Raw genomic sequence first — 144,179 nt, forward strand, 5'->3', positions numbered from 1 at the left:
TTAGAACCAATAATTACATTTAACAAGGTTGCAGGATATAAGGTCAATACAAAATTTAATATTATTTTTATGTCATATCAGGGAAAAGTTAGAAACTGATATTTTTAAAACATGCCATTTAGAATAGCATCAAAAGGTATAAAATGCAATTAAAATGCAATATTTAGGGATAAAGCTGACAAAAGATGTGCAAGGACTGTACACAGAAAAGTACAAAACATTACAGGGAAAAAGTGAAAGGCCTAGATAAATGGGAGGACTGCTATACTCATGGACTGGATGACTCGATGTTGCTGAGGAATTCATTTCCTCAAATTGATGTATGCTTTAACACAATTCAGTCAAAGCCCAATCAGACTTTTTTGCAGAAATTGACAAATTTATTTCAAAATTCATATGGAAACTAGAAGTATTTAGTATAACTAAAACTACTTTGAAAAATAATGAAGTTGGGGGTCTGATACTACTACTTTCAAGTCTTATAAAGCTATATGACAATGTGATGCAGACATTAAAATAGACAAATCTTTTAATAAAACAAAGCAGAGCATCTACAAATAGGCCTATATGTGTAGTGATGAATGATTTTCCACAAAAATTGAAAGGTAATTTAGTGATGCTGGGATATACGCATGCCAAAAAAATGAACTTTAATCCATATCTCACACCACATACAAAAATACTTTAATGTAAATCATAAATATAAGTGTATAACCTAAAACTATAAAACTTCTGGAATAAAGTTGAGGATAAACTACAAATTAATGCATAGTTACAGAAAGCAGATCTTTGTTACCTAGGGAGCAGGGAATGGGGGCAACAAGAATAGTTTGGGCTTATAGTTATAAATGAGACATAAGAAAACTTTTTGGAGTGATGAACAAGTTTATTATATTGACTATCCTGATGATTTCTCAAGTGAAAAGTTATGTGTAAACTTAACAATGCATATACTATCAACCTTAATAAAGCTGTTTATAGATGTCCATAAATAAAACATAACTACTAATAGAGGTATGTTATAATGAGTTACTAATGGATAACTTTGAAAGTATTAGAGGGTGTAAGGTGGAGGGAAAAGAATTTACAATTCAGTAAGACATATAAAAGAAAAAAAATAAAGTACAATGAAGGGGCAGGAGAAAGCATAGTAAGTGAGACATATAAAATAAGACTGTGAAAATATGACCAAATTTGTAAGTAGTCACAAGAAATATGTGTGGTTTAAACTCCCATATAAAGTTCTCAAAGTATTTAATAAAAGTCAGTTGCATCTTTTTATTAAAAAAGTGGTAGTTTCTTTATAAAAGTACAACTACAATAAAATTCACTGAAGAGTTGAAAATAGCATACCATAGTCATGTAAATGTGCTGTTCAGATTTCCCATCAATAAAAAAAAACTTAGCAATCCATTGCAAGCAGTGAGTGCAGTTAACTGACAGTCCCCAGTTGCTGACACCTTCAGGAGCCATTTCAGCTTCTGAGCCAGGCTATGTTCTTCCTGGACAGCCCCCAGCTGATGCCTATGAGGAGTAGATCAACTCCTCATATGAAACACTGCTGCCGGTTGGTTTGGTTAAGACTTGGACAATACTTATATTGTGATCTGAGGTTCTTCTTTCTCAAATGTGCTCCTCCCCTCTTTCCTTTTACAGGCTTCATTCAGATCTGCACATTGTGGTCTGAAGGCTTGCCATCCCTATCCTCGTTGTCCTTCAATCTTTCAGAGGTAAAACCTCCTCTCCCAATTAATTCTTATCACTCCTAATTCCATCTCAGCCTCTGCTTCCTTAATTAATCCTTATCTTTCTTGTTCAGCAGATTTAGAGTGGATTTGAGAAATCTCTATTTTTAAAAAATTCTCCACAATTCTATCATTCAACCATGCTTCACCTCCACAGTGAGCAATTTTCATAAGTTGGTTCCTGTACAATAAAATTGAACTTTAATAAACTATCTTGGAATCTTTACTATGGTGCATTTTCTATTCCTGTTTTGACATTGTCAACTTTTGTTTTATTTTTCAGTATTTAAACAGTCTTCTACCTAAATATGAGCCTAATCCCAAATACAGATGGATAAAAATTAATAAATGTCAAGAACAGGGTCATGTTATCTATTGTTCATAATGCTTATTATGGTTTGGATATAAGATGTTCCCCAAAAGCTCACATGTGAGACAATGCAAGAAGGTTCAGAGGAAAAATGATTGGGTTGTAAGAGCCTTAATCTAGTCAGTGTTTAATCCCCTGGTAGGGATTAATTTAGTGGTAACTGAAGTGGTAGTGTGTGTCTGAGGAGGTGGGAATTGGGGCGTGGCCTTGGGGTATATATTTGTATCTGGCAAGAGGGAATCTCTCTCTGCTTCCTGATCACCATGATGTGTGCTGCTCCCTTCTGCCACACACTCCGCCATGATGTTCAGCCTCATCTCAAGCTCGGAGAAATGGAATCAGCACTCTATGGACTAAGACCTCTGAAACCGTGAGTCCTCTAATAAACATTCCCTCCTCTATAGTTGTTTTGGTCAGATCCTTTAGTCACAACAGTGAAAAAGCTGACTAAAACACTGCTCAACGATATTTCTAAGCAAAAACAATGGACTAGAGTTTTCTTTGGTGAAGTCAAAATGGTTTGATGAAAGTATCATGAGTCCAGTGTCCTTAAATAGATTACAAATCCCTTTAATGATAAAGCCTAAAATAACTAAATGTCTGAAGGAAGGAAAACATTAACAAACAAATAATTGTCTTAAATGACTCAGATGAAACAACTGATTTTGTTTTAATTTCTATCATATCATGATGAAAAATCTTTTAATGTTTGTCCTGCTATGGAGCAAACAGGCTTATTCTTCATAATTTTTATAGCTAAAATATTGTTCATGATATTAAAAATAATCAATATACATATCCAAACATTTTGCTCCACGGAAAAATAGGAGGATTGTGTAATTTTTTGTTGTTATTTTTGTATTGCTGGGGATTGAACCCAGAGCCTTTTGCATGCGAGGAAAACACTCTACCAACCTGAGCTATATCCCCAACCCAAGGGTCATGCATTCTATGACCATTCTCTTAGCATATAGATTCTGCAAGTCCTCCATAGCATATTTAGTTGATTATATCATCCATAGACCTTTGTTATTTGATAGATATATCAGAATAAAATGCACAACATAAAAATACATAATGCCAATTTATAATGTCTACAAAATTTAGGCATTAGGTATCAACACTTCTCTAGAGATACAATATGTTCAGAAGAATAAAAGTTTTCACGTGTGTTTTCTCCTTTGCAAACATGAAAAAATACAAATCTATTATTAAAAGGTACGATTCTTATTATAATTTTATATCATATTAGACCACTGGTTAATGAAAAGAAAAAAAAATGGAACTGAGGAATTGAGAATTTCTCTTATCACAATAAGAGTATTAGGAATGGCACAAACACTGTTGAAAGGAAAGTAAGTTCATACAATTTGACATAAAAACGAACACCAATTGATCCACCAATTGCACTCAAGAAAATTATTTCACAGACACACTTAAACAAATGAAAAGAGATATATCCAGATAAAACATTTGACATTATATTGTTTATACCACAAACAAAACTTAAAACAATCTAAATGTTCACCGCTAGGGAAGGGGCTAATTAAATTATCATATAGTGGAATTTATGTAGTCATTACAAAAGAATGAGGTAGCTTTGCTTCTGCTGATAAGAAAAGATCTCTAAGTTTGCATTATTAGCTTTTTATAAGAATATAACAGCATTACAGTATGTTCCCATTTGTATCTTGAAAAGAAATGTGTAAATATATATATGTATATACATATAGTACAAAATCATATGTAAAATGACATATAAATGCATACAACCACCACAGGCATATACACATGTCATATGTACATAGAAATTTCTAGAAGAATACATAAAAAACTATTGATGATTCTTCCTTCTGGAAAATTATTTCTTGAGGAAACATTTCACTATTCATTGTATTGCACCATTTAAATGTTATCATGAGCATGCACTTTCTTTGTGATAATAACGTCAGTTCTTCAAAAAATAGCAGCTGAGTCTAAAATTCCAATTGCAGAAAGATAGACATGCAAATTCATCAGAAAACCTCTGTCCTCCAAGAACCTTAGAAAGACTAATTTTAAAATAGGTCTTCTGTTCAAGAACTGTAAGAAAAGCCAAACAGTAGTTGGACTGTATCTTGACTTGTTTTCCTTGGTGTTAGAGTCCAATAATTTATAAAGTACGGAGGCCCGTGCCATCAACTTCACTTTGTGACACCTGAGGTATCTCCACCTTGTTTATAGTATCATAAAGTGGATTATTCTTCTCTGTGTAGCTGGCATAGGGCTGCATTTCATCCTAAGAAAGAAGTCAAAGTCAAAATCAGTTCAGAAAGGCCAGAAATCATTATAGAAATCACCTGCATTTTTTCTAACAGATGCCCACAGCTTTAGTGCATATCAATAGTGCTTATATTTGTGTCTCTGAGCTTACATGAACATTGGAGCAAGGTCTTGCTCTAATACCCTATCAAGAAGTATTTGTTGATTACTTACATCTGTGTGTGAGGTGATAGCTGTGTGGAAGAAGAAATAGACACTGGAGTGACATAAGAAGTGTTTTTCTTTTTTTATCAAAGTATTATACATGGTAGTTGGAGTTATAAGAAGTACTTCTTCAAACGAGAGAGTTTAAGACTTAGTAAGCTACTGCATACAAGAAATTAAGGAGCAAGATAGGTTTTACAGGAAATGATAATTGTCTTGAAAAAGGGAAGTCAAGAATTACAGATGGTTCCATGGGAAAGGAAACACCAACTCAGTTTCTTCAAAGTCCACAGGAGGCAAATATTATATGATTAGGATATAGTTTATGAGATGAAAATGTGGATTTGGGTGATGCATAAATAGTGCTTGATAGATAATTAACAAAAATAAGTACACCTAAATATCAGCATTGCAAAATCAGAGTTTTTTTTAGTTTTGATGGAAACTCAACTGATGTAAATTACAAATGATGTTGCTAAATTTTCAGACTATGCACCTTAAAAGCTTATAAATATTCTTTTTTGTCTTATCTTACCTCCTCAACAACTGTAGTAGCTTCTGGTTTTTTCAATTTACATTTTCTATAAAGATGAAATAAGCTGAAATGAATGCAGAAAATGTCATTGTTTAGATTGAAAAATGCAAAAGCCAAAAAGTATACCAAAGTTCATTTTGATAGAAACCATAATAAATTGGGAATGAACTACCAGAAATGAGTGAAGAATACTGCTTGTGCTTAATACACTCAATCGAGAAAATTCTGAATTTTAGAAAAGGAAGTAAAATTATGCAACAGAAACTTGAAGCAATAGAATATATGTGGCACATTTTTGGGTACATTAAAGGAACTATTATGATTATTTTCATAAATAAAAAAATTAATATGCACTGTGTCTCCCAAGATCCTGCCCTAAATAGCCTAATTCCCCATGCTTGCATGCCTGAGTACTCTTCAAAGTATACATATCTAACACCTCCAAGAGACTCTTTTTGACTATGAGAGAAAGGCTATTAATATTCTAAGTTACCCAGTCTGTCAATTCTGTATGTCTGACTGTTTTCTGGTCCAATAAAGCTAAGACCAGAAAACCATTCATCAGTCAATACCTGTAACCGCTGATTTTCAAACAACAAATGAATCCCCCAATGACCAAAATAACAGGGATGAAGATGTATAGATAATACAGTTTTTCTGTTCCTTTGGCACCTGCAACATAGACAGAAAAATGTATGATTCAAATGTGGCAAATTCAGATAATGGAATATTATTCAGTGATTAAAAAATATATTAGCTACTAAGCCATGAAAACACATGAAGAAAACTTAAGAGTATATTGTTATGGTTTGCATATGAGGTATTCCCCCAAAAGCTCCTATGTTAATATAAAAACGTTCAAAGGTGAAATGATCAGATTATGAGAGCTGTAACCTAATCGGTGCATTCTAATTTGAACAGATGAACTCGGAGATAACTGAGGCAGGTGGGGAATGCCTGGGGAAGGTGGATTCCTGGGGGTGAGCCCTTGAGGACTCTATCCTATCCCCCTGGACTCCTCCCTTGCTCCCTCTCTTTTCTCTTCTCTTTCTCCTCCTTCCCTGCCCTCCCCCACCCTCGGCTTCCTGGGTGCCATGAACTCCCCAGCTTTCCTCCTTGCTGCCCTTCCATCATGATGCTTCACTTGACCGTGGGCCCAGAGGAATGCAACCCACCAAGCATGAACTACGTCTCTGAAACCATGAGCAAAAATAAACTTTTGCACCTCTAAGTCAGTCTTGTCAGGTATTTTGGTCACAAGAATAAAAGGCTGACTAACACACATACTATTAAGTGAAACAAGCCAAACTGAAAGTCTACTTATTATATGATTCCAACTATATGGTATTCTAGAAAAGGCAAATTTGAGAAGACTGATTTAGTTTTTTGGTGTTTTTTTTTCACTGCTGTGACCAAAAGACCTGACAAGAACACTCAGAGAAGGAAAAGTTTATTTGGGTGCTCAAGGTTTCAGAGGTCTCAGTCCATAGACAGACAACTGCATTGCTCTGGTCTGAACAGGAGACAGTACAACATGGTGGAAGGGTGTGGAGGAGGGAAGCAGATGGGAATATGGCAACCAGGAAGGAGAACGAGAGATTCCTCTCATCATGGACCAAATACACCCAGAGGCATGCCCCAATGACCCACCTCCTCCAGCCATACCCTACTTGCCTACAGTTACCACCCAGTTAATACCTATTTAGGAATTAATGTATTGATTAAGTTAGGGTCTCATAATCCAAATACCTCACCTCTAAGCTTTCTTGCATTGTCTTACACATGAGCTTTTGGGGGACACCTCATATCTAAACTATAACAGAGTTAATAAAAAGATCAGTGATTGCCAGGAATAGAAGGCAAGGAGGAAGCACAGAGGATTTTTATAGCAGTCAGACTCTACATGGCAATATACATTTGTCCAAACTCATAAAACGTACACCATCAAGAGTGAACCCTAATATGAGCTGTGGACTTTGGGTAGTGTGCCAATGTAGGTTCACGGATGGTAATAAGTATAATACGTGGTGTGGGACGTCTATGGTAGGGGATATTGTGCCTGGGTGGATCAGGGGTTATATGAAAACTTTCTATACTTTCCACCCAATTTTTCTCTGAACCTAAAGTGCTCTAAAAAATAAAATAAATTCAAGTATCCAATATGTATGTCGTTCAATGATGTCTCAAAGTACATGAAATTCATTTTTTTAATTTTATTTTAAACACTTCTGACCCATTGATAGTTCAAATAATTATTATAATTAAATTGTTTTTCAGCTTAGACTTTAGAGCTTCCAGAAATACTTAATCTTAGTGAGGATTTGCTACCTTAAGTTCACAAATAGTAAATTCCTAGAAAGATACAAAATTTAGATATTACTATTATAGTAAGAGCAGAGTGTTTCTCACCTTCAACATTCAGAAAAAAAAAAAAATCGTTCATTATAAAGGAAGGTAGTTGGGAAAAGAACCCTAATTCTAAAGTCACCTTTCTTCTCAGGCATTGAAACTAAGATGAAGGTAAAGCAGCAACCTTAACCTATCTGTTAGCTTCTGGCCACAATATAACTCAGTCAAACTACACAAGTCAAAAAACAAATTGCCAGATCAAGAAGCACTATTTTCAATATGGAGATACCTTAGAAAACTTGAAATGGAAGCACCATTTGACTCAGCTATCCTAGTCCCAAAGGACTTAAAATCAGCATACTACAGTGATACAGCGACATCAATGTTTATAGCAGCTCAATTCACAATGGCTAAACTAAGGAACCAAACTAGGTGCCCTTCAACAGATGAATGGATAAAGAAAATGTGGTATATATACACAATGAATATTACGCAGCTTTAAAGAAGAATGAAATTATGGCATTTGCAGGTAAATGAATGGAGTTGGAGTATACCATGCTAAGCAAAATAAGCCAATCCCCAAAAAGCCAAAGGCCAAATATTTTCTCTGATATGTGGATGCTGATCCATAATGGGGAGGTGGTGGCTAGGGAAGAATGGAGGAACTCTGGATTGAACAGAAGGAAGTGAGGGGAGGGGAGAGAGCTTAGATGTGTAGAGTAGAACGGGATGGATATTATTAGCCTATGTACATGTATAACTGCATGAACAGTGTGACTCTGCATCATGTACAGCCAGAGATGTGAGAAGTTGTGCTCCATTTATGTACAATGAGTTGATATGCATTCTGTTGTCATGCATAACTAATTAAAACAACAACCAAAACAAAAACAAAAACAAAAAAAAGCACTATTTGCAAAACTGTGCTCCTGTGTTTCATGAATGTGGCTTGAGGGCAACAGAAGGAGAAGGAAGTGGAGGCTGAGCAGGCTGGGGTCCCTTCAACTTCCTTCAATAGTTCATGTTTTTAAAAATTGAACTTCTCAGTATTTTATTTGAAAAAGAATACTTGGCTTTTATTGTTAAAACAAGAACATTGTTTTTGAAATTCTCTTTTCCAGACTAATGAGCTATCTCTTACTGGATGTGCAAGGAAGGCAGACTAGATCTGTGCACTATAAGGAAGTTGGACTAGATGGTCCCTTCAATTCTATAGTCTATAAATATGGCATCTTGTCATAACCCTGGACAGTGGATTTCATGCACCACCGAGATACAATTATTCTTCTCAATAAATATTGCTAGACTCTTTTAAAACAAAACAGGAATATTGAAAAATAGTGATTTAAACACAGACTTTGCTCTTCTCCCTTCTTAAAACTTATTAAAATATCAGTAAGAAAAGCTTTAAAATATAGATTTCCAAAGACAAAGAGAACAGGAATGAAGACAAGAACAGATGAAAGATTACAACCTGTTTTTGAGTATAAAGAAAACAAACGGAAGAAGTGCAAATGATTTAAACGGTGAAATAAGTAAAAATCTTAGTGCCCACAAACCTCCAGAAAGAATAGAAAGCATCAAATATTTTTAAATCACTAACAGGATTCTAAAATGTCTTTCCATAAATAAATGATAAATATTTGAGTTGAGAAATATGCTAATTACTGTGAAAGATCATTTCACAATGTAGAAATGTATCAAATTATCACTTTATGTCCCATAAATATATAAAATTATTATGTCAATTACAAATAAAATAGGGCTTTAAAAAGAGATAAATGTGTAAAAGCAATAAAAAAAAGTGGTACCTGGCAGGGGACTAAAGTGTAGGGCTAAAAGTTGGGCACATCTTTGAAAGTCTGTATTACAGCAGGTAGGCTGCAGCAAGGTGCAGTGGCACACACCTGTAATCCCAGATACTCTGGAGGCTGAGACAAGAGGATCGGGAGTTCAAAGCCAGCCTTAGCAACAGTGAGGCGCTAGTAACTCAGTGAGACTCTGTCTCTCAATAAAATAGGGCTGGGGATGGGGCTCATTGGGCCGAGTGCCCCTGAGTTCAGCACCCAGTACCCTCCTCAAAAAAAAAAAAAAAAAAAAAAGAACAGGTAGGCTGCCAAGTGCCCTGACACACTCTTTCCCAACCAACAGTAAAAGGGATGTTTGGTCTCAGAAGGTGATCTAGAGTCAAGGATTCAGACATCATGGAGGGTGGAGATGAGGTGCCAGACTGCAGAGCAATACTAAAGGGAAGGCTGGCCTCTGAAAAGTGCCTTCAGAAAATAACCCTCCAGTCTCTTGCCTCAGAGGGAAAGCCTGACCATCAGTGGTCTGGAAAAGGAGAATGAAATACTTATATTAAATACATGTGTGTTCTTTTAAAAATATACTACTCAACCCGATTTATGATCAGCATAGAAGTGAGCTTTAAAAGTAGAATAAACTATATTCTAAAATATTGCTTTTTACAACAATGTGATATTCTTCTAAACCTATCTTTTTATTTTGGAAACCGGAGATTAAAGTGGAGGCTAAAGTGGAGTATCTATAAATGAAATTTCTCTGTACATTCTTTTTTCCTTTCTGACATAATGCCTCTAAAAGAATGTGGGGAAAAAACTAGAATTACTAACCAGGAAGCAAATCTATGGATTGACTCCTGTTGCCAGTCGGGTGGGAGGCCAAGCAGGTCACGGTGGACACGTTGCCATCTGGATAATGGCACCTACTCCTGGTCGTCACTGTGCCATTGTCCTGGTATTCTTTCTCAGTGACACAATCCCCCTCTGGGGCCCAAAAAATCTGTGCAGCTGGCCTTCCTGCAATTGCTTTGCACTCCACAGTTCTGTTCTTCCCCGGAGACAGGATCACTTCAGGGGCCACTGCAGAGATGGAAGGGAAATCAAGCTTCAGTCTCAACATACGGTTATGGGATTACAGAGACATCTGTTTCAGTCACAAATCCAGTAACACAAAATATCACAGTAGACGACATTCTTTACCTAACACTTGGAGGTGATATGTACGTTCAAAATTTCCATCAGTTGTTCCCATTTCACAACTGTAATCCCCTTCATGTGAGATGGACACTGGATGGATCTGAAGTTCAGGATTCTGGTCAGGTCTGGAGGCCCAGGAGATTCTCCCATCAGTACAGTTGTTTTTCCCAGTCTGATTTGTTTCTCTGTTGAGGGAAATGGTGCACGAAGGCTTGTCTCTGAGGTGTATTTTCCATGTTGTTAGTATCAACACTGATGTTGGTAGAATACGAGGGCAACAGAGCACAGCCTTTGTACCCATCTGCACAGCCAGCCAAGTGTTATCTGGACACACACAAGGAGAATGAGAAAAGAAGCCACGATAAAGAACTTTGTGTTTTCGATTTTTCATGGTACTATCTTGACAATGATACTCATAAATTACTAAAGAGTCTCCATTTATGAAACACCTAACTGTCAACCATTTTATACAAGATAACCCTGCCTCACGGAAGATTACATAAAGTTGTACTAGAACCTTGCTTTCCTGGCAATCTTATTCCAGATTTATACAATAAGTTAACTTTCACAAAAATATATAATGTATCAAACCAAATCCAAATGTTGACCAATTTATTCTAACTTATTCATTAATGTAGAAAGAATATTCATTATGAGAATATTGGAATTAGATCAGAATTTTGGTATATAGAAACAGACAAAAAAGAGAATTATAGATTAAATGACAAAAGCAGTGTTCTAAATCTAATGTTTTGGTGATGAGCAATGTTGGATTTATCATATAATTTATGATGGAATAATTGGTCATGTGGTTGTCTCCCCTTGAGTTTTGATAAGTAAAAAATATCGGTAACTTCAAATCTAAATGCCAATCCTTAACTGTTGACACAGATGTGAAAAGTATATGGTACTTTCATTAAAAGTAACTCAAATGGAATTCAGGTTGAACTAGCTAGAAACTTTATGTTTTCGGGCAATAAAAAAAGTCAGGGGAATTAATAGAATTTAGAATAATCTGCTGTTTCATCAAATTAGTAATTACATGAAAATTAAAAATGATGACGTCTAGTGATAAGAGATGTCTAAAAATATTTATTTCTGATGAAAAAACAGTGTGGCATATAAATTAAGAAACAAAGAAAAAATTGTTTTTGGATCGCCAAGGTGTGATATTGTCAAACACAGCCTTTAGATAATTTTCCCTTTCTTGCAGTTCAGTTAAACATACACTTCCAGAGAGTGCAGCTGGCCTGCCTGCAATTGCTTTTAAGTAAATTTTGATCACAGATTTGGTTTCTGTATGTTCAATCTAGTTATCAGATTTAATACAAAAGTAGATTCTTTTGTACCTCTTTTAAAGGAAAAAAATTAAGCACTGTGACCTTCAAGCAATTTTTCACACAGACCCTCACACTTCTCATAAACCAACATGAGCTGTCCATGACTGAGAGTGGTTTGCCGAGAGATGACTACTCAACCAATGCATCTGCCATAGCTCATCTCTAACAAAGGTGAGGTCAGTGTCATCATCACTTTAGCATGGGCAGAAGCAGCTATGGTGGGACAGACTTTTTTATGTGAATGAACCTTGGTTGTGCTAAACTCTGTACTCAACAACATCTCTCCTTTCCATTATAGGGTCACTTGTCTCTTCTGGGTATTCCTGGTCAGCTAAAGATCATATTAACTAGATGAAGAAAGAGAGAGAGGACTTGAACTTAGAGCTGACAGGAAGTTTAACCCATGCTCTTTCCACCACTCCAACTTGACAAAGTTGTAGAGGCAAGTAAGACTGAGCCTTGTTTGGGGAAGCAAGCAGTGGTTGGATCATCAGGGTACCTCATACCACAGCACTAAGATCACCATATTCTATAGTTAGACATGAGGCTGGCCCACTGTCAGGCCATCAGCCACTGTAACTAACACAGTTCAACCCCTCAATGCTGGCCCTCGATAAGGAAGCATATTACCTTCTGTAGGAGATAATGTCTGATTTCCATCCATGCATGAACTACTTGAATCTAGAAAATATTTAGAGAGGCATAAATTAAATGAATTTTATATTCTCAAATATATGGATCTATTATCTCTCAAAAAAATCTCATTTACAGGAAAGACAATCAGTTAACCATCACTAAAATTACACAGAAATCATTGCAAAATAGAAATTAGAAGTGTGCCGAGTAGGGGTAAAATCATGGTACTATCTTGACAATGATACTCATAAGTTATTAAAGAGTCTCCATTTATGAAATACCTAACTTTGTCAACCATTTTATACAAGGTAACCCTGCCTCCCTTCTTCTACTCCCAGCTCCCTTCTCAGCCCCTGGGGGATTGATCCAGTGTAGGCATTTCACATGAACTGATCAGGTTAAACTCTTTTCCCCATGTGCCACTCCATACTTAAAGTTGGTCCAGTGACAGGCACCTCACCCAAATGGACCAAGCAGAGCCCCGTTCCTCAAGGATTTTAGAATAAGAATTGACAAGAGTCAATCCATCACTCTTCTTTCCCTGTTGTTCCCTACTTTGGAAGAAAATAAAGGAAAAATATGCAGAATCAAAAGGAGGAAACTAGATTAGAGTCCTTATAGACTTCAGCTTTCTAGTTCAATAGTTCCTGAGAACCACATGCTTTTCTTCCTTTGGGTTCTATAGAATTGCTTAAAGTCAATTTAGACCTCATGAACTTCAAATTCAGTTTCTGAAAGATTGCTAAATTGCATTTTATTTTATTTTTGTGTGTATGTATTGCAAATGTTTATCTTCTATTCCATACCTCATTTTTCAATTTCATGATAGTGGTTTTTTAATTGATTTTTTTTAATACACAAAGCGGAATGCATTACAATTATCATTACACATATAGAGCACAATTTTTCATATCTTTGTATATAGAGTATGTTCACACCAATTCATGTCTTTATACATGTTCTTTGTTTTTTTTAAAAAAAAAGCATTTTATTTTATAAGCAATTACACAGAGGACAGGTTGGAAGAATTAAGACTAGTTTTTTTTTAAGTCCTCATATTACCCATGAAATACTATTGTATTGGTTGAAAGTGAACTTGGACCAACTAACTGTAAATATATTACAACCCCTGCAAGTAAAAAAGCACAACTGATATGCTAAAAAAGAAAAAAAATTGTACAAAATAATTAAAACCCAAAAAGGCATAAAAATAAATATAAGGAACAAAGAATATGTGCAACAAATAGAAAATAATAATAGCTATGATAGATATTAATCCAAATATATCAGTAATCACTTTGAATATCAATAGTCTGAATGTACCAATTAAAGGACACATTATCAGGATGGATTAAAAAGCAAGATGAACCTGTATGTTGTCCATAAGAAATGCCCCATAAATATAAAGATACATATAGTTTAAAATGAAGAGAGAAAGGTATATCATGTGCTAGCCCTAATCAGAAGAAAACAGTAGCCACTATATTAACTTGGGGCAGGAAAGAGATAAGACCAAGGAATGTCATCGAAGACAAAGAGAACTACATAATGATAAATGGGTCAATTCTACAAAATGACATGACAATCCTTAACATGTATGTGCCTAAGAAAAAAGCATCAAAACATATGACACAAAAATTGATATAACTTCAAGAGAAATATATGATCCACTATTATTGTTGGAGACTTCAACACCTCTGTATGAGAAATAGATTCAGCAGGCATAAAATGGGCAGAATTTAGCTTAACTTAACAAAATTGTCTACCAACTGGACATAATAGACCTCTAAAGAACATTATGAATAACTCTATGCCCACATTCACATCAAGCTCATCTAACAGATGCACCAAAAATAAACCACATTATGAAGCCATAGGACACATGGTAGCAAATATAAAAGAATAGAAATCATATAATGTCTGCTCTCAGCACAGTGAAATTAAAATAGAAATCATTAACAGAGAGGTAACTGGAAAATCCCACAATTTTAGAGATTATACCACACATACTAAATAATGCATGGATGAAAACAGAAATCTCACAAATTTAAAAATATTCTGAAGTAAATGAAAATAAACTTTTCCAAATTTGGGGGAAATAACAAAAGTTGTGTTTACACAGAATTTGTAGCATTGAATGCCTATATTAGAGATAAAAAATGTAAAATTAGCCAAACTCCAACTTTAGGATACTATAAATAAAAGGTGAAATTAAATTCAAAGAAGCAGAAGGCAGCAGCAAGGCAAAGTGGTGCATGCCTGTAATCTCAGCGGCTCCAGAGGCTGAGGCAGGCGGATCATAAGTTCAAAGCCAGCTTCAGCAAAAGTGAAGCTCTAAGCAACTCAGTGAGACCCTGTCTCTAAATAAAATACAAAATAGGGCAGGGGATGTGGCTCAGTGGTTGAATGCCCCTGAGTTCAACCCCCGGTAAACACCCCCCCCAAAAAAAAAGAAGTAGAAGAAAATACATAATAAAATTAGAGCAAAATCAATGAAGTTGGGAAGACAATTAATAGAAAAAATTAACAAACCATAGATTTGTTAATAGATTGTTCTATGAAAAGAACAATAAAATTGATAAGCCCCTTGCCATACTAGTTAACGAAAAGAAAGCATGCAAGGTATAATATATGAATGAAAGAGGGGACATCATTACAGATTATACGGACATTAACAGAAAAATAAAAGAACATTATGAATAACTCTATGTCCACAAATTGGATAACTTGGATGAAAGACAATTTTGTAGAACTCATACAAGAAAAAATAGGCAATCTTAATAGGCTTATATAAATTAAACAATTTGAATCAATAATTAGTAACCTTCTAAACCAAAAAAAATAATCAGGCTAAGAAGTGTTCACTGGTGAATTATGCCTAATAGTTAAGGAAGAAATTATTCTGGTTCTATGCAATCTCTTTCAGAAGATATAAATGCTCTACAAATTTTAGAAAATGAAATCCAAGAATGTAAAAAGGATTATACTCCATGAGCAAGTGGGATTAGACCCACATATGTAAGGCTAGTTCAACATCCAAATATCAATTAAATCAATTTAAAAAATCATCACATCACTAAAAAAGAAAAAAATCACATAATCATATTAATATAGGTAGAAAAATCACTTGACTAAATTAAATCCAACACTTATTCATGATTTAAAAAAAAAAAAGCAATCCCAGTGGCTCCTGAGGCTGAGACAGGAAGATCACAAGTTCAAACCCATATTCAGCAACAGTGAGGTGCTTAGCAACTAAGTGAGACCCTGTCTCTAAATAAAATACAAAATAAGGTGGGGATGCGGCTCAGTGGTTGAGTGCCCCTGAGTTCCTGGTACCAATAAATAAGCCAATAATAATTAATGGTGAGAAAACAGAGCTTTCCTACTAAGATCAGGAACAAGGTAAGGACAATCACTTTCATTATTGCTTTTCAACTGGATGTTCTCACGAATGCAATTTAGATAAGAAAAGGGATTACAAAAAATACAGCTATGAACACAGATACAAAATTACTTTCATAGTTTATGTCCACATGAAAACCTAAACACAGATATTAATAGCAGCTTTATTCCTTCCCCCTCCTTCTTTGGTAGTCCTGGGGAATGAACCCAGGGAATGGCTCAAGCAAGACACTGAACTACAACTCCAGCCCTTGAGAGCAGCTTCATTCCTAATTTTCAAAACTTGGAAACATCAAGATATTCTTTAGTAGGTGAAAGGATAATGGAAAGAAAGAAAATAGAATATTACTCATTACTTAAAAAAATGAAATAGCAAGTCATGAAAAGACATGGAAGACATTTAAATGTATATTATTAAATGAAAAAAATATTCAGTCTGAAAAGGGAGCATACTGTATCATTCCAACATCATGGCATTCTAAAAAATGCAAAACTATAAAAACAGTAAAAGATCATGAGTTGCTAGGGGTAAGAGGTAAGATGAATAAATGAAGCAAAAAAGATTTTTAGGATAGTGAAACTACTCTATGCAATACTATACTGGTAGAAAAATGTAATTAAGCATTAATCTAAATCCATAGAATATAAACACAAGATTGAACACATAACAAACTAGGACTCTGTGTAGTGATGATGTGTCAAATGTGTAGATTTATCAGCTGTAACAAATGTACCATAAGTGGGGGAATGTCAATAATGGGGGAGGCTTGGTATGTGTGGGGGCAAATCACTCCCACCCCTTAAGACTTGGTTGTTTAAAAGTGCTCTAGGATAATACTCTTAGGTTTCATTCACACTCCATTTTTAAAACATGGGATATTAAAAGTAGTATCAGAAACATGAGGATTTAACACATAACATTAGAATGTGTATCCACACAAACACAAAACAAAATACAAACAAAAACTCCTGACACTGAAAATAATGTTAAAAAAAGAAAAAACTCCTTTTCCGTTTAAGTCAAAATCATCAGCAGATGTAAGAATGTTTTGTGATTTTACTACTTAGTGAAACTCTCAGTAACTTTGAGCAACAGAAGTTTCCTTTTCCATGTCATCACTGTCATACGCCTGAGCAAACACATAACCACCCACTCAGCAGACGTTGCATAGCCATGACTATGCAAACCCAGACTCCATGAAGCTTCCTCCAGCGAGAGGAAAGGCTCTCAGAAACAGCGCGTGACTTTCTTGTAATGTTCAACAGTTTTCGTCTGTTGTAAAAGGCTGTACTGTGTGTGCTATACTCTAAAAAAAAAAAAAAAAAATCTAGAAATAGCATTTCTGAAATTTCATCATTCCCAATAACAACTTCAGATTCAGTAACTGTTACTAACCAAATAGAGTATGGATTATGCCAAACTAAAATAGTTAATATCATTGTTAACATTTATTTATTATTTCTAAAGTTTAGAGATAGTAAGCAAAAAAAAAAAAAAAAAAAAAAGTCCTGCCCTTTCATTCATTTGCAGGTCTTCTGATGGAATACAAACAACACAGTTAGGGAACTGATGAAACTGTGGACTAAAAAATAGTAATAGTAATGCTACGATTTCATAAGATAACAATATAACCCAAGAGAGAACAGTGTATTATAGTTTCGTTTTTACACTTCTTTTAATATTTCTTTATAGGTCTGGGAGCCTCTAAACTAGTAGTAAGCTAAGTAGAATTCATTCTTATTGCTTATTATGATCTTTACAAATTGTCATCTTTATTATTATTTAATATTTAATAAATTTACTACTTCTGAAATATAGGATGCAAATAAATATATGTTGAAATCTATGAAAACATCCTGACATTATATGAGGAAAATAAATAAATAAATAAGATTATTTCTTTCTTCATTTAGTGGTTCTATCATTCAAATTTCAAAACTGTTTTCTTGCAAACTTCAGTTAAAAACTTCTGTATGACCAAAAAGAAATTGAGTAATAAAATAATGCTATCAAGCAAAAATCTGGAGAATTTTTCACATTTATTTCCCCACCCCACCCCCCAAAAAAAGAAAGAATGGTACAGAAAACACACAAACAATAAAAAAGAAATAGACAATTAAATTGAAAGAAAATTGGACAAAAGATATGAATAGACTGATAAAAGAAGAAATAATATGTTGAAGGTTACTTAGCTAGTAAAATAATTCTACTCTTCAGATACAGCACAGAGATAAAAATAAAATAGCCACATGGTTTATAAAAAGAAAATATGAGACATGTTTAAGGAAAGTAATAAGTTCTAAAATACAAGAACTGAATAATAACCAATGGGTGAATAAAAATTACAAAAGCAAAAGAGAATCCTGGTAAATAATAAATTTCATCCTAGTTTCCAAGATAATATAATCATAACATCTGTATCAACTGGTAGATCACAGTGCTGACAAGAGCCATCTTGCTGCACCTTTTTTAAAATATATATTTTTCCTTTTCTTGAGGTATTTTCTGTCATTTAACCTAAAACTTGTTAATGGAAATAGACTTGTTCCCTGACCTAAGGCAGATGTTGTACAAATATGTATCCATAATCACAAAGAATAATGTGTTCAGTGAATGTATTGATATTGAATATATATGCACATTCATATATCTAAGGATATGTATGCTAAAATATTAATTCCAGCATGGTTTTTAGTTTTTAAAAAACTGAAACTAATCAGAAAGTCAACCTGTAGGGAGCTATTTAAACATGAAGTATGTACAAAGGCTTTGAAGAAAGCAAAATAATAAAGTTGCCATTTTTGCAATGTTTATTAATGCAAACATAGTGCAAAGTACTTCATATGCATCATTTGACTTAATCCTCACAGCAACAGTAGATCAGAGATTTTAGATAAAAAACCACTCCCAATTTTTTTTAATTGGCAGCTAATACAGATTTTTAAAAATATTGCCTGAGCCAACTAAAAGTATCCATAGCCAGATCTATCCGACGGGCTGCCAGATTGTTTCTCTGATGTGGAAATTAGGGGAAAGACCAAACCTAGAGTTTTGAAAATTTTTATACACAGGGTTCTGTTGGAAGCAGTACAGTTAACAAAAATAACGAAGAAAAGTAGACAGTAAATGCAGAGCCATGAGCCAGGGTAAGAGAATTCATGAGAGGAAAAATCAAGATCAAATCGTGGGGAAAGTCTTAAAGTAAGATCTAAGGAGTTGTATGATTCTGTAGTAAGAATGTCAATAGATGACCTTTAAGATCTGTAAGAGAGCATTTTCAGTAGAAAGGTAGCAGTGGAAACCAGACCGAAAGGGGATGAGCAGAGGCAATCCAGTAAACAAATATAGACCCAGGCTTTCAAGAATTCTGACTTAGAAAGAGGGCAAAATGGGACAGTGGCTTCATCTGTTCATGTCAGATTTGAAAGAGAGACCAATGCCTGGAGCGGTAAGGATTGAGGAGGCATTTGAGAACCAGGGAGTGAGGCTTGTTTGTAGATAGGAAGAGGGAGAGGTAGAATTTCAGGGGTGAAGGAGGAGGCTAACTGGGAAAACAATCCTAGGGCTACTGGAAGGCCAAGAGACATGAGGGTTGCTTGTGAAAAGACAGATATTTCATCTCTGAGAGGAACAAAAAGATTAAGAATGATCACAGACACTTGAGACATTTTGAGGAAGTTCAGGTTAACAAACATTATTGGAGTAGCTACTCATTGTCAAGTAGCTGTGTAAAGTTCTGGGCATGATAGAATCCGGGAGGCAAGCTCCCAGCTCTGAGGAGCCCTACCAACCGGGAACATAAAAAAAAATTTAAAAAAAAAGTCCACATTGAATGATGGGTCAATTAGGAGGTGAGCAGCCATCTGATGGGTAAGAGGGATGATGGAAGGGATAGTTTGAGTTAAAAAAAAAAAAAACAGTGCTTCTATTTCTTGCTCCTTTCAGAACCACCTGCAAAGATTCATGAAGTCTACCTGCTTAGACCCTAGAAAAGTCTGAGTACATAGGTTTGAGATAGCACCCCAGGATCTTTAATATTTTTGGCTTTGTAGAAGATTCTGTCCAGCAACTATCTTAAAATTACTGGCTTAGAACAACCACTGGGGAACATCTAGGAGGGAGTCAATTAAGGATAGATAGAATGATTTTTCTTGGAGCCTGAAAATAACTAGAGTTCATTATTTGGAATCCACAAATATTTACCAGTTGGATATTTTTTTCAAGAAATTGTCAATACAATAAAATGAATTGTATAATCAAAATATAGTCAAAATATTCTCTTAGTATAAAATGGATAAACCTCTGGGGAAAGGAGCTTTCCATGGTAAAGTAAGAAAATGTCAAGAAAAAAAGAAAAATCACTAACCACCTTAAAACAGTATGAACACACACCGATTGGAAAGACACTTTTACTGAGTCACTAAATTTTCTCAAATAATTTCCTTCAAGCACAATCAGGTTTCCCCTGTGTTGACAGAAAAAAAAAATAGATGTTGCTTTCCCCTTTTAGCTAGGATCCTTTCCCCTTTCTTTGCTACCTAACTTCTAGAATGAGTGGTTTGTGCCCACAGCCTCAATATCCTTCCCACGCACTCCCTCAACAAGAGTAGCAATCTGGCTGCTCCCACACTTTCTACTCAAAATGCAATTTTGAAGGTCACCAGCATTGTAGAGTCAAACTTTTGGCCCCTCTGCAACACTTGTGCTCTGCTTGGCAGATTTTGGTACCATGAAAGTTGTTAGAATTAAAATGAGGTTGTTTGTATGAAGGCTTAGTGTGTATATGTTTTGGTGCTGGAGATTGAACCTGGGGCCTCGTGCATGCAAGGCAAGCACTCTACCAGCTGAGCTATATCCCCAGCCCAAAGGCTTAGTTTTTAAAAGCAGAATAAAATAAATAGAGCCAGAATTATGAAGGAGGAAATTCCATATTTAAGTCTGATAAGAACAATTATAAACATGGCACAAAGGCTATTATAACCGTACACAAACAATACTTCTTCGAGGACATCTGGCCAACAACTGTCTTTATTCTTAGACTGCCCCCACCCCTGTTACTGACCCTCATAGACAAGAATTATTGTTTCAAAATTCCTTACAATACCCCCTCAATTTGCCTTTAAAAACTTCTCCTTGCCTCAACCTCTTTGATACACACATGATTTACTATGACACATATGTCCCCATTGCAATGTACTCTTGAATCCACTTATGAATGCTTGGAGAAGGCATCAACAACAAATCACTTTCTTCTCCTCCACGACACCAATATGTTTGCCTCTCTCTATCTCCTTCCCTGTCTTCACCAATTACTCCCATATCTTCTTTGCAAGCTGTATTTTCCTCAGATATGCAAGTGTGCTTTCAACCTCTCCCCAAAGTTTCACCTGCTCCTCTTTCTCTTTACATCTTCTGTCATCCCTCTCTCTAACCCCCAGAACTTCAAATTGACCTCTCCACACTTGATCTCCTTGTTTCTGCCCCTGTGGTCATGGCTTAGCTTTCTCTGTGCTTCATGCAAGCTGTTTGACCTGCCTGGAATGTTCATCTCACAACTCTAGCTCTTTCTGTTTGTCTTAAATATCTTTCCCAGGGAAGCTTTCTAACCCCCAGAACTTCTCCAACTCATGAGTGAAGTGTTTCTACATCAGACTATATTTTCCCTTTCACAGTCTTCATTATTAAGGTATTTGCAACAATGTATTTAATCTCTATCTTCCCTACTAGATTCTAAGCTCCAGGAGAGTGGGATGTTGTGTCTCTCTTGATCAAGTATCCCCAACATGAAGCACACGACTTTGACTGACACATGACAGACACACCTTGAAAGGTATAACTGACCCACATTTTAGCTGTAACTTACTTTTCCTAAACAAGAATCGCAAAGCTCTAGCTGCTGTTCCTTCTGATTTCTTGCTGTCATTTCAAGTGCATCAAAATGTCCTAGATTTCCCCCCACACACTTGCTGCATCTCTTTCCCCTCTATTTTTTGGTACTAAGGAAGTGTTCCAAACTCAGCTCATCCACCATAAAGTTAAGTGATAGATATTATTAACAATTTCTTAAACATGCCTGGGCTTTATTTTCCTACATATAAAACGAAATAATTTTATTTGGATATTTCTAAAGTTCTTCCTTTCTGAAAACTCTACACTTCTTAATAGTGTTGTACATCTTCTTCATTTCACAAATCAGTAAATTACTATCTAAGGAGGCTAATCAATTCCTTAAAGATGAAAATAACCATACAAAATGGACATGTTATAATTGTTGAATACAATAGAGAGAGAAAGGTTGAAAGCAGCCAGAAAAAAAAATAACACATTATATTCAGGAAAACAATGGTGTATATGGCCAACTGACTTCTCATCCAAGATAGTAAAACATTTTTAAGGTACTGAAAGAAAAAAAAAAAGTTCAGCCCCAATTCTCCATCCAGCCAAAATATGCTTCAAGAATGAAAGCAAATACTTTTTTTATATATATATAAAAGAAAAATAAAAGAACTCCTTGCCAGAAAACTTACACTTCTAGAAATGACAAAAGAAAATTTTCAACCTAAAGGGAAATAATACTATACTAGATAGAAACTGGGAAAACCAAAAAGGACTGAAGGGTACTGGAAACCCCAACTATGGTAGATGTGGACATGCCCCAGGATCTCCTTCAAGCAATGATTCCACGGCTGTTACTGGGAGCACTGGTAGAACACAGCATTCCATCTCCAGCGTCTTCAGCAATTTGTCTCAGTTTTCCTGCCCAAAGTCAGACCTTTCCTAGAACAGTCCTCATCCAATAACCAGAAGACTGAAAATACAAAGGACCAGCCAATTTGAGAACAAAGGTTCTCTTTAAGGCCATTATATCTCTAAAGCCCCCCATAGGGTTAGGAGTGGGTAACAGCTGGTTGAGATCCCAGGAAGACTTTTCCCTCTACCAGTAAATATTCTGCACATGAAACTACATCAGTCTGATTCCAAGATAACCTGCAACACCATCACTAACTCAAAGTACTTGAGATTTTTGAAGAAAATTATATCTTTAGAAATGGAAAAACCTCCAGTCCTGCTTCAATCCTGGGACTCTTCTATAGTGCTTCCCTTAAACACAGATTAGATTTTGTTCTCAGAATGGGGTCTAGGTTTTCAGATATGCAAGGCCTATAAATTCTATTGTGGAAAAGTTGGAAATTGTTTTCTTGGTGTTGATGCCTGAATAATATTTGAGAGAAAAGGCAAAAATATATTAATGACTATTACATTTTAATCACTGTATAGATGAATATTTTGATACATTATAAAATCATATTACCTCTGTTTGATTTTATTAACAAGCACTATTTATTGAAATACTCATAATCTTATTGGGAAGCAGTTTATACAATGAACACTTTAATTTTCTCACATCTCCTTATTGCCATCCCCCACTACCACCAGAGATTGAACTCAGAGGCACTTTATCACTGAGCCACATTCCCAGCCCTATTTTGTATTTTATTTAGAGACAGTCTCACTGAGTTGTTTAGTGCCTCACTTTTGCTGAGGCTGGCTTTGATTTCTCAATCCTCCTGCCTCTACCTTCCTGGGACTTCAGGCATGGGCCACCATGCCTGGCCTCCTTATTGCTATTCTTAACTTATTAGTCTTCCCACACCCAACTTCTCAACTCATTCTTCAATTTCAGCAAAAGTATCTTTCCTCCCATTTAAGGTTATCTACACAATTCATAGCTCATCATGTGTGTCTTCCTATCTCTTCTTAGATCTTGCCCTCTGTTATAAAGAGGAATGAGATAATTAGGCTCCTTAGGATCCAATCCAGAAATCTCTAGTGCTTATTCTGTTATTTAACAGAATATTTTGTATTTTGATGGGTAGTCTTTTTTTGTGGAATTATCCTCTTCATAAATTGTCCACAAACCCTGGGTTTTGCTACATTTCCAAATACATACAAGAATTTCCCTCCTCAGTGTTCTCCCTCCCTAAACTGAGCTGAATACCTTCCTCTACAAACTCCCTTCTCAGCCAACAATATGGATCATTGAATACTGGGGTAGAATCTTTTGGCTCCTGTTTCAAAATAAAGTTTTTACTTAGTGCTACCAACATTCAATGGGACTCTGCTGCTATACTATTCTCCCAAAATATTACCTTAATACATTATTTTCCTGTTCACAAAATAATAGATGACCCCTCCTTGTCTAATGCACAATTCTCAGATTTCTCTACTCAGTTACCAAAGACCCCTGAAACCCAGCCTTATTTCCTATTATCATACAGCACACGATATCTGTGCCATCAAACTAGATTTCTTTCTCCCCGAAAACCCTTGACTTTGCTCACATTACATGGCCCCCCCTCCCAATTTCCTTCTCTGCTTTCTGGTTAGTAGACAGATTTAATAAGAAAATACCTGAGGGGAAAACTGAAAATAATTTAAATCATCCACCACTGAGTCAAGTTCCCAACCTTGTAACTGGTCCCCCTTCCTTCAACTCCTCATCTCTTAGACTACTTCTTCCTCCTTTTACCCCTTTCATCTTATAGGTTTGGGGTATGTGTTTGAATTATATATTCCTGCTCCAGTTAAAATCATTCCACCTTTTACAACCTATCAGTCAAGGCCCAATTCCAGATACTTCTCCTCCATGAAGACTTCAGCAAGTCAACCCACCATCATTTCAACTTTCTTCAGATTGTTCCTGGGCTCCAAGACAAAAAAAAAGTCAAGATGTACTAATTTTAAATCTTTCCCAAAGACTTCATCTCAGCTTTGAATACACTCCATACTCTTAATAAGGCCTTCCAATATATTTATTAATTGCTTAAACAATTATAGGAAAATATACCTATAAATTATTTTAATATGTAAATTCACAACTATCACAAACTAAAAAAGAAAGGGCTAAAATTAAAGAAAGACAAATCTTTTCTTTCTTTCGTTCTTTCTTTTTTTCACAACTGCTTTTAATCTCTTTCTCCATCTTTTGCAATTCTGCTCAAATTACCCCATAGCTCAGTCTTGATTTTTATCTACTTCCTCTGTTGCCTGCTTGCCCTCTAGTGGAAGGTAATGATAAATGAGTAAAAATTATCCCCCCAAAATAAAGATGAGGGTTCCTATTCAGCAACTCTTTTTGGTGAAATCAATAACTTTTGTAAAAGGTACAATGCTTTTAATTGAAATGGGAAAATAAAATTTGAACACATACAAAAAAATCTAGAAGACAAGACTCCAAAATAGGAGCAGCAGAGAATATGGAGGAATGGAAGGGAGGATGACTTGGTACAAGGTTTGGAACTTGGCTTTGGAATGGACAATCAGAATTACCCTTAGTTTCACCCTCAGGTATTTTGTTACTAAATTTTGTCTACTAACCTCCACATTGCTTAAAGTTATAAGCAAATAAGTAGATAAAAGTAAACAGTTAAGCATGGTTAACTTGAAGCCAGGAGCTCTCTTGCTCCTTGGTGAATGTGTCGTGGGCACAGTGAGTTGCTTCTATTAGGCAGTATTGATTACAAAGCAGTATCAGTAAGAAACATAAAGCCATCACCACAAGTGGTTTTCTTCTCACTCTCCTAAATCATTTCTTGGTCAATTTATCACACCAAATCACTGCACATAATTGGATTTTTTAATATCTTTATGCCTAAACATTTTGACAACTTTATAATGATATAAGAACAGACTTCAGAGATTTGATGTATGCAATATCTCCTCGTTGTGCACAGAAATCATTTTAAATTTTACACCATTCAACATTCAAATTTCAAATTATTATATTTTCATCTTGTTATGTTTTTCCCTTTCCCAAGAGTAATAGTTCAAATCAACATAAACAGTACCTCAACTATCTGGCTTCCCCTGACTACATTGGGCACTGCACAGCCTTTTAGAAGAGCTTTCTAAAACAAGATTCCAACTGTGGAAAGATTCAGATCACTTTTTTTTATGAATAACAGTCCATAGTGAATTTATAATAAATTTTTGGCTTTCCCTTTTTCAGTGGTATTTAAATAGTGGTGCAGTGAGAAACAGAGAGTAGCACAAGGGTTAAACATTGAAGAAAATCACTCTTTCAAATGTCTCCTGATGTTTACCGACATATGTTGTAACTGAGTATGAACACATACTAGTAGTTCTAACCTTGAACAAATCATGTCATCTCTCTAAGCCTCAGTTTCTATCTTTGTAAAATGAAGAGATGTCTTCCATGCGTACTTTACTGGGTTACTGTACAGATCAAAAGAGAAAAAAATATGTGAAAATTCTCAGAAAGGTACAGTAGTGGAGGATGGTCATTTTGTGTGTGCCCACCAGTAAGATAAACCTGTGATATTTCTTTTTTTGCTGAAAGATGGATAAAAATGACTTTAGAGTTATTCCAATGAGGGGAAAAATACCTTTTCTCTTTCAATTATCAAATTTATAAAATTTAAAACTAACTACATTGTTCCTTTGCCACTGTTCCATCTACTAAAAGTGAAACCTGCAAACTCCCTATCACATCAACTCCTAAAAACCCTCTGTAGTGAAACAGGACACCCCCGCAGTAGCCCCCATGTTCTCTTCAACTCCTACAGGAACCTAAGATGAGGAGTGTGTCCTCTAATTCAGAAAGTGTTTCCTACAGCCCACACACCTTCAAGAAAAATACAGACACACATCACAGGTGTTCCAGCAAAACTGCATGCATATATTATATTTCAAAAGTACCTAGTCATAAAAACCAATAGAAAGCAATAAACTTTCCCAATCTATGCTATCAACAATGTGGACTTAAATGGGATAAGATAATTATTTAATTTTTTTTCCAAAGAAGATAAAGAGAACCCAGACAACTTTGATTACTGCTAGTATGTGTTTAATTTTTGCCTGCCCTGTCGGAAAAAGGGGAATGAGGGATAAGGAAGGGGCAGTAAGGCAAATCATAGAAATGTACATATTGTGGTAGGATAAAGTAAAATAAACAAGACAAAACAGAAAGTAAAGATGATAAAATCAAATAAACCTGTGGGTAACGTCTTACATCTATGGCTACAATGGGCTTGCATTGTCCCATAAGAAAGGCAAAGAAAACCCCAGAGGAGCTAAGTCCAGGTCTCTCACCAGTCATTCTCCCAAAGAGAACTCAGACTCACCCCACACGAAGAAGGAGGTCAACATCAAGAGTAGCCCTAGGTCATGAGTTCTGCAAGAGCAGAGCATTTCTGTTTTGTTTTCTGCCCTTCACTCAGTACTTTTCCTCCTGACAGGTAGAGGAGCAGCTGTGAGCATGGCGAGGCTCCCTCCGGTCGACTTCTTGGTGCTGGTTCCTCTTAGTCCAGCAGCAGCAGGGGACTTCTTTCCTCCAAGCCCTTTCCCCTACTGGATGTGTTTTAGCCTGATTAGTAATTTGGAAGAGAAGAAACTCTTCTCTGGAACTTGACACAGCATTAGATTTCCTGTACAAGGCGCTGAAGCAAAGACAGAGGAAGCAGATTGATTGAGTTATCTTTCAGCTCATTGGTTCCCCTCTCACTTCTGCTGCTCACAGATAAACTTTACAGTAAGACATTGAACATGCCCAAGAAAAACGGATTTGTCTAAACTTACATTAAAAAGTAAGACAGGACATTTCTCTGTTTGGGGTTCATGGCTATACATTTCCCAGTCATGATACCTTTTAGAAGCTTTCTCCAGGTTGAAGTGTACAGCCTTAGTATTCAGATCTGGAAGAAATATTTTTGCTTGAAAAATCCTGGATAAAATTGCTGTCTAGGAAGGAAATCTGCATACAAGTCTGGAAGTGTCATAAATAGATTGGTTTTCCATTGTTATTCTAACAAATAACCACAAACTTAGTGGCTTAACACAATGCAAACTTAGTATCTTACCAGGCAGGATGTCAGAAGTTTGGAATGAGTCTTATAGGACTAAAACCAAGGCGTGAGCAGAGCTACAGCTTTTCTGGAGGCTTATGGAGAGAACCTCTTCCATGTCCTTTCCAGCTACTAAAGGATGTCTGCATTCTTTGGCTTGTGGCCACATCATTCTAACCTTTCTGTCACTGTCACATCTCCTTCTCTGATCATGACTCCCCTGCCTCCCTCTTATAAAGACCCTTCGTGATTGTATTGAATCCATCAGATAATTCAGGATAAATCTCTCTATCTCACAATCCTTAATCACATCTGCGAAATCCATTTTGCCCTATAGGGTGACATATTTTCATGAAGTAGACACCGGGGGAGCATCATTTTATGTCACAGTTCAGTACTCATTGGCAATTACTTTCATCTTTGAAGAGATACACTGTCATTTTAACAAAATTAATAAACACTCATCTTTTAGTTGACACCCATCTGGAATTCCAACTTTCCAGGAAAACTTTGCCTAATGTTGCCAGTTAGTCTGCATTTAGATACATCTGAGAGAGAAAAAAAATCTTCTCTGTGTTAAGAATTTCCTAACCCATGGCAAAACCCTCCAGGAAGGGGAAGAAAACATTGCAAACAGGAAAAAGATTAAACACGATGCATTTTTTTTTCTAAGTTAGCAATTCCATCTTCCCTCTTTCCAAACATTAAACTATATATATATATATATATTTTCCCCTCCCCCATCTCTGGCTTTCTTCCCAGTGAATTGTTTTGGCTCAGACAGTAAAACAAGGTCTCTAACAGCATGGAAGACTGAGAGAATGAGTTATGACAATGAGTGGATTATAGCAATCTTCTCCTCTGTCCAATGTTTAACCAGGTGTCAGAAAAATAAGTGAGAAAATGTCATTTAAAATAAAACACTCTTGATTTCCACCACATATAGCAGATCAGACCATGGATTTTGATAACAGACAGACCTAGAGTTGTCTCTGCTATGCAATTAATAGTCCAATGTCATGAGGTACATTTCTTAATCAAGTCTATAGCCTTTTTTTTCCACTTAATATTAAATTGACAGGAACTTTTTTGTAAGTCATCAAAAATTCTTGATGATCCTTTATTTTAATGTTTGCTCAGTGACACAACCAAAACTCACCACAGAAGGGCTAAATGATCTTCTGCCTAAAGTCTCAAAGTGATTTGGTAACACAGTTGAGAGTGAAATATTTCACGTTTGCTAGTTCGAGAAGCACACTCCCATGTGCTCATCTGAGATCAGACTACAGCCTGCTATCAGCAGTCAGGAGTTAGTTGAGTGGTATCAAAAACAACAGATTCACCAAGTTGATTTGGCAGAATGAGATTGTTTTTCTTTCTAATCCCTATCTCTTCCACCTTCAAACCCCTACCTTTACTTCGTATAGAGAGCAAGTGTTCAAAATAATAAAGGGACCAAGGATTAGTTAGCAAAATTATCCACCTAAAGTATGCCCCAAAACTCAGTATAATAAGAGAAATATATGCATGTCTTGTAAATGTATTTTTCTGAAAAAATCTAACGACCCCAAATTCTTCTTGGCTGTGCCCCGTGGGCACAGGGACCCAGAAAACAGCAGAAGAGCAAGAGAAAAGTTTTGGTCAAGCCAGAAACTCCAACGTTTTACTCTACCAGTCTTTTCTTCAATAATACCTCCTAAGAATCAGAGCATGTTAAAAGGGGAAAAAAATAATGTGATGCCAATTAATGGTTGTGGCAGCTAAAACAAAAAAGATTTAGTAAGTTTTAGAGCTCAATTAAGTTACAATGTCCCCAAACTTTCACTGCTGATTAACTCAAAATTGGTTCATCTGCCTACAAATGCTATTGAAGTAAATTTCTTCTGATCAGGTGTACTTCTCTGTCTCCAAGTCAGATTCAGACTTAGCCACCATCATTTAAGGTAGGACACTGCAGTCTTGCCCGGGGACTCCTCCCATTATGAAGAAACTGAACATGGAGCTTTTATATATACTGCAGTCTCTTTGGCCCCTTGTTCCTTGGGCTCTTTATTCTGCAGGATCACTGCCTAATCATTCACCTTCTATTTGAGTATTAACCACCTGGAATTTCATTACCTGCCTGCTCCCAGGCACATAGCTGAATTTTCTGGATATGTATCCTTGCAAAAATAGTCCAGTACCTGCTTCTTTGACATCTTTACTTTCGGCAAGCTCTCTAGTTCAGCTGTCTGGTCTGATGTCCCCTTTCAAACACATACACAAACACACCAGCTAATCACTTAGTCCCATTTCCTTCAATCTACCCTGTGCTACCACTACCCAAGTCTAACTTAGAAATTTTATAGAGGTAAAAGAACAATGCCTAATGGTATGAAGAATTTCAAGAAACCCAAACTCCACAACATTTCACTCTTTATTTCCTCCCTGCCCCTGTGGCACAATTAGAGATCCGAATCTAACCATTACTGCAGAACACTGTAAAATCAAATCTCTGCACTCCTAGACATATCCATTTTCTATTTTCCAATTCACCTCTCTACAATTTTTATCAACCCAAGTTCTCAAAAATTGTCTGAAGTCCTGGATCTTCCTCCATGCACAATTAAATGTATTGATTGGTAACTTAAAAGAACCTCACAAAATGCACATATCTATTTTTACATCCACTGTTGTACTGATATTTATCTTGAAATTTTCACTACACAAAAAATATCCTTAGAAATTTAGAAAAAAAAAATATAGCCACCTGAAAGCTACTGATTATTTTTTTCATTATGATTTTATAGACTGTACAAAAAGGAAAGTTTAGGAGCAAATATTCGCTACACCCAAAAGAGAAATTAGTAATCATATTTTGTTTGATGCCTAGTATGAATTTTAGATTTCACTGGTCATATTCAGAGTAAATATTTGCCTTAAACTGAACACACAGGCCTTGTTCTAAACAATTTAAAATATTGCTCATTTAGTACTTTCAACAACCCTATGTAGCAAATATTATTATCCCCATTTTGCAGTTTAAGAAATTAAAGCCTTAAAAATTAAGTAGATTTTACCAGATGATAAGTACAGATGATCAATGATGGAGATAGGACTCAAGCCCAAGAAATCTCACAGCAAAATCTATTTCTTAACTATATGGCTAATTATACTTTCTTTAACGCCCTGCCTTTTAATTCTCTGTCTTGTCTCTGATACATCTTCCATAAATAGATCTATTCATCTATTCCCTCACTTTTTTTTTTCCAAATTGGACACACTGACTTCATAGTTGTCTCTTTTGTTCCAATAAACAAAACTTATCGTTGGTCATTTATCATCTATTTACATTAAGATTATTCTTTGCTGCCCTCTGCAGAGAATTTGGTGAAATCAAATTTAGTAATAGATGCACTTTGAGATTTTCATCACAAAATATGCTAATATGCCTAAACATTGCACATTTAATATAAAACTTTGGGAAATTAGTTAAACATAACAAATGGCTATCTAGTGAATAGGATGTGTGTTATAACCTGAAGAAATGTTATTGAAAAGAATAATAATGAATCTTCTGAATTGCATGGAGGATGGCTTAATAAAAACAATAGTGTAAAGAAATGGATAGACAGATTGGTGGATGGATGACAGATTCCATCCTCACTTGAGGAATATTTGGGTACCCTGAGAAACAACCTCTGAGATGGAGTCTAACGTGAAGAATTATCATTTGGCAGAAATGTCAGTTCATCACTTAATGAAATGAAGGGACAGAAACTGGTAGGCAGGGAGAGAAGTCAAACTGTAAAGTAAGTCTGCACCTGACTCAGATACCCCATACAGACTCTGGAGCTTGAACTACCCTCTAAATATGTCCTCTATTGGCCTCCAACGATCAGGCCTTTAGAGTGCCACATCTATGGGTCACTGGAGATAGCCACAGGAAGGACTTAGTTGGGAGAAGCAATCCATGAGGGGGCTGAACTGCAGGCACCATCAACACTGGAGTCTGCCATTGGCCTTTTCAACATTTAAATACTGGAAAATCTTCTATCCTAATTCTGGTCTCAAGTACAGTTGTATTCCACTCAATCAGTTGTCCATTACCCAAAAAAACAAATTTATGGGAAATCTTGTTGAAAATATAAACTTGAAGTAGTTCTGCATTAAGATGCTTCCTATTTGAGGTAGTTATGTTATTTGCTTTTATGACTGGCCACTGGGGAAGTCCAGAAAAATACAGAAATAATTTTTTAAAAAATGAAAAATCCCAATTATATAGTTGGCTAAAAATTACCATCAAGGCATTATGAAAAGATGCCAGTATTATCTGATCTCCAAACACCCTAATGACTAAAGTCAAGAAGGATCAGAACATTTTTAAAAGGAGTATTCCAGACGGAGCTAAGGGGGATTACCTTACATGTCTCAGGCAATATTCAATTAATAAATAAATGAGTTCTGAATAACTTCTAGAGAAATCATAAGAAGCAAAAAAATTATGCATTTCAGTATAGAAGCTGGCATTTGCCTGCAATTTCATTCAGACCTCATTGGGCCTTTCTCAGGTGAATGACAAGTGTTCAGTTGGACTGTCATGGTATTATATCAGTGGCTTAAAATTTGTGTCCCCAAATTACATGTTTGACCATGTTGTTTATATTTTATAAAACAATGTAATATTTTCAGTGAATAACTGAAAAGCAGTTTGTTGGCTGAATTCCAATATGTTAAATTAAGGATGTCACAATTTCTAGTTTTGAGAGTAGTTCTTAAGACTATGGCTCCTAAGTTTGAACTTCCTGGGTTCGAACTTTAGATCCTCCACTTAGTTTTTGGTTATTGTATTTTCTTTAAGTTCTACAAAATCTATTTAAGTAAAAAAAAAAAATCTCATGTCATTTTTATAATTTCCAGTTCTTTACCAGACTTTTTTCTTTGGTATCCTAGAACATAAAATGCATACTTTAAATTTCCTATGGGTAAATCTCTATTGGTTCTTTCTGTGAAATCTGGTCTTCTCTTGTGTCAGGCATTGATTGTGTTTTGTTTATGCTACGTTAACATCTAAGTCATGTTTCTATGATTATTTTCCTGCTATTTATCTTTCTTTGTTGTACACTTTAATTCATTCATGCATTTAATATATAGTACTGCCTGTAATTTTGGAGTGGTTTAATACGATTTGAAAGTGTTTCTAGGGGAATTTTATTAAAAATACTGTTATGATTATCTCAGCTTGGGAAAAGAAGAAGTAAGGATTATGAGACCGCTGAAAATGTTTAGATGTTGAATGTTCTGCATCAAGAAAAGGAAGTAGATAAGATCTCTTTTTGTCTTAGGGTTCTACATTTTACTTGGCTGAACATAATAAAGCAACTAACCTATGATAAGTGGTGGTGTCCTGTGTCTAACGAAATTGTCCTAACAGTAAATAAACCTTTATGACTTAACTTCCACTGGTGAGTTAGCAGCCTTGGTAAAAATGAACTAGGCATGAGCTAGCACACAAGTTGATCTATAAATCCTGATTCTTCAAAACAAGTATCTCAAAACCAATGACAGAGAGACCAAAGCAGTGATGCCCTAGCCTTCAAAAGCAAATCACCTTCATAACATCTGTCTTCAGACACATCCATCCAGAAGGAGGACACCCATGCATGGAAATGTCTTGGGAGATACTTTTTGGGAGAAGGGATGTGGATTAGCTCATGGTTCTTAAGATCCAAATCCATCCAGCATTAGCTTCTGATGAGGCCTCAAGGCCCAGAGCATCACGTAGAGGGAACACGTGCATAGAGAGAGAGGTCACTTGACAAGAGAGGAAGAAAGAGAATGAGTTGAAAAAGCTGAACTTTCAAGTTAACTAATCCAGTCCCACAGACCTAACTCACTTCTGTGAAATGGGCATGCATGTCTTCCAAGGGTGGGCCTGATTCTTCCCACTAGACCCCACCTCTCAAAGATTCCACCACCTTGCAGAACATGAAATTCTGGGGGACAAACCACGACCAAATCACAGCAAGATGTATTAAATATCCCCTTAAAAATAATGCATTTTATGACTGCTTAAATTTGGTTTACTCACATGATCTAATCAAGAAAAGAGGGCTAAACTATTATCACAGCTGAAAGAGTTAAGCTTTCCAGAAATATGTCCCTTGGTGTTTAACCTTATGTTTCCCTTGGGCCCTTTTAGAAGAAAAAAAAACTCATTGGCATTGGAATATGAGAATTAATGAATAAGACTAAATACAAAGATAAGAATCAGTTCTGAGGAAGTGACATGCTGAAATACTTCCTGAGCATTTTTTTTGCCTTGTTTACAGTTTTTAATTCCACTGTTATCCTTCTTCCAAAAGTATTTCTATTCAAATATAAATATTAGGTAACTCAATTTTGCTCAGCATACACCAATTTGTATCTCTATCAAATGGGATTAAACAATGACTCTTAAGAAGACATTGAAAATGCTTCTTACAAAGCAGAGAGGTATAATATAAAATTAATTTTCTACAAAAAGACACAATGATTGAGGGATTGAAATGTCTATTAAAATGGGTATTATTATAAAAGTAATATTTGCTTGTCAAACATAATAGAAACAGTATAAAATTATGTAAAGGAAAAAGTAAAAACATTCTCTCCAGGACACCAATCTCCATCTGCCTTCCCTTTTGCACTTTCCACTTGTGGTGGAAAAAAAAAATGCTACCTCCCCTCAAGATGCCCATGTCCTAATTCCTGGAATCTATAAATACATTGCCTTAGATGGCAAGAAGAATATTGAAGACATGATTAGTTTTAGGATCTTGAAATTGAGATAATCCTGGATTATCTTGGTGGGTTCAGTGTACTCATAAGGGTCCTTGAAAAGGAAAGAGGGAGGCAAGAGAGGCAGAAGCTGAGAAAGACAGAAGATGCTATACTTTTGGCTTTGAAGATTGAAGATGGGAGTGTAAACCAAGGTATGCAGGCCCTCTCAAAGCTGAAGAGACAAGGAAGCAGATTCTCATCAAGATCTTGATTCAGGGGGCTGCGGTTGTGGCTCAGCAGTAGAGAGCTCACTTAGCACGTGCGAGGCGCTGGGTTCGATCCTCAGCACCACATAAAAAATAAATAAATAAATAAAGATTTTTTTTAAAAAAAGATCTTTCAGGAGGAGCATAGCCCTGCTGACACCTTGATTTGCCCTACTAAAAACCATTTTGGACTTTTGACCTCCATAACTTTTTTGAGACAATAAATTTGTATTGTTTCAAGGCATTTAGTTTGTGATATTTTGTTACAGTAGCAAGAGGATATTTGTATATCACTTAGTCTCTCCTGCATTTATATTATTTTCCACAGAATGTATAAAAGCCTGCCACAGTTTTCTTTAATTATTCTTCCCTCTCTATTAGGCTCACCTCTGATATTTGTAAAGCCTAGGTGAAAGCAAAGATGAAGGGTCACATATCCCATGTTTTAGATATTTTAAAGTGTAAGTCATGATAACAAATGTTAAATAAAATATGTTCTATCCTACCACTTTATCATATATAACTTCCAAACAATTTTTTACACAAAACCTATGATTTGTATAAGACAAAATGTTATATAAGAAAAATATCAAAGATGGCCAAATTCAGTTACAATTGCATGTCTAGGTGTTCTCTTGATAGGTCAACTATGTTTGGAAGAGTCATAAAACATATAATTCATAAGCCTCTGTAAAAATTGTGCCACAAATTGGGGGGGGGGTATTTATGATTCCATTTTCCTCTTGGTGAATTGATTATTTATATATTTTGTCTAATCTTTTCTCTTTTTTATTTAGATTATGTGATGGTTGACTTTAGGCTAATGGATGCCCAGATGGCTGGTAAAGCATTATCTCTGGGTGTGTCTGTGAGGGTGTTTCTAGGAGAGGCTGGCATTTGAATTGATAAACTCAGTAAAGAAGAACATTCCCACCAATGTGGCTGGCTATCATCCAGTCCATTGAAGGAAGGCCTGAATAGAGCAAAAAGGCTGAGGAAGGGTGAATTCATTCATATTCTGTCTGTGTCTATCTGTCTGTCTGTCTCTCTCCCTTTTCCCTCCTTCCTCCAGCAGGGACATCCATTCTCTCCCACGTTTGGACATGTTTGGACCAGTGTTCCTGGTTTTCAGACCTTCTCAGGACTGGAACTACACCAATAGCTTTCCTGGGCCTTCAGCCTGGATTTGGCAGATAATGGGACTTCTCAGTCTCTGAAACTGCATAAGACAAAACCTTCATAATAAATACCTTTCTGTATATCTGGATAAATGCTATTAGTTCTGTTTCTCTAGAGAATCCTAATACAGGCTAACTGTGTCTACCACGCGGCCTGCGCAGTGGTTTCATTAATGAGGTTCTAGGCATAAAGTTAGTTAGAAGAGATCGAAATAAAACACACAAACCAGTTACCTTATTTATATTGCTAGGTCCGAGACGGCTCACCTCCCTGGTTCCCACCTCTAGCCGCCCAGCAGGGCAGCAAGGATTACTCTGGGCTAGCAGGAGAGAGAGAGAGCGAACACGCCTGGGAGTAGCCTTTTATTTGGGGAACAAGAGATTCAGGGGAGAATTCCATCCAATGAAGGTTGAGGGGGGGCTGCACTCCAAGGTCAGGGTCAGTGATTGGGTCCCCGGGGTCAGTGGTCAGGCACACCCCTACACGGATGGGCTCTCTCATCAGGAAAGGGTCGGGAAAGCTTCGACACAGCCAAAGCGCCTCAGGCCCTTAACGGGAGTCACCCAATCACGCGTCAGAATGGCCCCAGACAACTGTGTATATTTTTGGTAATATACTTAAGTTTCTTATATTTTAGATATGTATCCCCTCAACTGCCTTCTGGCTTACACCCACACCATCTTTTTGCTTATAATAATTTTGGAAGAGAAAAAATAAAAGGCTACATGTTTTAAAATATGGGTTATAGATATATTTTTACTAGAGTTATTTGATAGAATACTTATATCAAACTATTGTTTGTTAAGTTTAAACCTTGAAATTCTATTGTTTTATTTGTTTGTTTGTTTGTTTTTAATAATGTGAGAGTCCTGTAACTTTTTTGGTCAGTTTGAACTACTTACAGTTCTCATCTTACTGCTATTATAGGTCTCATTTCATAGTAGCTCTCTTGCTTCATATTCCCAATTTCCTATTGACCATACTTTTAAAATTTACTTACCCTTCTCTACTACTATACATGAATTCAATTTTCTTATTATATTTTAAGACATCAATATACTATTTGTCCTTATTGTGAGTTATCTCATTCCTCATGACTAAAACACTCAGGGTCGCTCCAGGTGAACTGGGCTGCATGAAATAACCACAACAGAGACAGAGATACCTTTTTCTTTGGGTCCTGTGGTGACTCCTCTGACCCTAGGGATACGTGGAGAGAGAGAGAGAGAGAGAGAGAGAGAAAGAGAGAGAGAGAGAGAGAGAGAGAGAGAGAGAGAGAGAGAGAGAGAGAACACATGCTGAACACTTTTATTGGGGAGAAGAGAGTCAAAGGAGGCAAGGGGTCAGGTTTTGGGCATTGGTTGAGTCTAGCTTCATGATGTCTGCTGTCAGCAGATTGACTGACTCTAGGAAGGGCACACCCAAAGGCAGAGCAAGAGAAGGGGACATATAAAGGGAGTTTCCATGGAACATTCTATCCCAAACAGGGCAAAGAGGTAGGATTACAAAGGAATAGGTGAGTGTAGCTCAATCCCAGGGGTATGCCTACTCAGAAGACTGGCCTTGATTTCCAAGTGGAGGAAAAGATCCAGTTGCGAGTCATGGCACTACCACAGGGATCTTTCAGATCCCTGTGGTACATCAGGAATGGAAGGCGTGGTAACTCAATATGGCTCCCCACAGTGGATAGCTCAACTTTAAAAGATTCATTCTTATACTTACTTTTTCTTACAAAGTTTTAAGGTTTATCAATATCTAAGTCTTCTCTCCACCACAACACCAAGGTATATTCCTTATACATTCTCAGGTCTTATATACTTCCACCCTATAACCACCCCAGGATGCTAACAAAATGTGGTGTGTGAACAGGCACTGATTCACAAACAACTTGACATCTGTTTGTTGATTTGCACTCCTATTCGAGCTCCTTTTCTCATATAGATGGCAAACAAGCCATTCATGGATGGCACTTTGAGTAGCATCAGTCCAGACTGGAGTTTCAGTTCTGGATCTTAGAATATACTTTGTGTGTCATTGCTCAGGTAAACAATGACTTTTCCTAAATTATTTATTCACCTATATGTCACAGGTTTCACTTCTCATTCTTAGATTTATTTCTCTCCTGGCCTGAGTATGTTTTTCAAAAATGCTATTAAAAATTATTGTTGGTCAGCAAATTTACTCTGGCCTTATATGCTGTGGCTTTTCATTTTTACATGTTTAATAGTGTAAATCTAAAATTCTAAGTTTGTATTCACTTTCTTCCAACTTTAAAAATATTAATTTGGTCTTGTCTTGCTTGCATCCAGTGGTAAAACAGAAAATGTAATCTGACTCTTATTGCTGCTTTGTAGATTAAACTGCATGAATCCTCTGAAAACTTTTAGCATTTGCTTTTTTACTTTGACCCTACAATTTGATATGTTTAAATGTTGGGTTTGTATTATATAGTCTTTTGTATGAATCCTTCCAAACCAAAGTCTTATATTTTTAATTCTAGAAATTTTTAGTAATTATTTTAAATATTCCCTCCTTTTATTTATTTTAACTGATTCTTATAATATTTACATTAAAATTTCTTTTTTACCACCACAGTTCTTGACCCTTGAATTTTTCATATATTTTTCTCTTCCTAATTCTTTCTTGAAATATTCTACAACTTAACCATCTGCTCACTATTTTGTTCTTGGCCTAACCCATCCTATGAGATTAATTATTAAACCCATCTTTACTTCAACAATATATTTTATATCCAACATGTCTATCTGCTGCTTCTTTGAAGCTTCCTGTCTTTGTCATTTGTCATTTATTCCTTTATCTCTTTGAATATATTTATTGTTTGTTTTAAATTCTTTGTCCACCAGGTTTATTTTCTCTGATTACTTCTAGAATAGTTTGTTGTTGTGTCTTTCACTTGAAACACTTGGGGGTTCATAATATGAGTTTGTGAGGTCCTACTATCATGTAAAATCACCTACCTTGTCAAATAACAGATATTAAGAGTAAAGAGTACAATTCTAGGCTCTTGTGCAATAATCTAGGCAGTTGAGGGAGCATCACAGCATGAAGACCATACAGACTTAACTACTCTCTTGCCTTCCATTTGTCAGATTCTGTCCATCAGACAACCCCCTACTACCTTTACTTCAGGCATTATATCTTTCTAGAGAATAACCACCAAAAAAACTTTTGTAATTTATTGTCCAACTCCTGGAAGAAGATGTGTAAGGAGGTTGGAGAGAATATTCAATGACCTAGCTGCACTGACCTCTAACTAAATACCCAAGAGCTCATTTAGTCAGTTGAGGACTTGCTGTTCATACCAACTAAAATCACTGCACTTGGGCTAGGGTTGTGGCTAAGTGGCAGACCGCTCACCTAGCTCGTGTGAGGCCCTGGGTTTGATCCTTAGCACCACATGAAAATAAATAAATAAAACTAAGGTATTGTATCCAACTACAACTAAAAGATAAATTTTTTTTTTAAAAAATCATTGCACTGCTCTATAGAAACCCAATATTTCATTATAGGTAGCTGAAGGAGCAACTTTGATAACTTCCTCAACCTAAAGAATTCTAGTTTTACCATGTTCTACTAATGACTATGGCAGGTCTGTCCAATTTTCTCAAAAAATTTTCAGAGATAATTTTTAATTAAAGCAGAATTTGGAGTTTTTATTTAAAACAGAACTTTCTTATAGGTATATGACCTCACAATAATGGTAGATGAGAAACTTCTTATTTTTAAGAAGTTTTATTACTTTTTAATATACGTGCAGAAAGAGTTAACATAGAGAGCCTATAACCAGTATCTTTAAAAAGACTTGCTTATATAATTAGCCCTGGGCTAACATCTGAGAACATGACTGGTAAATCATTCTCTCCATTGATAGAAAATGTTCTTTAAATGAGAAGAGTATCTTGTTGCACCTAAACTGTCTATATGAACAATTTTTTTTATATTTATGTTAGTCAGTTTTCCGTCACTATAACAAATACCTAATGTAATCACCTTATAAAGAAAAAGGTTTATTTGGGCTCACAACTTTGGAGGTTTAAGTCCATGATCAGTTGGTTCTGTGATTTTGAAGCCTATGGTAAGGCAGTAAATCATGGGCTGAGCATGTAGCAAAGCAAAACCACTTATCTTGTGACTAGGAAGTAAAAAGACATGGGGGGGGGGCGGTGGAATAGAAGCCAGGGACCAACTATTCTCTTCAAGGGCACACCCCTAGTGACCTAAAAACTTCCCACTATGCCCCACCTTCTAAAGTTCACACAACCTCTAAATAATGCCTCTCTGGAGACCACCCAAGCCTTTAACATATGGGCACTTGGGGGACATTTTAGATTCAAACTATGGTAATAGTGAACACTGACTTCTTTCTGAAAACTTAAGATTTCAATGAATACCGTCAGTCACACAGACACTAGATGATTACATGGCCAACCCTTCCCAAAAACCCTGAACTCCTATGTTCAGGTAAGCTTTCCTGGTGGCCAGCATTTCACTCATTTCACAGCTGCTAGCAGAATTAAGGGCATTCTGTACAGATTCACTGGGAGAGAACTCTGGAGGCTGGTGCCTGGCTTCTACAGAACTCATCTGCTTTGTACCCTTGGCTATGAGAGTATACCACAGCCATGAGCACAACTACATGCTGAATCTTGTGAATACTAGTATTTCACCTTTGGGAGCTGGGTCTAGGGACTCCTGACCCACTACCTGAGAATAAGTAAAAACTGGAATATATATCAGTATATTTGCCTGTGGAACATTGTCTCAATTATCAGGGTGTCAAAGAGCATATTGTTCATGTTCGAGAAGGCAGTGAGATGTGAATTAGAAGTGTACGCAAAGTATCTCCCATCAGAATAGCCTTGCCTACTAAGTAACATATACTTAAATGTATATTAATCAGTCATAACAGCAAGATCCATGCTTTTTTCAACAAAATCCTGAGTTTGTTAGTAATATAAAAACATGAATTGAATATAGCAAAACATTCCAATATATTTTAATAGCACTAATATGACAGAGCCAAATACATAATTACCAATGAGAAAAATTAATATTACTTAGGGCAACGGTTTTCTCTCTATTGATAAAAACAACTTTGAGGTAAGTAAATTTGTACTCCTCCTTCAGAACCCAAATCATTCTAAGAACTCACCTCCCACACGAGTACTGTCTGATTCTTTAATCTTCCGATCTCTTTAGAGAAATTTGTTGGTACAGCAGACACAACCTCAAGAGAAAACTCAAAAAGCTTTTCTGAAGAAGAAAAGAAACTCTCTGAAGTTAGAGACATTCTCTAAAGGTCCTTTAATGAGATATGAGTGAAATCCAATGATTTGATAAGCTTCCAAAGATTATGATCGATATGACTGTGCTCTTTCTTGAATGATAGTTATATCAAGAATAGTAACCTATACCTAATTGACAAATAAGATGGAAAATTCATGTATCATGTTGTATGTGTATGCCACAAATTGTGTCAATGTGTAGGTAATATTTAATATAAATTTTTTAAATGAAATGTATAACTTAGGAAAGTGTAATTAAAGGCATTTTAAATTTAAATCATTTTTTCAGACAGTAGTTATTACAATCCAGGCAATTTAAATTATATATGGAAGATTTTCATGTGTCAGTGTCCTTCACATAATGCCTCTTCCTTCTTCCTTTCTCCAATATTTTCTTCTTTATACAAGAGTTTGTGGTCCCAATTTCAACATGAACAGGTAAATCCCATGTTTAAGCCCCAGTGCTCAGATCAAAGCTGGTATATAGCATGCATTCAATATTAATTATTGTTAAAACATGTGGAAAAGTGATGGTAGGAAAAAGTCTTGTGTAAATCAAATGCCAAGACTTAATCCATTACTTCTCTCTACATCTAGAAGTAAGTTTTCCTAGTGTCGCTGCCCTTACTTCTGCTCTTGCTTCTGTCTGGGTATTCCAAGCATGATTAGGCTAGAATGAGAGTTAACCTATGTGTATACTTTGCATGATGGCTCTCTCATGTCCAAGATTCTGCCCACCTATCTAGGTTTACAATGATTACCTTCTTCCTGTCTTAGATGGATTCTCTAAGCTTGACACCATTGAGACTTTGACATAAAATGAGATCACTCTGGACCCAATGACCATTCATTACAGAGGTATACATCATGAAAGGAATAACCGAGATGACACTGATCTAGTGGTAAGACCTCAACACTGTTTTATCTTCCTCCTATTCTTGGTAGCTCACTCTGACAAGAGTTTAACTATGGCATTTAGGTAAGATTAATTTTAGTGATAAAACTTGACTCATAAGCTATGGGTTAAGGTATGTAAGGTCTGTCCAACTCATCATAGATTTTTAAAAATGGGGTAACTTTGTGGTGAACTGCCTCCTCAGTTCTCAAAATAGAAGGCGGTTATTCTGAGAAGGACCATAAACGAAACCTGAATGGAAAGGAATAAGCCGCGTGATTAACTAGGAAAGCATTCTTGGCAGGAGTGTGAGGAGTTAAGAATAGGAGTGTGTATAGTTTGTTTGAAAACAGCAAGGATAACAGTGTGCCTCACATAGAGAAGAGGGACAATAATAGTAGATGAAGTCAGATGAATAAGAGTGGGAACAGGAAAAGAAAACCATGCAAGCCTTTTAGGTTAGTGTAAGAACTTTGGCCTTCCTTTGAGTGAGAAAAGAAGATATGGGGGATTTTAGCTTACATTTTAACAAAATAATGATTACTGATGTACTGGGAATATACTGAAGGGGGCAAAGGACAAAGATGGGTGACCAGTTCAGAAGCTCTTGCAGTAAACTAGGCAGGAAATAATGAGAGCTTGCATCAGGATGATGATCATTATTATCCAAAGTACATGTATGAAGACATGAATTGGTGTGAATATACTATATATACAACCAGAGATATGAAAAATTGTGCTCTATATATGTAATAAGAATTGTAATACATTCCGCTGTTATAAATAAAAAATAAATTTTTTTTTAAAAAAAGGATGGTAGCAATGGGATGTGTCAAAAAGTATCAAATTCAGGATACATTTTGAAAGTAAAAACAGAATTGCTAACAGATTGAATGTAGAGCTTAAGTGGAAAAAAAAAAATCAAGAATTTTTCCCAAGTTGTTTGGCTGTGTCCTTTGGGAGACTGTGATTACCAATTATTCTGATAAGAATGACTACAAAAAGACCAGTTCAGGAGAGAATGAGAGAATATCAGGATTCCGGTTTTGGATATTATAAGTTGGAGGTGTATTAAAAAAAATAGCATAGTTTTTTTAATCTGTATTCCTCCCTTCAGCTCCAGGATTAAACCTTATTCTGAATCTTACCCAAGACCAAGCCCTGATCTAGGAGGCTAAATTCTGACTCCCACTCTACAGTTCTTGACTAAAGTCCTACTTTATAAGCACAGACCACCAGGAACCAGAATGCTTCCAACAATCGGATCAGAGTATCGCCAGAACTCAGAGTCCTACTGCAACATCCCATTCACCAGACTTGATTCCCTTGGATGCTGATTTTGGCTTGATTTTCCTGGACTCTGAGAATTCTCTGTATTCTCTATCATTTCCATTGCAGCTGTAAAATGGAGTTAGTTCTCTCAATCCCTCCAAATTCTAGGCCTTTCCCCTCACTAGTAGGTCTTGCTGCTATCCATGTTTCATCTTTCACCTACAATGGAAATTAGGGAAGAGTTTGATCACATGTGCCCAACAAAAACATATCATGTAAACTATCTTTCTGAAGTTTTATATGCCTTAAAAGAATGGAGTGAAAGAGGGGAAAAGATGATTAAATAAATTTTCAAGTTATTTTCCTAGTCATATTTATTTCCAGTGGATTATTTGATTTGCCAACCTTTGCATGGTGATTTAGTTTGTAAAGACTGTCCTAAGTTGCAAAAACTGTCCTGCCAAATGATTTCAAAATGATTTGTCCTATCAAGTGAATTCCAAAATGACTTAGGATTCAGACCCATGAAAGATTACAAAATGAGTACCATGACATCTATTAATCCCTGAATGCCTCCAAAACAGTTCTGAGAATTGCCAAACGTCCTTTATTCTCTGGTTGATTTCCAAAACTGATGCTCCAACGTTTAGAAGGCATTTTAAAGCAATATATGGATCCCAGGTTTCTGGATGTACAAAATAAAGTGGGTTTTTTGTTATTGTTGTTTGTTTTATGGGGGAGTGAGTCTAGGAAATAGAGGGGAGGCCTAGAGCCTAATGCAAAAATCAATAAAAAATTAGCCAGCCAACAATAGTCCAGCTGCTATTCTGGCTATCAGGAACTCCTTGGTTCTGTTCATTAATTTTTGTATTGTGTTTATTCAAGAATTGCACTGTTTAGTTACCAAACAACTCGGGAAACGGCTAAGAGATGTGAGTTTCCACTCCACTGCTATTTTCTGCTGGTGTTTTATAAGATCTTTGGTTTTTACACAGGAATATCTTTCAGTTAGTCAGTTCATCAAATTGAAACCTGTTATCTCCCATTCCACCACTGATCAGTTTAAATTGTTTTAAGAAGAAACTTGTGAAATAAGATGTTGTTATGGAACTTCCATACAACAATTGTTTCACATTTATTTTGTAAGAAATCTCTAAAACTTTAATGACATTTCCTGCACCTCTAGAGAAAACCAGAGATAACACTCCCTCTCCTGAAAATGAGGTGCTATTCCACATTTCTCACCAGTTGTTTAAAAAAAAAAAAAAGTGTTTTTCTTAGTTATGCGAATGTATGGCAATGGTCAACTGTTCCTTAAACAACAAAAGAACTGTGAAAATAAAAGGGCTTTGGAATCCACCAGAGTCTCACACCGCATTACGCCCTCACTTGAGAACCAAGGACTGTAACCAGGGTCCAGTTTATGCCCGAGTAAACCTTGCTGCTTCACTTCATGAGGCTTACTTTAAAACTGACTTGTTTTTCTTACTTCCTTTTTCTTCTTGCCCCTCCCCATCCCAAAGAGCAGAGTGGCAGGCGGGAACAAGACTTAACATTTTTCCTGTCCTAGGGTAACCTATCATATTCTTCTCTACCCCAAGCGTCAGGCCGGCAATACTAAAGAAACTCCAAACCCGGGAACTGAAGCAACGGCTCTCTCAAGAACTCCGATGAGCACTAATCTACTGACAATATTTGGATCCCACCCCTCTTTTTAAAGCTCTGTGTTCCCCCTGACAGAATCACAGCCTCTGGGACAGGAATTCCGTGTTTTTCCTTTGCTAGCAAATCAGTTAAACTCTTTTCCTTTTTCTAAAACCATTGTTCTCCTTATTGGATTGCCAATGGAGACAAGGACCTTCGTATCAGGACCACATAGCAAGATAGGTCTTTGACCTCTGGAAACCGTTAAGCACCCTCCAGTAGTAAGGTACTAGTCCGCGGCACAGTCGTTAAAGCAAGGGTGTTTCAGTAACCCAGCAGGCTTGATCAACAGTTCACCGCCCGCAGGGGCGGGAAAGGCCAGTAGCGCCTACAATTCCCAGCAGGCGCCGCGGCAGCGGCCTTCACGCACGCGCTGCCCAGACCCTGGGAAAAGGACTCCGCCGCGGGGCTTCTGGGAAAGAAAAATGGCTGCGCCCTGGCTACGGCTTGGAATGGAGCACCTCTTTAAGATGCCCGCGGCAATGGGGCTCCAAGGCCGAACTTACAGCACGTCCCAGACTTTTGCTGAGGTACTACGGCTGCCGAAGAAGCAGCTGACCAAGCTAGTGTACCCGCTGCAGGAACTCGAGCAGCACCTTGTTCCGGACTCAAGGCCCGACCTTCACCTGAGGGTCTTCGACCCTAGCCTGGAGGATATCTCGAGAGCGCAGTGTGTTTTCGCTTCCTCCGCCCGGAACCGTATTGAGTACATCAGTTCCGCGGTGCGGCTAGATCACGCCCCGGACCTCTCCCGACCTGAGGTGAGAGCTGCTGCTGCTCAGGTTCACGGTCCCCAAGATATTAAACCTCAGACCACCCGAGTACCGCCTGCCGCAGGTCTTGGAGGAGGCTTGCGGGGCGGGCGGTTACCACCACTGGTTTCTCATCACCCAGGGGAGAGGTTTTCTGGCTTTGTGTGGGCGCATGTTTTAGATAACCGTATATATAGTTTTGCTGGGGATGTGACTCAGTGGTAGAACGCTTGCCTGGTACACTTGAGGCCTCTGAATTGAATCCCCAGCACCAAAAATAAAGACGAAAACACATATAGTTTTAATTATTATGATGATGGATACTGAAGACTTTAAGAGGTTTTGAAACATGAACTAAGCGTTCAAAAAGAAAATTCTGTCCTTTTATTTTTTTTCCTTTTTAATTGAAGTGTAAAAACTTGGTGAGACAAATTAGAAGTTAGGGAAGGAGACATCATATAGATTCATAAATGAGATGATCCTTATCAATATGTAATTTTCACCCTATCTAAATTTCTCATCATCTGCAGGAATAATTATCTGTAGATAGGAATAACGAGAGACTTAAACTTTCATTAGTGAAATTTCGGAGTGTGCATTTTCTCCTTGTTCTACAATTTAACAATGTATTTTGTTTTGAGTTTGCTGAAAGGCGGTTCAGATCGCCTTTGCCATGTAAATAGAACACTGCCCTGAAATTTTTCTTCTAAATTATGTAGAACTGCTATAATTAATGGACTTTTGTATACTATTGTTTTTTCTTATCATTCATTTTGAAGGACTAACAGTTTTGTAGAATATGTGGCATCTCCTGACCCCTGTCTACTGAATGCCTCCCAGTCATACTGATAACCAAAAATGCCCTTGAAGATTTCCAGAGTGTCCTCCAAGGAGCAGTTCTGACCTCATTTAGAACTGATTGGAGGTGTCTACTCTTAAGCAAAGCCACGTGTAGTGATGGTGATTCTCAAGAATATTTTGTTGCTTCCCACATTACAGAGGAGAAAATCTTTTTAAAAAAAATTTTTTTGTGGTTGTAGATGAACAGAATGCCTTTTGTTGTTGTTGTTTATTTTTATGTCTAACTCAGTGCCTCACATATGCTAGACAAGTGCTCTGCCACTGAGCTACAGCCCCAGCCTTAAAATCTTAATTGGAAATAAAAAGATCAAGGGGGAAAAAAAAAAAAAACTCTGAAATACCATGGAGTTACAGTATACTGTGGTAGTTTTGAGAAAATGTGCTTCCAAGCATGTAGTTGTATTTTTGAGCCAGTTCTGTTGAAATAACTTTTTGTTGTTGTTGTTGTTACTCCAGAAAGCTTAATAAAACATGCAGGTATTCTTGGGCTGGGGATATAGCTCAGTTGGTAGATCAAATCTAGGGCCTTGCATACACAAGGCCCTAGATTTGATCCCCAGCAGCACCAAAAACAACAGCAACAACAACAACAAAACATGCTGATATTCTTGAGTAGTGTAATTCAAGGCACAGGTTCTGGATCTAAATGCCCCGATTTCAAATCCCAGCTCCTTCACTCTCACTATTTAATTTTGGGCCAGTTATATTTTCTCATTTCTAAAATGGGGATGATAATATTACCCATTTCATAGGGTTGTTATGAAACATAAATAGGAAAATAATGTTGAATGCTTACAGTTCTTAGCACTTTAAAATTATTCATAAATATTAGCTGTGTGCTAGAATGTGAGGTTTGACCACATAGAAGCCATTTTTTATGTGCCTTGACAATACTGAACAATTTGGTTCTGTAGGGAATGTGGCATTTAATAAACAAACTCAGTTCTCTTAGTGCTCAATTCTCTTCTTTTTTCTTGTGTAAGGTATGTTTTATAGGCAGAAGCAATGTTGGAAAATCGTCCCTAATAAAGGCTTTATTTTCATTGGCCCCGGAGGTTGAAGTTAGAGTCTCCAAAAAACCGGTACGTTGATATTTTTAAATACCAGTAGACTGTCTCACAAATTGACTAAGATGAGTAATAAATATTGGATGATAAATAATTGGTAAGTGCCTTGAGAAAAGATGTTTTTCAAAAGCTTCCTTTTTCCCTATTTTCCAAAGAGTTAACAAAGTCTTTTATTAGAATTGTATTATTTCCTTCTAAATAATGATCATCTAGTTCCATATAGGTTTTCGGGTAAACAGCTTCTATGTTTTGTTGCTTTTTTATTCCAGTAATCTTTTATACCTTGCTAATTTTCTCACTCTCTGACGCATGCACATTCTTACACATTTACCTGTCCCGCATATTGTGTTTACCCAAGACCAAACCATGTGCTTCTTATCCCTTTTGTCATTTTCCAGTTCCTTCTATTCTTTAAGGAGGCGGACTCTACCGATATCTAAGATGACATGTATATTCTCAAATCACCCTCACTTCCAATTACCATATCATTTGTCCTTGGCAAAACCACTGACTCCAATGCTCACTACTCCCTGATCCTTTCATTAAGCTTTTCCATGAGGCTTCATTAATCTTTTGTTCCTCACTTCTTGAAGTAGTTGATTCTCTGGATTTATCACTAAAGATTCCTTTCTTAACCTTCCCATCCTCACTCCTACCCTGCCTTACCATATAAACCAGCTAAACTATATAACTTCTAGGTAGAGGTGTATGGATGTAAGAGGACAATGGATGAAATTTATTCTTGACATTGTCAATCTCAGTCTTGTCAAGTCACATAATTCTAAAATTGTTTTCTGATGGACAAATAAGCCTATTGGAAGTTTAATCACCATTTATAAAAAAAAAAAACCTTTGATAATATTTTTTCTAAGATCAAAACAGTTAACTAAATTGTCTTTTCTTTTCATGATTAATAAATGTCCCATGGACACAAAATCATAAATAAACCACATATTACCTTTACATCAATTTTAGTTTTAAAATTATAGGACATGATTTAATGAGAGCACTAAAACTCACATAATAAAACATGAAAAACAACTATAGGAGAGCAATAATTTAGGGATAAGAAACTTATCAGGTTTTGGATCTAGATGTTACAAAAATCTGTTATGACTATGGCAATCACACAATTTAGAACAGACTGACGTTTTCCACGGAGAGTTAAATAGGCAAGACTCAAAACAACATTTTGACTGTATTTTTCCATATTTCTTATATGGAATCTAAAGCTCTTGATACGGATTCTATTTTAAGACAATGAATTGGAAGGAGACAGTAAGTATAAGCCAACCTTATATCCAGCCACTTCCCTTCTGTTTTCTTTTCCTCTGTCATCGTCAGAATCATATACGGGGCTTTTAATAAATGTTTGACACAGTTGAATAGAAAACATTCCAACACATGAAATACATAAAATACATATTTTAAGTCAGCTTTTATTTTTTCATTTATCAGGGTCATACAAAGAAAATGAATTTTTTCAAAGTTGGAAAGTATTTTACAGTTGTGGACATGCCAGGTTATGGCTATAGAGCACCAGAAGATTTTGTTGACATGGTAGAGGCCTATCTAAAAGAACGAAGGAAGTAAGGAAATTTATTTTCTTATAGTAGTTAACACATTTAATCCCCAAATACATTTTTTATCAGTGGAATATTCTGCACATGATGAACATTTCACTTTTATGAAGTGACTTAATTTAGAAGGTCCATTTTATTCTCATAATATTCTATGATATAATATTTAGGAAAAAGGTATGTTTGTTTGGCTTCTGCCTATAGGTGTCTATAATCTTAACTTCAAGTGTTTTCCTAAATTGAAACTCTAGAGTACTTCAGCAGTTTGTTCATTTTTTAAAAAACCAAACTCTTAATTTCTGAAAATGAAAATAATTGGTTAATGTGTTATTTACCAGATTTAAATAAACTATAGTAAATTCAGATTATTTTTAAAATACCTCAGCTTTATCCTCTGAAAATGTTATCTTTACTTTCATGTCTCTTTTGGTAGTGAAATGACAGTTGTTTCGGGAATTGCACAATATAGAGAAAACTATTAAATTTCTGAAATGTAAAAATTTGTGTAGGACTGGGGGTGTAGCTCAGTGGTAAAGTGCTTGCTGAACATGCTAGAGGCTCTGGTTTTGATCTCTAGGCCCACCAATTTAAAAAATAAAGTTTGGTACCAATCTTGGTTTTATAGCTTTACATAGGAAGTAAGGTGAAATATTTACAAAAGAAAATGTAATATATCATGTATCTGGTTTCGGTTTATCTGTTTGTCTTAATATTTAAAAAGTTAAACATTTCTATAATGTATAGTAAAATTGGATTTGTGTCTCCCCCCCCCAAAAAAAAAAAAAAACAAACTTTAAGGTCTTAGAAGAAGGGACTTACTCATCAGAACAAAAATCCCAGTCAGACTTATGTTCAATACATGCTTATTGAAATAAATTAATATTTGGCAAATTAAGTTATTGAAAGTAAGCAGCCTTGAGACCTATTAAACTATAAGATAAACTTCCTGATTAATTTTTGTCGGAGACCAGCTCCAACAGGGGGTCTCAGGAGACGAACGGATGGTGAGGAGTCGGCGAAAGAGGGGTGGAGAAACAACACAGACACCAAAGTGAAGGTGTTGATCCCAATCTTTACTTGTGAAGTTGATCATATATACTTTTCATTTTGGCAGGCTCACAGTACTTTGTAGTTACAAAACAGGAATCATTAGTCAAAGAAACAAAATATTACGTAGCTACAATTAGAATAGAAGAATGTATCTTGGCTTATGAATAAGCAAGCATTTGTACTTTCAGTTCGTGTTTTGCTTTGAGCTGTTTCTGCTTAGTTAACTTTTAATAATAGTTAGAAATGTCCCAAACTATTGGCCTATACCTTGACTATTCTTTCTTGACTTACTGACTGGAACCGGTGCCATGGTTACAGCAAGTGGTTGACTTGTTATTAATTTTAATCAAACAAGAGTAAGAGCACAAACCATTCTGCACAGGAACAAGAACAAGTTGCCCAGTACTAAGCACTAATCTGTCTTCTGAACATTAATTTTTCTTCTCTAGATTTTAATTTAATTTCTCAAAAACCTCCTTGACAGGAATACAGGGAGTTTTTCATTAGACATTAACAATTTACACTCCACAGCTGAATTATTGCATTTAGAGCAAACAGATCTATTCTTTAGAAGTAGTTGCATTAATTGGGAAAGTCGTGTTTTTTCCTTCATACTTAATGGTCATATGAGAAGTCGAAACTATACTTATTAAAGGAATACAAAAACAAACTAGCCCATTCCCAGAAACATACTGCGCTCCTCCAGAGGATGGACGCCTTGCGCCATCCACCTCAGTAGGGCCTTGCCATTGCCTGAATCAGGGGAGGGGTGCAACAAATTTTAGAATTCCTTTTGTCTAAACAAATTTTTAAATTTTGGATCAAAAATACTCAAAGGGAAATTTCTTAATATAGTAAGGATGAATAGGAAGAGAAATGAATGAATATATCTTATACTGCCATTAATCTTTTCTTCTTTCTTATAGTTTGAAGAGAACATTTTTATTAGTGGATAGTGCTGTTGGAATTACAAAAACAGACAATATTGCCATAGAAATGTGTGAAGAATTTGCATTACCTTATGTGGTAAGTCTTTCTTTGGACTCATGTTTGCAGTTAGAAACATCAGTTCTGTTTGGCTATATATGTGTGCAAACATTTAAATGAATGAATAGGTCTTTCCCTCTCAAAATACAAAGGAAAGTGCCTTTATGTTGGCACTTTATATAGAGTGGCACTTTTGTTCATTTTTCTTTCTCTCAGTTTTAAGTTTTTTAAATTATAATTAAAGTAAAAGTGTTTTAAGCTGTTCATTTAGTGTTTCTAAGTGCTTTGCTTTTCCTTTTTTTTTTTAATATGGAAATAAAACATGTTAATAGCTCTTTAACAGCAGCTTGGCAGATAATACTTACCAAATGTAATAGAAGTACAAACTGAAAATTTTGTGAACTTATTTTGGAATTTAAAAATCATTCCAAGAATATAGCAGACTCCAGCACACACAGTATGATTTTTGTACCCTTAAAGAAACAGAATTTCTTCTGGGAATATCTTACTAACACTGTTTCTGTCATCTCACCTAGAATAAAATACAGATTAGCAGGCTAGAATCCATATTAATTTTATTTCCTTATATTCCAGATAAAATAGCATTCTTAAAGTTCCTTTATAAAGAAAAGTGAAGAACTTAATGACCTTAGTTTATTTTCCACCAAGTGTTAGAAAACCACTAAAATAGAACAGTGGAGTTTAAATCAAATCATATTAAAGCCACTTTTTTTTATCTTCTTTAGGTTGTGAAAATCTTGGGGTTTGCAAAAATTCTGTGAATCAGAATAACTCATAAGGCATCAAAGGATGATAGTCTTACATAGTAAAAATGCCTAAATATTGTCAAACTGATTTTATTAAGTAATAGCTTTCATAATTTTGTATCATAGGTACCAGTTTGTAAAATCATATACTAAGCTTTAACTGAGGAAATGTGAATATATATATATACACACACACACACACACACATAAATTCATATATATTTTTACATGTCCATGCATGTATGTATTTCAGCACATTTGCCTTTATGAGGAAAGACTCCTATTTGAATTGATTCATAGGTCATTAGAAACCATACACTTTTCTGCTTCTCACTCCTTTTGCCATTAGCATTTTTATTTGTAAAAGGCATAAATGATTCATCACGAAATTTAATTTTATAGAAATTCTTCCAAGAAAACCTGATGGATCAGTGTTTTACATCTTAACTGATTTTTAAGCATCCATGCTTTAATGTTTCTCCAGTATATAGCTGTATTTGGACAAGTAAAATTCTAACATTTACCTGGGTTGTAACTATAATAGATAAAATCTACAAATAGCCCAATTTCAAATTTTTCTTTTAGAATATTACTTATTAGGCTGGACCATTTTATAACTCAAAATGGTCTTAAGTTTGCAGTTTTAATAAATCAACCTAATAATATTCATTTATATATCTTTTATCACAAGACATATTGTGATCATATGAAACAGCTGATGGCAATTACAAATATGGTTCCAGGATCCTTCTTATTAATCTTAAGTCCATGGTATGGTGGCTCTGTGTAATTAAAACACTGTTAAGGGCTGGGGTTGTAGCTCAGTGGTTGAGAACTTGCCTCACATGCATGAGGCACTGGATTCCATCCTCAGCACCACATAAAAAAATAAATAAATAAAACAAAGATCCACCGTGTGACCAGCACGCTGGTTTCATACAAGAGGTTCGTAGCATAGAAGTTAACTAGTGAAATCAAAATAAACACACAAGACTCAATTACCTTTTTCTTTGACCAGGTCCGAGACGGCCCTCCCTCTAGCTCTCGCCTCAAACCACCCCGTGGGGGCAGCAAGGCTTACTCAGGACTAGCAGGAGAGAGAGAGAGAGAGAGAGAGAGAGAGAGAGAGAGAGAGAGAGAGAGCGTGCGCGCGCGCAAGCGCGAGCGCATGCCAGGGAGTGATCTTTTATTGGGGAACAAGAAATTTAGGGGAAAATTCCATCCAATGAAGGTCGAGGGGGTCAGCATTCCAAGGTCAGGGTCAGTGATTGGTCTCAGGGTCAGTGGTCAGTCACACCCCCACACAGACAGGCTCTCAAACCTGGAGAGGGTGGGGATAGCTCCGACACAGTTTGGCCAGAATGCCTCACACCCAATCAGGGAGGTGCCCAATCACATGCAAGAATGGCTCCCCACACAAAGATATTGTGTCCATCTACAACTACAAAAACGCTAAAAAACAAATAACACTGTTAAATCATAGACACATAGTGTGCACTTTATACATATTAACAAATTTCATCTTCAGAGCAACTTCTTTCTGGGTTATTGTTTTTATTTTGTAGATGAGAAAATGGGTCTAGAAAGATTTAGAAATATGCATGGGTCACTTAGTTGAAAATTTGTAGTTAAAATGTGTATAACTGCATATTAAGAAATATTTTATTTCTAATTTTATTTCCCTATAGATGGTATTAACAAAAATTGACAAATCTTCCAAAGGACATCTTTTAAAACAAGTACTTCAGATCCAGAAATTTGTCAACACTCAAACACAAGGATGTTTTCCTCAACTGTTTCCTGTAAGGTAAGAGTTGAATTGTTCTAATAACTTTATATATTAAAAACCTTTAATATTAAGTAAGTGTTTCTTAAATTAAGGTATCACTTAAAATTTGAAAGACTATGTACTTAGCCATGATTTGTTGGTACAGTCTTTTAGTACTTATATATATATATTTTTTTTCCTTTTATTCTTTCTCATCGGATCTTCCTTGAAGGCATTTCATTTTATTTCTGCCTCAGCCTACCTCAACTCTAGACCATGGCAGAAATGAAAATTTGACTTTTTAAAAACAGCCACAATAAAGGTTTCTTTCTTAATTTCAAAGAGAAACAACTATGTTTATAATAAAAAGCCCAGTCAGGCTAAGAGGGACTAAATTTTTCCTTTTACATTTTTCCTTTAAAAAGGATAGATAGGAAGAAAAAAATGGTTCATATGAGTTCAGATTAAACAGTGGTAGCAGACAGAATGGTTATTTCCTGAGCTGGTAATTTTTGAGATGTTATGATGTGGTTTCATGACAAAGCATGGGTTTGTACTTTCATGGTGTGTCTTGGGTACAATAAGTAACATACTGTGGCAGAGATAGAGCACCCTCCTGGTGTTTCCTTTCTCTGACTTGTTTGTGGAAGGCACTATGCTAGTTGCTACGAGAAAATAATGAAACCGGATAAAACCTAGATGTCCATAAGCAGCCTTTTTAGGTCCTACCAATCTGGATCCGATTTAAATTATAATTATGAATATGCGTCTCAGAACCCTTCTGCCTTCATTCCTATAAAATGCTGTTCTCTTTTGATTTACATTCAGTTATCTATCCAGTTCATTTGTCTGTCTCACATATATAATGGAAATTCGTAGAGATTGGAGAGAAATCTTAATTCTTAGAGCTCTGGGCATTGTCATAAAAACAGCTATTTCTTTTAACTGTTTAATAAGAAGGAAGTGAGACTTCAGCTAAAAAGATCACTCAAACATAAGATTATCACATCATGGCTAAACAAAATCATTTGTTGAAAAATATTGTTTTAGTTGACCATAAGCTGAGTTTGAACTACCACATAATGTGACTGGAAGAAAATTTGGGTCTTTTTTTAGGCTACATCAGTGGACCTACAAGGCAGTGATCCAGGAATAGTCCCATATTTCTGTGGGCTGTGTGCCACTAGACCATTCCTGTCAGATTATGACTTGACATTAAGAACAATTAGGATGTCTGAAAGCAGATGGTTTTGAAGGAAGGCTATTAAGCATTCAAAATACTTCATTGATCCTCATAGTAAACATGCCGATTTCACAGACAAGGTTGCAAATCAGAGAAATTGAGAATTGCAGTTATTTGCTAAATAGTGGTCAGACCACTCAGATCTTACATAGCATAGTTCCTGTACTTCTTGGTTATGGCTTTTAAAGCAGCTTATTTCATTTTCTGAGTCTTTTCTCTCTCTGGTAAAAATGTGATGCTAGAATGTGATTGCTATACAGATGAGGCATATATGTTAAGTTTAATAATGCCAGTCGATAGTGGATGGCAGAGTCAGGCCTGTGACCCAGATTATCAGATTTCTGGTACTTTTTAGGGACATTTTCTTCTTTAGATAGGCCAACTTTCTCTGCCAGCCTGACCTTGGAATCACTGTTGCTACCATCCATCCTCAACACAGGTGATTAATGATTAAAGTCTTATACCACTCAAAATTTAAGAACTGATACATGACAGCCTACTGAGCTTCAAGAGCTTAAGCATTCACTCTAACAGTGACCATTTATAGGAATGTACTCACAGCTTTCAAAACCCCATGCAGAAAATAGGTATATGGACTTCTTGCTTTTACTTGCGTGACCAACCCTATGGTGAGGCCTTCAGAATAGAGTTTGGCCTATTCACAAATGGTTATTATAAAGAAATCAGGTATTCCTCGTTTGCTTGTGGTAGGAGAACGGTGAATTGTGTGGCAGACATTTAGTCTGGCAAGTTTTGGTTTTCAAGCTTGCAGGCAAAGGTCAAGTGCTAATCTTTATGTATGAACTCTAACCCAGCAGCCTAGAAAATATCAATGGTGAAAGGCTTCCCTAAGATTGAATACTGGGATCAATTTGTTTCATAAATGGTATGGAAGAAATATATAAGTAGGCACCATAAAATTGCTTCTGTATTTGTCTATGTGTAAAATTCCAAGTGAATGAGAACTGATTTTAAGGACAGAGAAAATTATGAGCTGACAGAAATGTTTGTTACACATAAATTCAGGGTTTCATACTGTTTGAACCATCCAACTTGTGTCTCTCTTTAAATGTTTATGTACGTGTAACTCCAATTATAAGAATCATTATGGGCTTTTCTCAAGGAAGCAACTTTGACCAAAGAAACTAAAATGCTTACTTAATTATGAAAGGAATTAGTGATACTGTAGGAAATATTCTACCTATATATAAAATCATAATGTATTTAAAAAACCTGAGAATTGATGTGGTTGAGCTCCATGGATAGATGGATGGATGGTCAGGAAGGTTGGGAGGAATGGCTTAATGATTGTATAGAGAAGATAGACAGGTAAACAAAACTCACAATAATGGAGGGTGATTTTTTAAAAAAGATAAAAAACCTAAAGAAAGTTCTGAATTATCAAGGTGGTGGAATTTTTTTATGAAAACAACAAACTAAAAATATCAAAACTAATTCTGGGAAATAGTAAAATAAAAGGTATAGTAAAGTTTTTAGAATTATGAGGGAAATGGAGCAGATACTGTGGATCATCAGATAATAAATCCTGTAAGAAGCTGAGGGAACAGAGTAAAGGCAGAACAAATTAAAAGACATTTTGCTTCATACATAGAATCACAAAAGTTTGTAAATAACTTTAAGTGAGATAATTAAGATCTGTTACTACCTCTGAGGTAAAGAAAAAAATTATTTTTCTTTTCTTTTCACAGTGCTGTGACCTATTCTGGAATCCATCTGCTGAAATGTTTTATAGCTAATATAACAGGAAATCTTAACTAATGGTATCCATTAGTTTCAAAGATGAAGTTTCAAAATTCTGTGTGCCACTAGAGTTCAACATCTAGAAAAATTTCAATATTGTTTTAAATGTTGTATATCTGTAACTTGCAGGAGGATCACTTCAGGAGATGCAAGGTTTAAACCTTGCATCTTCTCAAAATAAGAATGAATTGGTGCCTGGGGGACAAAAGGTTTATAAATAATTATCTGTTCAGTAGAACAAATGCCAGTTGGTTTTCCTATTTTAACAAACTGACAAGCAAGAGCATATTTTAAAAAATCCATAAAATGAAAACCTATTACTACTATGTAGAGAAAGGTTTGCCATGTTATTTATTGAGCTTATCTTTTAAAGAAAATGTCTATCATGTATATTTTTTTAATATTAAAATGGACTAAATAAAAGTAGCTGCTTTTCTGTTAAGCATTAATAGGTAAGTTGAAGGATACTGCTGTATGCTTATAATTAATTTTTTCCTAAGTCCTTAGTTGAGTATTAAAAGAATTATTCTTGGTAAAACTTGTCAGTCCATGTTGGAACACCAATCATTTCAGCCTGGAATCATTCACCTTTAGGTAAACCCAAGATTAGAATTTAAAAAAAAAACAAGAATTTAAGTTCCAGTTCTAATATCTAGGTCCTTGGGAAAATTACTTAGTTCTCTTAAATTCATTTGTAACTATAATGACATAAACAATATATTAAAATTAAAATAGTATTACATGAGGTGATATATGGCTACATATTTGTGAATTCAAACTAACCAAGGAATATAACAAAAGTCATAGGTATTTATCATAAAACATTGTCATTAAGGAATTGACATATTCTCTAGTGAAAAACAAAAATGAGCTTTAAGCAAGATTAATTTGTAAAGGAAAACGGAAGCAATGAAGATGATTAACCCAAAGGAACGTTAATGAAGTAGGAAAAAATGCTCAGCTGATAGTCCAACCCGAACCACTCTGGTTTTTATGATGATGACCAAAGTTTCTTTCAACTATAAAAATTTATGATTTTTGAACAAAAATGCCACTTCAGATGCTGAAACTTACACATAGGAAAACTGACTAGTTCAGTGGAATCACATCAAAGTAAAAGCAGCACCAAGACTGACCTTAAATTTTAATTCTAGGACTGGGTAGTTAGTTATGGCTCAGTGGTAGAGTGCTCGCCTAGCATGCATGAGGCATTGGGTTCAATCCTCAGCACCACATAAATATAAAATGAAGTTATTGTGTCCACCTACAACTAAAATTTTTTTTTAAAAATGTAAGGACCTTTCATTTTATCTTCTAAATTAGAAATTAGGATGTGAAATCTTCCAAGAAGTTTCTTGGGATAGTAAATAGGTGTTTGAATATTAACAATTCCCCATAAACCAGGCCCTAGGGTGACAAAGCTATTCCACACCAGCTTTTCTCTTACTAATTTACCTTCATTTCCCAATATGTAAAGGAAATACACAGGATACAAAGCCATTTAGACATTGATCACATTTCTAGATTGTCATGAATACAACATCCATGATATTGTCCTGGAATTTTTGGTAATTTTTCTTCAGAGTTATCAAGAAAAGAGATTTATGTTGGTTTATGGTCCTGGGGGTACAAGGTTGAGAGTTCTTATCTGGTGATAGCTTTCTTGCTAGCAGTCCTTAGGCTTCACATGGCAGAAGATGGAGTGGTGTGTGTATGTCACTGTCCATGTTTTAAGGCACCAAGTAGCTACTTACTGCCATTCGTCAAAAGGCCAGAAGGAATAGTTAGTCTAGAAACTAAGAACTCCAAATTAGAAACAGGATGTTTAACAGTGCTTCAGGAGAAAAGCTAACCAGTATTATATCATTGACTCTGGATTTGGGGGTCACTTTAATCAAAATTCCTGAGCTCCTTATTAAAATAAACATGTAGACTTCTGGCCTCAACCCTGGTCCATGTTTATCAATCTAGGAGAAGAGGCTATGATTCTATTTTTAAATAACTTATCAGGTGACTCCAAAAAGTGAAAAGTTCAAGAACCACTGATACAGATAAGTGAGAAAATGAAGAAAACAGATGGAAAGAACAAAGGTGGGTAAAAAATGGAAAGGAAATACAGAGGAAAAAAATGGTAGGATGGCTGAGGAAAGGAAGGATGTAGAATATGTGAGGGCACTGTATTCTTTTCCTGTCTCTGAAACATAAAACTTAAGGCTACCTGAGAAACATATTAACTTAACTCCAGTCAAGTCTGTACATTTGAGCAATACCTCAAATTTCACATCATTATTTGGAAATACATGAAGATTTAGCCTCTCAGGCCAATTGTACAAGCACATACAAATACCAGATAATATCATCAACACCCAATGACAAATTATACCTTTACTCCAGGGCATATTTTGTGTCTCCTAATACTTTCCTTTACTTCTTTGTTATCCTGTTGCATTTCACACATAACCACAAGCCATCTTATATCCCTAATGGAAAAGGTTTACTAGGGGGGAAAAAAAATTCTTGATTGGTACCACATAAACAATATTAACAAATAACTAAAAATCTCTTGAAAAACTTCAAAAGTATTTTAATGTACCCTCCTGTGGGATAAGGTGAACAAATGAAGAGAAAAAATGGTTGTGCCTTGTCTCTGGTAATAAATACAAATTACTGACAAAACTTTTAAGTCTTTTTGATAATTCAGTCTAATACATAAATAAGACAGCACAATGGATGGAAGCTATAAACATTGGTATTTAGAGGTGGACTTAAAGGACTAAGTGACCCTCAAGGGTACTTCCTTGCTACTCTCCAATTTACTCCCCATTTACCTTAAGGCACAGGAGTTTTTGCAAACTTTATTATTCAGGTCTTCATTCCCTGGTAAATCATAAAACTATTCAAATTTTCAGGGACCTATCAGCCCCAGTGAAGGAATTACATTTGTTTCTCAAGGGCAGGCTGACAGACTTCATCTTAATACCTGTCATGTAGTCAAAACCAAATAAACACTTGTTGATAAATGGCACAAGGCAACTATAAATGTTTACTGAACCAAAATGAACTCCTATGTGATGTTACACAGAAGCAGCTCCTCTTAAAACAGCAGAAGACTGACTCAGATTGTTAACTACTTAAAAGTCTCACATATGAACACCTAAACTCCGATTAAAGCAAAAATGTCATCAATGTCATCTGTCTCCTTAACAGATTCTGGCATACTCTCTTTGTTTATTCGTATTTTTATCCATGAATCACATTCACTTCCATTGCTTCCTAGGAGGTTCTCATGAATCTGTTGCTCCTTAGTTTGTTTGACAGGACTTGAAAGTCTGCTCAAGAGCTGCTTACTGTTAGGACCAGGATCAGTTCTCTGAACTGTATGGCATGAGAGTCTCCACTTAGCACTGGTGTCTGTAGCACTCTTTGAAGAAAACTGCTGTATTTCCTTCAGATGAATTGACTGCAACTTTCTCTGTGGTTTCCTTTGTCTCAGAAAAAATTTATTCTGTGATCTCCTTTGTCTCAGATGATACTTTGAAGTTTTGATTCCTGAGCCACGAAGAAGACAGTTGCTAATAGATGTTTTTATGCACTCTAGTTTCTTTGGCAAACTAAAAGACAAAAAGAAAAAAAGTCTGAACTTTTTGAGATGCAAATAATTCAAGCACTATTTAAACATGTTTCCTTTCTACCAACTTCCTACAGAAAAGGACACAATTTATTTACAAGTCCTCTCCCTATGTATAATCTCAGAATCATAAAAGAAGGAAATAAGGAAACTGGAGTTTCAAATTTTCAGAGCAAAACCTCCCTCTGATTCAGACTATAGGCAGATGTGTCTGTTTTGCTGAATGATGAACTCTGCCCTCATAGTGTATCAGAAGTGGAAATGCAAAACATCACAAGTGAAAAAAATCCATCAGTACACAGTTATCCACATCTAGACAAGCAACTCATGTTGACAGAGGAAATGAACAAGAAAAAAGGAATCAGGTCCTCTGCCATACAAACTTCAGGTAACCTTGAGCTACCTGAAATGCAGTCTATAGCACATCATCTTCAAGTGTTCAAAATTCTGAATTCAAACAGTTGATTCTAAAAGGTATTTTTGTTTCTAAATAGGGTGCACTACCATAGGTTCATCAATGCTTACTGAACTGCCTCAATGTAATGGGCAAATTTTAAAATATTAACATAGGTCTACACTCCCTATCCCACTTCCCTTGTTACTTTTAAAACAAATACAGACATTTGAAGTAATCCATGATCTCTGTTTCAAAACTATTGTCTTACTCTAAGTGGTGACATTTAACAGAGAAGTGTAGGTGTAACTCTTATATTGAAATGAAAAGAGAATGAATAGGAACAGGAATTAGAGAACCTGAATTGAGTTATAAGCCTCCAGTAATTACACCTTATGCAAAAATCCTCCATTTTCTCATGTATAAAATGAGAATAATGCTGCCTACCTCATGGAGTTATTGTGGAAATTAAATATAAAGTGTAGTACAAAAAAATGAAACAGCTAAATAGGACAATGTGAAAGAGGACTAAGGGAAGTACAGACAATAGTGGCTTAACCAATAAGCAACTTTGTGATTGTTCTCATTAACTCCTTCCTTCCTTTTTCATTCCCTCCCTCCCTCCCTTCCTTCCTTCCTTCCTTCCACAGACATTCAGAGCTGTCCCCTTCAGGTAAGCTGATGAGATCTTTTTTTTCCCTCTTTGTATAATGATTTTTATTATGCTTTGCAATTATACATAATAGTGGAATCATGACATTTTCATACTTGCATAACATAATTTGATCAATTTCATTCCCTGGTTATCTCCCCTTTCTCATTAACTTTTAATCATCATCTCTGCCTCATCCAACCCAATCTTGAATAAAGGGCCTCTCACCATCTCTAGCAATTTCCAACCCTAGGATAGATCCCTTTAAGATGACTACAGACCTCTAGGGGATCCCAATGTTTAAAACCTTCTAGTTCATCCCTAGGAATATTCAACAACTTCTCCCAAGCATTGTTGTGAGATTATTTATATTTAATTTGCTACAAAAATCCCCATTATATACCACATTTTTTCTAAAGTAGAAATATCTTTTTCATAATTTTTAAAATAAAACTTAAATTTCAGATAGTTACGGTGGTTCATCCACAAGAAACATTATAAAGCCCTGGGTAGTTACATGTTTATGGCTATCAGTAAGAAATTATGGTGTGTGATAGAATATTTCTTGAACATAAAAAACTAGTCAGAGTGATAACTGCCTCTGTGAAAGGGAATAAGGATATTTATGCCTGTCTGTGACTTGGTACCATCAGCATCTATTATTTTCAGTAAAAATAAGAGCCCTGAAGTAGCTATAACTTCAAATAACTTCAGGCAACACTGGCCTATAATCATAAACAGTTCTATGAGTATAAAAATCAAAGGAAAAGAAAGACATCAATACATGAGGAGTAACTCCTCTGAACATCTAGCTTGACCCTGGATGCTGGCAGCCTGGTGTGGGGGACCTTGAGGTGCAGGCTCCCATTCCTGCGCTCACACCTTCATCTCACTACACTGTGTGCAGAAAGGCCACCTGTCCCACTAAAGCATGAGCATTCTAAGGACCAGTCTTCCTCCTGCAGCAGTGTCCTCAGGCTTTGCACGCCAGGCATTCTTAATGCTTCCTGAATGAATAGATGGGAATGATAAAAAGTACTAGTGAGTAGGTCCAATTAACCTAAGTTTGCTTTCTTTCTCCCAATAACATAACTATGCCCATATGACAAAAGCAAGAAATGAAATTACAATTTGAGTAGATCTCACTTTCAGCACAGTTAGAGCTGCTAGACATCCTATTTTAAAGAAAAGAGACTTGAATATAAATACTTTTGCCCTAAGCAACAACAGAAAAAGTAAAGAAATATAATTTTTGTAATATCCTTACCTATAACCTTGAGCTTCCACATGTTTAAGCCTGTTACTTTTAAGAAGTTTGTTACCCAGAAAGGTAGCCTGAGCCTTGAATTTTTTGCTCCTGCACCATGTAATTGCCATTTGGATTGCTTCAGAGAGTTGTTTGAAAGTCTTGGCCTCTCGGAATTGTTGCACAAAATTTCTGACAGGAGTAGTTCCTATCACTTTCTGAGAATGTTTTGTTGGCTTCAGTCTGGATTGAGAACCTTTAAACTCAAAGCTGGTCTCCTAAAATATGAAAAGATGAAGAAAATATATTAAATACATTAATGATTTGTAAATATATGACAAGAAGGAAAGCTGACTCAATCAGAAGTTTAAAATAATCAGTTTTTTTAAAAGAAGGAAAACTTTTTGCTGTATTATCCTTTTGTCCTAAAAATCTTAATTTTTTATTCTCAGCTCCTAGCACAATTTGTTTTTTCCCCACTTCTATACTAAGACAGTTGAATTAGATGGACCCATGAAACTCAATATAAATATTTCTAGTGCACACATCAACATACATACAAGAATGAAACTCCAAATGGTTAAATACCAGTCAAAGCCTAATAATGGAAAAACACTTCAGTTTGGATTGAGAACCTTTAAACTCAAAGCTGGTCTATCTGCTAAGTAACCTTCTTCAATAATGAGTCATAAATGTTACTGAAAATACTTGAGGATGGGGGGAGGTGGAGCCTGCAAAGTATCCAACAAAGCAGACCTACCAATCATTTAATTAACGGAGTGAACATGTTAAAAATGCTTAAGTGAGCAACATTTCCATTTCAGTTAAACCATTTTCTTTTTTTTTTTTAATTTTTTAATTTTTAACTTTTTTAAGAGAGAGAGAGAGGAGAGAAAGAGAATTTTTTAATATTTATTTTTCAGTTTTTGGTGGACACAACATCTTTATTTTTATGTGGTGCTGAGGATCGAACCCAGCACCCCGCGCATGCCAGGCAAGCACATTACCGCTTGAGCCACATCCCCAGCCCCAGTTAAACCATTTTCTTACAAGGCACCTTTATTTTTTCAATCCCTTCTTTCTATATATCAAGTCAAGTTTGGATTTTACTTTTACTATTTCCTATGAAAACATGCCACCTACTAAGTCTGCTTCTATTCTCCTTTCAAAGCTTACCTTCTAAATTTCTCACACTCATCTTAAAAAAGAAATGCAAAATATAAAAGTAGAGACCCATCAACATTTTGTTTGGTGATCAATAAAACAAGTTTATCCTTAAAAGCAAATGGCACATTAGTGTCAACTTCTAAAAATATGGTAGTGATTACTCTTGAAAGGGACATCAACCAACCAGTTTCAAAACCAGCTCATCTACAAGCAGCTGGATAAGCTGCAAAAGTTTCAAGGATCACAAGGTACCACAGCTCTCCGAGACAGAATTGAATTAAAAATATTTTGGGGCTGGAATAGTAGTAAAGAAAATATACTGCCTGGAATAGTAATAAAGAAAATATACTGCCTGGAATAGTAGTAAAGAAAATATACTGCCTGCATCCAGCTCTTCCACTCATTCAGTGTGTGGCCTGGCAATTTCTTAGTCTTTCTATGCCTCAATTTCCCCATCTGAAACATGAAATCAGTAATAAAATTATCTGCTTCACAGGACTTCTCAGAAGATTGCATGAGTTAATGCACATAAAACATTTAGAGCAATGTCAGGCACATAAAATATTAGCTATTATTTTTATCCCTCCCTCTGGCAATCTGAAGTCCTTGTAAAAACTGTGACTTATTAGAAATGATTAATAATTAATTATTAAATAGAATGGAAGAAGAAAAACAACAAATGAAATGAGAAGAAAGACATTTTACAAAGATAAAGGATAATAAAAATCAAGTAGTTATTATGGTGAAAAAGGGTTGACACTGACATACTTAACTGTTAAGTACAGAACAAACAGAATTTACAGGCACTAACTGAAGAGAGGAATCATGTTAAAGTTTGAACTCAATAAGAAGAAAATAACCTCATAACAAATGAGGATGATAAAAATGATTACAATTGCTAGTAATGTCTAACACCAATTAAATGCTTACCACGCTCCAGATCCCACTGAACGCTTTGTATGTATTAAAACTATCCACACACTGTGAGGTTCATACTATTATTATAAAATAGAGGTATGAAGAGACCAGGGAACTGACAGGTCACACAGCTAGTATAAACCAAGGCTAGGATTCAAAACATCTGTCTGATTGCAAAGCCCATACTCTTAAACTGCAGTGTAGTCCATACTTATAATCGATGTTATGGTCACTTTAAAATTCTAAAGAAACTCATACTAAAACATTTCTGAAAGCATTCTATTAACTGAATTAACTGGAAGCATTAAAAAATTCCCTGCCTCTATTCATTCAAAAGCATACACACAACTAATAAGGCACCAACCTTAAAGCTGGGCATAAACAGAGGACTAGGATTTATTCCCTGTTCTTGGTGAGTAACATCCTCTACAAATTAGCAGAAATCAAAAGCTGTATTAAATTAAGTCAGACAAACCTCAGTGGCTTTGTGTTTCAGCTGCTTGCAGAAAGACCTCACATCAAATCCTGTAGACTTTTCTGTGGAGGTAGAAAAATCAGATAGAAAAACTTAGGAATGGTATTTTCAAATCTCCAACAAATTCTTAAGTGCACATTTCTTGCCAAGTTACTACAAAAGAAATAAAGGGAATAAAGCAAGTAAAAAACTATTTCTAACAAAGAACTTTTAAGTGCTCAGCCTTGGAAAACATAGGTGTAATTATACCTCTCTAATCAGGGTGGGTTAACATTCAGCAGTGAGACAGAGAATTTCTTTCTATACAATGTATGACTACATCATGCTTTTAAAAGTTTTATTTAATTAGAATATGTACTATATCAAAGCAAATTACCTTTGAAGACATTCTTTACTGGCTGTCCAAGATCCACATTATTCTGTATATTGGTCTTCATTTGTTTAGCTTTTTTGGAAATTCTAAGTAAAGTGTCTTCGCTGGACCTTGACGATTGTTCTTTTGTTAAAAAGAGTTTATTTAGTAGCTTAGCTACTCCTTTAGCTGCAAAAGCTGTAGGCATTTTTTTCTTAAAGACTTCAAGATAGGGCTGTCCTAGAAATTCAGCAATATCAGAAGGAAAGGTAAAACCTTTAAAGTAAGGCATGGGTTGAATCCTAGTGATCTCTTGAAGTAATCCAAACAATGGCTCATATAAAGAAATCAACCTTCTTAAAACACCTTTATAGAGAACCCTAGAAAGAACAGGAGCTCATAGATTAGCTAGTAATTACAATGTAGATTACATAATAAACTATAAGATTCAAAACTGAAAACAAATGGCTATCAAGCTCTATCAGTATAGATTTAAAAACAACACCACTATGCAAGTTGCAAGTGGTTGGTTTAATCCAGCACAACAGACAAATTCAAGTACAAAACAATACTCAAAAACAAAGAGTAGAGAGCTATGTCAAAAAATGCACATAAAAATTTAATAGGTGGTTTTATCTTAATGATGAGATTTTAAGTAAATTTCAAATACTTTACATTTTTATGTTTTTTATAAGATAAGCATGTATGCTTGTAATCAGCAAAAGTTAAATCTCTTTTCATTACAGAAAATAACAAAAGTTAAACATTTTAAGATAAATGACAGTAATTCAAATGGTATTCCCTCTGATTAAGAAAAAGCAGAATAAAAGCAAAGTGATAAGAAATAGTACATGATAGATCCAAGTTAAGACAACAAAGCAAGGTTTTCAGTCACTGAATGCAGAAAGAATTTTCTACATTTTTCAGTTTTACATTCAAAAATTAGAGCTAATGAACCAATTCTGAGTCTAACTATTCATCAAATCATTTTCACAATATATATGTTAAGAAATTCAAGAGATCGTCTCTTTAGTTTGCAAGTATTGCCAAGTTTTCTTTACATCAACTAAACAGGCCTCTAAAAACAGTGCTGTTTTATAGCACATAAGGAATATCAAATTTCATTTTTCACTTTCATTAAAAATTAGAAACTAGGGGTTGGGGTTTAGCTCAGTGGTAGAGTTCTTGCCTCGCACTTGTGAGTCACTGGGTTCAATCCTCAGCACCACATAAAAATAAATAAATAAAAATAAAGATATAGTGTCCATTTACAGCTAAAAATATTTTTTAAAAAACTTAGAAACTACGTGGCAAAAAGAATCATGGTATAGCCAGCATAAGAATATCATTATTTTAAATAGCCCCACCAGTTATGGCACATACCTTTAATCCTGGCAGCTCAGGAAGCTGAGACAGGAGATCACAAATTCCAGAGCAGCCTTAGCAACTAAGTGAAGCCCTAAGCACCTTAGTAAGACCCTGTCCCTCCCCACTCCACCCCCCCAAAAAAGGACTAGGGATGTAGCTCAGTGGTAAAGTGCCCCTTGGTTAAATATCTAATACCAAAAAGAAAAAAAAAAAAAAAAAAGCCCATTGCAATGCAATCTCTGCCACCAATTTTTTTTATTCCAAATCCTAAATCCTAGGAATTCATTTCTTCAGTTGTTTAATGTTAGGCTGAATTTTTTGGCTTCAGATTCAAAGCCTACTCCTTTGACATAATCATCAGCACTTAGCTTCCCAATCTACCAAAAGTAAACTGATCAGATGAAGAAAGGGACTCCTGCACCTTCAGCATCCCATGAAAAAACAATATGAAATGAAACTATATAAAAACTACTAATAAGAAACCTAGATTGAGGTAGGGAAATGAAAAAGAAATAAAAATCTGTTATTTTTATGTTAAAGGCCATCTACGTACCAGAATCTGCTCACCAGCCCAACCATCACAAGATTTAAAATAATAAACTCTTGCAATCCTAGATGTTTCACAGTTAAGCTGGAGAATCAATTTAAGGTGGGAAAACAAAACAAAAGTAATCTGTGCTTTGCAAGTTACAATTATGAAAGAAGAAATAGATTGAAAGTAAAAAGAATCTTCTTGAAGACTTAAAGCATGTTCCCCTTAATGTCACAAAAATGTAAAAATATAGTAATCAACATAACTTCGAAGTTCCTAAATTTAACTTCTAAGCTTAAGAATTTTCTAGCTGCCAGTGCTTTGAAGATAATATGTGCTAGAGAAAGAATGTCTGGCAATGGCCATATCCACCAATTACGAGGAAAAGAAGGTCAAGAAACAAAATTTTTAAAATTCTCACAGGTTATAACATTTATCAGGCCCTTGCTTTCAAACAGAAATACTGTTAAATATATCCAGACAATGCCCATTCACCGGAAGTTATTTTAATAGATTAAAGGATACAGAAATGCCTTGCAACAGCAGTCCAACAAGCGGAGTAATAACTTGCAGGCTCCCAAAACCTTCATCAACACCAATTCCACCACTGGTTGGCTGGGGATGACACACGTTTTGGCAGATGAAGGCTGACTTTCACTTGACAAAAACAGAAAAGTGCATTATTTCATTTTAAAACAAAAAAAAAAACATTTCTATAGCAGTTTTCAAGAGAAGACTTATTTTAAGCTCAAAAAGTATACTCAATAATAACCAACTAATGTTTCAATATAGCATATTGTTTTTTTTAAATATTTTTTTAGAGAGATAGAGAGAGAGAGAATATGAATTTTTTAATATTTATTTCTCAGTTTTCCGCAGACACAACATCTTTGTTTGTATGTGGTGCTGAGGATCGAACCCAGGCCGCACACATGCCAGGCGAGCGCGCTACCGCTTGAGCCACATCCCCAGCTCCCCAATATAGCCTATTGTGATCCAGCTTTCAAAGTCACTCCACTCTTTCCCACAGACCAACAGAAGGAGATAACCACAAACACCAGGTGCCCCTTATTAAAACAAAATTGTATAGCTGAGGTATAACTGGTTATACCCCACCACCAAGCAGAGAAAATCTAAAGGGGAAACACGACAGGACATCAAGTTCCCAGCCCACCACAACACAAAGCAATAGACCACCTACGTGGAAGAAAGCAGCTCAGATACATCTTCAATTGAGTCCTCCAAATTCATGTTTTTTAAACGTTTTAAACATTGTTCAACCTGAAAAAGAAAGAGCAGGTCAAGTCAGTATAATGCAGTCAGGGTTCACTTGATATGACCAGGAAAGCAAAGAAACCATACTTTCAAAGTGTGAAAACAAGCTAAATACTACAGAATACCTTTTGTTTAAGGGTAAAGAAATCCAAAACCCAAAACAATTGCTTCTGGTTACAAATATGGAATTTATCCTACTCAACAAACTGCTCAAATAAGATAATGATTAAGAAATTACTAAATGCCAGAACATGATAAAAGGAGCCAAAATGAGTATTTGATTATGATTTTGATGAAGCAACATGCTTTATAATAGTGAAGCCATTAAAACAAGATATTAAATTATTAACTACTAAATTTCAACAGTCTATAAAGTACCACAAATATGATAAAAGTGACTGAGTCATTGAACAAATGTTATCTCAACGAAGCATGCTAGGAGATATACTGAGGCATTTTCCAATTTCTAGTAGTAAAAATAAGATGATATATAAAATATTTAAATGCTAAAATAAAAATTGATGTATTTAAAATTTCAATTCCCTCCTTTTCTTCACAGCACTTACCACCACTGACATATCATTATTAACTGATTGACTAATTCATTGCCTTTCTCTCCAAAATGTTCTCTAAGCGCCATACTGTATTTTGTCCATTTTGATCATCAGTATAATCCAGTTCTTAGAAGTAGGCACTAAATACCATTTTTTAAAAATGGCAAGAGATACTCATTATACAGAATGGTCCAAGAATTCTGTAGTTATCAGGAAATTCCACACAAAGGGTATGCATGGGACTGTATCCATAATTTAAAGACTGTATAGATTTGGATGTGTACTGGTACCAGCAACAATAGTATCTTGCTGGAGTTACATGTATACTACGAAGTTGAATGAAAGTTAAGGATTCTATCTTAACAGCAATTTTCAGAATAATAAAAGTAACAATCCTTAAATTCTTCTTAAAAGCTCCTATCTTTTTCAGTTTTTAAATCTGAACGCCACTCTTTGAGAGAGGTAACAACAAACCAAAAAGGTAAGGTGCTTGGTAAACTAAATAAACTATGATTCAAGAGACAGGACCAAAAAAAATTGAGAACTTGAGCAAAGAAGAGACAGGACATGGAAGAACATAACAAGTCTTACTACACTCAAAGAATTGTCACACAAAAGAGGAATCAAAAATATTTTTTGTGCTCCATTTGAGGGAGTGTTAAAAAGCAAATCCCAGTATCTGGCTTTTGAAGAGAAAATATTAAATCTCAATGTATGTGAAAGTTCTCTGTAAACTATGAAATGTTAAGGAGATATAAGGCAGCAGTAGCAGTGATAGTAACAGCTGCAGCAGCGAGAGACACTATGAGACAAGTTCCCTGCTAAAGGATATAAGGAACATATACACAAATAACTGTACCTCAACACAGATTGTATTAAATGCTATAAGAGAAATGAAAGGGAAGCCAAGATAGTAAATAATCAAAAAATACTCAACTTTACTACTAATAATAAAAATGCAACTCAAAATGGGATTGCCATAACATACACTCATGTTACATCTTAGAAAGAAAAAAATTATCACTGCCAGGGGACTTAGAAGATGAGACAGCCTTTCAAAAGAGGGAACAAACATAGTAAACACATTAAGAATTCGGGCTATCCAGACATGGTGGTGCACTCCTGTAATACTAGTGACTCAAGAAGCTGAGACAGGAGGATTGCAAGTTTGACGTCAGTCTCAGCATCTCAGCAGGACCCTATCTCAAGTTTTTTTTGTTTTTAAATGACTGAAAAGACTTGGAGTATAGCTCAGTGGCACAGTGCTCTTAGGTTCAATCTCCAGTACTGCTTTAAAAAAAAAATTTTAAAAAAAAGTTCAGGTTGGCCACAACACAAGACACATGAAGGCCAGAGAGAAGCCTGAGCTAACAAAGGCTGAAGAGGCTAGATCATTAGAGTATACCAGGAGCCAAACGAAGGAGTTTTGACTTTATTTGGGACACAATGGAGAATTACTAAAAAATCAAAGTTGTTTTAGGATGGTTAATAACCTAGTTTTGTTAAATTGAATACACCAAAATGTAAGCCAGACTAAAAAAAACATCAGTTAGGATAATAAGAACTACATGCTGAAAAGGTCTAAACACGAAAATGGCAGCCAGAACTGAAGAGGAGATGCAGAGAAAGTTCCAATTTATAAATTGGTTGGGAGAGCTACACAAAAAGAAGAAACTGAGACAATAAAACACCAAATTTTTTTGACTGGGTGATTATATACCACCTAGAAGCCAGGAGGAAAATATGTTAAATCTAAGAGTTAATTATTTTGCTTTTGGATTACTTCCACTCAGATAAAAGTTATCCTAGGGAATCTTTAGGAAAAGACCATGATCCCTGATCTTTCTTTAATGAAGAGTTTTTCATTCTTTTGCCTTAAATAATGGGAGGAAAAATTTAACAAGAAAGTTGAGTCTATAAGATTAGAGACAATGTTTGTCTTTTTCACTCCTATATACCCAGCACGAAGCTCAGTGCCTGGCACAAATAAAGTTATAAACAATATTTGCAAGGTGTCTGTTACACAAATAAAGTGAATAAATGAATGAACACATAATGAACGTAGCTTAAGAGGCTCTACTCTATGTTTTAGTCCAAGCTGCAGGAACCAATTTTGTCTTAAGCTCTAATAATTACAGGAAACCACTTTATACCAAAAACTTGCCATATACTCATTTACTATTGATTAGATTATGTGCCCCACAATAAACCAAAATATTGTTCTTTTTAGGATTTTAGGATTTAAATATGCTCAGATAATTGTTTGTTAATATTTGACACTTTTACCTTGATCACTTTATCTTTCAGGTAAGCAAAGGCACTATTACATAGATTGCACAAAACGAAAAAAATTTTTTTTACTTCCTAATTAGAAAAAACTGGGAAAGAATTAATCTAAACATACTTACTTTCAAACAAAAAAAAAATACTTTTTTGAAATGGTTTCAGGAAGACTCACATTTAACTCTGGGCTACAGATCTATAAATCACAAGTAATTTACTGAGATTTCCATTATAATAAAATAGTGACAGTGTGATTTACATCTTCTTCAAGTAACAATCTGGGCATTGAACATAGGGCTTCCTCCTCACCTGTTTGAGGGCCAGATGAGGTTTATGGTGGCCCATTCTGTTGTGATTGCTGTAAAGGACTGCACATAACACATCTGCTTCTGCATCTAAGGTTTGGCTCCTCAGCGACCGTGTGACAAGACGGCATTCTTTAATTACAGCTGCAATGCAAAGGTCTAAAGCAGAGACATTTAATAAGACTTCATATGTATTTCTACATTAAGGATACTATATGAAAAATACACTGGAAGAAATACCTTTCCTTATTTGCTTTAAAGCAATCAAAAATGAAATTAATACAGTAAACCTCAACTGCACAAACAACGAAGGATTCTAAATAAGTGAGAAGTTAGAAAATGGTGATCAATGATATAAACCCCAAGAAATCATTAAGAGAACATCTGTTCAACAAGAATACATATATCTTTACATTGCATTTTACCATGACTTAAGTAATTTTTTTTTTCATCTGAATACAGTCACTCATTTGGTGTACACTTTAAATACTTTGAAGCTGGGCATACGTACTTCTCTAAATCTCCCGTTTTGCTATGCATGTAAGCAAAACAGAACAGATAGATTCATAGCCTTTAAAGTCAAAGAAACTGTATTCGGATATCACTTTTAAGAAAGACAAAAGCAAGGCATGGTGACTCACACCTGTAATCCCAGAGACTCAGGAGGCTGAGGCAGGAGGATCACAAGTTCAAAGTCAGCTTTAGCAAATTATTGAGGCCTTAAACAACTCAGCAAGACTCTGTCTCAAAATAAAAAATAAAAAAGGGCTGGGGATGTGGCTCAGTGGTTAAGTATTCCTGAATTTAATCCCTGGTACCATAAAAAGACAAGAATATGTAGTCAGTCCTTTATATCCATGGGTGAAATATATGGATTAAACCAACCTCAGATTGAAAATATTTGAGGTTGGGGGATAATCCATCTGTACTGAATATGTACAGACTTTTTTCTTGTCACTATTTCCTAAATAATACAGTATAAAAACTATTTACATGATATTTACATTATACTTAGGTATTATAAGTAATCTAGAAATTATTTAAAGTATAGAGAAGAATGTGTGCAGGTTATATGCAAATACTGTACCATTTTATATAAAGGACTTGAGCATCTGCAGATTTTTGGAACTCAAGAGGTTTCTGAAACCAATCTCTTATGTGAACAGAAGTTCATATTTAAAAAGAGAAACCACCATGTCCACTAGAAGTTATATTAGTTGAATATCTGACTGAACACCAGTGCCCAGAAGTTTCCTAATCTGCAAAGGTGTCAAAAAAAGGAAGTCAACTGTTCTATGGCTCTAAGGGAAGGCAAGCACTCTAGATGGAGGTAACACAAAGGCAGGTTTGTATACAACATGCAGAATTACCTTACTGTCCCAAATATTTGAAGACAAAAAAGGCTGCCTTGGGGATGAGGAGCGAATTAGTCAATGTCCCATGCCTAACAGGAATTCTGTTTAAAAAGTTCTAGAGGAAGGAAGATTAATCGGTAAACTGAAAGGATGGATGGGAGGGAATGGGGCGGAGGTGATGATTTATTTGATAGGCTGTATTTAACATTAATAAACGTCATTAAATTTTTCTATTAATGTAATTTTAACAAATGCTAGCATTTGTCTATCGCCATATAGTACAGACTCGCTTTCCCCAAGACAGACTTGAAGAAGAAGATACTATTTCTACTCCCATTAGAAAATGAGCTTAGGCACAAAAAGGTTTAATAACTCTCCTAGGCTCCTACCTACTACATCCTAATGCCAAAACCAGCAGTATACCACGTTACTAACACTTGAGTTCACACTGCACTCTCCTAATTTGCATCAGGAGATCCATCATGTTAGTTAGGGGTAAGGGAGGCAAATTCTTGTTTTACAGATAAGGAGCCAGAGGTCCAGCAAGATTGTGCGTTAAGTCCAGAATGCTTGGGTGACTCCCCAGCTCCTCGGGCCCAAGTGGCTTAACAGTCTAAGAGCAAGCTCCGGGCGGCCTGAGCCAACTCTGCCGGTTCCCAGGCAGCACTTTATTCCGGCGCCTGCTATGTCCTCTGGGCGCGGAGCGGCACTTTGGCCCTTGACCCCCCCAGCCAGGCCCTGCGTTAGCACGTGGGTTCACTACAACAGCCAGAACGGGGGACGACAGATGCCCTCCGCACACTGCCCAGTGCAGCGGAACACCCTGCGAAGCTCAGCGCCCCTTCCCAGCGTTCCCGGGACTCAGGAAGTCCCGCCCCGCTCTACGGGCGCCGGCCGGCCCGAAGGCTCCTCCGGAAACGTCGGCGCTCCTCGCAGCCCCTCACTCACTCAAGGAGGCGCCAGGGTCCCGCACGGTCACGGTGCTCTGGCTCCCCGCCTTAGGGATCCTCACGCGGTTCCACGGCTCCGGGCCCGGCGGCATGGTAGCAGCCATCTTGGAGACGGGGCGGGCTTACGATGGGCGGAGCTGGGTGAGACCAAGTGGAGCGGCAGAGGAGGGGGGTAAGGCCAAGGCGGGTAAATGGGGAGGGGCGGGGCCCAGAGCACAGCAACAGGCAGCCTTTACCTGGGCTCCACAGTGTGGGTTGCAGAGTCCTTGCTATATGTGACAAATGACTTCCTTGTTCACTCTTCAACAGGGCAATTTTGGTCACCCTGCATCAGAGGAAGAGCACTCTGAAGAACAAATTTGAGAGGGAAGAGGCTGGAGACATGGAGACTAGAGCGTCTATTACAAATGCTGAAGATAGAAATGATGAAAGCCTGAACCTTCAAGCACTGGTACTGGAGACTGAGAGTGTAACTTATGTAGAGGTCTAGTATTTAGATTTTTACCTGTCTAGGGTGTTTTCTAGATTTTCACCTTGCACCTGAAATATGGCATTCAGAAGAAGAACCAAATTAGATAGGTGGCAGGAATAATGAGATAACTATTGATATACTGAATTTGAGATGGCCCATTGGCTGTTCATAAGAAAACAGATGATGTGTTAATCAGGGGTCCACCAATCAAGCAAAAATAGTAGCATATGAAGGTATTTGTTAAAGAAATTGGCTTATGTGATTGTGGGGATTGGATAGTAAGGTCCAAAATATGTATAGCAGACTTGAAACTCTCAGGCAGAAACTGAAGGAGCAGTCCATAGTGGAAATTCATCTTCTTCCTTCTTGTCTTTAGAGAAACCTATGTTTTAAGTCCTTTCAACTAATTGAATCAGGCTCACTCAAATTACTTGGGGTAGTCTCCTTTCCATAAAGCCAACAAATTGTGGATGTTAATCACATCCACAGAATACCTTCACAGCAACACCTAGATTAGTGTTTGGTTGAATAACTAGGTACTGTGTAACCTAGCCAAGTTGATTCATGAAACTGGCCATTGCAAGTGGGAAATCACCTGATCATATACATGCTAAGAAGAAGGAAACAAAAAGAGTAAGAAAAGCTGGACATACTCAAGAGACAAAAGGAAGATAATTGATGGACAAGACCTATTACTCATTCAACAAAATATTTGACTAGTACCGTATCAAGTACCAGAGGTGACAACAGGAGTGTATCAAGTGCTTAAGTAAAGGGATCCACTTGACAATCAAAGAACCTTTAGTCTCTGAGCCAGGAAAAAAACTAAAGATAGCCATAGATGCCGGGTTTCTGATCTCGCGACTAAAAGGCTCAGGGGTCACTCCAGTTAAACTGGGCTGACTGGGCTGCACGAAATAACCACACAAGAGACACAAATACCTTTTTCTTTGGGGTTGCTGTGACGGCTCCTCTGACCTTAAGGGTCCGAAGAAAGAGAGAGAGCGAGAGCACGGGCTGACCCCTTTTATTGAGGAGAAACTATTCAAATGAGGCAAGGGGTCAGGTTTCAGGGGGCTGAGTCTATCTTTATGATGTCCACTGTCAGCAGGTTGACTGACACCTGGGTAGGTCACACCCAAGGGCACAGTAAAAGAAGGGGACACACACAAGGCACTTCCACAGAAGATTCTATCCTAAACAGGACAAGGGGTTATACTACAAAGGAACAGGTGAGCGTAGCTTCACCCAGGGGGCTACAGCAAGACACACCCATGCATGAGACACCGACCACATTTCTGTGACTGAGCGCCTCAGCACCCAGCCGGGGAGTGTGACCCAGTCACGTGTAAGGTTGGTCTCCTACACACAGTTATGGATATGTTTTAAGTACAGTAATAGAAAGATAAGGGAGCCTAAAAATGAGAGCCTTTGTATTAGTAGAGGAAGATCTGAGATCATTACCAAGAGTAGAAGATAGGGATGGTATTCTGGATGAATAATGGAGGGAAATCAGAACTTTCTTGAACTGGGGTATATGGAAGGAATGCAGGCTGTGTACATAAGGAAGTCAGGTTTTAAGGCCATACTTTAAATTTCCTGTATGATGAAGAAAGACTGTCACAGATGCAAATGACCAATAACTATCCAAAACTTTGTCCACCTCATTATCCAGGAAATACAAAATAAAATAATTTTGAGGTACTATCATATAGACAAAGTAAAAAGTGTGATGGATGTCTTGTTTCTAGGTCTTTCCTCAAAAATTTAGATATGAAGTTATCCTTCATTGTTGTAATCCTAAAAATTGAAAATGATTTTGTATCCACATAGTGAATCTGTTAGAAAATTTAGGCAGTGGAATTACCCACCCCACCCCACGCACACACACACAAAATCTTACAAGGAAATCAAATGCATAAAATAAGTACATAAAACTGGAATTGCACTTAAGAAGCATAGTAGAATGCAGGGTCCTCCCATTAAAGCCTCCTGCCCCAGCCCCCTAGAGGCAGATCACAAGAAACTTTAGTGAGATAGCTCTGGGAGATAGATTTAAAAAAAAAAAAAAGACCCTTAGTAGCTGGAGACCAGGATTTTTGAGCATGACTAGTCATGCTTGTCTCTTTAGTTAGATGGACATAATTTCCAGCATATGCTTGCAACAGATCAACTAGAACAAAAATATAATTTAAATGCCACCAGATTCAAAGACTTACACAATGAACCCACAAATGATTTGCAGCTAGACTGTTTGACCAAAAAGACATTCTGAACCCCAAATATAGAATGATAATCATGGATTGATTTTCAAAGAAACTTGTCTGAGAACCTGCACATTTCTTCCCAGAAAAGTTCTATATATAATCAGAGAGCTCAGTCATGGGTGTGTCACTCATCTTCTCTAAGAGGTGAGGGGCACCGGCACCCTACCTTCGGGTGTGTACACCTTTGCTGCCCTTAAATAAATGTTTGCTGGTGCCTTGCTTCCAAAATGCCCTGAAATTCTCTTCTGCGATGAACGTGAATAACTTACCACGCTGAGTTAAAGTCCATTTCTTCTCTTTGGAGGGACCTCCTTGCCCCCCACCCCTGATTCAGTGATAATTCCATGAAAAAAATATGTATCTACACACTGAAGAGAGAATCTGGGGGATCCTAACAAAACCATGATAATTTTTTCCAACAATAGGGTATATCTTTCCTTCTATGAACTTATTTGTATCTTCCATTTTAAAAGAAAAATAGAAGTTTTGCTGTTATAGTGAGGAAAAAAACATTTTCAATGCCAAAATACTGTGCACCAAAGTCTTAAGGTGTGTGTGTTTGTGCATGTGTGAGCATGTGCGTGTGCACCAATATATTCAGATATACTTTTTGGCCCATTCACCTATGGCCTTTGAACTTCAATCTGGTGCTTCAAACTGCTCTGTGATGCAGGGACTGGGACTCTGCAAGCTACTTTCTTTGCCAGTTGTTGTTATACCAATACAGGCCACTAGAGGGAGGTTAAAGGCAGGAGGAGGAGAACTTACTTGTAACACCAAAAACCACTCTTCAGCCCAGGCAACTGCAGTTGGTTCCAGGCCCTGGCTCCCTTTAGTTCTAAGAAGTAGTTCTTACCTCTTAGAACTACTCTTAGAGGTACTAACTATGCCTAGAAGGTGTTCTCAAAGATCTAAGTGCCAATTTTGTGATACCCTTCCTCTAAAAGTCTAAATTCTGCTAACCTCAAATTCTTTGCTTTGTTTCAGGGATTGTAGCTACTTTCACATATACCTCTGTGTTACCTCAGTGGTGTGGTTTTGTACTTCATTTACACCAATGTAATCAATTCTTATATTCCTTAAATTCTCTCCGGTGAAATACATCGTATTTACTGTGTAATACTGAAGAACTCTGACTGATAACATTTTTTTGGAAACAGAGGAGATGCCAGGAAACAGCCCCCCAATTTGGTATCTGACATTGGTTTGGTAATGTAAGGACTAAGGAGTTTTGAACACAAACAATCTCTTCATGAGGGGAAAATGGATATTAGAAATCCACAGTGTGCTGTGTCAGTGTACCTAGTTACCCAAGATTGATTGTGATTGTGAGGGGACCAGATGATCTCACTGTAACAGTGATGCTTTTGAATGCACTGGAGACCCTTCAGAAAATAACATTCTTGGGTCTCTAACTCTTAGCTCAAGTCACAGAGAATCAGAGAGCACTGATACTTATTCTTGAGGACACCTACCCTTATGACCTCATCACCTCCCCCAAAAGCTCCACCTCCTAATTGGTGATTAGAATGTCAACATATGAATTTTAGAGGACACAATGTTCAGGCCAGAACCTTTGGTAAATTTCTCTTGTGTATCTATTATATGCCAGATGTTCTGCTAGGCACTGGAAGGCAACAGATAGCAAGCACACACATGGTCCTTTTCCCTAAAAACAAACAAACAACAACAACAACAAAAAAAAAAAACACCTTATGTTGGCCATTAAGCAAAAGAATAAAAACTCTTGGGGCTAGGGATGTGATCAGTGGTAGAACATTTGCTTAGCATGCCCAAGGTCCTGACTTTGATCCTCACACTAAAATCAAAACAAAACAAAACCCTCAATGTAGCCATGGTGTGCTGCCTCACCTCAGAACCAGAGCAAAGGGGCCAGCTTTCTATGGACTGAGATCTCTGAAACTATAAAACCCATATAATTTTTTTCCTCCTCTAAGTTTTATCAGGTATTTTGATAGCAGTGATGAAAAGCTGACTAAAACAAGTGTTTATATGTGTATGGATATATTTATATATACATATATATGTGTGTTTGTATATATATATGTGTGTGTGTATGTATATGTATGTATGTGTGTGTATACATATATATATGAATATGATAAAGCAATACATACATCACAAAGGTTTATAACCTGGACTGTGGAAAGAAGACTGGATTCGAATCTGGGTTCCCATGAATAACTTGCCATGTGACTTCGAGCTAGGTGCTTAATCTCTTTGAACCTCAGTTTTTGACAGAAATATACTCCTAGGTCACCCAAGGGTCTGAGCAGGTGTTCCTGGTCTGCAGTGGCTTTGTTCCAGCTCCGATCCCATCTGGTGGCTTTCCCTGTCCTCCAGCTTCACCCTCACTGCTGAAGAGGAAAGAGAGTGTGGAAGAGGTACAACTGCTGCTTAACAGCACTGGTCTGAAAATGGCTTCCTCAGCGATTTGGCCACACTTAACTCAGAGACTGGAAGAAGTTGCCCAATGTGCACCCAAGAATAAGGAGAGCACAGACGAGATTTATAAGGAGTAAACTGGGTAGGAAAGTTTAAAAGTAGGAAGCTATTGTTATAAAGGGAAGTGTCTGAATTTATGCGGTAGAGATGGAATGATCCCGATGAACCTTTTGGGCTCTCACTTGAGGGTACATGGCTGAAGTGAAGTGGATGTGAAGGTGACTGGAGATGAGAATAATGAAGTACCTGGAATGATAGAGGACTTGGGATGGAGAGGAACAAGTTTTCCAGGTGACATCACTGTGACCAAAATACCTGACAAATGTTCTACCACTGATCTAAATCCTAGATTCATAGGATATATAGTTCAGTGGTAGCTCATGTGCTTAACATGAATGAGGCCCTGGGTTCAATCCCCAGCACCAAGTAAATAAATAAAATCCTAACTCAGATGTCCCTGGTTTTCACTGATCTCTGAACCCCCATCTCACTTCCCTCTCGCCTCTCCCATGATGCTGCCTGGTCTGCCATGTTCTTGAGATATTTGGCTCAGTTCTACAAGCAGCTTCATGCAGGTGAGGGATGCCTCCCATAGTGCTGCCACAAGACCACTCAGCAAATACTCACTGAAAAAAATGATGAATGAATGAATGAACTCATAATAGAAAAGCCTTCTGATATGAACCAAGTACTAGCCTGGCATTGATAATTTCTTAATAAAAAATAAATAAAAAGAACCTCACAATAGCTCTAGAAATCACTGGAACACATTGAAAGTGCATGGCTGAATACTGATGCATAATATGTTAATGTTCCTATATACTAGTCTCAAAAATTTTCCTTGATTCTAAAATTATAAAAGGCTTCTTTCATGGAGTATATTTTAATTAAAAACATGCCTCTACCTGGGTGTACTTTTTGAGAATTTTGTCAATTGTAGGCCTTAAAAATTAACATATTCTCTTTCAAAATGTAACTTGCATGCCAAGTCTTAAGGAGACAGACTCTCACTTGCACTGAGAAATTCTCATAAGGTATAAGACTAACGTGTTCCATTTGTATTCCTGAAGTGAATTTTGATTTGCAATTTGATCTGAATGGATAAGTATCAATTGTAATTTGAAATGTGGAGTGTATAAGGATATACCCATTTCCTGGGCCAAATGCTGATCCTCACTTTTCAGAAATGTTGAAAGATAACCCTACAGGAATCTTGGGATTATCCCAATATACATGAAATAAGAGTTGAAGAAAAAGAAGAGGTTGGGAAAGAGAAAGGAGAAATGAGCTGCCAGCAAACAGAGAAAGGTGAGATTGAAGCTTCAACTGCTAAGACAGACTCTCATAGCTCCATCCATTTAATTTATCTTTCATTTATAAATCTAGATTCACATTTTAGTAAACACGAATAGCTTGAAGCAAACTTATTCCCTGTGAGCCTTTGCACTGACACCTTAAGTTTTGCTTAAATCAGTTCTGTTATGGCTTGTTCAATACCCATTGTTTCCACCAGGGGGCAGCAGGAAGCTGTACACATACTACCCTTTAAATTGGTCACCAAAGCCACCAAGAGAAACCTGATAATCCCAGCTTCACAAACCCAAACAGAATGGAGACAAATCGATTTATACTTGGCAGACGAGATTCAGATAATCAAAGAAATGTCTCCCAGGCAAAGTAGAAGCGCATGATTTCCAGGCTTGGCCCCTGAAGAGGAGGCGAGTCATGTGATTTGAAGGCCTAGTTTTGGATGGGGGTAGCATAACCTAAATTCATTCTCAAGGAGCAGAATCACCTGATCCTGGAAATGGCTAGGCTAAAAAGAAAAGAAAAAGAAAAAAGGAAAAAGCTGATAATCAGATAATTGGATGTATTTTCTCCACATTAAAGACTAAATGCCCAAAAATTGGACTTGGAGAAAATGGAATCATTATTTTTCCTCTTCTATAGCCTTGAGGCAAAATTTCCAAGTCAAATTTATAAGGTGTACAGGGATTTGGTTGCTTGTTTTGCTTTCTTCTCTCTTGCCAGTTACCTCCTGAGAGCTGGGCACGGATCAGTGAGGTCCCTCCATCAAGGCTGCCAGCAAGTCTGTGCCTGATTTGGTGAGTTTCTGAAAAGGTACAAGTGCTTCCTCCCACCAGGGCCTCTAATGGAACGTAACACCTTAGAACTGTGCCAAGGGAAAGAGCCAAGCCACGTTTCAGTGTCTGCTGCTAAAGCGAGGAACCATCTTTTCTGCCCCAAAAGCTGTTACTGGAATCTTTAAAGTGCTGGATTTAGAGTGCTGGTCAAGAAAGATAGTCTCTATACACCCAACATTTCTAAGATATCCTTTATCTGTACAATTACACACACACACGCGCGCGCGCTAAGAAACAGAATTAGGAGAGTCATGTTCCTAGAAGCTTTCTCTTTAAACCAGTATCTATTGCTATTTATTCTCATAAAATATACCATGGGAGATGCTGGCATAGCAAGAATTTTACCTCAGTAGTACATAAGAAAACACGATCAAAGCAGTAGGCAGATATATTCAAATAGTGACAAGGAACTACAGTGTAATTAAGCCAGTCTGTAGGGTCACATCTAAAACTTAAAATGAAGGATATTACCTCCAACAGAGGATTAATATTCAGAATATATAAAGAACTCAAAATCTTAAGACTATAAAAACAAATAACCCAGTCATAAATTGGCAAAAGAACGAAAAACAGACACTTCTTAAAAGAAGAAATACAAATGGCCAACAAATATGTGAAAAACAATTCAAAATCCCTGGCAACCAGGGAAATACTAATCAAAACTAAACTGAGATTTCATTTTACTTGTTGGCAGGACTGCAAATTAATGCAATCATTCTGGAAAGCAGTATGGATATTACTCAAAAGAATAGGAATATAAATACCATGTGACCCTGTTATCCCACTCCTTGGTATTTATTCAAAAGAACTGATCAGTATATCACAGTGATATGGGCACATCTATGTTTATAGTAGCACAGTTCACAATAGCCCAGTTAGGGAACCAGCCCAGATGCCCCACCAACAGATGAATGGATTTTTTTTTTAAAATATGGTATATACACACAATGGAGTTTTACTCAACCATGAAGAAGAATGAAATTATGGCATTTGCTGGTAAATGAATGGAACTGGAGAACATCACGCTAAGTGAAATAAGCCAGCCTCAGAAAGTTAAAGATTGAATGTTTTCTCTTATATGTGGAAGCTAGAGAAAAGTAAGGGGGAAAATCAGGAAATACCATGAAAATAGGCAGAAGATCAGTACAGTACAGGGAAGGAGTTGAGGGGAAAGGGGGGGGGAGGGACAGGAAAGGGAGAAATTGCGGAATGAAAATGACAAAATTACACTATGTACATATCTGTCACAGTGAATTCCATCTTTATGTACATCTATAAAGCACCAACTTAGAAAAACAGTAAGTAGAAGAAAGACCTGTAAAGAAGAGGAAGGGGAATCAGGGAGGAGAAGAGGGGAGGGGAAGAGGGAGCACTGGGGGTTGAAATGGAGCAAATTATATTCCATGCATGTGTGATTATGTCAGAATGAACCCCACTATTATATATAACTATAATGTGTTAATGAAAACATTTTTTAAAATATTAAAATTAACTTTTAAAATCCCTCCCTGTGGGCCAGGGATGTAACTCAGTGGTAAAACATTTGCCTACCATGTATGAGGCCCTGAGCTCAATCTCTAGTATCGAAAAAAGAAAACCAAAATCCCCTATAAGCTTGCAGGCACTCTAAGAACAGGAATATTTAGTTCCTTGTTCAATTCCAGATGCTTTAAACATTTCAGATGCTCAGTTAATATTTGTTAAATGAAGAAAGCATTTTAAAAATGCACCACCACATCAGAGACCGACACACTGTCTCTTAGTGAATCCATTTTCAATGATATTTTTCTCCTTCCAGCAGTAAAACATATGATGGTCTCTTCAGAGAGATGGAGTTGATGGCTGGGCTGTAAGAGTCACGTTGTGGGCATTTTAGAAATAACCTTAGCTAGAGGGGCCAGATAGTTGTTCACCCTAGAGAAGGGCATGGGCACTGATACTGACCAAACACATGGAAAATTCCCATTTCATATGGTCTCTGGAATAGAGTTTCCAGATTTAGCAAATAAAACTACAGGGTGTTAAGTTAAATTTGAATTTCAGATCAATGAATTTATCTTGGGACAAACTTATACTAAAAAAGAAAAATTATGTCTCTGATATTCAAAACCAGCTGGGCATCCTGTATTTTAACTGGCAACCCTACCATGGGGTATTCAGTTTCTAAGTAGAAGGGTAAGAAGATTGCCCAACCTTTGAAATTGTGATCTCTCATTCTCTCTGGCCACAGGGGTTGTAGCCTTTAACTTCAGTGTCTGAATGCTATTGTAGGTTGATGATGACAGTGGATTCCACTGAATCCCATTAAATGAGCCATAAAAAATCTAGTATTTGGAAATGTTCCTCAAGCTCAAAGTTTTTGTTTTGTTTGCTTCTTGCTTTTCAAGAGTGTACATTACAAACAACTGCTATGTTTGCTTCAAAGCTTCACCTCGTGCCAATGTCAAGTCCTGATGCTTTGGATAGTCCTTAGTTCTCCCCTCCAGAGTGGGCTGGACCCAGGCTCCCAGGTGAGGGGGCAACCTCTGCATGGAACATCCTGCTTCCTGTCAACTGAGGCATTGGACTTTTTGGTGATGGTCAGGGTTGGCTCCTTTCTCTCTGCTTGAGTACATTCAGGCTAGCATGGGCAGGGAGACTCACAAGGGAGATGGCCAGTCCAGGGGCACTGGGTGGTCATGACTTCCCCTCCTATCTGGGACACAGATCCTTCAAATTGGGCTGGAGTCATGGTTTCCATATCCTGTGGTTGGCTAGCCTACCCACCATGATACCTTTCTGCTTGGGGATGCCCTGTGTGGGCCTCAGTAAGGAATTTCTAGGACATGGCATCTGGCTTCCCAGAGGAGGAAGCAGAAGTAGAGCAACTGGTGGTTTCTAGTCTTGAAGGTCTGGAATCAAGTGCTATCAATAGTGCTGGGGCCACCAGCTCCTAGCTCCTGGGAACTCTGGGCAAGAAGGTATTCTCATTTCCACCTCTCCTGTTCCTCCAAGGAGGGGAGGGATATTCTGGTTCACTTCTAGTTCAGATGCCAAGCCCTAAGCTCAAAGTTCCGAGAACCACAGTAAGTTGTGAGAACCACAAGTAAGAATCTTTGATCAAACAAAGGGTATGCCCCATGCTTAATATAATAATTTCTTAGCAGATATCTGTGTTTAGAAAATTGAAAATAGGCTTAGAATGTCTTGTGTTTCCTATATAACTTCCAGTCAATTATCAACCTCCTCATGATAGAGTGAATCTGATGCCCAATACTGGGGGTGGGTCAGGGCATCACAATGGAAAACTGAAAAAAAGAGGACAGGATTAAATAATGATGACACAAATTCAACCTTTCCAACATAAAAATGACTTAGAAAATGTGATCTCCAGACTTCTATTCACAAACATGCAGAGCCAGTCTTTCCTGAGAACCCATACCTAGCTGTGACCTTACAAAAGGCACAGGTCCATCTTCACCCTGAGCTCAAACCTGTCCTTCCTGGATCTGCCTTGCCTGATGCCTCAGTGGACAGATATCCTAGTGCTTTGCAGGAGTGGGGGTGGAGGAGTGGCAGAGGCAGTGGCCCCAGCACTATTGATAGACATTATACCAAGAACTCCAAGAAGAGAAGATTCTCATGACCTCCACAAGCCTTTGGGGAGGCTACCAGCTCCTCCTCTCTACGGCCCTACCTGGATAGTCTGAACCTCCAGGCCCCATCCTTCCCCTACCCCCCAAAAGGCTTCTGGAAGGCCCAGCACTCTGAACCCAGGCACCAATAGCACTAGGAACCAGCCAGGACACACAGATGCCTTTCTACTAGAAGATCCACAATCAAAAGACCTCAACACTTAAATCCTAAGAATCTTATAAAGAAAATGTTCTTTTGTTACTTGTAAGCATTATCACTTTTTATTGAATTATGCTATGAATGAGTACCCTTGAATCAAATGAGACCAATTAAATTAATGAAAATAAAATGTTTACCTTTATAGAAACTTCCATCATATTGATAGACCCTTCAGACCTTTTGCAAAACAACACCAAACCATCTTTCAAGTGGATAACTCAAGCGCTATTTCTTCCTAGAACTACCATGCTTTACTTTAAGGTTTCTGAACCTTGGCACTATTGGCATTTGGGATGGTAGAATTTTTTTTTCTAGCAGGCTGTCCTGTGTATTACTACAGGATAGTTAGCAGCATCTGTGACCTCTGCACACTAAATACTAATAGCATATACCCTCGCCCTCTAAGGTGGTAACAATCTTAAAATGGCTAGAGACATTACCATGTGTCCTATGGGGAGCAAAATTGCCCCATAAAGAGCCACCAGGGGAAAAATCCATCCTCTACCCAGAACCACTACTCTGACTCATAAGACAGCTTCCCTTCTATGAACGCACTTTCCTCTGTCCTCCTCCAACACACACATACATGTACACACATACACACACACCTGTCTTCCTGTTCCCTTTACCCGAAACACTTTGCTTTTCCCCCTTTCCACTGAGAAACTCATGCTTATTCTTTAAGGCGTAAATCCAGTGCTGCTCTTTATAGCTGGCAGTCTGTGCCAGCTCAATTTCCTTTCCCTAGTCCCACCGCCATAGGCACCACATACTGCTTTACTTGCCCTAAGTAAAGTGTTCACCATATGATGTTGCCGTGACTTGTTTCCCCTTCCCCCTTCTTCCAAGAGGCCATGAGTTCCTTAAGAGCAAGCTCTGTGCACCCTACTGCCCAGCGTGGTTTCTGTGTGTGCGTGTGTGTGTCCCGACAAATATACACAGCACTCTACTCAAGTAAATGTTTTTGTTGAGGCATAAGCCAAAGTTGTAAGCTATGTCATTTACTATATTTTCTAAAGGAATACAGAGATTTTAGAATTTATCAAGAAAACTGATTTTAGTTTGTCTAGGACCCCCACCACCCCGGGCCTCTACTAGATACTGGGTAAGAACAAGTTGATTTGAATAGAGACAGTGGAGGTTTTCTTAAAAATACTCTGTTAATATCAGAGACAAATGTGGGTGAATACAGAAAGGCATTGGGTTGTGACACCGTCCAAGTGAAGCTTTACCACATGAATTCATGTGGACTGGGAATGAATGAAAATCAGGATCAGGCAACCCCGGGACAGGCAAGGAGAAGCCATTGCTTTCCTAACAAAAGGTGGCAGGAACCATGTCAGAGTGACCCAGGACTGGAAGTGGAAGAAGGGAAGGGGAGTAAGTAGTAAATAATAGAAGTAATAAATAATATCATCAAATCTTTAGTTTGGATGCTGGGATGCTGATTGACCACTCACCAAAATGTAAATATTAGGGAATGAAGGGATTGAACTCAGCATTTGGGATACCAGTGGGCTAAAGGTCACAGACATGGCTGGAAATGGGAGTGTGAGGCTCCAGAGGAGCTGAGGCACCCAGGGACCGGCTTTGGGAGTCTATTACTGAGACCAAGGGACAGTATAAGATGACTGAGGAAGGGCAGATGGGATCTGTGATAACAAAAGAGGGGCTGGCAAGGACGGCAAGCAGGAGCAAGAAGGAGCCACATGCTGTGGAAGCCAGGAAGGAATGACAGTTCAAGATTGTGACATTTCAAGGATTTCAGGGGGGCAGAAGTTGGTATGAATGAGGGCTGCAGATGGACCAGTGGTTTGTTGATCAGGGGGTCTGTTGACTTGGGGGAGGTCAGACTAGGGGGGAGGAGGAGCTGAAAGCCAAACTGTGAGAAGCAGAGGACCATGGAGACTGTGACGATGGAGCTAGAAGAAACCAACCCCTCAATGCACAAGTTAGTAGGAGGAAGGCAGGCAGCCCTGCAATAGCTCAGGGGGATAGCAGGGTTCAGAAAGGTTCTGTTTGTTTTTAGGTTGAGCAAGACTGGAACTTGTTTGTTGACAGAGCAAAAGGAATAGAGAAGTAGAAGATTCTGAAGCTTTAAGACAGACAACTTAATAAGCAAAGTCTTACAAGGAAATGGGATGGGATCTGGCTCCTTGAGGAAGGGCTGCCTTTGAAAGGAGTAAGGGCATCTTCCCCTTAGAGAAAAGTAAAGAAGGGGTTAGGAGTAATGAGTCACATCATCAAAACAAAGAGGAGCGTGGAGGAACCTCACTGCTAGACATTCCCACCCTGCTCGAGCAAGACGGTAGACTGTGCATAGAGGCCTGCAGAGTTTGTGAAATCCGAGTTCCACACTGATGATCCTATAACAGGTATTCCAGGGAATTGACCAGAAATGATTTAAAAGACTGCAAGGCCAGAAGAGTTTCCACAATTCCCTTCAGGTGGACATAGCTTTTCCTGAAAAATTCCTACTCACTCTTCAACATCCAACTTCAGTGTTCCCTTCTCTGACACATCCAGATGGAAACTGAACCATGGGAGTCATTTTATCTCCTGGCCTCCAAGATTTTTATAAAAATATTTACCATGTTGTGTTTGAAATTCTGTTCACTGAGTTATTCTCCTGAGCTTCTCAAAGTTTCTAATTCGTCTCTGGATTCCAGCACCTGGGGCCATGACTCACACACTTTAGGTACTCAAATAGTGATGAGTGAGCGAACAAAGGAGTGAACTGACATTTCCCCTGCTGGTTGAAGCTCACTTCTGCTGATAGCACCATTAACTAGAGCAGAGAGTCCTGAGGAGAGGCTGCGCTGCTTCTCTGGCTGCACAAGATCTGAGAAAAACCACACATGTGGATATAAAAGCACATGAGAACAATCATGGCCATGAAATGAATGTGAAATGCAAATGGTTTTCTCAAGACCCATATGCTATCCTGACCAGCAGAAGAAAAGAGCAGGAGGTCTGACCAGGGATGGGTAAAAAAAAATAATAAAAGGCCCAAGAGATCATTTTCAGCTGGGAACAGAATGACTTCCTAAATCATGGAGCGTGTGCCCCAGAGAGCTGAGCACTACAGATGCGCTCACTGTAAGAAAACAACCCTCATTTTTTTTTTTTTACATAAATTCTGTTTTGAATCTGACTGTCTCTCTAGCATAACCTTGCTGCTGAAAGTCACAGCTCCATGAAATCCTGTTTCAGATGGAATTTGGTGAACCTAATGTGAATTCATGGTACCCAGCAACACCAGTGATGCTTGTACTGAGCCCCACCATAGGTCCTGTGTCTATCTCATGATCTCTCTGCCTAGTTGGGGTGATTGCCTTTGTCTTAGACATGGGGAAACTGAGGCAAGAAGCAGAGAGGTTAGACCCCAGTCTGCAGCACCAAGATTAAAGACAGACTCTTTCTAGCTGCAAAGCCCTGCTCTTCCCACTCTATTGTGTGAATGCTCCAGCAAGTACCATCACAGAAGGGTAGTCGTGGGGACACACAGAATCAACTCCAGCTTCAAGGACATGCACACAATAGTATTAGTCAGCATGTTGGAGCTGGCAGGGCTTTAAGGGGTCATCCACTTCACCCCTGTGCATCTTAGAGAAGAGAAAACTGAGTCACCAAGAAAGAAGCTCACTGCCTTTGGTCACATTGCTCACTAGTGGCAAAGCAACAATAAAATCCAGGATCCCAGGGTCCTTCCTGTGTCTTCTCATCCTGAGTCCTTGAAAGCCTCCCCCATTGGACAGGAGCTTATCTCTAGTCAAAATATCATCTGTGGCTGAGCCAGGTCAACTCACTTCCTGGGCAAATAGCCTTGCATTTTTCATAAAACCAAATGCACATAAACCTGAATGTGATTCCAGCAAAACCACAATGTCTACTTGGTGGTAAAAGAAATCTTTAACTGAGCGTCTCACCAAATACCTCTCTCTGCTGCCCAAACCTCCCCAACATGTATTTCTTATGCTGGGGATGCTGTTTAGCTAGGATCAGGTGAGGGTCATTGCCAGCGTAGCCAGGGGGACATCGGGCTCAAGGTTAAGGCCAGGAGCCTACTAAAGCCGACCCAGATGGGAGGGAATGTGGTACCCAAATCCCAGATATTCTATGTTTACTAGACTGAAGCTCTGTCAAGCCCCTTCAGGGAGGCCTCTTAGGACCACTGTTGGGTGGTTAAAATGAGTAACCAAGCCTTTAGAAGGGCTGTGCTCAGGTACTCCATGCCCATGTGTTTAGAAGTTACAATAATAACACATATTGCTCTGGTGTATTTGCCTCAGACACCCTCAGTGGGTGATTCTGTCCAGTGGAGAGCAGGGGCTAAGATATGTTGGATTGTTTTGAAGACTCTGTGTGTCCACCACAGCAAGAAGTGGCATGGACAGGTTACTGAGGAGACTTGGTTATACCTTAAAAGAGCTTCTCTAGGTTTCCTGGGATTATAGGAGCAGTATGGACAGTTTCCACCCTCAGCAGGAAGGGACAGACATCTTATGGATATCTTTGAAATAGTTTTCTAACAACAGGAAAACAGGAAACTTCAAGAAGTTTATCCCCTTTACCCCATTCTTCCATTATTGACTATTAGTTTTTAGAGAAACACACACACACACACACACACACACACACACACACAATTTCTCACAATCTGGAGTCTGAGAAATCCAAGATTGAGGTACCAGCAGATCCAGTGTCTGGTGAGGACTTGCTTCCTGGTTAGCAGATGGGCATCTTCTTGTAGCATCCTCACATGACAGAGAACAGAAGGGAGGGAGAAAGGAAGGCAGGGAGAGGGAAAAAGAGAGGAAGAAAGCTGTTGAGTGTCTTCACATGAGGGCACTAATCTCATTCAAAAGGGCTCCAGCCTCATAACCCAGTAACTTCCCAAAGATCCACCTCCTAATGTTACATGGGAGTTAACATTTCAACTTATGAATTTGGGGCAGGGGACAAAAAAACTTCATTCCATAACTGAAGGGAGAATAACAGAAGCAAGAGTTGCCAAGAAAAAAAAACATGATTTTGCTTCAGGCTGGCCCTTCTCTTGTGCCCTTTTGGAGTGTGTCTTAGTCACCGCTCCCTAATCATAACTTGCCATCAGCCTCCTTTGATTCCTGAAGTCCATGAAGAATGCAAGTGCTGATAATTTATTGAAGAATTTCCTCCACTTTTAGAGGTCTTGTGATTTTCCACCTTGGAGAAAGGGCTTCCTTAGGGATGGAGTGCAATCAGTGGACACACTGTCATGTCCTGAGCTCATCTCTCCAGTGCCTTAGCCTTGACCTATGATGTCTGTTTTGGCTGTTCTAGCCTTGGACCCCTACTCAGTGACCTCATTGCTGCCTTTATTGGTCTTTGCCATATGGCCTGTAGGAATTATAAACCCAGAACTAAACTCCACAGGCCAGAACTGCCAAGGTAAAGCAGTATTAATCCACCTGAAGCCAAAGTTATTGCATTTCCTCCGGCTCCACACGAATGAAGAAATTTGTCAAATATTTATTCTGGAAGAGAAACCAAAATCAAGTTAATGGGAAAGGAGAATGAATGATTGAATTCTGTTATTGTCTTTTCCTGGCTCTCTATGTTGCTGGTGAAAGCCATAAAACCTTATTTGTGCTATTCATTTTCATATTTTCTTGCTTACATTATAGCTGAAAGAAAAGTCAGGGCTGGCTCCAGATGAAACATCTCTGCCTGGAAAAGGAACACTTTGTCCCAGAGCCACAACTGGCACAGCCCTGCAAAGCAAACTTACACAATGAAGTCAGGGTGCAAGTCAAACAAGGGAAGAAATGGAAAGAGAAAAAGCCCAACAGATGTAGCCTCTTTAATTTAGTAAAGTTTGTGGAAAGATCCACAGAAATTATCATGAGTACCTGGTTTGCTAGCAGTAGCAGGTTGGTCTCTGGATCTTCCCCCATCTGAGTTTCCACAGATTGCCATACATGGCATTTTGACAAGGAGTCTTTGAATAAATCTAGTCTGACATGACCTACAAGAGGAGATCATACTGCTTAGAATTAGCTCTACCAGCACCTTCTCTTTCCTAAGATAGAAGAAGATAAGCATAGATTTAATTTTGTCTTCATGCACATGTGTTTATGTGTTGAAAATAAAAGTATCAGGAGAGAAAGAGAACAGAAATAAACCAAATTCTGATGATCAGAGAATACCACAATAAATTGAAATAAATTGGGGCCTCAGGCCAAGACTGGGCTGGAAAATTATTACAATTACTTGAAGAAAGATTATGAAGGTAAGGAACAATAGTTCTGTCAATGAGCCAGAAGAAGCTCAATCAAGGGCTTCACTTTTGTGCCCACTGTGCTGACACAAGGCCCTGATGAGAGAAGAATAAGGCCTGGTTCCTACCTACAGTCTCTGCCAGGCCTGTGCTGTGCTCAGATTGGTTTGTGAGAGCAGATTATGAAGTATTCAGAAAATTCTCATGCAGGTTATTAAACTACTTCTTCCTGGAAATTGACAGTTTTGAAAAGAATATATAAGCCATGAAAATGGACAAATGTTACTAATCGGGACTTTGCTTTCAGACAGCTGGTTTATACCACATAAAGGGGCCCTCCCCCAAGATGGGAGATGATGGATTTAGAGGGAACATAATCCAAAAAAGGACAGTGTGACTGCTGGAGAGCAGGTCTCCAGGACATGGCAAAGCCATTTTGTGTCATGGAGAGACCCCTGTTGAAGGCAGAACTGGAGGAAAATGGAGGAAAGAAATGCCTGTGCCTTCTTCTAGCCAACCTTCAATGCCATCCCTCGCCTCCCCATCCAGGGCATCCCATCTGCCTGTTCAGTTTCAAGGGAGAAGAAGAGAGGAACTCAAAGGAAAGACGGAAAAAACAGAATAGCTACTAACATAGGATTCATTGTCTTTTAGGGATGAGAGGGCTTGGAAGATTACTGAACACAACCTCTTACTTCCAAATAGGTAAAATGACAGTACAGCCAGGCCTGGGAACCTGGTCTCACCCATCACCCGGACTGTGAGTCAGGTGCTGTGTTGGTTCCTAACCTTGTCATTTCCTGCTTCTACTTCTAATACAGCTTTCTCACAAGTAGGAGAAGGAGATGGAACTCAAAGAGAAGTTCATTAGCCCCTCCCTTGCAGCCAGCACACTAAATTGATATTGTCTTGGGAAGAATTAGGTTTATTATTTTCAACTATGAAGAACCTGCCAATTTAGAAAAGGGATGTGAGGTTGAAATGCTGATAATGAAGATGCTGTGTATGTACCAGCTGGCGTAATTCGGAAAAAAAGTGTCATTTGTCCTAAATTGAGTTCCAAGTCGTAATTTTCAATCACAACCTGTACTCCCGAGGAGACTATCAAAAAATGAGCTGGTGATTTCAATTCCTTCCAGATGGAAAAATATTGATGTCATCCCTAAGCTTGCCTCTGAGAGAGTCGTTTTGTTCTGCCTAGCCTAACAGGGCAGCAGAGGTAGAGGTGTCAGAGTTGGAAGGAGTCCCTGAGACCAAACAAGCCCTTCTGGAGCTATTTCCTACCTGTCAGGCTTGCACCTCTCGCACTGAGGACAGGGAATGTGCACAGCTGCACTTTCTCAGGGAGTAGAAGATTTGGTTCTATGCTCAACGCCCAACCCCTGTCATCAGCATTAAATTCACATTATATTTTAAGAAGAGAGATTCTTATTAAGCCAGGCTAAATAAAGCCTTTGTGGAAGAACAACTCCCTGCAGGTCCCAGAGGGATGGATGGAATTTGGAGCTTGATGGCCCTGCCACCTCTCTGACGGCAAGGAGTATTCCAACAGAAACAGCAAAGGAGATTCATATCCACCTTGGACAGCATGAGCTTTCCCTAGCAAGAGGATTTCAGAGGTTTTCTTCAAAGTGTCATTTTGGAGGATTAATCTGGAGGAAGAAGAGTTATCTGAGATGAATTTTCAAAATCTCTCTTTGTGTCTAGTAATTAATTGTATAACTGAGATGACTTAAAGGGGCCCACTCATCATCCGTAGATATGTCCACCAAACAGATGGCAAACCCCACATAGTGGACCTAGAGAAAAGCAAAACAGAACACATTTTCCACATAGTAATGCCCTGACCACTGTGAGGACAGCAGCTCCATCTACATAAGATGGTCTCTTACGTGATGCTCATGCATCACGTGATGCTTCCTAACAAATCTGTTGGGTTAGAGGTTGACCAGCCATCTCAGTTTTTTCCAAAACCATGAGGGTTCTTGTGAAGCAAGATTTTAGTTTGAAATCAGGATAGTCCTGGATGAAATGGGAAGAGTTGGTAATGCCATTGAACCCAAGGTCCCTCTGCATCCCAATTCATTGACTAGGAAATTGAAACTCTTTTAAGAATTTAAGAAACTTGCTCCAGACCACATACTATTTAATGGCAGGACTTGAGTTTATATTTTAATCTAACTTTAAAAACAGGACTTTCCTTTCAATGACCTATAATGAGATTGATGATAAATATATTGACAGAGAAAGGTGTCAAAATATTACATAGGTGTTTGCTTGTATTCTTCCACACTGGAAGATGACGTAAAAGAAAGCAGACTTAAAAACCAGGCTAGGATGAGAAAGATTTCCTGAATTTCTTTGGGAAGGAAGCAGAAAGAACTCAGACCATGGAGTATTTCTCACTTTTTAAAGATCACATGGCTCCTGATTATCAAGACTAGTTCTGAAGTAGAGAAAGCAGGCATTCCAGTTTTTCAGTCCTCGTTTATAGGACATGATGACCCTAGGTATATGTGTTGTCCTGATGAATAATTGAACGCTCCTCCTCACCCCCCAAAAGCTCTGATTGGATAATAGAATCACCCATACTAAGAGGCTTGCTACCGCATAGTGGAAGAAAGATATGAGACACTGGCAAGAAAAAGAAGCTTACTCTTTCTGGTGGGAATTATGAGAAGAGATAAATAAATAAAGGCAGGTAAAGGAAGGATCCAGGCAGTGGAGTACTGGAGTCTGCTTTGCTGGCTAGCAAGGTAAAATGCAAATCAGAGCTGCTCTAAGATCTCATCTCACTACAGTCAGAATGGCAGTTATCAAGAATACAAGCAATAATAAATGTTGGAGGGGATGTGGGGGAAAAGGCACACTTATACATTATTGGTGGGACTGCAAATTGGTGCAACCACTCTGGAAGGCAGTGTGGAGATTCCTCAGAAAACTTGGAATGGAACCACCACTGGACTCAACTATCTCACTCCTTAGTCTATACCCAGATGACTTAAAATCAGCATACTATAGTGACACAGCCACATCAATGTTTAAGGCAGTTGAATTCACAAAAACTAAACTGTAGAACCAAACTAGATGACCATCAACAGATGAATGGATAAAGAAACTGTGGTATATATACACAATGGAATGTTACTCCGCATTAAAAGAGAATAAAATTATGGCATTTGCAAGTAAATGGATGCAGTTGGAGAATATCATGCTAAGCGAAGTAAGCCAATCCCAAAAAACTAAAAGCCAAATGTTTTCTCTGATTAGTGGATGCTGATCTAAGATACAGGGAGGGGTGCAGATTGAAAAAATGGAGGAACTTGCGATTGGGCAAAGAGGAGAGTGTGCGAGGGTAATGAGGATAGGAAAAATGGTGGAATGAGATGGGTATGATTACACTGGGTACGTGTGATTGCACGAATGATGTGTCTCTACATTGTGTACAACCAGAGAATTGAAATGTTGTGTTCCATTTGTGTACAATAAATTGAAATGCATTCTGCTGTCGTTCAACTAAGTAAACAAATTTAAAATAAATAAATAAACTAAAATAAATAAATATTCTGAAAATTTCTAAGCAAGTTGTTAAATCTTTAGTAGCTTGAAATGAGCCATGGTGGGAATATTTATGCCACAGAAATAGGCAAAAATTTTAAACCAGGATCTTTTGTTTCATAGGTCTAGGTGACCCACATGCTGCTGGCTGATGAGCACTCATTTGAGCGCTCAGTCCCTCTCTCTCTTTCACCTATGTGCGCGCGCGCGCACACACACACACACACACACACACACACACACACACACACCATGAACTATGAGCTACAATGTCAAGTGCTTTAGAAGCACCTAATTAAGTCAGGTGAATTCCAAGAAGAGAGAGATTCATTCTGGCTTCTCATTCAGGGATCTGGAAAGACACTACCTGCTAGCCTGTTCTTAGACCAACATGGAATACGTTATTTGAATGCAAACCTAGTAATACAGAATAATTAAGCAGAGAAAGGCATATAGATCTAGCTTACTACATCACTTTCTGATGTCCATGGTTGTAGAACTTAAATCTATCTGGAGAATTTGCCAAAGAGGGTCTCAGGTGATACTTAGCAGACAGGAACACCTGGATCAAGGTCAAATATAGAATAAGGTCTTAGCTCAAGTATAGAAAGGTCCAGAATTGCCTGGGATGTTACTATCCCTCAATGGAGCCAAAAAAGCCACTGGCTTTAGCCAATGCCAACAAGGCCAGAGTGAACAGTGAACAAGGATATTGCTATGGGAATAGAGGGAATAAAATAGTAAGCATTTAACATGTATTTTATTTCTCCAGTTTATGGCTATTTTTCTTTCCTGGCTATTGGTTCTGGTGACTTTGGCCCAGCATGAGACACAGACTCAGTACCCTTAAATGTACAGCTTTCTCAGTTTACGTGACTGCCCAGCATCTAATCCCTGTCAAAAATCCCTAATGTTATATCACTGATCTTTCTGCTTCTCTGATCAAACCCTAATTATCATAGAAATTGGTATTGGAAGCTATTTCAGAGAAGCTTAGGGATGAGTTCTTTGAACTGACTTGGATTTTCTGGAATTTAAACTCTGATTAGATTTAAAGGCATTAATTACTCTACTTCCAGTGATGAAAGGGATACTAGTAGTCTATAGCCAGATGAGGCAAAATTTACTTTTATTTTTATCTACCACTTACAAACACATGTGATCAATTGTCAGTAAAAGTCAAGATTTCTTTGTGACAAAGCAACTGTCACTAGACAACATTCTAATAGAAATACAGACATTGAAGTTGGATGGATGATAGAGAATTTGGGAGAAAGAATGATGACTTAAGGGCTTTCAGGTTTCAGCTTACATTTCAGTAGAGAAATATGGGTGGATTCTGAAAAGCTGGGCCCTTAAACCCCTACATTCTTCTGAACGTCTTTGCCAGAAGGAGGCTCCCTTCCCTTCCTATCTGAGGAAATTAATCTCCCCTTGCCTGATTCTTCATCACCTGCTGTGGCAGATCCCAGGGTCCCTTCCTTGCAAAGGACTCCTGAGCTTTTTCAAGATCTACCCTTAGATATTCTCATTGCTTCTAGACCTATGATCAGACTCAGATCTCAGCAGACCTACAGGTTAGCATAAAAAAGGGTGACCATGAGAAGGTGCAATATTTTCAAAAAGAATTACACACTTTTACCCATTTTTATTGACAGAAACTTGGAAAATGTATGGGAATGGATCGTAGGAGTAATGGATAGGGACAGAAATAGGTAAGTTCTAATGCAATGGTAAGGGTATACTACACAGAAATATCAGCTCGAGCAGCTAAGTGTGTTGGGATAGCTCTGACAGTGGTTGGTTCATTGAAATCTAGATGCAAGATGACCTATCCTAAATAAAAATGCCAGAACTTCCTTTGTACACTGTGCAACAACAGTTCTTAAACTGTGGTTTACTGAGCTCTGGACTTATTATATATGTAATAAGTTTGAATTTATTTTCATAAAAATCCCAAAATATTAATTGCCATTTTTCACTGTGTTGATAGTTCAACTGGTGGGGCAAAAGTAATAATGGGTAATGCTGCCAGGGTCTTAGAACCCAGGGTCTAGGCAGCAAATGCTATATTGTACATGTGGTCACTGTAATCTACTCAATAAAAAGAAGAATTCAAGTTTTGTTTAAGAACATTCTGATGGAACAGTAAAAATATTAATATTTTGAATTTCAACACTTGAAGGTACATCTTTTTAATATTCTATGTAGTGAAGTGGAAAGTAACTATAAAACACTTTTGTTGTGTACGTATGTATAATGGTTGTCTTGAGAATTACCATCTTGCTGAAGTTGCCCAGACTGGCTTTGAACTTGCAATCCTTCTGCCTCAGCCACCCAAACTGCTGGGATTACCGGAATGCACCAAAACTTGAACTTCAGAGTGAAAATCAGTAATGGAAAACTTGTGTCTGCCCCTATAAGCTTTGAGCACTTTTTAATTTCTAATATTAAAAAAATATATGAATATTATCCTTGTACAATGTAATTTGTCAACATTTAGATCTGCATAACTCAGGTCATTTTTCAAATGATCAATGCATAAAGTTACAAAACCATAAAAATTTATTCAAAGTTCAAAATAGACCATTGGATTTTAACAAAAAAAAAAATCACTTGATGTCAGCCTGGACAACTTAGCAAGACCCATATCAAAATAAAAAATAAAATAAAATAAGAAGGGCTTGAAATGTAAGGCTTTAATCCCTAATATTGCAAAGAAAAAATGACAGTAAAAATAAAAAAGAATAGATTACCATGAAAGATGGCTCCTCTCAACTATGTCTCTGAAAAGAGTTCAGAGGACATTCCTTTTCCCAGGTCTGTAAGCAATATATTCATGAAGGGAGCCCCAGCATCCTTCACCTTTTCTGTTGCCTTCTAATGAGTTCCCCTGAATTCAGTGTGAATGGATCTAGGAGTTGCAGAGGCCAAGTGACAGAATTAATAACCAAAAACAAGGTGAATCTATTCACTGTCATAGACAATAGAGCAATAAACAGAAGATTCGGAACACAGAAGGCCTGGTGTCAGGTACTTAGTCTGAATATACAATCTACTGAAGTATCACTGAATTCATACATAATAGAGACTTGTGCCCCCTCAATCAATTTCTAAGCTCCAGTCAATTCACAGACCCAGAACTCCTTAAATACAGAGGGACTGAGTCTTCTTGAAGAAATCCTCTTCACACAATGAAGAACATTTATGGTACATCATCTTTCCAGCCTTCCCTCTCTTATAAGAGGCTTATAGAAAATGAAAATTGTGTCATACATAATAAAAACATGTATTACATACTTACATATCCATCTGCCATCTTACCAGAGCCTGTTACACATAATTCACTATTCTGAGCATCAAATTATGAATACCAAAAGTGGTTTCATGTAGTAATCCAGTTCCTGTGACAATTGGATAGGTCCAGAAGTTAATTAAGAATAAAGATCTGTCTCAAGGAATAACCAAAGCTGGGCACTGAGATGAGCTAAATGTTAATTCTCTATGTTCAGGGGAGCAGTTCAAGAAATCTATCTATTCTATGCCTACTTCCTGTCAGGCACTGTGCCAGGGTGCAGAAGAGAACAAGACCTCAAGAGAGCTCTCAGCCCAAATGAAAGCTCCTTTAAAGAGACAGGATGAGAAGGAGCCCTGGGAGCCTTCCCCTCCAGTCATTTTGTCCTTTACCTCGTCCAAATTGAATTGTGACCAAGCTTCTTTTCCAAGATTTTTTTTCACTACTCTTGTTTTTCTTGGAGAAAACGTTTTTTGTCTCAGCAGCAGCAGCTCTCTCGATGGTTGAGTACTTATGCTAATCAGTGACCTGGCACCCGTTTACTGATTCTTTGGTCTGATTATTTATTATTTATATAGTGTGGTGAGTGCAGATGGCATTTTGCAAAGCGTGGAAGTCTAAGAATGAAACCCCAGCCTCGAGGCGTTGACTGTCTGATTTAAACATAAACAAAACCCTGAATAAACAGTGAGACATCTACTTGAGTTGATGTGGCTGGAAAGGAGGAAAAAAACTGGGAGACCAACAGAAGAAATGAGTTTTATGGAGGGATTTGAAGGAGAAAAAAAAAAGGAACATGAAAAATGTGGGTTATTTCAAGAGACATGCAAGAAACTTTACCAAACCAAAGGGTTAAAAAGGAAAAAAAGAACATGGGGGAGAAAGCCCAGGAAAAGAAAGAACTCAATGAGAATTTCTGCTTCAGTCTTTTGGTTGGGGAGTGGGGAGACAGAGACATTTGAATGAAGGAAACCTTCCTGATGATGGATGAAGGTGACAAGATCACAACCAGCATTTGAATTCTGGAGAGGAAAGGGGAAAAAATGGCAATTGGAAGGTAAGGAAATTTGCAGAAAGTCTGTATGGGAAGAGAGAAGAAGGATAGAGATGTCAGAGGATGAGTTTTAACATGGGTCACAGCAGCCAGCCACTTCTGTCAGTTGGGGCACACATACCTGACCTTGACTATTTGGGTTTGGAGATTTCCTTTTGTTGATTCACCCAGAATGATCATAATCTCAATCTCTTAGTCAAACTAATAAAATTCACAAGAAGCAATTGTAGAAATAGGAATTTGGACATATTGACTTAGAGTAGATGTTCAAGGTTGAAATAAACTGGGTAGAAAAGGCCAACCAGGCAAACACTAAGCATAGAGTTAGGATAATATATCCGATAAAACAAAATTCAAGGCAAAGAATATTTTTGGAGATAAAGAGAGACATTTTCTAATAAGGGACTCACTTTATCAGGAAGATACAATAATAAATGAGTATGCATCTAATAAAAAAGCTTCAAAATACATAAAGCAAAATAGACAGAATTAAAGGGAAAAATAGATAAGTCCACAGTCACAGTTAGAGATGTTAACACACTTTCTCAGCAAATAACAGAACTAGACAAAAAATTAGTCAAGAGAGATAATTTAAATAGCATATTAACCATTCTGGCCTAATTAATATATTAAAACATTTTACCAAACATTAATTAATATATTAAAATTAATATATTAAAACACTTTACCAAACATTAACAGAATACGTGATCTTTTCTAAAATGGATGATACTTTGACTCCAAAATGTGGAGTTTGCCAAAATAAATTATGCCCACAAAGTGAGCATTTCAATGTTTTTCCAAATCATAGGTCCTTGTATCAAAATATTTCAATTTGCCTTTTTTTTTCCTTTTAGTAATGATTCTAGATTCCTAAGCAAGGCCTGGGAAACATTCTATTCTATCATACCTACATATTTTCCTCAAGGCTGAATTATTTTGAGATACTATAATGCCAACGTTAACTTTACTGCTATAAACAGAGAAAATTCATTTTATAATGACTTTCTCTCACACTAGCACAAAATATTCTGTACCTCAGGCCTAAAAGACCTAAGTTTTGTCTTCCTCCTCCAGTACAACTTCCTAGCTGTACAACCTCAGACATGTAACCTCTTTAAGTCTGACTCAGTTTTCTGAGCTCTAACTCTCAGCGCTATAGTGAAGTTCAACTGAAAGGCTATCTGAAATCTTTTTATAATATATGAATTACTATGCAGTGTCATGGAAGCAATTGGTTCTGTTTTTGTTTTGTTTTGTTTTTTCTTTTTTGCTAAAATGTGCCCTGTAATCCTGAGAAAAGGGGGTTGAGGCAGGAATCCTGTTTCTGCCTTGAATACAAGCAAGTCAAACCTAATATGGGTAAAAGTTGTATAATGTGAAAACAAAGGTTGATGGGTTCAGTCTGAAGTAAATTGTGAGAATCTCAACTTTCATACTTTAGGGCAGATTATAAAGGTTTAAAGGGTGCCTTTAAAAGTCTGTGCAAACCAGACATGGTGGAGCACAGCTCAGAAGCTTAAGAGGCTAAGGCAGGAGGATCTCAAGTTTGAGGGCAGCCTCAACAACCTAGTGAGACCCTGTCTCAAAATAATAAATAAAAACAACAGATGATGTAGCTCAGTGGTAGAGCACCCCTGGATTCAATCTGCAGTACCAAAAATAAATAGATTTTTTTAAAAAGTAAATTTTGCACAAGAAGAAGACAAGGAGAAAAGGCTGGGCGTGAAAGTGAAAATGAACTGTTGGAAATTTTATTGAAGAACATGTTGGATGACGTTGCTCTAACAGCAGGGTAGGTGGATTTCTGTCTAGGAATTATGGATTCAAGTCCTCATTCTACCATGCTGAGTTACCTTGCACTAGAGATTTAATATCTCTAAACCTGTTTCCCCATCTGGAAGCTGAAGGTAATAATAGACATCGCCCACCACCATCCTGAGGCTGAATTAATGTTTGTAAATGCTGTGAGCCATTGGGAAGGACCAGGATTTTGTGAATACAGCATACTATTTAGAAGAGTGAAAGAGCACCCTGAGAGAAGGTTGGAGCTGCTCCCTGTAGGAACCCTTTTATGAGAGTTCTCTTTTTGTCTTATAAGTCAGGAGATGACTAATCCCACAGGCTAATCTCTACCCACAATGTCCTCCGGACACACACTCTTCTCCTAAGGAGAATGTTGGTATTCTGTCCTTCAGATTTCCTCATCAGTGTACATTCTTCCCCAGAAGCATGACCATGAATGACCATGGCTGTGGTTTTGTGAGCAGCTGGCTGTGGGCCCAGCAGGCAGATGTTCTTGATCCCCTGCTCCACCTTGGGCCTCATGTAAATCACAGAGCTGTTCCACTTCCTCATTTGCACCACTGGGATAAAAATGCCACTCTCTGGGAGGTCAAGTGAAAATTAATTAGCTGCCTTTTCTTTAAGTTCTTCTCCATTGATATTTCAGCACTCCGCAGTCATTCGTTGGACACTTCCAGACATTATTTCTATTCCATGACTCAATGCTCAATGGAAATGAATATGAAAGAACCCGGGAAGTTTTAATCCAAAGTTTGGGGATTCTGAGATGTTTCCAAAGTTTTGTATTTAAAAAAGGTCTTAAGAAACCTTTGCCAAATCTCTTGGCCCCTTTCAATTATGTGTTTCATTAAGAATACCCAAAAATATGTGGGGTTTTTTTTCCTATTTCTTTCTTTGTTACTATTGCTCTCTGAATCTCTCTTGCTTTCACTCCTTTTTCATTTTTTTCTCAATTTCTCTCATGTCCCTAATGTGCAGTGAACTTGTAAAAATGAAGTTCAGCAGAGGTGTAATAAAGGTAGTCACCTCCCAACCTCAACCTCCAGGCAAGTGAAATTCTTTCAAATGCTCCTGGATCACACTCGTTGAGCGCCCTCCTCCCCCTGCCTCTTTCCCATTGGGTCACTAACAAGTTACAATGTTTTTCTCTTGCCTCCCGTCCCCCTTGTTCTGGGGTTTTGTTCTCTTCTTCCTCCGCTGTCCTTGCTTACTCCATCCAGAGGCTAGATTTGCCCCGCTACCTCCACTCTTCTCGCCTCCCCCACCCCCAGCAGCCAGAAAGGCTGAAATGTCAAAAGATGCGCCGGTTGCCTCCAACAAAAGCGCAGATCAGCTCTGAAAGGGGATAAATATGATAGGGGGCACAATAATACCAGGGCGCACTTGTTAACTACGAGCATCCAGCAGGAGTTGGGGGCAGGGAGGGAGGGAAATGTGGAGAATAGAAGCTGCCTGGGCAGGAGCCCCTGGGGGAGAGCGGAGGGGGGTCCTCCAGGCAGCCACCATCAATTATATGGGCTGGTTTTGTTTTGTTTTGTGAGGTCTGAACCGAGGCTCAGCTGATAGGGCAGGGGGGTGGGAAGGGGGTGAATAAGGGATTTTACCCAAACCAGTGACTCTGAATGGAGGTCTTGGGCTCCGCTGAGGGGCCTCAGCAGTAAGAGCTTGAAAAGAGGGTCTTTGGGCTGTGAGAGGGAAAGGGGGTGGGGGCTGGGAGAACATTTTGAGGTGGGAGGGGTAGGGGGAAGGGAGAGAATAGCACAATAATGGGAAAAAGGAGGCCAGCTTCTGAGCTCTCGTTTCTCACAATGTGTCCCATGTGGTTCTCTTTATCTCTGCCTTTCAGGAGTCAATAGAGGGAGCTTTTTTATTTTCAACTCTAAGTATACAGCCGTCCCACCTCCCCAACACGCTCACACACACACACACACACACACACACACACTTAAGTGTGGGACAGTGACCAAGACATTAGAAATGTCTGAAAGTTACTTTCTCAGAGCAGATTTGCTGGATTTTCCCGCAGGATGTTCTCTTCATACCACTCCTGGCCCTTCCTCTCTGCCTCTCTTCCTAGCCTCTAATCCCTCCTTGTTCTGTTGTGCACCCCCACCTCCCTCCTTCCAGGGTGCCTGGGGAACCCAAGAGAGGCTGAAGCTGAGGGAGTGTGACTCTTTGGGGAAGGATAGGAGTTGCCTCGTGACAGGTGAAGCTGAGATCCATAGCGGGGCAATGAAAGTGATGTGCAGCCAAGAAAAGTGGAAGTTAAGATCAGAGCAAGCTGAGGCCTGAACTTTAAATTGTGTTAGTGTCCACAAAAGAATAAATGAAAAGAAAGTGTTGTGTGGTGTTGTTGTTGTTTTCATAGTGAACTTCTCTGTAATGTAAAGTCCCTGACTGGACAAATCTCTTTCAGTTTGTTCCTAAGTCTGTGATTGAAGCAGTCACAGTCTCTGAACTTACTCAGCTCACAGAAAATAATTTGTCCATGTCTCTAAAACATTGTCATGTATTCCCACAGGGTGCCTGAGTCTGAATAGGTACTACATTCTTAACCAAGGGTGGAAGCTTTTAAAAACACATTCCAGGCCTCACCTCTTCAAGATTCTAATTTAGTAGCTCTGAATGGGTTCAGAATGTGTGTGTGTGTGTGTGTGTGTGTGCGCGCGCGCGCATGTGTAAGAGAGAGAAAGAGACACAGAGACAGAGATGGATCTTGATGCACATGGCCATTTGAAATTCCCTTTAGTGGACTGTAGCAGCATTAGTCAAATAATAGTCACTAATCCAGAGCTGGGCGAATGGTTCATTACTTGAGACAGATCTATCTCTGTTTCCAACCACTGTGGCTGGATAAAAGAAAAATCCCTCATTGTCAAGAAGTGAAGAGGAAGGTAAGAGAAACTGAAAATAACAACAAGCAATTGCTCAGTTCCAAGCACTTGTCCTGCAAGGATCATTGCCCCTGTGGAGGGGGAAATGAAACAGTTCTCCCAAATGACTTGTCCAGGTCACACACCTGGTAGGTGGCAGAGCCAGAACTTCTCTGAGGTTGAATGATTTGAACAGGAGAGAGTCCCAGGCCAGAGCAGACCCTCCCTTGTCACAGGAAGGCTTCTTTGGTTGCTCCTGTGCTCCATGTCAGTGGGTTATGGGGTGTCTCAGACTGTTGCCTTCTCATCAAGGAGTCCAAACGTCCCTCTACCTCCCCAAATCATCTTCCTACTAATCGAGTTTGCTCTACTGAGCAAAGTGTCCCATGTAGGACAGAAGGAAAATGTGTATTGCTTTCACATCTGACACCAGGCAGGTAGTACCTGAAGCTTTCAGGTCTTCCGCATATAAAAAATCACAATGAACTTCTCCTTGGCTCCATGTCCAGTCTCTTGAGGTGCAGCTTGTGTGACTTGGCTGTGAGGACCGGGGAGGATGGAAAGGTATTGAGTGAGGGGACAGGCTCCCGTCCTGTCATCCTGGTAGCTTCTCAACAGGCTCTGCTCCAGCCGTCTAGTCACAGTATTTACATCCTATCTCTGCTGCATGAAGCAGATGCTCTCACAGGGCTCAAGGGGGCTCCTCCCAGGCTCACTAAGTTCTTTGAAGCTCTCTGGGGGCAGGAAGTCTGTAATTCTCTACCCCCAACATGCTCAAGCCCCACACTGCTGTGGTGCTCAGGGAGAGCCTGTTCTTCAGTGAATGCACAAGTGCCTTTTAAATTGGGATGCTTGGGGTTGAAACAGTCTCTTGGTTGTTCCTGGTCACCTTTCTTAATCATCCCCCTCTTTTCATGAGATGCCGTAGTGTCTGGATTCTCCCCTTGAGGTGTACTGGTCCCATGTGGACTCCAAGGACAGCTGCTCTGAGCTGCCTTCCCAAGCACCTGGCATTCTGTTGCTGCTTATTGTGTTGGTGCCCATCTCTGAGTTTTGCCCACTATCCACTGTCTTTGGGTCTGTGTTATGTTGACTTGGCCCATTCATGCTCATCTCAACTGTCATTTAGCAATACTTTCTGTTTTCGTTTTTCTGATTTCCTAAAACTATGGGCAGTCCAAACATCTCCACGCTTCCATACTTACCTCCGGTGTCTGTCAAATTTTTCCTAAAGGAAAGTCCACAAGTTCCAAATGTGTTATGACTTGCCTGCTCCTTGATCTCTTGTCACATGGTTTCTACCTTTGCACTATATGGTCCACACTGGGAAAATCCCCCATGGTTGGGAAGAGCCTGTCCTTGATCTCATTTTGCATGGTTTGTCTGCAGCCTTTGGTGCTATGGGCACTGACGGGCAGGTCCTACACTCTGTCTTCCTTTTATTTCTCCACAGGCCTCTGCTTATTCTGCTCCTGCTATTTCCCCATCCAGCCCTCCCCTATGGGCATTTCCCAGACTCCACTTCGGTGCAGTTTTCCTCTGACAAGACCTTCACCCCATGGCCTTAGTTAGGACCACCTCTAAGTAGGGGTGCTCTTCCAGTGGTCTACTGGATTTTTCCACATGTCTGTCTTAATCTTAATTAAGTTTAAAATATCTCAAATTGAATTTATTTCCCCCATAACCATTCATTTTCATTCACTAACTTCAAGCCTATGATCTCTGTCCAACTATTGATCATAATATCCCACCAGTCATAAAAGTCTATGATTCCTTTAGATCTGCTTTATACTCCATTTCTTTTAGTTTCCTTTGCCACCATCCTAATTTTGGCCTTTATCCCCCATATATGGGCTATTGAAACTAATCTCTTCAAATGTTTTTGTTAAAATGTTCTTTTCTACTTAAATATTCAATGTTCTGCATTATTTACAGAATCAAGTTCGACCTTTGCCAGATATTCAAGACCTTCCTTAATCTAATCTCAATTTTGTCATTCCCACCATTTCTCCTTCTATCAGATTATCCTCAAATAAATGAAACTTTAAAGAAAGAAAACTTGTTCTTAAAAGCTCCAAAACACTTTGTGTTCTCCAATATCTACACAATATTTGATGTCCTTCCGCCCACCTGCTATACTCATTCCTCTTATTCTCATCTCGGCTGGCCTAATCTTCCTTCAAATTCCAATTCAAATCCTACCATTCAGAAAATGGTCTTTGGCCATCTCAGTTGAAATTAATCTCTTCTTCCCATAAATTCCATTTAATTCCCATAAACTTCTGGAAGTTTATGAAGTTATTAATATTAAATTTTTATGTTGAATTATTTAGTTTTTGCTTGTTATCTTCCCATCGAGATTGCTTCCTTCTTTTGGATCTGGACCCCCAACAACTGCCTAGCTCAGGTTTAGTAAATTCTACCTACCATCCTCTTCTGGGATTCCCTGGATTTACAAATGTAAGTTGCCTCTGTAAGTTGAATTCCAGACCTGCATGATCACGAGCACAAACACCTGTGGCAAGACTAACTATGAGCAGATGTAGATATCCTAGTGTACTTCCTTCCAAACAAAACCTTATATATTGTCCACCTGTGTGTCTTAATCTGACTGTGCTGCTATAACAGAGTACCTAAGACTGGGTAATTTATGATGAACCGAAATTTGTTGGCTCATGGTTCTGAGAGCTGGGAAGCCCAATATAGAGGTGCTAGCATCTGGCGGGACCCTTCTTGTGTCTTGACTTAAAAGAAAACATTACATAAGGCAAAGGGAGAGAAGGCTAAACTTGGTCTTTTCATAGTTACATTAATCCTACCCGTGAGTGAGGCAGAGCCCTCATAGCCTAATCACCTCTTAAAAGTTTCACCTCCTAATACTGTCACAGTGACAAACTTCAACATGAATTTTGGAGGGAATAAGCATTCCAGTCACAGCACTGTAAAATCACACTTATCTCACCTCATCATATTTCGCCTTTTCTTTAGCAGATGAGGAAAGGAGAAGCAAGGTAGACAGCAAGTACATTCTTTTCAAAGTAACCTCATTTATCATACAATGACTAATGGTGAAGTAGCTTCACTGTGGAAAGGAGAGGAGAGGAGAGAAGAAGGGAGGGGAGGGGAGGGGAGGGGAAACATTGCAAGGGGTTTTGATTCAAGTGTGTGGAAAAAATAGAAATTTACAGTGGACAAACAGCTTTAGTGTATCTACGACACAGTTAACTTATTATTTCACAGCACCTCCTAATAAGAAAGTTACCAGAATCACAGATAGAAATACAGTGTTTTTTCTTTTCTGTAGAACCAAAATATGTATTAATGAAGCTTTCACTTCATTTATGCAGGCTATAGATCATCCATCTCTACAGTGCTGGCTGTGCTTCTGGCCAAGCTGGTGAAGAGATGTCATATTCAGTGTGTTGTGGACCAGTGGACCAACATCAGTATATTGTAGACTATGGCATCATCTGGGAGCTTGTTGCTCACCCAGGCTTGTTGGAGAATCCCAGGATCCTCTTCAGAATCAGCATTTTAATAAGATTGTCAGGTAAACTCCATGCGTTAAAGTTTGAAAAGCACTGAAGTAAGACAAATTGAGGAAGAAGACAGAAAGCATTCAAAATTCACCTCAGAGGGCATAAATGTGAAGCTTGATGATTCTGGAGGCATCTTGAGGCAGTACGTGAGTGGTGATGGGTTGACAATATAAAGTAGTAACAGTTTGCAGACTCGAGTCCTGCTCTGGGTAGAGTCTTACCAATTATTCCACAGGCTGCAAGGGGCAGAAAATGTGACTGCAACCTTATCCTTGGGCTCAAGAGTCACTTCCACGACCCAGGTCTTCACCACATTGCCCTCTTTCTGGGCCTCCTGCCTTCCCTCAGATGCTGGATGAGACAGACAGAGAGTCTCCCTGCTCCTGCCTGTGGGAGACACCTGCACAAGGCTGGGCTCCAGGAGAGGAAGGACCTTGAACTATGAAGAATCCAGGCATGAATTGCCAAAAACTGTCCTTCCCTGGTGTCTCATCTTCTGCTACCTTTACCCTGTCATCTTTCTCAAACCCTTTTGGAGGAATATGATCACTCAAAGCATTGTATTCATTATTTCCTAATAGCATCTCTTGTCTTCTTCTTAGGCTTTTTCTAAGTGTGTACTTGAATAGTGAGAAAAGTCCAATATTCATATAATAGAAAACAGACCAGCAGCAGGAAAGACATTTTGGCGTGATGCTAGATTTTCCTGTGTGTGTGTGTGTGTGTGTGTGTGTGTGAGAGAGAGAGAGAGAGAGAGAGAGAGAGAGAGAGACTTTGAACCACATCCACAGCCCCCCTTTGTTTTCTCTCTTTCTTTTTCTTTTTTTTTTTTTTTTTTTGAGACAGGGTCTTGATGTGTTTTCCAGGCTGCCCTCAAACTTGGAATCCCTCTGCCTCAGTCTTTTGAGTACCTGAGATTATAGATGTGAGTCATGATATCTACAATCTTAGGTTTTCCTTAACCCTGAAAATGACCAATGACATTACTTTTTTTTCTTTTGATTCACTCATTTTCAATACCTGCTTGTGGCAAGTGGTGTTCTATGGAGCTCAGTTTTGTTGGTGAACAAACCAGTCTTTTGTACTCCTGAAGACTCATTCTAATGGAGGAGGCGGTCAATAATCATGAAAACATACAGACGAGGAATACAGTTTCAGATGATGAGTCAGGCTATGAAGAACATAAAATAAAAGACAGTGATGGGAAAGAGCAACTGGACTTGAGAAGTCAGGAAAAGATTCTGTCGATGGCATCTGAGGTCAGTTCCAGGCAATAGGGACAACAAGAGCAAAGGACATGAGCAGAGTCCCATAATGATATATGTTGGGGGAGATTAGGGGAGAGAAAGAAGATACATAGATAAAATGATATCCCTGGCCTCAAGTTTTCAGAGTAAGAGAAAGGAACTAGACAGGGGTAGGAGGAGGAAGAGGGATAAATGCTGGAAGTAGAGGAAGTAGAGGAGAAAAAGGCAAAAGATAGAGAACAAGAAATCAGGAGAACAGAGATGTGGTGGAGATGGCCAACTACAACCCCCTGCCCAAACTGTGGGGCAGCAGTACAGGAGCAGGGGGCTCCCTACTCAGGGCTGTGACCACACTGTTTCTGCTTTGGAGGGAGGAGAGTTATTGAAGGAAAATATACTAATAAGCCAAAGGCCTAGGAGGCACTTAGTGACAAGACACCTGAAGAAAGAAGTTAGGAATCAGGCTACAGCAAAGTTAGGAGTCAGGACTTGTAAAGCTCTGTTGTTTTCAGAGGTCATAGGAACATTTCAGAGCCTCTCACTCTGAGTTCTCACAGTCCTGTGCCATGTTCACAGAAACACATCGACGTATGAACATAGGAGCATGTGTGTATATGGTGTGTGTTGGGATTGTGGGGGGCGCCTGGGCAGAGGGACTGAAAGAAGGCAAGGCCATTAAAAGCCTTGCTGAGAAAGGTATTTCTTGTGCACAAAAAAGAATCAGGCCCCTCGCTCCCTACTGAGCCCATTTCTCCTGCCTTTACTCGAGCTGTCAGGCATGAATCTCTGTAGCATTCCGTAACTAATTGACAGTAATGGAGGCCTTTGGGAGCCTAAGAATACATGGCATTACCCGGCATGCACTGGAGGGAAGGGGGGCTGCCAGGGGGGCAGCTGTGGGGAAAATAAAGGCTGTCTTTTAAACCTTTTTTTTTAATTGAAAGTAGGAAGTAGAAATAGGGAAGAGCAGATTTAGGCAAACTTTTACTTGAGCCTAAAATTTAAAAAATCATAAAACTCATGTCTTATCCTGAGCAAATATCCTAAGCTAGTATGTCTGCTACACAGAAGAAACAGATGGAATTTCAATTAACCCCAGGGCCCCCTGTGAAATTTATATTGTACCCTCTGGATTTACAACATATTGTAATATATGACTGCAGGCTCTGGAGATTCCATCGCAAATCAACCCTCTTTATTCCAGGGGTTCAGAAAACTACTACAAAAGCCCATTTCAGAATCAAAAGTGGCCAACTTTCTACAACTTCATCCTCAGAGTTAAAATCCAATTTTAATCTTACAATAGATTTCATTTATTGGGCAGCCTCATGTTTTTATAACAAGGTACATTTATTTTTTTATTCTATTAATGGTGATATTTATGGAATAAAGCTGTTTATGCCACATGGAAAATTAGGAAAACATACCCTAAAAGAATGATTCACCACACACTCAACAGCAAATTGCCTTCCAAAAGATATTTGTATTTTAAAAATTCATACCTTTATAGAATATAGTCTTTAAAGATATTCAAAATAAAAAAGCAGCTAGCCCTGCTATGAATATCACATGAAGTTGTGCATTTTGAAAGAATTTAAGAATTCCAAGTTGTTTTTTTCAAAACCAGAATTGTTACTAAGATGCCTATAAACTTATGACTTTCATTCTTATTCCTATTATTTTATTATTGGTATTGCCTTTTTGCATTCATTCATTATTTCAAAAACAATATTTGCATATTTAATTTCTCACATACAAAAGACTTTAACATTAATTTTGGCTTTTCAGCATTAAGAATAAGTTTTCTGTACATTTTTCTCAAAACATTAACTTTTCCCTCAAATTGCATTTTAACTCCAATCTTTCATCACCTTCTGCAGGTACGAGCTTCCCTGGCAGTGGTGCAGACCCTGTTCTCCAGGATGCTGCTGAGTTATCCAACATCTGATGGAAGATTTCCCTTCGAGTCCCTAAGGACTATTTCTTGAAAATCAGATAAGCAAACTTCCTACAGTTAGAGAAAACTTAATTTTGGAGAACAGAATTGTACTTTTTAAAAAAAGATTAGGGATTGAAATCAATGTGAAGGCTCTTGCATTCTCTAAGGTAACCATGCAGATCTGAGGACCATTAGGGCTGTCCTCAGAAGCACAATTCATAAACTTCTAGATCTTGCAAGCTGAAAGAAATGCGAAGAGCCTTCATTCAGGCAGCTAAGATATTGTTTGTCCCCCTCTTGCAGTTTCATGGGAGTAAGTAAGGCAGTGACTGGGCTGTTCCTCTCCAAGTTGTCAGAACAAAGGAGTTCTCCAGGCAGGTCTTCTTTTGCTTCACCAAATGCACAGCCTGGAACCATCAGGGAACCTTACTCCCTCTGTGTACCACTGTATGCCTGGACCAGGCCTATTACATATAAGGACATACCTCCTGAGTCAGAGGCTTGACATGGCACAAGGAATGCAGACCACCAGAGATATTCAAAGAACTCAACAATTCACTCTTCTGAGCAGATTCGGAACAAATTGAATAAAGGGTTGGAAGAGGGTTCTTTAATGGAACAAGCCTCTCTTGTTTCCAGTGAGATTGTTTTCATCAGAAAGAATATAATGTTTTCAAATAGGCTGGACATTCTTCTGTTTCAAACATCTTAATATCAGGCCATCATCAAAGGTTATCTTGATATAATTATTAAGGTTTATTTCCTAATCTGAACAAAACATGTATTTGTTACTAAACCCAGAATAACATTCATTTAACTTGTCATTCTCATCCTAGATATCGTTTATTTTGGAAAAAGCAAATATGTACTTACTTAAAAATAATTTACCAACCAAATGTTGATGTTAAGAGTAACTGTATTTTTGTTTTTGTTTTTGTTTTTACTCTTTTGTATGCTTATTGTATGTGGATAATGAAAGTCAGTTTTTATAGTATCTATGAGCTAGACACTGTTCCAAGTGCTTTACATACTTTAATTACCTCATAATCACAATACTCTTTGAGACATCATCCTCCTTTTCCAAAGAGAGACTGTTAATGACATAAATGGTGCTCTTGACTACATTTGTTCCTTAGCCTCTAGAGGTTACTGCCAGGCATCAGGTTTTCTGATGGCCTGCTCATCTGCAGAACTGAAAGGGATGAGTCTTTCAAAGAACATGATCAATATGGTTCTTTTTCCTCTTTCCTCCCTGCAGCCTCTCCTCCCAGTCTGCCCTGAACTCTGCAGTCTTTGCTATTTCTTATTTGAAGCTCCCTAAGTTATGTTTGGCAACTTTACTTTTTTAGTCTTTATGTTTTTATTTTTTCCCTATTAAGTTCATATCCTAACACCACCAGAAGTCATAGCAAAATAAGAGAAGCAGGAAAGGATGATATAGAAGTATTCTGAAGTCACCTGGGAAATTTCAAAATTATCCTGGATTCAGTGGGGAGTGTGTACTGAAAAATTCAATTGAAAGCAATATGTTACTACTGTACCATGTCTTTCATGTAGACTCAAACCTTCTTTGTTTTTAATCATTTTGCTGAAACAAAGAAAGTGCATATATTAGACCAACAAATTTTCTACTAGATCTTTTTCAGAAATCCATTTACCCTTCAGTTTTTTTTCCAGAAGTCTTCATTGTGAGCCTTTCCCACAGGTATCTATTCCTTCCTTTGAATTCTCTTGGCACATGCATACATAAGCAGGGCCTCACTGCCAAGCCCTTGTTTATTATCTTGGCTTGGAATTGCTCTCTATTCATTTAACTTTGCAATTCTTAACTTCAGAACCAAGTTCCAAGGAAAAGCGCTATTGTTTTTCTTTGCAGATTCTGCAGAACCTTGTTTTGTAAGTTAGACAAATCTGTTGAGCTGAATAGGGAGAGGACTATATATGAATGACAGGTCTGTGGTTACTGCCTAGTGGTAGGGCACTTGCCTAGCATGTGTGAGGCCCTGAGTTCAATCCCTAGCACAAAAATAAGTAAATAAATGAAAAATAAGAACTTTCCTGAAGTATAATTGCTGCGTACCAGAGCATTGAATTGTCTGGAACATTGGGCCAAGTGGAAATTAGGTCCAGACCGAGCCAGATTCTGGCATTTAGCTGGGGACAAGAGCATAGAAAGCAGCAGAGATGAGAGCTGGTTCAAGCTTAGGCCACCCAGTGGTAGTGGGACTATATGAGGAAGACCATCTAGAACTTTGGAAGATGCTGAAGTTATAGCCCAAGAGCAAGACTTGGTTTCCCTGAGCCAACAAAGAAACCTTCTCTGTGACATTTGTGGAGAAGTTTGCTCTGAGAATAGAAGGCACCTGGGACTCCAGAGGGAAGATGCTCAAAGAAAAGCATCCACATGGCTGAGTGACTTGCCAAAAATGTTTGATTGAGCTATTATGATAAAACTGATCCAGCACTTCATTTTTGTGATTTCAACAACCCTTTCTCCATCCATTCTCTGCAGTTTGTCCCTCTTATCATAGGTGTGAGTTTGGGTCTTTTGTTCACTCTATCTCTAGGAAGTCATTGTTTAAGGAGAATCACATTCTGTTTGTGAGTCTTATGGATTGTCCTAGACTTGGGTCCTGTCACCATTACAACAATGGCCACTCATACCCTCTAATGTCACTATTTCATGCTACATCTGTTTGCACATAGTTGTAGGCTGTTTCATGCCTTCAGACATCATTCTCACCCTCTCATTGAGGATCAAAATAAATTGGCCTTTATGCAGGATCTTTCCAACAAGGATCTCAAAAGTCAATAAGGACAAAAGGGCTCTCTTTCCCTGTTTTCTTAAATTATTAGATTTTATTTTTAGAGTAATTTTAGTTTACAGAAAAATTGAATGAAGAATATAGAGAGTTTCATATATCCCTTTGTCCTCCCCATTTATCACCTCCTTCAACCAGTTTTCCCTATTATTAACATCTTTTATTAATGTGATACATTTGCTATAATGAATAAAATGATATTCCAATACTATTATTACTTATTAATTAAAGTCTGTAGTTGAGAAGTTACTCTATGTGTTATAGAGTCTGTGGATTTTAACAAATGAATAATGAACTTTATAGAGTATCAAACACAGTAGTTTTACTTCTCTAAAAATCTCCTGGGTCCCATCTATCCATCCATCTTTCCTTCTTTTGCTCTCCCTAAATCTCTCACTCTCTTTTCACTGTCTTCATATCTTTGCCTTTTCCAGGATGTCATGTAATTTGAGTATCAAATTACAGTTGCACAATATACAGCATCTTCAGATTGGCTTCTTCCACTTAGCAATATGCATTTAAGTTTCCTCCATGACCCTTTGTGGCTTTATATCTCATTTATTTTTATCACTGAATACTTCCTATTGTACCATAGTTTATTTATCTATTGATCTGTTGAAGGAGATCATGGTTGCTTCCAAGCTTTGTCTACCATGAATAAAGGTGCTATAAACATTTTTTAGGCAGGTTTTTCTCATTTTGAAATTGAGGGACAGAAGCAAGCCTCCCAGAATTCTCTGAATTCTTACAACTTCTCTTAGTCCTCCACCAAACCTAACATGGCAAAGATTACAGTTGTAAGGCACCACCATTGTGCAGGATAGACAGTCTCAGCTCACCAAGAGGGGCTGATCCCATAGGGCCTGTAGCCCACAGAACTTGGGCTTCCGTTACCAAAGGTCACTTGGAGATAACATTTCCATGCCTTTCATCTTTCAAGGCCAATTCTTAGTGCTTTATTCAGTTCTTGCTGCTGTAACAGAACATTGTAGGTTGGGTAGCTTAAACATTAAACAACAACATTTATTTCTTATGGTTCTGAAGGTTGAAAAGTCCAAATCAAAGTGCAGCTGGAGCTGGTGTCTGGTAGGGCCTAGTTTCAGGTTTGCAAATGGCTGTCTCCAGTTGTATTCTCATAAGGCCAAAAGAGATGATTACTTCATCTTCTCCTTCCTCCTCCTTCTCCTCCTCCTCCTCCTCCTCCTCCTCCTCCTCCTCCTTCTTCTTTTTTTTTTCCTCAGTGCTGGGGTCAGAATCCAGGGGCACTTTAACACTAAGCAACATTCCAGCCCTTTTTATATTTATTTTGAGACAAGTTCTCTCTAAATTGCCAAGGCTGGTCTCAACCTTGTGTTTCTCCTGCCTCAGTCTCCCAATTCACTGGGATTATAGGTGTGTACCACTGTGCTCAGCAATGTCTTTTGATAAGGTAATAATATGTCATAACAGCTCCAACCTCATGATCTCATCATCTCTCAAAGATCCCATTTCCTTATTCTATCACTTCAGAACTTAAGATTTCAACCTATGAAATTGGGGGACAGGAGCATTCCATTCATTATACCCAGCTAACTAGATACTATACTCAGATAGCCCCAACCTTAATGTCTTTCCTCTTGTGTGCTTAACCTTGCTTAACCTTAGGGAAATAGTCATCAAGTTCTTTGTTTCACCTAGAAAGAGAAGGGCTTAAGTAATTGGAACCACCCAGTTTAGATATCTACTACAGATTCCTTCTTTATATTAATTTGCTATCCTCTCAACCTCAACAAACACTTAAGATGCATTTTGAGTTTTCTTCTTCTTTTTTTTTTCTGTCAATATGAGGTCCTTTGCTGGCACAGTCACAGAGGTGATCTGTCTCCTCAGCCTCCATCCACAGCAATTTCTTTCCTACTACCTTATGGTTCCTCTGAATGCATCTTAGTAGTTAGTACTTAGTACCCCCAGTACTTAGTACTACAGTACCCAGGACTTAGTACCTCAGAACCCATATCTTCTCATAATTTGTTTTCAAGCTTTCTAGTAACCACAATGATCCCAAGCAGTGAAGAAATGAGAAGAGCATATGCATTTTCCTTCCTTTATTCCATTTCCTCCAGGAGGAAACCAAGATGGGTGAAACTTCAAGGTGCCTAACCTTACCTCAAGAAGGCAGTGTTTAGCCCCACTGAGATGCTAGAAGAAAGATTTCAAATCGTGTAAAAACTTTCTCTCCCCTACTTTAAGCTGCCTCAAGACCTAATGGAAATTGACTCATCATATAACCCTCCTTCTCAATATTCCTGACAAGGGTCCCTGTTTCAGTGTTCTCGTGGGATTCCTGCTCTATATACCTGCCCAGGGATCTGCTCTCGGAAGAGCTCCTTCTCTTCTGGGCAGGGAGTACCATGTAAGGTATCAGAGTAGGTTCTGCCAGCCAGGCCCAAGCAGTTGCTCCTGATTTTGTTGAACTTTCTGTGAAATGTGGTCAAAACCAGTTAATATGGGATTCCCTCTAAACTGCTCATTAAACCTTAGAGGAGGGCTGGGGCTGTAGCTCAGTGGTAGAGCACCTGCCTCGCACATATGAAGCACCAGGTTCAATCCTCAGCACCACATAAAAATAAATGAAGATACTGTGTCCATCTACAACTTAAAAATATATATATTAAAAAACAAAAACCAAAAAACCTTAGAGGAATTGAGCCAACATTATACTTGTCAAGGACAGTCAAAGGATCAGAGAAGAAACTAGACTTCTTAAGACAGTAACTGAGGTAGGAAAATAAGTAGCCAGACTAGGGATAAAATCTTGGCCATCTTGAAGTAAAAGAAGAAAGAAAAAGGGTGAGAAAGAAGTGAGGGAAGACTGAGTGAGGCGGTTTACTTATGATGTATTTTGGGTACAGGATTCTGAGGATGCCAAGGTAGAGAACACTATCTGCTCTCACAACCTGGTTTGTAAGAAAAGCAGTTGTGTGTATTTGTCACTCAAATAGCAGCACTGAGTTTGAGTTGGGAGAGAACCATCCAACAGCGGATGAAGAAAACACCCTTCAGTCAGAGAGCTGCCTTGTTTCATAAGCAGAACAAGCAAAGAAGTGGGCTCTAATTCTGATCTTTACAGAGTACCTGTCATATTTACTGAGCCACACTTGAAGAGGATTAATATCCATTATTCAAGTTCACAGTTGTCTCTATCTTAAACAGTCACAAAAAGTAAGACTAGTTAATTGACTTTGCACAGTGATTCAAAACTAGTAATTTTCAGAACCTCAGTCCAGCTGGTTCCAAAGTCTGTTCTCAGGCCCCCAACGTGGGCTGCATTTAACTCCCCTTCTTCCCCACGTAAGATCATCCTCCCACTAATAAAACATTCCTTCCTTGGGTAAAAAGAACTTGAGATTTTACAAATAGAGATCATTCCTTTATTTGAATGCTTTGTTTTCTTTTGAAAATTTCTGCTGAGATGAATCATCCATTAAAAACTTGGTCATTGATGTGATCCTTGCTGAGAACATATTTATGACAGAATTTGCCCAAGGAAGTTTTGACTGTGTGTAGGTACAGTGAGGAGACAGTCAAACAGAAGGAGAAGAGTCAGTCAGAAAAGAAACAAGATGAAAGACCAACACAGAAGAGAGTGGCAGAGATTGAAGATGCCCTTGAATATTCCTCAAATTTTTGTGGTGCAGAGCTACCTGGGAGATACCCTGCGCATGCTCTCTCTTCTCTCTAGGCCTAGGGAACTCATTACACCCCAAAGGTCCAATGAGTGTCAGGAAGCTAGAGAGGAGAGCATTGGCCATGGTGGAGATGGGGAGGGCGGGGTGGGGTGGAGACAAAGAGGGAAGTAACTTTTTCAATAAAAAATGATGAGTGATGAATAGAATGGCTAATCCCAGGGAGTCCTGAGAATGCTGGACACCCCCACCCCTCCCCAGCAAGGGTCTCTCCCTTTTTTCACTTTGCTTTTTCTTTTCTTTTTAATTTTCTTTTATTTAATTTCGCTGCAGCACGTATAATCAATTACAGACTGAATCGGGATAAAGGGAGGGGAAGCACTTTAATTCATAAATCAATTTTATACGGTCATCAGTCAGGTTGTGAATGCAAATACCTCTGTCGGTTTAGGTTATTCAGAATTAATTGACTCCCACCGGGCTGGGCTGCAGATGGAGAGGCGCTTTCTCACAGTCTCCTTGGGCCCAGCATGGGGGCTGAGGGCTTCCTCCCTCCCCACACCAGCCCTCTGGCCAGCCCCCACTCTTCCTTTACCCTCTGGGCCCCAAACATGGAGATGATGGGGGTGGGCATCCAGCAAGGAGCTGGGTGGATAAGAGCCCAGAAAGATTGTTTGAAGAAGGAAGGGGATACAGAGAAAGATGAAAGCCCCCAGACAAACCCTCTTCAGCCCACCCCCACAGACACCTTTATGTGATTAGAAATGCTTAACTTTCAAGGGTCTGCTTTTAAGTTCTCGTGAGCTTCTTAAATAAGAAAGAAAAAAGAAAACAAACAGAAAAGCCAGAGTCCCTGGGTCAAAGCTGAAGGGATATCATTTAGAAACCACTGGGTTTGTACAGAGGTTGGTGCAGCTGCCAGATTTTAGCATCCAGAAAGAAGTCCAAGGCAGAGGGCTAATTGCTCTGCCAGGCAGGGCCCAGCACAAGTGTGAGGCCCCTGCCCAAGATATCTTAAGCCAATGGCCAAAGAGATGGAGAGAGAATGAATCCTGGGGCTGGCCCCAGATGTCCTGGCTGGGCTGCACCTGTTTCCTAAGTTAGGGTCCTCCAGCCACAGGAGTTCACTCTAATTTGGAAAAGACACACACCCATTCCACCCATACCCTCACCTCTAGTTTTCCACTCTTTGCCCTCATCTAAATACACCCCTAATTCTGTCGCTCCAAATCAGATTCCCACATGAGAATCACCCAGGGAGTTTGTTTTGCTTTTTTTTTTTTTTTTTTTTTATTTGCTTTTTCATGCTGATGTCCAAGTTTAGTCTTAAAATACCACTGTCAATGATATTGAGTAAAGCCCAAGAAATTTCTAAGGAGAGCTATAAGTGAGTCCAATATGCAGCAAGTGTTGGAGCCACTTAAGTGTCTGAGGACTAGTGAGTGAGCAGTTCTAAAAACCCATCCTCACCTCCGAAGTCCCCATGTCCTCCCCACAACCTGGCAGTGTTTCTCAAAGTGGGCCTCATTAGAACTCCTTCAGAAATAAAACAAAGCAAAATACTTTGGTAAGGAATTTTTTTAAAAAAGGACAAAATAAAATCTGAGAACATATAGGTTGCAGATTCCCTGGTCCTCACCAATCTACAGTAAAAATTTCTGTGAATAAAAACATTATAATTTACACAAACTCCCAATAAAAAAGGGAATCCCTGCCGAGGCAGAGCACTAAGGGGCTATGCTGTCTTTATTCTAAATCAAATCCTATCTTGCCTGGGATGCATCACATTTAGCCTTGACATCACAGTTACATGTCTGTGGTTTCTGCCAGAGATGTCTCTGGAGAGACCAAAACCTGAATCTAAAAGCAAAAGAAAAGTAATCCATTTGAGGAGATGATCCTGAAGCCTGCACATTCCTAACATAAGAACCCACATAAAACCTCTAAAAATTCGGCTGAAAAATTCTTGTGCATTTTTAAATCAGTCCCCAGAATAGTCAGCCCTAATCTTAAATACAGTTGCTTATATGCAAATGAGCCATATTTATTTAGTTAAAAAGCTAAGAGGAATTCTTGGAAATGTTCCTTTAGTCATTCATTTGTATTACCATATGTTATTGGAAGCAATAAAACTGCCTTTCTTTAAAATTTGCAATACTTCAAGTTTCTTTCCCAAGTCAGACGAGACTTCCTCTCCAAAAAGTCTGAGTCTTAATGGAGATTAAATGTGTGTTTTCTCTTGTTGTACTCAGCCAGCAGCAAAGAGAAATTTGGGGAAAGGGTGGTCCAGAATGAAAGGGCACCTTGTTCACAAAGCCCTGGGTTTTAAAAGTAGATAATCTGAGAGGCCCATGGGGAAAAAGTCCTTAGCCCATTAAGGCAGGGCAATTAAATACACTAGCTTCAGAGGCAATATTGACAGGCTTCATCACTTACTTTGGATAAGACATATAACCTCTCTGTGCCTCAGTTTCTTCCTCTGTAAAATGAGAATATTAACAGTAACTACCTGGTAAAATTGTTCTAAGGATTAAATGAGAAGAAGCATCTAAAACAGAAGCAAACCCAATAAATGGTAGCCCACACTTTGAATGAGAGAGACTGTGGATGAATGGTACTCTAGGAGCCTCTGGGTCTGATTTGGTTCCCCCAGTAGCATCAGCATCCACTAGGGACTTGCTAGAAATGCAAACCTTAGGCCCTACCCTAGAAGTACTGAGCAAAAACTGGAGCAGGCCCCAGCAACCTGTGGTAAGCCCTGTGGGTAACTCTGAACCACACTAAGGTTATGGAACTACTGGGGTAGGTTAAGACCTGAAGGCTAGTGCCTTGGAAAGCAGTAAGAATCTTTTTAAAGTTAAGCAATTTGTGGTAAAGAAAAGATTGGAGCCAGCACAGTAGCCCACACCTGTAACCCCAGCTACTCAGGAGGCTGAGGCAGGAGGATAGCAAGTTCAAGGTCAGCCTCAGCAACTTAGTAAGATCCTATCTCAAAATAAAAATTATGAAGGGCTGGAGAAGCAGCTCAGTTTCAGAATACCTCTGGGTTCAATCCCCAGTAGAGCAAAAGGAAAAATTAATAAAAGGATTTGGACATAGATCTTTCAAGGAAACTAAGGCAAAGATGTCTTAAGCTAATACTGTGAATTTGGGATTTGGGAAGAAAGGAAATTTGAATGAACTGCAAAGGGCAGCATCTCATAATAACCATAATGCTTTACAAAAGTTCGTGTGCAAACCCTGCCACTGATGGTGTCTGGGAGACCTCAAGATCTCAGGACGCCTTCTCGCCCTCACACCTCCTACCTCTCTCCAGATGTCAAGGCCCATTGTGCCTCTCACCTCATTTCACCCTGAGACTCAAGCAGACTGCACTTCTGCACTCTGTTGCAGGATGAGAGCTGACAAGTCTGAGGCTCCTGCCCTAGACTTTGTGCAAAGAGGAAAATCTAGCCAGGAAAAGGGTCTCAGGAGAGCCATCCCAGCCGGATTGCTTTGAGTTACCAATATAGGGTATCTGGCGATTCTCTTCTCCCCAAACAAGGGATCCTGAAGAGCTAGAAGTGGAGAGGCCACTTGGAGAGGTAGGTACAAAAGAATTTGGAAGTCATTGGCTCGTGTAGTAGCTCATCAGCAGAAAAGTTTGCTTGGTATGTGCAAGTCCCTGGGTTTGGTCACCAGTGATACTCATGTGTACGCAAACACACACATACACACATACACAGAGTGGGGGGGGGGGGAGAAAGGCAATTTTTAAAATTTTGTAAAAAATAAAAAGAAGAAAGAGAAAAGTTTGGGGGCTTCAGAGAGAAACCATGTGTTCCTGTCCATGGGAGTCAAAGGAAAGAAGGAGGCCCCAGGCAGAAGCTGAAGAGGTGCTTAAGGAGCTGGGTAAAGATTGCTACTTCCCTTTGTAGGGAAGAAAAGTTAACCTCTTTTTCTCATCCATAACAAATTTTAAGGCTGACGCCCTACAGCAAAAGACAGACAAGAGAAAAGCAAAAATAAAAAGAAGTTTTACTTGACACAGGAGCTTTCAGAAATGAAGACCCAAAGACTTAGGGAAACTATTTCTATGCTTAGATCTGATGAAGACTAGACAGTTGTACAGAAGTATGATCAGACAAAAGGGTACATGATCTAATGTAACAAACAGGGGACTTAGCAAGACCCACTTCTTCAGATTCTTCTTGGTGTCTTCATGTTTCCTTCCTTTCCTCTGGGTATAGAAGAAGACACCTGCCACATGAAGGTCCTATAATCTACTCTCAGGTTTTGGCTCTCTTGCAGGTAAGAGAAGGTCAGAGAGTGACCTTCTTGTTTCTGCAGTTTTCTAGTTTTCTCCATGCCCAAGTTGCCCTATTTTGGATAGTGTGTCCTTTAACAATCATTGAGTGCCTATTGGATGCCAGATATTTTAGTAGACTCTGATGGGACAGATATGTAAAATATAATTTCTGCCCTGCAGGAGCTCCCTTGAGAGGGAGAGATGGCGGGTGGGGAGGAAGGGGGGAGAGAGAGAGAGAGGAAGGAAGGAAGAAAGGAAGAGAGATAAATAGATTGGCATATCCACCACCCCACAATAACATCTGAAGAAAGGAATAAAACAGGTAACTTCCAATACTTTCAATGTTTCTTTAAACATTTGATTGAGATTTGAGATTTGGGGTTCAGCACACAGTTGGAGTGCAAATTATCCACTCCCTCTGCTTTACATGTGCACACACACACACACACACACACACAGATATATACATGCACACACACTCAGGCACACACACATTTTAACAGTGTATTCTTCCCCAGCTGGCCACTGGATGATGAGCCTGGTTGCTGATGGCCCTGCCTGTACTTCAGTTTTGATCAGACAGGCATTCAAAGTTAATTAAAGAAAGAAATCCTAGCAGTTTCGGGTACATAAGCCAATTCCAGCCTTACCTCCTTTCAGTGAGGTAAGGGTAAAGGAATCTGTCAAAAATAGATTTAATTTCCTGTGAAATGCATAGGTATTGGACAGCATTTGGGGTTTTATCTCACAGGACACATAAAACCCTTTTGTCCTATTTAACACAGCCCCAGGCCCATTAGATCTCAGCCACCCTTGCCGAACCCTTCCATTCTCCATCTGAGCCTCGGTCCTCCAGCCTCCCGCTCTAGAGAGACTCTTTCTGGGGAGAGAAGTCTCAGCAACTTTGCTGTGGTTTGAGGTCCAGGAGTTAGGTCCCATGGTTCCCTTAGTATCTTCCCAGTGGTCACTTTCCCAGGTTCCTGCCCCACTTTCATGTTTTGTCTCAATGCAAGTGAGTCAATTATTGCTGGAGCAGAAAGGAGCCGGTAAAATAGACCCTTTTGTTATTCCCCTATGTCACCCCCTCCAGGTGTCTTAGGATCTGCTCACTTGCTCCCTGAAGAAAGAAACTAGTTTTCCTTTCCTCTCAGACCTCTGCTGCCATTTATTTCTCAGCTCAGTTCCAAACAGCAAAATGAATTTTCCAGAAAGATCACAGCAGGCTTGTCAAGACCCAGGTAACAATGTGAACAGAACTAAGACAGGAAATATCCCAGAACCCCTTGAGTGTCGTTTTTGCAATTTTTTCTTCTGGGCATCCTTCCATCCTCAGGGTTATTTTTTGGTTCTCTTCTATTTTCTTTCTTGTCCATTTTCCTTGGCCTCTTCTTTCTCTGTATTTTCCCCAAAGGCATAAGCTATGTGTATGTGATCTGAACAAAGTTGATTCCAAAAGTTTTTGGGTTTTGTTTTTTTTAAGAACGTTTCTTAGACAAAACACAAACCTGGCTGCAGCTGGAGGCTGCTGGGATTTTGTGCTCTGTTTTAATGCATGGCCCCTTTCATGAAACCCAGGGCAGTTAACAGAGGTGGGGGGTGGAGGAGAGAGGAGGAGGGGGAAGAGAGGCGTGAACCTTTACACCCAAAGTGGGCTTTGGAAGAATTTACAGCCATCTTTTCTGGAGACCGTTAAGATTTTATTGCCCTAGTACCAGCAGTTACAATGCTCCATAGAACTCCTAGCTGAGCCCAGGCCAAGAATCCTCCTGCTCACTCAAGCTGGAAAGGAGCCAACTGCCCTGTCTCCAGGAAGAGACAGAGAGCTCGCTTAAGTAGGAGGTGGGCTGGCAGAAAGATAGAAGCCCAGAACATAAGTAAGACATTATTGTCACTACATAGGGGCTGCAGTCAAACAGAGCTGGCTTTGGGTGGCTTCCCACCATTTCCTAGCCTATGACATTAAAACAGTGATTTCATCACTCCAAGGCTCAGATTTCCCACCTAGAAACTGGAGATCATAACACCACCTTCCCTGTTGGGTTGTTGTGAGAATTAAATAAGATAAAACCTGAAAAGAGCTTAGCACAATGTCTGATTTGCAGAACAGGCTTAATGTAATTAAAATAATGGCATGCACCCAAGAGGCTGCCCAGTAGAATTCACATTTTCTCTAAATGAGAGTGTGTGAAAAGGAAACACTCTTCCTTATCTCCGAACAAACAGTCCCTTCTGTGGCAGCTCTCAAACTTTCGGTGTAAGGAGAAAGAGTAAAATGGAAGAAAACAGAAAATAGAGAAGATGATAAAGGTGGAAAAAAAGATTCAAGTGGAAAAATAATTGGAAAGAAAATTAAGTGAAAGAAATGAATATGGAAATTGTCAGAGATGGAAAGAAATTATACAGCTGGACACAGAATGAACAGGAAATGTGAAGGAGAGGCGTAGGAGTCTAAAAATGTACAGGGTTTGGTCTGCTGGCAAACACCTCCCCTGGGGAGGTAATGACTCCTGAAAGCCATGAACTTTTTAAAAGAAGTCTAAGCAGCAGACCAAACTTTCCCAAAGAACATACAACTTCACTGTATACTTTTGTCCATCCCAATTCCTTCCTCATGGCTCTCACTGAACCATTGATAAATGGCCCACCTCTACCTCCCATAATGTCACACCTGCAGACTTTATGTAACCCTTCAGGTAAACCTCAACACTTTGTACTGTGTTTGCCCCTGCTGTAAAGGGGAGGGGTAAATGATCCCACGCTAGAGCTTGGTAAGTACCCAATAAATGTTTGCTGAATGAACAAATGGATGCATGACGTAGTGTGCTTGAGACAGACCTGCTACACCAGCCAACAAGATTGCTAAGGTGGACAGGATTCCTTTCTAGAGGGATAAAATGTAATGTTCTGGAATTAGGTGGTGGAGATGGTTGTACAACTGTGTGATATACTAAAACCTACTGAATTGTATACTTTCAAATGGTGGATATCATTGTATATGTGTTAGATCTCAATAAAATAAACTTAAAAGCACAAACTACAGCCATGGACTAGCATCTCTCTTCTCCTTGTACTCCTGACATTGAGTACTCTTCTCGCGCCTTTGCTACTTCCCAGGACCTAGTCATTACCTAAAAGTCTCTTCCAGGTTTTTTCTGGATTTTCAAATGCTCTGAAAATCTTACTGGAACCAAGAATGGTTAAATCTCATACAAGTAAGGTGACTAAATAAGAGAAGCTCAGTTTCTTCTTGAATATTTCTCTAGGATCAGTGTTAACTTTTCAAGAGTGAAAAGTCCTGGAGATAAATCTCTTTCACTTGGTCCCAGTTACCTGAGGTTCGCGTTAACAAAATTCCAGGAAACCTGTTTACCTAACTCAATGTCTGTTAACCTCATAGTGTCTGTATGGAACACTTTCCCTTCCCTTAGAGTCTAGGGCATTTAAATGAACCCAAATCATTTTCCATATGGATGATGATAAAGAACAACATCTAGCAATCAGTCCTTCTGTTGAATTAACCTCCCTGTTCAATCAGAACCTGATCCCTACAGATAACTATACAACACACAATGTCCTAATGTTGAAAGTGCTAGTTTTTCATGGACACTTCAGTTTGGTGAGGTCATGTGGTTGACTTTACACAACACAATTCCCACAGAATTTCATGTGACACTTACTTCAGTTGCTTGTTTAGCACTGGCAAAGGAAAATCTTGAGTTCTAAGCACCATTTAAGACATTAGCAACAGACTGTTGAGCCCAACAGGATCTCAGGTTTGGGAGCTGGTGTCTTCTCAATTCTATAAAAGGAAGAGGAAATGAGCTCACACATGGTGTCTGCAGCCCTTTCTAAGGTTTGGGCCAACTGCATCTCTAAGGAAAGTTGGGAAAAACAGGCTAGCTTCTGTTCACGTTCCACCCTCAGCATCCTATTCCAAGCAGAATAAAACTGTGAAAAAGTGGAATGCCACCTACTTAAATTTAATCTTGAATCAGAAAAAAAAAAAATCCTCATGTATCCAGGGACTGTGTTTGAACTTGGAGGCAGAAAATTAGTTCATTGTGGCGGGAGCTTCTAAAAAAGCCCACCTGATTATTCTGCATAACTTGCCACAATCCACTGAGAATCTCAGTTTCCGAACCTAGGAAGAAAGGCTCAACCTAGATCTTGGGGTTTCAGCTTTCTCACCACTAAGACCCTCATCCCTGTATTTTTTACAATGATGTCATCACCAGCCAACCAAGGCCTCAGATTCTCATGCTATCAAGTGAATTTTAAGGCACGATTGTTGGTTAGGGAGTTTGTTTAAAGTAAAAGAATAATTCCTTTTAATCTTTTAAAGTTTGAAAAACAATTTTTAAACTTTTGTTCTTGTTTGTTGGATAGATTTTAATTTGGGTTTTGTTTATTTGTTTATTTGTACCTTTGTGAATCCCCTACCTGAACAGGAACACCAGGGTTGGTCAGGTGTCAAACTTAAACTCTAGAGTGGGCCACCAGGTCATCTATGAGAAACTTCCCAATGCTGAGATTCTCTGAGTTTGCTACCGAGCAAATGAGTAAGCTGTGATTGCCCAGAGGTGCCCCTCCTTTCAGAGACCCTGCTGATGCTCCCTGAAAAGCAGAGTCACTCACTGGCTAGACTGCCCACTCAGAGCAGGCTAGCTCTGTCCTCACAAGGGAAAACAATAAAAACCCTTCAGAATGGAAGAAACAGTCATTATTTAGGTTTAAGTCCTTTCACTGTTTAATTTTCCCCAAGTGTCTTTGGTCTATAAATTTAAGGAAAACAGCTTTCCTTGCTCATTTCCAATGATGCTTTGTGAATACAAGAGATGGACAGAAAGATTCTTTTCCTCTGTGCCCCACATATTACATCAGAGAGCTCTTGAACTTTAGAGACCCCAGAGAATCCTTACACAATGGAAAACAGCCACTTGGATGAAACTTGAGAAAAAGGAGAGGAAAGAAAAATGAAGACACACCCAGAAACTTGGGGATTCTGGAGCTGCTTTCCTCAGTCACTGTCCCCTTGTTCTGGGACAGAGAACTAGACTTCACACTCATCTCCTCTAATACCTCATAATGGTGTATATTGTAGACGTTGTAGGTGGAAATTCATTGTATTCAAACTTCCATTAGTGCAGAAAATCCAGAGTGGTGTTTTTTTGCCAGAAGAAAACGGCACTGATGTCAGCAGCTCTTCTCACAGTGGCCAGCATGGTCATGGGGCTGGCTCTGGAAAGTTTGCAGAGGGTATCTATCGCCTTGTCCATTTTGATGAAGATGTTTACTATTGCCTGACTTTTAACCACCAAGATTGATTTATTTTCCCTCCTCAAATCCAGGATTCTTGATTCATTCTGGAATGGGAGACAGCTTAGCATTTTCATTAGTGCTCTAAATGAGTCCCTAAGATAAACTTTTACTTTGGATTCTAAAGTGAAGACCTTATGATAGCCGACACCTGTGTACTTTCCACTGAACATCATTTGTCGTTACCAAGGCACAATAAGAAGTGTCATTCTCTTTCCTCAGTGTTCCTTCAAAAGGCTTTATGTTTTCAAATGGAACATGTTACTGGGTCAACAATGTAAGACCTCCTTCCCAGGCTGCTAACACCCTTCCCCGTGGTCCCAGCAGAGTCTTGGCTCGTACATTATTTGCTATTGGGTTGCATTTGTGTTGCACCTTCTCCTAGAGATCAGGCATCCCTGAGACACTGGCTTCATCCATCGAAGCAACACCCTCACTGCATCTTTTTCTTTGGCACTGGCTGTTTAAGTCTTTGCATAAACAATCAAATGGATTCCTGGTGTCAGAAATGCAAAAATCTGCTTGCTGTTTCCCACCCTTTTCAACAGTGTTCCGGAACTTAAATGCAAAGCAAACTCAAATTTACTCACATTTGAAGGAAGTAAACCATGGTCAGAATGCTGAAGGGTTTTTTGTTGTTGTTGCTGTTGTTTTAGTTTGTCTTTTTAACATCCATCCTGGCAGCATCTTTAAATACAAAGAAGAAGAAAGAGAGTTGAAACAACCTGTAAACCTTGTTTCATGCTGAGGACTGTGTCTGGGTCCTCTTGATTAACTGTCACCACAGATTCTGAAGCAGGTGTTATTGTTTGTCTTCTCACATTTTTATCCACTTTTGCTCCATGTGAACTTTTATCATCTTTGGTTCATACAAAACTCCTTCATTTGTTGGTTTATTCCTTCTTATTACCGTATGCCACTCTCTTCCCACCCACACACTCAGTAAGCAATTTATTTAACATATGTAGGAATATGTTCTTGCAATACATATTATTCTGTGTCCTTGGATTTTAAGACAATATTTTTTTCACATTTTGATCTGATATCAGGATTCATCTTACAATCAATGGCATGTCATAGGTTCATTGACAGAGTTGTTGTTTTTTTTTTTTAGTGGCACATAAAATGATAGTGTATAGTACAATAGATGGTGTTTATGTTAATAAAATATTGCATCTTATTTCTTTTTTAAAATACTTTAGTTGTCAATAGACCTTCATTTTATTTATTGTATGAGGTGCTGAGAATCGGACCCAGTGCCTCACCATGCTAAGCAAGTGCTCTGCCACTAAGCTACAAGCCCAGCCCTTATTTCTTAATTTTTATCCCTGGAGTACCAGTTCAAGACCACACATGTTGCTTTGGACTCATCTAATCTGTTACTTCTAATTGTTGTTACAAGATGGACTTCACCAAACTTTATCCACTCCCAAGGATTACTAGTTTGGCCTCAGCTCCCTGACACCACAGGGAAATACTTTTTTTGCTGTTGTTACTGGGGATTGAGCCACATCCCCAACTCTTTTTATATTTTATTTAGAATCAGCGTCTTTTTAAGTTGCTGAGGCTGGCTTCGAACTCTCTACCTCTTTTCTCAACCTCCCCAGCCACTGGGATTACAGGCATGCACCACCATGCCCAGCTGAAATAAGCATTCTTGAATTATCTCCTATGGAACATTGTAAGCATTTCAATGGAATAGTACATCTAGGACTAAAATTGATGAATCATAAGGTTTTAAAATATTAACTGTCTAGGTAGAACTAGATTGTTTTTCCAGAATACCTCCACTGTTTCTGTTCATACCAACAGTACATGAGGGTCTTTTGTGCCCTATGCCTGCCAACACATAATATCATCCAACTTTTCTTTCTTCTTTTTCTTCTTCTCCTTCTCCCCCTTCCCCTTCCCCTTCCCCTTTCCCTTCTCCTTTTCTACATATAAGAAAAAACAAGTTTGCCTGGATGAACTTTCTTCTTTTTTATCAGAAAGGAATAGATTTAGCTAGTGGTACCAGAGCCTGGACTATGCCAAGTTGCCTCTGGTCCTACAGTAAACTCTGTAGTTTATTAATCCACATTTCTTCAGTCATTTAAGAACATCCCTCAGCTTCTCTGAGTATCAGTAAGAATAAGAATCTCTTAATTAGAGGGGTAGTATTTGATGATCTCCAGGCATCTTTACTAATCCAGAATTCTTCAGCTCTGAATACTCTTTAGTCTATCAAGAGCAATTGCTTCTGATGTCGTCCAAGTGCCTCCATGGGCCTCAAGATGGTGAAAATGAAAAGCTATTCTTTATCCCTTTCCCAACTGATGAGAGACTCTAATGCATAAGCAAGCACCCATATGCTCCCTTTCATGGGAGCTTCCTCTCCCACCCTTCCCACTCCCAACTGAGAGAACACCCAGGAATTAAAGACAAGGTATCAGGCCCTCTTTGCAATGCCCAAGAGTATGCTAGATTAGACTTTACTCTAGACCAAAAAGTGTTATTTCCCCTGTTCTGCTGAGGGATGGATCACATCATTTCACTAAAGCAAGGTCCAAATGGAAATGACACAATTCAAGAAAGGAGAAGCCAAGGATCTATTTGCAGTGAATTCTCTAATAAGAATGGAGAGCTAAGATTTAAAGTTGGAAGTTGCTTTGAGAGACAAGGCCCAACACAGCTTGCCTTTCTCTCTATTGGATGAGGTTCTGCACTCTACTGGTTTAGGGTCAGTATGTGATAGGACCATCAGTGCGAGCTATGCACACTGCTTCACAGGATCACTTCTGGCAGTTCCCTAACAGAGATGAGCCTTCTCAAGCTTCACAAAGACAAACCCATGGACCCCTTGCCTCTTCCCATGTCACCCCCTTGTCAGGGTTCCAAATCTCAGACACCTTGAAAGGCTGTATTTATTCCTGAGCTTTAACTTCTTCTCATGGGCAAGAAGGAATGAAGCACACCACCCACTGGAGGGAAATTTCAGGGCAAGATATCTTCAGTTCTAGCCTCAAGTCCACAGGGTATCATATATCCCTGTCTCCTGAGCTCATATTGTTACATTTTGAGCACCCAGGCACTCTATCTCAGCATTTTAAAGGGCAGGGTAGGAATTGTCACTGAGGAGCAGTCACATAGACAATCCTGTAACTCAAAAATCTTGGTAACCTAAACAAAGAACATTCCCTTGTCTGTTTTGCTCTTGCCTTTTGCACAAGCTGTCCCAACAGGCCCCCTTTGTGAGCAACGGGACTAATTCTTCTCTCTCCTCCATTGCCAAGTAGGGAGATTTATTTTGCTTCACTAAGGCCCAAGGTTGCTTGCTGAGAAATTGCTGCAGAGCCAGTTCGCATCAGCCCTGAGGGGACCTGGATGGGAAATCCAGTATCCGCCCACATGGAATATGGCTTTAGTTGAGCTGCAGGGTAGTGGTCCAGAATTCCAACTTGCTGTTTTCACTTATTCAGCAGGGTCACTGCTAGGACACACACGACCCTGCGCTGCTCAGCTTATAGGGGAATACTCTGGTCTGGAGCTTATTGCTTCTTTTTAAAACTTTAAGTAATAACATATTAGAGTAGAAAAAGCAGAGTACTAGGAAGCCCTAACTTTATTGATAACAATAATGAAATAAATGAACATTATAATCAGACACATATCAGTTTAGGTCAGGGGCTTTGAACCAAAAATGTTTTTAGAAAAAAAAATATTTTGTAATATTCAGAGCTCTTTTTAGGTTTAGAAACTGCAAAAAAGAGCTTATGGGTCTATTTAATAGAAAAAGCATACTAAGCCTATGACACAAGAAATAATATCTCGTCAGTTTGATTTTTGGGAAGTTTCTCAACTGTTCTGAAGTTCAGTTTCCTTATCTGCAAAAAATGAAGGTCATGGTGGCTACTGTATAGCATTATTTAGAAGACTAAATGAAATATTGCATGAGTAGCACCTGGCACAAGGTAAAAGAAAGATTTCTGTTCTATTTAGGATGTGTGAAGGAATATAAGGATGAATTAGGAAAATGAAAGAAAGAAGAAACTTAGATTTGTGTGTGAGGGGAGCAAACTATAATGGAAAAGCCACCTGGAGAATGGGAAGGAGTTAGGGTCAGCAGTCAGAAGGTTGGCAACTTGACAGTGGTCCAAGAAGTTGGAGGATCTAAATTAGGTGTCTTGAGCTACAGTGAGAAAATAGCACACTGAATCTAGAAATTACAGCTAGAATAGGATTCAGTGTGTAGATCTGCCTGTTGAGTTTGTAAAGCAATTTATGTGTGAGCTTCCTCCCCACCACCATTTTTTTTTTTTTTTTTTTTTTTTTTTGGTACCAGGAATTGAACCCAGGGGCACTTAACCACAGAGACATATCTCCAGCCCTTTTCATTTTTTTTTTTTAATTTTGAGACAGAGTCTCGCTAATTTGCTCAGAGCTTTTCTAAGTTGCTGAGGTTAACATTGAACTTGCAATCCTCCTGCATCAGCCTCCTGAGCTTCTGTGATTACAAATGCTCTACCACACCAGGCACAAGTGTGCTTTTCTGATAGGAACATCTGACTCTCACAGGGATACATCTCTACCTCAAGATTTAATTACAATTTGAACCAAATGACCAAATTCATGTTGCACCAAAGCCCCAGAACAGAAATGAGCAATATATTATAATAGCTGTTATTTAGTATATGCTTACCCAAAGTGCCACACACTGGGCTAAGGCATTTAACATGCATCAGCTCCATAAATTCTTATAATACTATGAGGTATGCAATATTTCTTTTTTACTAAAGGTGAGGAAACAGGTTCAGAGAGTTTGAGAGATTGTCCAAGATCACATAACTGGTAACTATCAGAGCTGAAATTCATCTTTAAGATTGCTTGGTTACAGGAATTATATTCCTAACCATTGCAACATACTTACTTTCTGCTGATAAACAAGAATGTCAGTCATTGTATTAGCCAGTTTTTCATTGCTGTGATCAAAATGCCTGACAAGAACAATTTAAAGGAAGAAAAGTTTATTTTGGCTCACAGTTTCAGAGGTTCATCCGTGGTGGACCAACTCCATTGCTGTGGGTCCAAAGGAGGCAGAACATCATGGCAGGAGGGCATGGTGGAGGAGCACTGCTCCATTAATAGTGATCGGAAAGCCAAGAGAGAAGGGAAAAGGGGGCCCAGGGAAGATGAACACTTCCAGGGCATGCTCCCAATGACCCACCACCTGCAGTCACGCCACCCCTGCTTAAAGTGATCACCCAGTCCATTCAAACTAGGATAGACTAATTAGGTTACAGCTCTCATAATTCAAACATTTTACCTCCAAACATTCCAGCATAAACACAGGAGCTTTGGGGGGACACTTCTTATTCAAACCATAACAGAAGTCTTATATGAAAAACATCTAATCTCTTGGATATTGGAAATGGGAGACTGCAGTGATGGAGCATTGTGGGAAGGGTCCTGGGCCCCATTCACCACAGTTCTTCCCCTTAGCCACATCCCAGCTCCAAGTACACATCCAATGGCAGAGCAGACACAGGGCCAGGAGGCCACAACCCTTAAAAGGGCTCACAAACATTTTAACTCATTATGAAATCAAAAGGGAAAATGAATATAATTTATAATGTTTAATACTTGCTTACAGAAGAAGGGGTGTACAAAGGCAAAATTACCAAGGACCTGTGAAAATCATAATGTGGCTCTGCATGCTTTCCTAAATAATCCAGTAATTGCATGGTACGTAATTGCAATCTTTGCACAGCTTAGCCTCCTCTATCATTCACTTGGGGAATTATATCATTCTAGAAACCCTTAAGTAGAAAACACATGCTTCACTTGGCAGGCTATTCTTTTTGGTGAACACAAAAGTTGATACAAATATGTCCAAATACTTAAAGATATACAAATGGAGCAGATACTTAAAGCTGAAAACATACAGGCTATACTCAAGAATTTATACCTCATCTTGCCAATGGGTATTAAGTCAAAGTGGGAGTACAAGCCAAGGAGCTCCACTGCAAACATAGGACACACAACACACACACACACACACACACACACACACACACACACACCAATAAAACAAATAGACAAGGGAGCCAAGGATATCAGATTTGGAGCCCCATCTGCAGTAGATAAATAAAGGGGCAAGAGCAAGTGAGAAAAAGGATAAAATTTGCAAATTGAGGCTGTACATTTTCAATGTTCAAGATCAGGATGCTTATCAATGATGACTCTCAGAGTTTCCCATTAGGCATTTGTCCCCTGTTTTTGAGGAGTTCCAAGTCAGCACAACTTGACAATGGCATCAGATTGGATCTATCGTGGCCCAGAGGATTGAACTGGGAGTTTAAAGGGAGAAGGGGAGGAGGTCAAAACATCATGAGAGGCTTCCTGGTTAAACACAAGTTCAGAGCTGAGTGCAGTGGTGTATGCATGTAATCTCAGCAGCTCAGAGGCTGAGGCAGGAGGATCAGGAATTCAAAGCCGACCTCAGCAACTTAGCAAGGTCCTAAGCAACTCAGTGAGACCATGTCTCTAAATAAAATACAAAAAAAAAAAAAAAAAAAGCTTGGGATGTGGTTTAGTGGTTAAGCACCCTAGATTCAATCCCCAGTACCAAAGGGGGAAAAAAGTTCAGAAATAGCTGAGAAGTCAGAGGAAAGAAATATCTCATATGTTGGACACTTTTAACTTCCTTCCTTTTCTATTCACCCATAATTCCTCCTGCACAGAATGCACCTAAGCAAAATAGTCGACAGAAATGGTTTATTTTCCCTGGTCCTCAAATCCAGGTTATTTTTTTTTATGAGTTTGGGGGTTAAAATATAAGGCAACTTCTGGACAAAGGAACTCTGAGTCCTGCCTGTTTGGAATCAAATCTTAAAGCAATATCGATAGAAAGATATCTACTTAAAATGGGGGCCCTGGCCTCAATATGGCTCCTGTAATATCCATTTAACTAGAATGTTGAGGGATTTAAATACTTTTGTCCACTGATTCATTCCACAAAGATGTAATGCCACCTTTTGAAATGATAAGTAACTACTGTGCATGGCATTGTGCCAAATACTTTTTCTATGATGATCTTGTTTAATCCTCACAGCTTCATAAAGTAGGGAATGTTAACATAGTGGGACCTGTTTTTCTCATTTTTCTTTTTTAGAGAAATAAAATTTTATAAATAAATAAAGGAAAGTAAATCTTGAAGTTGTTACATAGTTTACCCAAGTCCTTACAGCTAGTAATTCAGATTCAATGTAGTTCAGATATGACATTTTTGTGTAGTTCATATTGGCTTTTTTTTTGTTTGTTAGTCATGATTTAGGTGTTTTTCCCAAAATTTAACTACTAGAAATAATATGACAATGTACTTTGTGTGTAGAAAGTTTTTCTTGTTTATTTCATTATTTTTCTCCAGAGGTCAACCCTACTCCTGTACTGGGAATTAATCTCAGGGCCTCAGGCTGAAGCACTTGAAGCACCCAGTCCCCTTGATTTTTTTCTTAGAATAAATTTGTAGCAGTACACAATGTTTGGACCAAATAATTTAGATTTTTTTTGGCCCTTACTACATATTGTTAAATTACATTTTTAAATGCTTTGCTAATTTATACAGGGAATGTCAACATAAGTGGGACCTATTTTTCTCACATCCTTTAAAACACCATCTATTTACTGATGGTGCTCTCTCTCACCATTCCAGGGTCAAGGGCAAAAGATTTTAGAAATTTCATTTCCATGGCCAGTAGCATTCTAAGGCTATGAACATTCTGGGTTATAATGGGCTCCCAAAAGTCCATTTCCTCATACTCCAGCTTCCATTTGTTGGACAATACCTATAATTCTACCACTAGGGATTCATCGTTTTGGTTTAAGGCTTAGAGTTTTTCTGAAATGCCCCTTAGAAGGTGATACTTTTATTTTTCATTTTTAAAATCATTTAAAAATTTTATTGGTGCAGTATAGTTATAACTAATAGAAGGTTTCAATGTGACATATCCATACATACATGTAACACAATTTGGTCCCTTTATTTGTTCTCTGCTCCTTCCCCCTGGTCTCCTTCCTCTACTGGTCTCCCTTCTACTTTCATGAGACCCCCCAGCACCATAACACATGTGTGTGCATACACACCAACACACACACACACACACACACACACACATATTTACTTTCTAGAAGGTGATGCTTTTCAATGACAATCAGCTCTTTATACACCATTGTGAAGATGAGGAACCAGATTGTTTTGAGAAATAAAGAAAACGACTGATTGGAGTTCCAAAGAGACAGGGAGGAGGAAAAGCTGTCGGAGAGGGAGTGAGAGCCCCAAAGGTACAAGTCATTTCCCTCTCATCTAGCTAGAGTGCACTGTTTTTCCTCTTCAGTGCGAATGCATGAGAAGGTAGTTCATTCACTCCACATTTTATTTGAGTACTTAACATAACGTAAGCATTCAAATAAACACTGAATACATCACTGAACAAAACAAGATTCCTCTCCTAATTAGGCTTATGTTTTACTGAGAGTCAACAAACATATAAACATATGTGATGTCAGGCAGCAATAAATGCTATAAAACGTTGTCTCTAAAGAGGAAAATTGTCAGAAGCCAGAGTCTCTTCCTGGACTGAGGGCAGATCTCCGCAGACTCAAGTTTCCAGGAGCACGTGTGTGAGATTGAAAGATATGGAAGGAAAATAAAAATTACAGGCAAAACAATCACTAGCACACAGTTCTCTGACTCTCACCAGAAAGAACTTGAGATCTTCATTTTCCCCAAGAAAGATCCATGGTCTTAGTCACCAGATCCTTCGCTTTGCTGTAAAAATGTGAAAGATGTGTCTGGATATGTGGTGCTGCTCTGTGTTCAGATGCAGTGTTATTGCTCTGTATCTAGACCCAGGCTCATTGTTCTGTGTCTAGATACAGTGTCTGTGAAATATGGTATATTAAGAACTATGTAATGTTTTGAACAACCAACAATAAAAAAAAAAAAAAATAGTAACAGATTTCTTGTTGACTTCCCTCTGAGAAGATCCTACAGTGATAAGAGTAGAAAGCCCAGCAAGTCAAGCTTGCCTCAACCCTTTGCGAGACATAGGCCAGGTCCTTTAACTCTTCTATTCTGTCCCAAGTCTCAGTTAATCCCAATTAGGCAAAATGTGGAAATTAGATGTAGGAAGGAGGTCTCATCACCCCCACTAACCCTAACCCTCTTTTTCTACCCCAGCTTACACTTCTGCCTGTGAGCCTTCCAAGTCCACAACAGGATTAATCCATCAGCTCAGCTGTACTGGGAGGGGGAGGGAGGCAGGGGAGGAAGTATCAATGATACTGCACTCCAGTGAGCACTGAAGAGGCTCCATTCATGGGCCAACAAAACCTGGGTGAAGCCCCAGACTTAATCAGCCAAGGAGGCTCCAGCAGCAGGAACAAAGGAAATCACAGCCTCACTTGGCAGAGCAGGCACAGCTTCTGTGTTCTTCCTGAACCCACTGGGTCCCCAGCAGACAAGAGCCTGAGGGTGGGGGTATGCACACGCCATCCCCCACACATGTGCATGCTCACACACACACACACACACACACACACACACACACACCAAACACACAGACTGAGGAAGACAAGGAGGTCGCAGGTTTCCAGAAGGAAATTGCAAAGACAGTAGCTGCAGATAGCTGCATAGCTGATACAATTGAAAGACACCCTCATTTTAGCATTACCTTTTACACCATGCTTTAGGAATGTTTATCCTTTAATTTTTTTCTATTAAGTTTTTTTTATATTTAATAACCAAGGAATGCTTTGCTGAGACTCAAAATGGAATTCTTTGACTTTATGACATTTTCCAGTAAATGAATGGATCTGGAGACTGTCATGCTAAGTGAAGTAAGCCAGTCCTAAAAAGCCAAAGGTCAAATTTTTTTCTCTGATAGATAGAAGCTAATCCATAATAAGGGGGTAGGAGCGGGGATTGAAGAGAAAAATAGAAGTACAGTAGATTAGATAGTGGGGAATGGAGGGAAGGGAGTGGGGATAAGCAAAGGAAAGACAGTGGAATGAATCTGACACAGTTTTCCCATGTACATATGTGAAAACAACACAGTGAATCCCATGACCATGTACATCCATAATAACGGAACTCTAACTGGAATAAGATATATTCCATGCTTGTGTATCAAAATGGATTCTGCTGTTATATATAACTAAAAAGAATCAATTAAAAAAAGAAAAGAAAAATAAAACAACAAATGTAATTCTTGCATGGACTTCTGTATAAAACCTTTTAAAATGTACCTCATGAAAATGAAAGGAGACCAGGGGGAGGGAGAAGAGGAGGGCAAGGGGCAGTACAGAGGAACAGAATTGACTAAATTATGTTATGTGCATGTATGAATACATCACAATGAATACCATTATTATGTATAATCATAATTCACAAATAAAACAATACTAATAAAATAATTTTTTAAAAAAAATATAGTAGTTGTAACACTTCTGTAGAATGTCTAGCTAGGCAAACTTTTTTTTTTAAATCAGTCATATTATCACTTTTTATTTTAAGCCATCCTAAATCACTTTGGTTTAGATGTTTTTTTTTTACAAATATCATATAGTTGGATTCTTTTTTATTTTTTAAAAAATTTTATTTATTTATTTTAATTAGGTACATATGACAGCAGAGTGCATTTTGATTCATTGTACACAATTTCAGCACAATTTTTCATTTCTCTGATTATACACAATGTAGCATCACACCACATGTGCAGTCATACATGTAATAATGTCCATCACATTCCACCATCTTTTCTACCCCCATACCCCTCCCCTCTCCTCCCTCCCCTTTGCCCAAAGTTCCAAGAACATTCAGCCTTTAGTTTTGAGGGATTGGCTTATTTCACTTAACATGATATTCTCCAACTTCATTCATTTATCTACAAATGCCATAATTTTATTATTTTTTAATTCTGAGTAATAATCCATTGTGTATATATACCATAGCTTCTTTATTCATTCACCTATTGAAGGGCATCTAGGTTGGTTCCACAGTTTAGCTATTGTGAATTGAGCTGCTATAAACATTGATGTGGCTGATTTTAAGTCCTTTAGGTATAGACCAAGGAGTGGGATAGCTGGGTCAAATGGTGGTTCCATTCCAAGTTTTCTAAGGAATCTCCATACTGCTCTCTAGATTGGTTGTATAAATTTGCAGTCCCACCAGCAGTGTATGAGTGTGCCTTTCCCCCCACAGCCTCGCCAACACTTATTGTTATTGTTATTTATATTCTTGATAACTGCCATTCTGACTGGAATGAGATGAAATCTTAGTGTAGTTTTTATTTGCATTTTTCCTAATTACTAGAGATGTTGAACATTTTTTCATAATATTTGTTGATTGATTGTATATTTTTTTCCAGAAGTTTCTGTTCAGTTTCTTAGCCCATCTATTGATTGGGTTATTTGATTTTTTTGGTGTTAAATTTTTTGGGTTCTTAATATATCCTGGAGATTAATGCTTTATCTGATGTGCGTGTGGCAAAAATTTGCTCCCAAATATAGGCCCTAGACAGACATTTTAATTTTAATGTTGTGGAACTCATCAGGTGAAGAAACAGAGATTATGTATAGTCCCATTTTATAAGTGATAAAACCGAGTTTATGTTTCCTATGACTGTTTATTATGTCTTCCGTATACCACTATAATAACCTGTGCCAACTTCATCACCTCTGTGATTGATGTCCCTGAAATGATGGTGGTTGGAATGGAGAGATTGTTACCACCCTTCCCTAGGGAATGTTCCAGAAGGAGGATGAGCAACTAAAATGCCACAAAACAACCAATAATCCCACTGAAAATAGGGAAAAGATTCTACCGCTCTCTGTTCTAATATAAATGACAAACTCAGTTTGATGCTGAAAGTATCTGGAAGATTACATTATTATAAACATGACTCACAAAATTAGATAATTAAAATGTTTTCTTTTGCACTCATGTGTTTTATCATGTGACTTGTACTGTCTGCCTCCCCAAACAATCAGTTGCATTGGTCCAAAGTAAGTCTATGTAAGTTTACAAACATGAACATTGTATTTATAGCATTTCAACAAAGGAACATAGTTCTAAGAAAGGAGCTGGAGCTGCTGGAAGTTATTTGTGAGGTTTACAATTAAGACATTTTCTAACTTTTGAAGAATAAGAATTTTTTTTTTTTTTGGCAGAAAAATCTACTATGAAAATCAGAAGAAAAGTCCTGCAAATAAAGCATACAGTTCATTGTGTTCAGATGTTTCTCTCCATGGAGTTAAAACTTACTGTTACGTTTTCATGACAGATATGTCTTCTTCCTTTAAAAATACCCATGACCACAAGTGAACATTGGCAAACCCACAAATCCATTTCTTTCTCTTGAGTTCAGCTCTATTTCTTTTCTGAGTTCCTCTACTTGTGATTTGTTTTTACCCATGAATTAGGTGGCCCCTTGTTATTCCATCTATTGCTACCAGTAAAGGGTGACTTAAAATTTTGTAGTCAAGGGCTGGGGCTGTAGCTCAGTGGTAGAGTGCTTGCCTGGCATATGTGAGACACTGGGTTTGATCCTCAGCTGAGTCCCACACAGCAGCTTTTCAAGGAGCAAAGGAATCAAATAAGAGATGGCAGCAGCTGTAATTGAATAAATGGACTGAAAAGTGAGCAATCCTGGGCCTCAGGTGGGTCCAGAGGCAAATGTTCAGGGGCTCCCCTTTCTGGGCCAGCTTATTGACTGCAGCTAGCATCAGCTAGAAACTTTCATGTGCCAGGCACAGAGTGTGGGTTTGGAGGAATGGGAGATGAATAAGACACGGTGCTTGCACTCCCAGAATCACACTCTAATGTAGGCAGGAACGTTGGCTTGCTGGCAAAGTGATTCCTGGAATAAGTTACGGGATAATGACTGGCAAGAAGGAGAAGGCACATTTGGAATCACCTGGAGAGGCATTCAACCTTGCAGTCTTTCCTGGATGCACAGGTCAGTTTTCTGTGCTGGCAACGTTGTCCCTTCTTCCTCCTTCTCCTTCCCCTCCCTCTCTTTCCTTTTAGCCTGTGGAGCCTGGCGGAATGCCCCTTCTGAGGACTGTGGCCACTGCTCTACAGGATGAGTCACCTCTACCAGTTCCCACACACAGCAGCACTCCATGCTCCAGGCAAGGAACCGGGGTCTTCAAACTAAGCTTTATTTGAATTGATATATTCACTTATTTTAAAGAGTTTAAGGAGTGAAAAACTCATATTTGAAGATGAAGATCGTTCAACATCCCCTCTGAAAGTATAATGATTGTGTTAATTTGAAATAAAAAAAAATGTGTGTGTATCCCCATATCCTGAGACTCCAGGGATGGAAACTTTGAACTAGTGAGAAATGCAAAGAATTAAACTAGCATAGTTTTAAAAGCTAACTAGGAAAGTTGTATTGATTTTGGCCAAATTAAATTCCAGAACCAAATGAAAAGTTCCAGGAATATGTATCCCTAAAGGTTTTATTGCTCATGAGATGATAATCCAACATATTAGAAATTCAACAATATTCAGTGTCAGTCACTTTACTGAGCACTGGAAATAATGAGCAAGACAGTCTCAGCTCTCGTGGTTCTTTGATGTTTCTTCAAAGTAAAAGACACGGCCTCCTAAAAGTTCTGCTGGAATTGAAAATCAACCTCTCCTCTCTCTTTCTCCCTCTCCCCTTATATCTCTACCTCCATCTCCTCCCTTTCCCTATACTTGTCATAGGCAGAGTATGTTAGAACTAGCACCTAACATCCAAGCACTGCTTTGTATGATACTATCAGGATGGAGTAGATTATAATACAACAGTCAGGATAGAGTAGACTATGCTGTAGTAACAAAGAACTCCAAAATTTTAGTGACTTAAAACAACAAAGACTTATTTTTCACTGATGCCACATATTCATTGCAACTCAGCAAGGCTGGTCACTCACTGTAATCACTGGGAGACTCAGGCTGATTTAGTAACCACTGTTTTGAATGCTGCCGATTTTTGTACCAAAGGGAAAAGAAAGTTCTAGAAAATCTCAAATAAGCCCCAGGGTCAAGCCTAGAAGTGTCACAGGTACCTTCTATACAAAACCCATAGGCCAAAAACTGGGGGTACAGCTCAGTCATAGACCACCTACTTAGTAAGTTTAAGGCCCTGGATTCAATATTGCAAAGGAAATTCAGCACTGCAAGGGGAAAAAAAAAATCTTAAAGACCATAGCTAGTTAAAAGACCTCACTTAATCATAGGAATCCAAGAAGTTCAATCTAACCTGTGCCCACAAGTGAGGAAAATGAAATATTTGGAAGATAGCACTATTGACCACTGAAGAGGTACATGGTAGATTTGGCAGATGCTGATCTCAATCCTAGGATGCTAGACCAATGGATCATCCTGGCCTCTTGGTGTAGTGAATCCTGCCTCCCCAGCTTCAAATTAAAGAGAAAACGGTAGATATCTCCCTAGAATAATTGGATCCCATAATGACCCTTTATGCCATTCTCCAACCATATAACAGAAGAAAAAGAAGAAGGGAGGGCGAGGGGAGGGGAGGAGAAAAGAGGCTAGTGTAATGAAATTAAGTGCAGAGATTTCAAAACCAAACAGATTTGGGCTTGGTTTCGGGTTCCACCATCAACTACCCATGTGAACTTTGAAAAGTTTCTTAACTCTTTTTGGTCTCAGCATCCTCCTCTGCAAAATGAGCTGATAAAGCTATATTTATACATTTATTTTCAGGATACACTAAGAGCTGAGATAAAACATACAAATCCCTTAGCCAGTATCTAGTAACTGACAAGTACTCAGTAAATGGTAAATATCACCCTGTAACATCTAAAAGACATTTTATAACAATGTATAACAAAAGAAAGGATTTTTAAAAAAATTGTTGCCTTTCCTTGAAGTGCTCTACTAAGTGTCAAGAAAAGGAATACAGTAATGTAAGGAGAGATGCCAAAGGTGTGATAGAGCTGGAACATGTTTTCCCACTTCCGACCTTTAGGAACATTGCATATGCAAAAAAGAAAAAAAAAAGAGAAAAAGAAAAAGAAAAGAAAGAAGGAAGGAAGGAAACATTGTATATGCAATTCCTCTGTAAGAACTCCTAAATACCTTCTGAGCTTGGAATGCCTAGTCTACAGCAGGGTGGAGAAGAGCACAGACTTCTGTGTTGAATGACCCTGAGTTAAAATCCAAGTTCTGCTTCACACAATTGTGTGACTTCAGGCAGCTTTCTTTATCACTTCCTCATCTGTAAATTGGGGGCAATAACTACACAGCATGAGATTGCTATGTTGACTAAATGAGATAATGCATATAAATCACTTATCCTAGTGTCTGGTGTGAAATAAGGACTTGATGGATGTTAGAATTATCAACTGTAAGGAAATCAAGACGCCAGAAACTTAAGTCTACTTACCCAAGATCACACGGTTAGTAATTAGTAAAACCTAAACTCTGGTGTTTCCAAATCCAAAGCACATGTGCCTGCGTTTTACCACATCATTCCATTATTTACACTCGTATGATTGCCCTTAGGACTGCATTAATCTTCTGAAATTTGGGTCAAGCAGTTCTCAGGCATAATTGAATAGCAAGAAATCATGCAATGGCAGACTGTGACAGTGGCAGTGAGTGAATGAAGTCCCTCCGTTTTCAAGACTGGTCCAAATGGTCTCTTTCCAAGGCTTATCCTGTGAGAAGCAAGAGATGCGCCTCCACAGGTTTTCTGGCCCCCACTCTGGAGTACTTGTGATCCATCAGCTCTGAGCTAGGAGATTCGTTTGTTTTCTCATTTCATCTTCACACAACACCTGAGGGAAGGACACATTTATTATTCCAGTTTTACTGAGGAGAAAACAAAGACTCAAAGGGTTAAATAGATCAAGATCGCATAACTGGAAAATGGCAAAGTCTTTCAAAGATAAATTGAGTTGGAAAGAATCTTTCTGCATCCAACAATGTAACCTTTGTAGGGGAGGGGGAGAAGACAAAGAAAGAAAGAAAAACTGGGGAGGGGGCAGTATTTTTCCAGATTATGAGAAAAAGTTATCCATGACCCTACCACCCAAAGAGTCAACCACTGTTAATTTGATAACAGTTCCTTCAAGATTTTTTTTTTTGGGGGGGGGGTTCTGGAAATTGAACCCAGTGGTACTTAACTCCCAAGGAGCTACATCCCCTCCATTTTTATTTTGAGGCAGGGTTTCACTAAGTGGCCCAGGCTGGCCTTAAACTTGTGATTCTCCTGCCTCAGCCTCCCAGGTGCACCACTACACCCAGCTAAGTCATTTATTTTAACCTCTCTTCTTCCTTGTATACTTAAGATCACAATCTCACGATGCATTTCTTTTAGGAGACCAAGAATGAATTCAGTAGGCATTTCCAATTAACATAATGAATTTTTTGCTAATAGCAATTTGGGAACTGACCAAATAGCTGTCATTCCTTAAATACGTTTATAATCTCAGTTCTATGCAAAGTATTTTTAATTGAAGTATCTCTTTTTATTCAACTCTATACATAGTTTATATAATCAAATGAACAGAATATTGATGTAACCAGTATCTTAATGCAGTCTAATTTTTAAGAGAAAAAGATAAACACAACAAGTAAGCCGAGAGATCTAATTTATTTTAAAACATTGCCAGAATCTGGCCTGTGGTCACATAAATTCCTTTCCATTTCCACCCCTTTTCCATCTATGGCACAATGATGATTGGTGTCTGTGACGATGACCACAATGATGATGATTCACAAGCATCACAAATTAAAGGAGGTTTCGCTGCACTTCCCTCCCTTGGCTTGAACAGGTCTGCACATAAGCAGCTTATGGGACCACTCAGTGGACATCAGAAACCGGAAATGAACCACATCTCCCTAATGTGGTCTGGATTGTATTCCAGTTTCCTCACTGGGTCATTTTTGCTGATTTTTGAGGAGCCCTTCTGGTCT

The 144,179-nt window shown here is 38.3% G+C and overlaps 4 protein-coding genes across 8 annotated transcripts; 2 read left to right on the forward strand and 2 right to left on the reverse strand.

Moving 5' to 3' along the window:
• Window positions 1-3,367: 3,367 nt before the first annotated feature.
• On the reverse strand, window positions 3,368-27,194 carry LOC308653474 (cell surface glycoprotein CD200 receptor 1-like). Its single transcript, XM_081302045.1, has 7 exons — window positions 26,991-27,194; window positions 12,435-12,485; window positions 10,468-10,788; window positions 10,099-10,347; window positions 5,689-5,788; window positions 5,117-5,180; window positions 3,368-4,393 (listed from the first exon to the last, which is right to left on the reverse strand). The coding sequence occupies exons 1-7, from the start codon at window positions 27,055-27,057 to the stop codon at window positions 4,268-4,270; spliced, it is 978 nt and encodes a 325-aa protein (XP_081158171.1). The 5' UTR covers window positions 27,058-27,194; the 3' UTR covers window positions 3,368-4,267.
• Window positions 27,195-45,466: 18,272 nt separating this feature from the next.
• GTPBP8 (GTP binding protein 8) lies at window positions 45,467-57,444 on the forward strand. The gene is made up of 6 exons (XM_081302720.1): window positions 45,467-45,831; window positions 47,667-47,765; window positions 49,209-49,339; window positions 51,307-51,406; window positions 53,823-53,941; window positions 56,855-57,444. The coding sequence occupies exons 1-6, from the start codon at window positions 45,496-45,498 to the stop codon at window positions 56,922-56,924; spliced, it is 855 nt and encodes a 284-aa protein (XP_081158846.1). The 5' UTR covers window positions 45,467-45,495; the 3' UTR covers window positions 56,925-57,444.
• A 2,029-nt stretch (window positions 57,445-59,473) lies between these two features.
• Window positions 59,474-74,515, reverse strand: RMP64 (ribonuclease MRP subunit p64). Of its 3 annotated transcripts, XM_081302717.1 has the most exons (10): window positions 74,359-74,480; window positions 73,426-73,525; window positions 72,060-72,214; window positions 68,840-68,919; window positions 68,164-68,295; window positions 67,660-67,737; window positions 65,763-66,118; window positions 65,387-65,448; window positions 62,848-63,104; window positions 59,474-60,517 (listed from the first exon to the last, which is right to left on the reverse strand). In XM_081302717.1, the coding sequence occupies exons 3-10, from the start codon at window positions 72,093-72,095 to the stop codon at window positions 60,061-60,063; spliced, it is 1,458 nt and encodes a 485-aa protein (XP_081158843.1). In that variant the 5' UTR covers window positions 72,096-72,214; window positions 73,426-73,525; window positions 74,359-74,480; the 3' UTR covers window positions 59,474-60,060. The 3 variants fall into 3 exon arrangements, with proteins under 3 accessions (XP_081158843.1, XP_081158842.1, XP_081158844.1); XM_081302716.1 differs by lacking the exon at window positions 73,426-73,525 and having other exon boundaries at window positions 74,359-74,515; XM_081302718.1 differs by lacking the exons at window positions 68,840-68,919; window positions 72,060-72,214; window positions 73,426-73,525; window positions 74,359-74,480 and having other exon boundaries at window positions 67,660-67,717; window positions 68,164-68,285.
• LOC308653948 (uncharacterized protein) lies at window positions 69,922-103,741 on the forward strand. Of its 3 annotated transcripts, none has more exons than XR_014023143.1 (5): window positions 69,922-69,948; window positions 74,670-74,811; window positions 81,597-81,686; window positions 84,135-84,219; window positions 103,643-103,741. XR_014023143.1 is itself a non-coding variant. In XM_081302721.1 (3 exons), the coding sequence occupies exons 1-3, from the start codon at window positions 74,488-74,490 to the stop codon at window positions 79,640-79,642; spliced, it is 423 nt and encodes a 140-aa protein (XP_081158847.1). In that variant the 5' UTR covers window positions 74,378-74,487; the 3' UTR covers window positions 79,643-79,669. The 3 variants fall into 3 exon arrangements, 1 of the variants encoding a protein (XP_081158847.1); XR_014023144.1 differs by lacking the exon at window positions 69,922-69,948 and adding an exon at window positions 74,319-74,453; XM_081302721.1 differs by lacking the exons at window positions 69,922-69,948; window positions 81,597-81,686; window positions 84,135-84,219; window positions 103,643-103,741 and adding exons at window positions 74,378-74,501; window positions 79,376-79,669.
• The last annotated feature ends 40,438 nt before the right edge of the window (window positions 103,742-144,179 follow it).

Source organism: Spermophilus citellus (genome assembly GCF_964194105.1).
Source record: "Spermophilus citellus genome assembly, chromosome: 7".
NCBI lineage: Eukaryota > Metazoa > Chordata > Mammalia > Rodentia > Sciuridae > Spermophilus > Spermophilus citellus.

What these genes read in the sequence shown, in the direction of transcription:
- LOC308653948 (XM_081302721.1), top strand. An exon ending in GCCTGAACCTTCAAGCACTG is followed by an intron (nt 74,812 to 79,375) that starts GTACTGGAGACT and finishes ATATACTCCTAG; the next exon opens with GTCACCCAAGGGTCTGAGCA.
- LOC308653474 (XM_081302045.1), bottom strand. Translation starts at nt 27,057, where the DNA reads ATGCTCTGCTCTTGCAGAACTCATGACCTAGGGCTACTCTTGATGTTG. An exon ending in ATATCACCTCCAAGTGTTAG is followed by an intron (nt 10,348 to 10,467) that starts GTAAAGAATGTC and finishes CCATCTCTGCAG; the next exon opens with TGGCCCCTGAAGTGATCCTG. An exon ending in CTACTACAGTTGTTGAGGAG is followed by an intron (nt 4,394 to 5,116) that starts GTAAGATAAGAC and finishes CTTCTTTCTTAG; the next exon opens with GATGAAATGCAGCCCTATGC.
- RMP64 (XM_081302716.1), bottom strand. Translation starts at nt 74,464, where the DNA reads ATGGCTGCTACCATGCCGCCGGGCCCGGAGCCGTGGAACCGCGTGAGG. An exon ending in GGACCCTGGCGCCTCCTTGA is followed by an intron (nt 72,215 to 74,358) that starts GTGAGTGAGGGG and finishes TCTCTGCTTTAG; the next exon opens with ACCTTTGCATTGCAGCTGTA. An exon ending in AGTAAAGAATGTCTTCAAAG is followed by an intron (nt 65,449 to 65,762) that starts GTAATTTGCTTT and finishes CTACCTCCACAG; the next exon opens with AAAAGTCTACAGGATTTGAT.
- GTPBP8 (XM_081302720.1), top strand. Translation starts at nt 45,496, where the DNA reads ATGGCTGCGCCCTGGCTACGGCTTGGAATGGAGCACCTCTTTAAGATG. An exon ending in CGGACCTCTCCCGACCTGAG is followed by an intron (nt 45,832 to 47,666) that starts GTGAGAGCTGCT and finishes TTCTTGTGTAAG; the next exon opens with GTATGTTTTATAGGCAGAAG. An exon ending in AATTTGCATTACCTTATGTG is followed by an intron (nt 51,407 to 53,822) that starts GTAAGTCTTTCT and finishes ATTTCCCTATAG; the next exon opens with ATGGTATTAACAAAAATTGA.